Source organism: Fringilla coelebs (genome assembly GCF_963513975.1).
Source record: "Fringilla coelebs genome assembly, chromosome: 19".
Classification (NCBI taxonomy): domain Eukaryota; kingdom Metazoa; phylum Chordata; class Aves; order Passeriformes; family Fringillidae; genus Fringilla; species Fringilla coelebs.
The window spans coordinates 10,982,402-11,122,682 of record NC_140045.1 but is presented as its reverse complement, the minus strand read 5'-3'; the positions used below and the strand labels follow the sequence as shown (position 1 = coordinate 11,122,682).

Below are 140,281 nucleotides of genomic sequence, written 5' to 3'. Positions count from 1 at the left end.
GCACAAGAGTTTGGAACATTTTTCTAGTGTTAGAATACATTTGGCACCTGCTAAAGTAGTGTTGTGGTAGGAATAGATGCACGCTGCTAGTGCCAATTTTCCTGTGGTTTCCTTGAGGGTGATTTGAGCTCCAGCCTCAGGCTGGGTTCTTTTTAAGTGTGGACTCATGGCTCTGTGTGCTGGTGAGCAGGGCTGTGGGGCTCCAGCTCCCATGGGAGGGAGATTGGTGGTGTTTTATGCTGTGTATGCTCAGCCTTGGACCTGAACACAGCTTGTTGGTGCATCTAGGCTGTGGTGCAGAAGTAGTGGAGCACTCCTGAGGCTGCAAGCAGTGCCCTTTGGCCACAGCATCCTTCCCTCCATCCCTCCAGCATCTCTTCCTCCATCCCTCCAGCATCCCTCCCTCCATCCCTCCAGCATCCCTCCCTCCATCCTTCCAGCATCCTTCCCTCCATCCTTCCAGCATCTCTCCCTCCATCCCTCCAGCATCCCTCCCTCCATCCTTCCAGCATCCTTCCCTCCATCCCTCCAGCGTCCTTCCCTCCATCCTTCTGGCATCCTTCCCTCCATCCCTCCCGCATCCTTCCCTCCATCCCTCCAGCATCTCTTCCTCCATCCCTCCAGCATCCTTCCCTCCATCCCTCCAGCATCCTTCCCTCCATCCCTCCAGCATCTCTCCCTCCATTCTCCCAGCATCTCATCCTACATCCCTCCCTCTATCTCTCCTGTATCCTTCCCTCAATCCCTCCAGCATCCTTCCCTCCATCCCTCCCTCCATCCCTCCAGCATCCCTCCCTCCATCTCTCCAGCATCTCTCCCTCCATCCCTCCAGCATCCCTCCCTCCATCCCTCCAGCATCCCTCCCTCCATCCCTCCAGCATCCCTCCCTCCATCTCTCCAGCATCTCTCCCTCCATCCCTCCCTCCATCCCAGTGAAAGCTCAATTTGCTGCCAGAGATATTTGATCCAGAGTAAAACCATGCACTAGATTGAAGGGGTTTTTTTTTATTTTTCTAGCTGTGCTCAGCTCCTTTGTGAAGAGTTTCTGTTACACAGAATCTGGAAAAGTGTCTTTTATTCTTCAGTGCATGTTTCTGATTAGTATTGGAAATGAACATGAATTTTTTCCCTTTTTCTTTTTTTTAACTGTTTTCCTTTTGAGGTTAATGTTGCAAGTGGATTTCGAGCTAATGGAAGAGAAGCTGTAATTGTGTGGTTCACTGGACTCAGCCACAGAGATTCTTCTTCCTTTGCTAATCTGCACCCAGATGTCCCTCCCTTGCAGCCCCCTGAGCCCCTGTGTCCCCAGCTGTCTCCAGTGCAGGCTCTGCCTCCAGAGGAGATGCCCTGTGTCAGCACTGGAGCTCTGCAGCTCAGCCTGCAGCACTGGAGGAGCCATGGAGGTGGTGATTGTGCAGTGTGGATCAACCCATGGTGGATGGAGACATCCCCAGCGCTGTGTGGACACCCTGCAGTGCTGTGCTGGTGCAGAAGGAAGCTGAATTATCTGATCTCAGACCCTGCAGTCAATACATCTAACAGAAGCAAGGGTCACTCTGGCTGCTCAGATGAGCTGGTGCTGCTTTGCTGACTCCAGCACAGCGTGGGATGGCTCCTGCTGGTTTGGCCCATCCCTTTCCATCACCACCTTTGTTTGGCTTGGGTCCTTTTGTTTGTTTGGTTTGGGTTTTTACTGGCCTGTGTAGAGAGAGCGAGTTCCTGAGCTGCATCCCCCATTGTTTGTCCTCTCTGCATGGTTTCTGTTGATAATGGGAACTGCTCACTTGTCCTTTTGGGTTTTACATGGTGGCAGTGTAGCAGCATGGATGGCTTACTGTGAGGAGAAAATCCCTCTTCACTGGTACATCTGTGATGGGTTTTCTCCTTCAGCCAGGTCTGTGAGCTCTCAGAGAACCCATCACACCCGAGATAGCCCAGCTACCCCAAATGGCATAGAATCACCAGGATGGCTTCTGAGGTAGTGCTGGAAACAGGTTTTAATAAAAGGCAAACTAACAAAGCTCTTGGAAAGAAAAACCAAACCAGGGGCATGAGGTTCTCCTGCCAAAAACACCCCACAAAAGTGATAATTTCCTTTGTTCTCTTATTTTTCTAGAGAATTACTTAGGCAGAACTTCTTGGCCTCTGTCCAATTGGGTATCTCTAGGTTTGAGGTGAAGTCCCAAAGGTCCTATGAGGTGTCTTTTTACCAAATTGAGGAGAGAAACTTCTGGGCTTTTTGCCTTTTTGAGGAGACAAAGGATAATTTGGTCAACAGGGGGGCACATTCCTACACATGTACCCAGAAGATTTGGTGTGTATCATCCAAAAACTCTGCTGTGTTTTGGAGAATATACATTGACTTTTTTTGGAGATGAGCATCTCTGGCAACTCCCTGGTTAGCTCTAGATTCAGCCAACTCAGCTAGAAAAGCCCCACTGGAGATTTCTCCAGGCAACCTGGATTCCATCCCCTGCAGCAGGGAGAGCACCCAGAAGTTGCTCCCATTTCAATACTGGGATGGAAGGGACTATTGGATTTGCAGGCAACCCCCGTGGCAGGGAGGAAGGATGAATCTGAATCCATGTTCTCAGAAGGCTAATTTATTATTTTATGATAATATATTATATTAATATATAGTAAAGAATACAGAAAGGATACTTACTGAATGGTAGAAAGATAATAATGAAAACTCGTGACTCTCTCCAGAGCCCTGACACAGCCTGGCCCTGACTGGCCAAAGAGTGAAAACAACTCCCAGCAGAATGCAATGGAACAATCACCCGTGGGTGAACAATCTCCAAACACATTCCACATGTGAGCACAACACAGGAGAAGCAAATGAGAAAAGAATTGTTTTCCTTTTCTCTGAGGTGTCTCAGCTTCCCAGGAGAAAAATCCTGGGTGAAGAGATTTTTTTCAGAGAATGTGAATGCTACACTTTATTGTGTTGCATCAGCAGCTGCAAGAAGCATGAAACAGTAGAAAACCTGATCCAGTATTGTCTGGAGGGAGCAATTTAAAAGTGAGCCTGGCACTGACTCGATCATAGGGGCCATTCTGGGCTTTGTCAGTCGTGAAGAACACTCCAGAGAAGCCCAGAGGTTTTGGGTGCTGCTGCCTTTCTGCTGGGCTGTATGGCTCCAGCCCGTGGATCTGGAGGGAATTAGGGATTGATTATAAAATGGGGAAAAAAAACTTGCTCAGTAGTGAGCCAAGGTGGAGCTGAGCTGGGCTTTGTCCTGCTGAGGCACATCCGCGGGGCTGAACGAGCCACTCTTGGCCTGACTGATTTTTAACTGTTGGGTTCTTCCCTTCTGAATTCCTCCTGGTGGGAGCAAGGGGGAGAATTCCTAGTTTCAGCTAAATGAAGCACATTGCACTGTGATTCTTAGTCCAGTGTGCTCCAGTGGCTTGAGGGTGTTTGCACCGAGGGAGGGCTCACAGACACTGTGTCTGCACTGGAAATGTTTCATTTTCATTTCACAGCTCCAACGTGGGGCTCAAACTGCTGCTCCCAGGCTATAAATAGAGGTAACCCCAGAACAGGCTCAGCAGCTGATGCTCTCTGCTCCTGCCCCCTCCCTGGCTTCTTGGCAGTGTGTTCACAGCAGCATATTTTTAGCTGTTGCTTTCTCGTTATTTATTTTAATTTTTTTTTGCCAGGCTGCCAGCTTTCCCTGCTGTTTATCTGCTTTCCAGGACTGTGTCTGGATCCTCCCTCTGGAGGGGCAGTGGGGCATCACAGATAGCAAGCTTGGCTTGGATTCTGCAGCTCTCCCTCCTCTCTCTAGATGTTCTGTTAAGGTATTGGGCTGCCTGGATGAATTTCGTGTTTACTCCTCATTTTCCCTTTGTCTGAGAAGGGATGAACAGCATTATTATGTATTATTAATGTTGTTAACAGGCAGTGAAGCAACAGCTGTCAGAAAAACCTCCTCCTAATGCTGCTTCCAACACAGAACAAATCAACTCAGCTTGTGGAGAAAAGGGTGAGAATGATAATTCCAGCTCCCCAGAGAAAATCTGGGAGACAGGGCACCCAAACAAACCCTCAGAAAGGGATAAAAGCCACAGGCTCAGCCAGGGCATGGATGCTCTGGTGGCTGTGCTGGATGCTCCAAGTCCTGTGTGTGTTTTTCCACTGCTGAAATAAAGCTGATTTCCTAGATGTGATCCTGTCCAAGCTTGTGAGCTCCTCGTTCGGCTTCCGTCCTGCCCCGCCGCAGACTGAATGAGGCTTTGAACATGAAAGGCTGCTCTAACCAGCTCAGCATGGCTGCAGATCTGCATTCCTCAGCCTGCCACCCATCAGGGCTGCCTTTCTCTGCTCTTTGAGCCATTCTAAAAGCTGGATTTCAACACTGCACCTTGCCTGCATGCGAGGAACTCAGAGGTGATGTGTCTGCATGGAGCAGAGCTGGGATGTGACTGTTCTTGCAGCCTGGCTCAAGAAGAACTTTAAAAATCTGTTCAGCAGAGGAAATAGGGCTTTTCATTCTTTGCTAGCATCCAAAAAAGCAGTAGGCATTTAGAGAGGAGAAAATAATTTAAATAGTTTAGAAAATAATTTAAATAGTGCACACAGGGAACTCGAGGTGATTTGTCTGCACGGAGCAGAGCTGGGATGGGACTGCTCTTGCAGCCTGGCTCAAGAAAAACTTAAAATCTCAAAAAGTTTAAAAATCTTAAAAGTTTAGAAACTGTTCAGCAGAAGAAATTTGGCTTTCCATTCTTTGCTAGCATCCAAAAAAGCAGTAGGCATTTAGAGAGGAGAAAATAATTTAAATAGTGCACACAGGGAACTTGGAGGTGATGGGTCTGCACAGAGCAGAGCTGGGATGTGACTGCTCTTGCAGCCTGGCTCAAGAAAAGCTTAAAATGTTAAAAGTTTAAAAATTTTAAAAGTTAAAAAAAATCTTAAAAGTTTAAAAACTGTTCAGCAGAGGAAAGAGGGCTTTCCATTCTTTGCTAGCATCCAAAAAAGCAGTAGGCATTTAGAGAAAAAATAATTTAAAAATCTGGGAATTAGTGCACATTGGGAACTGAGAGGGTGGTGTATCTCTGCACAGAGCAGAGCTGGGATGTGACTGTTTTTGCAGCCTGGCTCAAGAAGAACTGTTTAAAAATCTATTTCAGCCAATGAAATAGGGCTTTTCATTCTTACTGGCATCCAAAAAAGCAGTAGGCATTTAGAGAGGAGAAAATAATTTAAATAGTGCACACAGGGAACTCAGAGGTGATGTGTCTGCAGGGAGCAGAGCTGGGATGGGACTGCTCTTGCAGCCTGGCTCAAGAAGAACTGTTTAAAAATCTGTTCAGCAGAGGAAATAGGGCTTTCCATTCTTTGCTAGCATCCAAAAAAACAGTAGGCATTTAGAGAGGAGAAAATAATTTAAAAATCTGGGAATTATTGCACACAGGGAACTCAGAGGTTCCCAGAGCAGAGCTGGGATGTGACTGCTCTTGCAGCCTGGATCAAGAAGAGCTGTTTAAAAATCTGTTCAGCTGTTTAAAAATGTTCCTCTGTTCAGCAGAGGAAATAGGGCTTTTCATTCTTGCTAGAGTCCAAAAAAGCAGTAGGCATTTAGAGAGGAGAAAAGAATTAAGAAAAAGATTCAGGGACTGGGTTTAATAACAAAAATATGTTTAAAATGCACAAGTTCTCAGAAGCTTCAGCCCTTGTCCTGCTGTCAGGGATGGAAAGTGGGGCTGGCTGAAGGGTGTAGCACCAATCTGCCCAGTTGCAATGCAGGTAAAGCTCCTGAGCAGACAGGCTGGGTGTTCCTGTGGGGATGCACAGTCCTGGCTCTGCTTTTGGCTCTCTGGGGGCAGGGAAGGGCCCTTCCTGAGCAGGGGGATGGCTCTGGGTGGTGCTGCCCACGGGTTCTCCTGTGTTGCCCTTTCCCAGGAGCAGCCCTGTGGTTCAACCACATCACGTTGTAGGCACAGAGGCTTTTTATGTTAGAAAAGGAAAGGGACAGAGCAAACACACATGTGTATATATATATATATATATATATAAAAATTTATATACACAAGCACGGGGTTCTGAGCATGAAATGCTTTTTCCATGTGCAGCTGCCAGGCAGCTCTTTTCCCTTCCCTCCCTCTATCCCAGGCCTTAGTGGTATGAAAGTTTTCCTGCCTTTTTTTCTATATATATCTATTTCTTTTTTAATGTATTTTTTTCCTTGTATGATGCACTCTTCTAGCTGACAAGGTTTGTAAGGTTGGGACTCCATTGCAAATCACAGTTTAGAGCTGTTCTTCATCTTAAAATCATGCTGTTTTAATCTCTTTTCTTCCTGTCCAGCAAATCTGGGAGATGGTGAGATGACAATTTAAATAATATAATTGACTGACATCACCACCCTCAAATCCTGGGGGTTTCTTATCTGTTTGCAGGTAAAAACCCTGACCCAAGGTTTTTTATAAGCTGAGGCAGAGTTTGGAATGAGTTGAGGAGCTCCTGTGGCTTGGCAGCTCCAGCTTCTGCTGCCTGAGTTGATGGACCCTGTCCTGGAGCTGGTGTCCATCCTGGACCCCACCCTGCTCCTCCAGCAGGACCCCCAGAAGCTGGGGAGCCACCAGACCTTCTGGGAATGTCCATCCCAGGACATCAGAACATTTGGGGGTGTTCCAGGATGCAGCATCCCACCTGAAGGGCTTCACTGCATTTATTGTGGCCACTTTTATTGGGATAAAAAAACCAGAAACTGAGGCACAAACCCATGGCTGTGTTTAAACTAAATGGGAATTCTGGGGGCTTTAAGGAGAATTCAGGTTATTGCTGAGTGGGAAGCGAGTGCTGTGGCAGTCGTTGTTTTACAAAGAAGCAGCTGGAATGGCAGAGAAATTCAACAAGTTGATGATGGAATAATTAATTAATTAAAGAAGTTGATGGTGATCTGGAGCCACCAGACCTTCTGGGAATGTCCATCCCAGGGCATCAAAACATTTGGGGGGTTCCAGGATACAGCATCCCCCCTGAGGTGCTTCACTGCATTTATTGCATTTACCACTTTTATTGAGGTAAAAAACCAGAAACTGAGGCACAAACCCATGGCTGTGTTTTAACTAAATGGGAATTCTGGGGGCTTTAAGGAGAATTTAGGTTATTGCTGAGTGGGAAGTGAGTGCTGTGGCAATCATTGCCACAAATAGGTAACTGGGATGGCAGAGAAATGAACCAAGTTGATGATAGATTAGAAATGTTGTAGTCAGCAGGTGCCATGGCTTGCTTGGAGTCTGGGAGGCAGGCAGGCACCTGGGAATTCCTGAGGTCTCTCTGAAATGGGTGTGGAAGGGGAGGTGCATCCCTGTTCCACTGCTCTGACCCCACAGCAGGGCTCACACTCTCAGATCCAGGGAGAGATACAAGTTATTTTAACCAAAAAACACCTCAGGAGAGACCTCTGCATTTCCCTGAAGATGATGTGTTCCCAGCATGTGAGTGCATCCACTCAGAGAGGAGCCTCTCTAAGTGCAGGACTCATGCAAATCCTTAAATTCCTGTGCTCTCCTCTCCCAGCAAGGAAATCTGCCTCAGGAAGTGCTGCACTTCTCTCTAGGATAAAATAACCTGGAGTGAGAGGTGAACATGAATGTGCCATGTGATGATTTCTGGAATCCCCTCTGGTGTTCCTGGAAACACTAAATACATTTGTGGGTTTGCTGTGTTTGAATAATTGTCCTGGATTGCAAAGCAAATTGTATTCTATTTGCCATCTGGATGGCAGCTGTCCTCTGCTCAGTGGGCAGTTTTCCTTATCTCTTCCACACCCAATCCTCCCTCAGGGAGACACCTGCTGATAACAGCCATTGAATGTCCCTGCATGGCTGATAAGAGCTACAGCATCCCATTGGGAGATGTGAGCCCAGAGGGACGAGCCAAGCATTCCTACCTGGATATAATCTGGAGATTCTGGAACACCAGCACGGCTTCTCCACTGGATTTCCCAGAGGAACAGCAGCTGCCTCTGCCCCTGGATCTTCAGAGGATTCTGCACCTTTCTGCAGGATCCCTGCTCCAGCAGAACCACCCCTGGCACTGCAGGAGGGCTGCAGCCACAATTCCAATGGCCCTGCTGCAGCACCCTGACCCACAGGGTGCCAGGCTGTGTTCTGGCTCTGTCAGTGTTGGTTTGGTTCACTGCATTGTTTATTTTATCACTTTATTTTCTTCCCTAATAAAGAACTGTTATTCCTGCTGCCATATCTTTGCCCGAGAGCCCCTTAATTTAAAATTTATAGCAATTTGGGGGGAGGGGGTTTTACATTTTCCATTTCAGGGGAGGCTCCTGCCTTCCTCAGCAGACACCTGTCTGTTCAAACCAAGACAATAATAATGTTTGTCATCTTCAGGGAAAGCTGGAGGTCTCTCCTGAGGTGGTTTTTGGTTAAAATAAAGTGTAACTCTCCCTGGATCTGAGAGAGGATTGTACAAAGCAGATTCCTGTGCCTTGCCAGATGTAGAGGGATAGCAGGGAGGTAACTCCACACCCCACACTCACATGGACTCCTCATTCCAACCTTCTTTTTGCTTTAGGAATCACCCGGACCTCCAGCGGGAGACTTCGGAGGCTCAGTGACCAGACAAGCCCAAGTAAGTGTGTGAATTTCTGCCTTTGAAACCTCCTCATCCAATTAAAAAACTAAAAAAAAAAGGAAAAATAGGGAATGAAGGAGGTGACACTCAGAAATCTCATTTTCTGTCATGGTTTGAAAGGCAGATCCTGCTGCTGATAAATGCAGAGCTCTCTATGCTGGAGAAAGAGAGCAGTACCTGTGAAAAAAAGGTGTATATATAATTTTTTTTTAATGTGTTTTTAAAAGCCTCAACAAACTATGAAAAGAGAGAGAACATAAAATATTCCTTACTGTATAATGGGTCCAGAGACAATAATTACCAAACTCCAACCCAATTCAACACAGGGCAACAGGAAGCAGGGATGGCCTGTGGTTGAAATCCACTTTAGTCATTAGTAGCTCTTTTGGACTCTCCTTAGCTGTTATTTTTTATTGGATGTGCAGATTTATGGATTATAAGTGCTTGTGGCTAAATTTGCAGCTCTAATTGCAGCTTAATGTTTTGGAAGCTGCTTCTGATTCAGAAGGAAGCAGGTGGGAGGATTTGTTTTTCTTGCAGGAGGTGTTTCCCAGCCTCAGGAAAGCAGCAACAGAATTCCCAGTGCTTGGGAGTACCTGAGGCTGTGTGCTCTGTTTGTTTGTGTGTGCCACGTGCTGGGGCTGCCCCTGGGGGTTGTCTGCAAGTGAAAAATGTCACTGTTCTCATCTAAAATACTCCAAGGGAAGCAGTGGCAGCCCAGATCTGGGCTTTTCCTTCTGGTAGCCCCTTTTGCTGGCTCTGTCAGCCCCTCTGATGAGCCTGTGCTGCTCCCTGGTTCAAACCCCTGTGGGGAGCAGTGTGTCTCCATATTGAGGTGCTTTCTACATCCCAGACATTATTCTTCATTAGCAGGTGCTTTTTTGCCACTGCAGCCTTCCTTCGTGTTTCCTTCTCTGATACAACACAATCCTGTGGTAATTACAATCCTACCTGTACATTTCAACAAGATGGGCACAGATAATTCTTGTTTTATTTGGTTTTTCCCTGTAGAAGTAATTGGTGTTCCTATTTCATAGCTGGGGAAAATGGAGCAGCAGAGAACCTGAAAGCTGTGCCCTGAGCAGTGCCTGTGAGAATCCTGGAATGCTTTGGGTTGGAAGGGACTCTTGGATTCACAGGGACCCCCAAGGAAGGAAGGAATGATGAATCTGACTCCATGCTCTCAGAAGGCTAATTTATGACTTTATGATACTATAATATATTAAAAAATACTATTCTAAAGAATACGGAAAGGATACTTACTCAATGCTAAAAGATAATAATGAAAACTCGTGACTCTTTCCAGAGTCTGACGCAGCTTGGCCCTGATTGGCCAAAGAGTGAAAACAACTCACAGCACAAACTAATGAAACAATCTCCAAACACATTCCACATGTGAGCACAACACAGGAGAAGCAAATGAGATAAGAATTGTTTTCCTTTTTCTCTGAGGCTTCTCAGCTTCCCAGGAGAAAACTCCTGGGCAAAGGAATTTTTCAGAGTGTGGATGTGACAAGGGACCTTAAAGACCATCCAGTTCCAGGCTGATGATCTCCCCTCACCATTGCTGCCTCATTTTCTCTGCTGCCTGTCCCCCCCAGCCCCATTCACCTCCTCAGCACCCTTAGTTCAGCTTTCATCCTCTCCTCTCCCCTTGGTCTCTCTGCCACCCAGTTGCTCCCTCCAGGCTGGATTTGCTGTTGCAATCCATCTTCTCAGCCCTCACATCCTGCCTCAGCTCCCAGATGGACTTATCAAAACAGTGTTTTCCAGCTCTTCCCTCGGCGTGGGTGGCAGCACAAAGCCACCCTGGGGGTGCCTTCCTGGAGCAGTGACTTCAGTGCTTTGCTGGAAGCAGCCACCAGCACGTGTGGGATGGGGATTAGTCATGGATGGCTGCTTGAACGTGCACTTGAATACCCTGGGAGCTGGGACACTGCTGGCCAGCACAGGGACAGCTCTTTGTGGCACAGGAGAGGGTGGCAGGGGCTGTGGCACTGCCCTGCTGCTGGCATCTGGAGCTGCACAACCTTGCACCATCACCATCGACGGTGGGAGGATGCAGTAATGGTCACAGCACCCCAAACTGGTGTCAAGTGGCAGCAAAAATGCACTGAGTGATGACTTCTGGGGAGTCCTGGTGTGTTGTGTGACACAAACTGTTGGGCTCATGACAGCAAGAGGCCAGGAGGGCTGAGCTGCATTTTTGAGCTGATGCTTCCAAACTCGGCCACCAGCACAGAGAGAGCTGGCAGTTGGGAGCTGCAGAGTGTGTTTATCTTGTGCACATGCACAAACAAAGCTGCTGCCTCAGCCCTGGCACCGCCTGCTCTCATGTGCAGACAGGACAGAAGGGGGAATTGGTGCAGCTCCAAAGGGAACTGGGGTGTAGGGAATCCACGTTGACAGACACAGCACATTTGTTCAAGCTTGTTTTCCTTAGACTCTAATTATATACTTTTCCACTTTTCTGGTGAGAGACCTTGTAAATTTAAATCTTTTTTTTTTCAAGTTAAAAAATCAAATGAGCAGTTCAGTCCTTCAGTTTACATTGCAGTAAATATTTATGACTCCATATAACTGCAGCTCAATTTCCCCTTGTTTCAGGTCCAAATTTTCCCCTCTACACATCTGGCCTTGCACCCAGAAGCTTTTATTCCTGTAAAAGATAAATTGGGGTTGAGATGACTGAGCAGTGGTTGCAAGTGAAGCATTGCAGAAGGGGCTCAGTTGCTTTGGGCTCTTTGCCACCCTCAACAAAGAAAGGGGTGACGTGCATTTCCACAGCCACCAGCTCCTGGGATCCAGAGAGCTCCACAGGCTGCCTTGGGGTGTGCAGTAAGGGTAGGAACCTGCAGAACTGATGCTGACCTCTTTTGGGACTGCATTCTGCCACTCAGGTTCCCTGGTCCCTCTGGAAGTGGTTGTGTGGTGCTGGCATGCAGCAGGGCTCAGCTCCAGGGCTGTGGGGCTGCTTTGCTTCAAACCTGCAGGGCAGTCCCAGGTAAGCTCCTGGGGTGAGGTTCAAGTCCCTCTCCAGCTCTCCTGGAGCCCCTTCAGGCACTGGAAGGGGCTCTGAGCCCTCCCTGGAGCCTTCTCCAGGTCACCCCCAGGTCTCTGCAGAGCAGAGGGGCTCCAGCCCTTGGAGAACCTCCGTGGCCTCCTCTGGACTCTCTCCTGCCCTTCACACCCTGCTTGTGTCGATGGTCCCTGACCTGGAGGCAGCTCTGCAGGAAGGGATCTCAGGAGAGTGGAACAGAGGGGCAGAATCCCCTCCCTTGACCTGCTGCTCCCAGTTTGTGCACTGCAGCCCAGGACACCTTTGGCTTTCTGGGCCAGCAGAGCACCTTGCTGGGTTTTATGGACTCATCAACCAACACCCCAACCCCCCAAGGAACAGTCTTGATCCTTTCTCTGCCCAGCCTGTTGTCTTGGTTTGGACAGACAGGTGTCTGCTGAGGAAGGCAGGAGCCTCCCCTGAAATGGAAAATGTAAAACCCCTCCCTCCAAATTGCTATAAATTTGAAATTAAGGGGCTCTCAGGAAAAAATATGGGATCAGGAGTAACAGTTCTTTATTAGGGAAGAAAATAAAGTGATAAAATGAACAATGCAGTGAACCAAACCAACACTGCCAGAGCCAGAACACAGCCTGGCACCCTGTGGGTCAGGGTGCTGGCAGCAGGGCCATTGGAATTGTGGCTGCAGCCCTCCTGCAGGGCCAGGGGTGGTTCTGCTGGAGCAGGGATCCTGGAGAAAGGTGCAGTCTGCCTCTGAAGATCCAGGGGCAGAGGCAGCTGCTGTTCCTCTGGGAAATCCAGTGGAGAAGCTGTGCTGGTGTTCCAGAATCTCCAGATTATATCCAGGTAGGAATGCTTGGCTCCTCCCCCGGGGCTCACATCTCCCAATGGGATGCTGCAGTTCTTATCAGCCATGCAGGGACATTCAATGGCTGTTATCAGCAGGTGTCTCCCTGAGGGAGGATTGGGTGTGGAAGAGATAAGGAAAACTGCCCACGGAACAGAGGACAGCTGCCATACAGATGGCAAATAGAATACAATTTGCTTGGCAATCCAGGACACCTGTGCTTGAGAATGCCCTGCCCCAGGTTCTGGACACTGCCCTTGGCCCTGCTGAACGTCCTGAGGGCCACCTGAGCCCCTCCAGGTCCCCCTGGATCCTGTCCCACCCCTGCAGGTGTTGAGTGCCCCAGGTAGGAATGGTGTGCCAAGGAAGTCACTCCCACTTCATTTTCCTACAACTGTACCTGACGAATTTGAAGCAGAGAAATATTTGCTGACATTTGCCATGTGGAGCAGTGGTGTGTTCACAGCTCAGCCAGAAAAGAGCCCAGAGCAGTTGGAGTGGAAGGAACAGAGATCGTGTTCCTCTCGGGCAGCCAGCTGTGCTCCACTTTGATTTGTTTCCAGCCTACAACTCAGTTTTTGCTAAAGAGGAAGGAACTTCCCTGGCAAGGGTAACACAAGGAGAGGGTCCATGAAAAGGCAGAGTTTAGGGATTTAGCTAAACCAGCATATTTTCCCCGTGTAGGTGAAGGCAGAGGGGACCGTGCCTTCCAGCTGTGTTTCAGCAGCACTGCTCTGGCCCAGCGCTATTTGTGCCTCAGGTGCTTTGTTCAGAGAGCTCCCAAAGGGCTGGGAGGGGAGCAGGTGCCTCAGCTTTCCTGTTTCACAGCCTTTGTGTGGCTGTGACGCTGCCTGCAGCAGGGGCAGCCTGCCAGGGCAGGGCAGGCAGGGCTTTTCCACCCAAAAAGAGAGAGCACAGCCCTGCTGCTGCTGCTGCCTCGTCAGCAGCTGGCTGAGGATCAGCCACAACTTGTCCTGGTGCTTTTGGGAAGTGCAGGGCATAGTTTGGAGAGGCAGGAAATCAAGGCCAGCTCTCTGGGCTGTGTTAGAAAGGGACACTCACTGGGACCTTTGCTTGTTTTGTAATGTCCAAATGCTTCTCCTGGGTAGAAAAGGGATGGACTCCAACCCAGATGTTGTTTGCACCAGCTCAAGCCCCTTGCTCACCCATCACATTGATGGTAGCCCAGGTAGCTGGGCCAGAAGCCACAGTGGGGCTGGGCATGCAGGAGGAGTGAGTTGGTTCAAAGGTGCAGGTTGTGGTTGGAGCTCTAGGACCCCACTGACCCCACTGCCTCTGCACTGCCACACTGTCCAGGGCACCCCAGAGGTACCCTGGGATTAACCAAAATAAAAATATTATAGCCTCACATGTGAATTTCAACAAGATGGGCACAGATAATTCATGTTTTATTTGTTTTTTTTCCCTTTAATAGCTATTGATGTTCCTATTTCCTAGCTGGGGAATATAGAGCAGCAGAGAACCTGAAAGCTGTGCCCTGAGCACTGCCTGTGAGTCCAGGGATCCTTCCCCATGGGCACTGAAATGGAAAGATGTGAGGCCAGGTGGGTGGAAGAGCTGAGCACACATAGCTGTGGGCAGAGTTTAAATTGGCATCACTGCTTTAACAGGGACAGCAGGATTTCAGCAGGGTTCACTAATTTGGATTGCTCAAAATTCATGGTAGATATGACAACAGATCTTGCTGTTTCCATCCCTTGGCTTTGTACCTTGCTCTGAGGAGAATCTCCTCTCTTTGTGCCTGGAGTCTGAGAGAGCACAAGTCTAGAAACTGGTTTCTGTGAGGCTGGGGGTGCACCAGAGCAGAGAGATAAACAAAAGGAACGTCAGGAGCCAGGGGCTCCCCACTGGAGCGTGCATGATGGCTGTTACATAATCAAACCCAGAGTGCTATAAAAACCATTAGGTGTGTGTGTGAGGGGTTTGTCCTCAGGGGAGTGCTGTCACCACTGCCACACATCTGCAGCTCTGCCACTCACAGCACAGCCCTGCACGTGTCAGGGTGGCAAACTGAGCTTGGCAGCCTCCTCTGAACCTTGGTGCAGCCCTTCAGCTTGTGCTGCATCTGTCTGGAGCTTCCTGCTGGCAGCCTGGGGATCACAGTGGGCACTGTGGTGTCAGCAGCTCCTTGCTGTGTGGAAGGTCCTCAAGCTGCACCAGAGATGGTTTAGATTGGATATGAGATAAAATTTCCTCCCTGGGAGGGTGGTGTGGCACTGGAACAGGCTGCCCAAGGAAGTGTGGAATTCTGGAAGTGCAGGGCAAAATTTGGAGAGGCAGGAAGTCAAGGCCAGCTCTCTGAGCTGTGTTAGACAGGGACACTCACTGGGACAGCTTGTTTTGTACTGTCCAAACACTTTTCCTAGGTAGAAAGGGGAGGGACTCCCACCCAGATGTTTTTTGCACCAGCTCAAACCCCTTGCTCACCCATCAGTGGATGGTGGGCACTGCACTCACAGCACAGCCCTGCACGTGCCAGGGTGGCAAACTGAGCTTGGCAGCCTCCTGTGAACCTTGGTGCAGCCCTTCAGCTTGTGCTGCATCTGTCTGGAGCTTCCTGCTGGCAGCCTGGGGATGCTCAGTGGGCACTGTGGTGTCAGCAGCTCCTTGCTGTGGTGAGATGTCCTCAAGCTGCACCAGAGATGGTTTAGATTGGATATGAGATAAAATTTCCTCCCTGGGAGGGTGGTGTGGCACTGGAACAGGCTGCCCAAGGAAGTGTGAAATTCTGGAAGTGCAGGGCAAAATTTGGAGAGGCAGGAAGTCAAGGCCAGCTCTCTGAGCTGTGTTAGACAGGGACACTCACTGGGACAGCTTGTTTTGTACTGTCCAAACACTTTTCCTGGGTATAAAGGGGAGGGACACCCACCCAGATGTTTTTTGCACCAGCTCAAGCCCCTTGCTCACCCATCAGTGGATGGTGGGCACTGCACTCACAGCACAGCCCTGCACGTGTCAGGGTGGCAAACTGAGCTTGGCAACCTCCTCTGAACCTTGGTGCAGCCCTTCAGCTTGTGCTGCATCTGTCTGGAGCTTCCTGCTGGCAGCCTGGGGATCACAGTGGGCACTGTGGTGTCAGCAGCTCCTTGCTGTGGTGAGATGTCCTCAAGCTGCACCAGAGATGGTTTAGATTGGATATGAGATAAAATTTCCTCCCTGGGAGGGTGGTGTGGCACTGGAACTGCCCAAGGAAGTGTGGAACTGCCCAAGGAAGTGTGGAATTACCATCCCTGGAAATGCTCAGAAGTTGTGTGTGTGGCTGTGGCACTCAGGACATGGTTTGGGGGTGAGCCCAGCCTTGCTGGGTTGATGGTTGGGCTCAGTGAGCCCTCGGAGCTCCTCTCCAGCCCCAGTGCTGTGTTTGCAGCACAGAGGTGCCTTTTGCTGCGCTGCAGCAGCTGAGGGGTTAACTGGAGCCTGTGGTTGCAGCCTGGTGGCTCTGGATGTGTCCTTAGATGAGGTCATAGGGATTTCTTCGGGCAGCCTCTCTCTATTCCCCTTTGTCTGAGGCACCAAACCCTCAGCCCAGCTGTGCAGCTCTCCTGGCAGAGTGTCCCCACGCTCCCTGGGGACAAACCCTGCCCTGACACGTGTCCCTCCATCACACATGGCCCCTCTCCCCACCAGGGCACAGCTTGGTCACCAGCTCTGGAGGTTTTGTTTCTTTTTTGTTGAGGTGGGGATTAAATGTGTGAGATGGTATTTTTTTTGTTGGGACTCAGATGTTTATAAGGTTTTATCTATATTATAAACTGTGAGTTCCACAGAGAGTTTCTGCTGTGAGTTCTATACTTTAATAAGCTAAAAATGGAGTCCTGTCTCTCTTTCTGCAAGGCTTTTTAATGATAAACTGTCTAATTAAGAAATGGCACTAAAATTATTTTTACTTTTAATTTAATAACTACTCATGGCTTGCAATGTGGACTTTTTCATCCAATTACACAACACCACCCAAACCCATGGAGAAGAAGGTGAAGAAGAGGGACCAGCCTCCACCCTAAAACTTCCATTTTGTTATATATATATTACTATATTCTAAAACCTTAAACTCTAAGTTTTTTTACCCTGTGATATGACATATTTGTATTTAAACTCCACATCTGTAATCTTAGTTCCATCATTCAATTTTGGAAGCCTTCTCCATGGCCTCAGGTCAAACGTACAGGAAGGGGTCAGTGCCTGTCAGCACAGAAAGTCTAAAATTCTGATTCTGAAGAGTTGCACAGTGCTTTTCTCACATTCTCTTTGAGAGAGGATACATATGACTTTCAAACAGCAATTAGAAGTAATTTTGATATAATATTTTCCTATTGAAGTCCTGAAGTCACACTTTGCTAACTCTCCCTGCCCACACCTGATCAGGTCTCCCAACAATTCTACAGTCTAATATTCATTTAGGCTGAGAAGATTTGTAAAAGAATCAATCAAGAGCACAACACACTGCCTGATTTTTGTGATCAACTGCACTTTTCAGTGGAGACCAGGGTTCCACCAGCCAGGCACAGCTCTGCAGGTGTGTCACCAACATGTTTTATGAAAAATCCTGATTTTTGATCCTGAGAAGCTGAGAGGCCTCAGGAACAAAATGTAAAAAATGATTGTCTGCTGCTGTGGGATGCAACAGTGGAGCTGGGATTGGGCTCATGTGGTTGTTTCTAATTAATGGCCAATCTCAGTCCAGCTGTCCAGGCTGTCTTGGTCAGTCTGAACCTTTGTTATTCATCCCTTTTCTATTCTTAGCTGAGCATTCTGAAAAATCCTGTCTTCTATTTTTTTAGTATCCTTTTTAATATAATAAATATCATAAAATAATAAATCAAGCCTCCTGAAGCGTGGAGTCAGATGCATCATTCTCTCTCTCCCTCGCCAGTGACGGAGTCCTCGTTGATTTACAGCACAGGTGATCCCGGCTCTGGGCAGCAAGAGGTTAAAGCAGCGAGGCTGCTCCCAGCCCAGGTGCCTGGATCCTGCAGGGACACACACACAGGGACTTGTGTAACCTGCACGTGGGCTCTGAGCTGCCTGGCAGGGCCCTGTGGGGCTCCCACGTGCTCCCAGCAGAGCTCTGTGCTCCTCACAGGCAGTGCCTGAGTGCACAGCTGGCAGGTTCTGGTGCTCAGGGCGCTGGGCTGAGCCTGCTGAGGGGATGTGCTGAGCCCTGGCTGCTCCTCCTGGTCCCTTGGAACTCCTCTCATCCACCTCCAGTCTGTCCCACTGAGTCCCCAAAGGAGTGAGGAGGGAGATCTCCCTGCCTTTCCCACAGCACCTGGCTCTGTGAGCTCTGATGGGAGGAAAACGGACAGAAAAATAGAAATCAGTGCTTCAGGAATGTGCCTGGGTTTCTGGTTTATTACCTCAACAAAAGTGGCCACAATAAATGCAGTGAAGCACCTCAGGGGGGATGCTGTATCCTGGAACCCCCCCAAGTGTTCTGATGTCCTGGGATGGACATTCCCAGAACGTCTGGTGGCTCCAGATCACCCTCAACTTCTTTAATTAATAAATCCATCATCAACTTCTTTAATTAATTAATTATTCCATCATCAACTTGTTTAATTTCTCTGCCATCCCAGCTGCCTCTTTGTAAAATAATGACTGCCACAGCACTCGCTTCCCACTCAGCAATAACCTGAATTCTCCTTGAAATCCCTAGAATTCCCATTTAGTTAAAACACAGCCATGGGTTTGTGCCTCAGTTTCTGGTTTTTCACCCCAATAAAAGTGGTAAATGCAGTAAATGCAGTGAAGCACCTCAGGGGGGATGCTGTATCCTGGAATCCCCCAAATGTTCTGATGTCCTGGGATGGACATTCCCAGAAGGTCTGGTAGCTCATCAACTTGTTTCATCAATTAATCCATCATCAGCTTGTTTAATTTCTCTGCCTATTTGTAAAACAATGATTGCCACAGCACTCACTTGCCATTCAGCAAGAACCCGAATTCTCCTTAAAATCCCCAAAATTCCCATTTGGTTAATTCCCATTTTGTGGTTCTGGAGTGGCCAGGGCTCAATGCTCTGTGATGTTTGGGGGCTTCAGCTGCTGACTGTGTTTTAAGAAAAACAATTTTCTGCACTGGAGTGTGACACAGATTTGTTGATGAGGGCTGACAAGGAAAGAAAATGTGGAAGGGCAGTGTGGTCCCTCCAGGACAGGAGCAGAATCCTTGAGCAAGGTTATTTGTCACCTCAGCACCAGCCATCTCTGGAGGAAGCCTTGAGAGCCCTGTCCATAGAGTCTCACCCTGGTCTCTGAGAATTTTAGACTTTCTGTGCTGACAGGCACTGACCCCTTCCTGTACATTGGATCTGAGGCCGTGGAGAAGACTTTCAAAATGGAATGATGAAAATAATGTGGAGTTTAAATACAAATGTGTCATATCACAGGGTAAAAAAATTAGAGTTTAAAGTTTTAGAATATAGTAATTTATATATAACAAAATAAAAGTTTTAGGGTGGAAGCTAGTCCTTCTTCTTCACCTTCTTCTTTATCAGTTTGGGTGGTGTTGTGTACTTAAATAAAAAAGTCCACATTGTGATCCATAAGTGGTTAGTTATTAAGCTAAAAGTAAAAATAATTTAAGTGCCATCTCTTAATTATTTATCATTTAAAAACCTTGTAGAAAAGAGACAGGACTCCATTTTTAGCATTATTAAGTACTGCAGAACTCACAGCTTAAAAGACTGTAATATAGATAAAAACTAATAAACATCTGAGTCCCAACAAAAAATACCCTCTCAGCAGAGAGAGGGGAGAGCAGTGCCAGTGGAGCGTGGGCTCATCTCATTTGTCTGTCTTCTCCCCTTTTGGAGGATGGAGGAAAGTATCCTGAGTCCTCCAGAGAGAGAAATGTGTCCATTGTCACCCCTGCCAGCCCCAGCTGTGTCCCATCCATCCCTGCCCTCTGGCAGTGGGAGCCATTCCCTGTGTCCTGTCCCCAGTCCCTCTCCAGCTCTCCTGGAGCCCCTTTAGGCTCTGAGCTCTCCCTGGAGCCTTTCCCTCTCCAGGTGAGCACCCCCAGCCTGGCTCCAGGTCTCCTCATGGTTTTTTCTGGTCTCTCTCAACAAGCCCTTGTCCTTCTGATGCTGAGGAGCCCAGAGCTGAGCTGAGCCACACAGAACTCGGAATGAAAACCTCCCAAAAACTTTCCTCCTCCCACCAAACTTCCAGCACAGCACAGTGAGACAAAACCCTGGATTCTCAATCAAGTTACCACCCCTCAGATAATTGACTCAGTTCATCACCACCCTTCAGATAATCAATTCTCAGTTCATCAAGGAGTCCCCCTTGTACCATGGGCTTCCCCAAGAAACCTCCTGTGTTTCCATGTCACCAAAGCTGAAAAGAGGAGCAAATTCAGCAGTGCCCCATGGAGCTCTGCCTTCCCCAGCAGGGAATGAGCACAGAGCTCAGGTGTGGAGTGCCTCCCCTCTTTGGGGCTCTCAAGGAGGGTCAAGAGGGCAAAACTACAGGGAGGAGGGGTCCAGGAAGGAAAACATCAGCAGGGGATTGTGGAAGAGTTAATATTTATCTGAAACTCCTTCTGCTCTCCCAGGAGGGTGAGGAGTGCCCAGCCCTGCCAGCTGCTGTTGATTCTTCAGCTCAGGAGTGTTAAAGAGTGAGCAGAGAGGGATTTCCAGCAGCTGGAGGCTTCCAGGCAGAGAGGCTGAGAGCCAGCAGGGAGGAGAGCTCTGACAGGGACTGTCCCTAAAGTTAAATCCCTCCACAGGAAACTCTGTGGGCACCATCCCAGGGGGCTGAGTGGGACTGGGCAGGGGGGACCATGTGCTGCCACTGCCACCCCAGCCCTGCGTGGTGATGAGCTTTGTGCCCTGGGTGGGCTCTCTGGCTCAGGAAAGGTGTGACTCAGGAGGATCTGAGTGATTTGTGTGCCCCTGGGTTGAGCAAATAGAGGTTTTTGTAAGAAATAGCCAGGGAGTGGCAAAGCAGTGCTTGGTAGCACAGGTGGAGCAGCTGAGAGCTGCAGCCTGGGCAGGGCAGCTCCTTGTGTGCCCAGCTGGGAGAGGGGATGGAGGGAGGCAAAGAAACACCTGGCACAGAGCAGGGCAGCAGCACTGAGAGTGGGAGTGCCTCCCTTGGGAAGAGGAGCATCTCCTTGGCTTGGTTTTCAATTTTTCCCAAATGAACAGGACAATTTTAGCCAAGGTTTCCTTTCTTCCCCGTCATCAAGGCTCATAAAAATGTAAAAATAAAGGTTTTTAGAGATAACAGTGGAGGCTCAGCTATTCATGGCTGGCTCAGTGCAGCCTGGGGGTAAAAGCACAGAGTGAATATACTGGAGTAACACTTGATTGAGTTGGAGCACTTGATTGGAGCTGTATTTCCTCATGTGGAAATGCTTCCCTAAACATGATTTGATTTAGGAATGCTGTGCTCTGCCACACTGTGCTCCCTCTGTGCTCTCCTCCCAGATATCCAGTAAGCTGAGATAGCTGAGATAACCTGTAAAAGATCCAGCTGAATCCCCATTTTCCTGCCTCTCCAGGCCCTGCAGGCTGCTCTGGCTGCTTCCTGCAGCTTTCCCAGGCAGCCTGGACCTCTGATCCCTGACTGGGCTTGCAGCATTCACCCTCTCCAGCTCAGGGCTGGGGCTGTGGGGTGATGCCTGCCTGATGTGCTGAGCCCTGGTGGTGTGGGAAATGGATTTGTAGATTTAAAAAACACCTATTTCCTAATTACAAAACCCTCCAAACGTTTCTTAATCTATCAGCTTTTTACCACAATATACTATAAATACCTTAAAACTCATCACCTAAAACTACTCTTCATAAATCTTACTACAATCCATCTTTCATAATTCTCTCTCTCTAAGATATCTAATCTTATTTAAAAACTTCTTTTTAACTCCATTTCTCTCTCAACAACATCGATCCCATTTTATAACATGTCTAAATCAACATTTCTTATCTCGAAATTTCCGTACAGATGCACACTAACCTTTCTATTAAACTTTAAAAATTCTCTGCAAATCTATTTCCCACAGGTGGAAGTGGTCAGCTGTGACTGAGGGACTGCACTGAACTAGGCAGGAAAGAAAACAATTCAAATGAAATAATAATAATGACAATAATGACAATAATGATGATGATGATGATGATGATGATGATGATGATGATAATAATAATAATAATAATAATAATAATAATAATAATAATAATAATAATAATAATAATAATAATAATATCCCAGCATAAACTTGGAGAGGCAGACAAGGAGCAGCAAATAAGATCTACCTGAGCACCTGCTGGGGCTGGTGACAGTGGCAATAGTCCTGAAGCCCCTCCTGGCTGCCCTGGGCTCTGTGCCATGGCCACAGTCCCTGCCCATCTCTGTGTCCATGCCCAGGGAGCAGCTCCTGGCCTGGCAGAGGTGTGTGACAGAGAAAGCTCCAGCTGAGCCTGGCACAGGGCTTGCTCAACTTTCTTTTTTTTTTTTGTGATTTCCTTCCTTGCTTTCTCTGCACCTGGCAGTGCTTCCTGCAGGCTGGGAGGGGAAACGTGTGCAGCCCGTGGCAGCCCCATGAGCAGGGGCTGGCAGCAGAGCAGGGCTCTGCCCCGTGTCTCAGCGCTGTTTGCACGTGGAACTTGGGCTTGTTTGTGCAGCAGATATCAGTGGTTCCACTAAAGCTGCTCCTGCATCCTCCCTCTCCTTGTGGCTTTTCCAAAATTTGAACCCCAAGAAAGCCAGGGCAGAGAGTTCTCCATGCTCTTCCTAAAATCTGGGTGTGCTTTGCTTCCCCTCAGCCTTTAGCAGCTGTGGTGGTTTTGCATGGGAGATTGCAATTGGCAATCTGCAGAACAAAAACCACTGCAGCAGCACTGCTGGGAAATGGAATGTATATTTGCTTTCCCTGTGTACACTTGTACAGTGCACAGACCACTGAATGCTCATTTGAACAGACATTTGAGCAGCTTCTCAAAAACTGAGAAAAACGGGGAATTCCCAGCCCAGGACCATGAGGGTCACTGGAAATACACCTCTGAAGGGAACAAAGCCCCATGTTGACATCACCCCTCTCTTAATCACAGGCACCCCCTTATTTACCTTTTAGTGCTTTGTGAGCACTGCACCTTTAAAGTGAATCCATTAAAATTTGCATGAGCACTTCGGATCTGACTGAGAGCAGCCACCTGGAGATTTTGTGCATGTCAAGCTCGATTGCACTAAGCACAGTTTGGGTTCACTTCCCTGAGTGCCTCCTGGTGATCTGCCCCGCAAGGAATGGTGTTTTTATCCTTCCCAGCCAGGCTCTGGATGGGTTAAAGTCTGGAGGTTAAAACGCTGCTCCCATCCCTTCTTCCTTTCCATTCACCTCCTTCCTCTCTCCATCCTTCCCCGGGGTTTTCCCCTTCCTCTCCAGCCTCAGGAGCTGGGCCATGGGGCTGCAGGGAGCGCAGTGGGGTTTGTGCTCCACGGGGCTGTGCAGCTGCCCCGTGTCCTTGCTTTGTGTTCAGCACCTTTGAGATCCGAGGCAGGAAACGTGCTTTGAGCCTGTCACTGGGAAAAGATTGCTCATTGTCCCCTCTGGCAGCGGGAACACGCAGAGCTCTGCTGGCAAACAGCGAGCGAGCAGGATTTGGGAAGGGATCTGAATCCTCTGCCCATGCTGGGGGAGAGAGCGACATTGGAGAGAACCTTCCCGAAGGACTGGGCTGTCTTGGGGCTGCTTCCCACCCCGTCCCTGGGGATGTGCGGGGCTTGGTGCTGCCTGGGGGCTGGGCTGACCCCAGGGCTGGGTGCTGGCTGTGCTCCTCCCTCTGGGTTGGGGACGCTGATCCTGCAGCTGCTGCTGAGCGGGACAAATCCTCGCTGTTGGAAAGTGATGGAATGTGCTTGCTGTCCTTACTTGGGGCAGTAAGGCCAGGCTGCCCAAAGGTTTCAGTAGTTTCTGTAGTGCCTGGAGTCTTTCTTGGAGGTTTATTCATCCAGCTGGGCAATAACCTTTCCTTCTGCCCAGAGCAGTGCCAGGCTGTGTCACAGCTGTCACACTTGGGTGTTCCTGTGTGAACTCGTGAGGATTTTGGGGTAAAAAATGTCACTTGGACCATGCAGATGACACAAGGGTCCAGTCAGCACATCTGGCCTGTGGAACAGCTGTGCCTTCCCTCCCAGCATTGCCTTGGCATGGGGGTTGAGTGATTTCTTTGCCAGCTCTGGGGATGGAGGCTGTGCCCTTGCATCTGGCTGGGTGATCAAGCTGCACTGGAGGAAGTACAGGTTGGATATCAGGAAAAAATGTTTTACAGAAAGAGTGATAAAGTTCTGGAATGGCTGCCCAGGGAGGTGGTGGAGTCCCCATCCCTGGGTGTGTTTAACAAAGCCTGGATGTGGCACTGGGGGCCAGGGTTTGGTTGAGGTGTTGGGGCTGGGTTGGACTCGATGATCTTTGAGGTCTCTTCCAAGCCGGTCATTCCATGAATTCTGTGATTATCAGCAGGAATCAGTGTGGGATGGCTCGGCAGGGCTGTGCAGGGTGTTCGGGCAGAGGGCAGCCCCCGCGGGAGGTGCTCAGCCGTGCTGCCCGCCCGAGCCAAGGGGAAGTTTCCGTGTGGGCCAGCCCATGTCTGCATCCCCTCACCCTTCCATCCCTCCATCCCTCCATCCCTCCATCCCTCCATCCCTCCATCCCTCCATCCCTCCATCCCCGCGGGCGCAGGAGCAGCGGGCACCGGGCTCTGCAGGGCTGCTCCACTCCCCTGCCCGGGCATCTCCGGCGGCCAAACCCGCTCTCAAACCCCACCTCCCTCCGGAGAGAGATCCGAGAGCTCCTGCCCGGGCCAGACACTTCCACTATCGCTTCTGGCAGGCTGGGAAATCCTGCTGCTCGCTGCCAGGCCCCGCGGAGGAGGGAGAAGCGCTGCCAGGGGAGCCCCCGAGGGGCTGCGCAGCACCAGGGTCCCGCCTGGTAGCAGCAGCAGCAGCAGCAGCCCCGTGATGCTGAGCTTGGAATGAAGTCAGCCTTCATCAGCCGAATAGTTTATGCATGAATCGAAACTTCAGACCTGGCAAAAAGGCGGGGGGAGCGTGCGGGATCTGCGCGCTTTGAAAACGCCGGAGCCAAGGAAGGAGGAGGGGATAGAGGAAATAGCAGGAAAATAAGACTGGGGAAGTGGGGAGAGATTTGAGAAGCTGGATGAGTTGTTCGCTGCGTTATTGTGAGCAGCCAAGTTCCTTAAGCATCTCCTGGTGGATATTAAGAGGGAGCTGTGGAGGCTGGAGCGTTCCCCTGGACACTCGCACGCTGTAGCTTTAAGACTGTTTTACAGAGGACTCGGGATTTCCAGTTTTCCTGCGCCTGGTGGAGTATTTCAGGGAGTTACAGGATTTTTCGGGTCATGTACCCCCTTTTCCTTCCTTCTTCCTCCTTTCTCTTTCTGTCTTACTCTTCTTTTTCATTTCAAAGAGACAAAGCTACTTCAGTTTGGAGCACAAACATATGATCAGCACATGGAAATGTGGTAATTTGGATGCATTCATGATTGCAACAGATTGAAGAAATTAGACCAGACAAAGAGCTTTTTTTGGAAGAGGAGGAGGAGGAGGCAAGGCAAGGAGGGAGGGAGAGTGGGGGAAAGAAGGGGACGCCACCGAAAAAAGGGACGGCCGTGACACGCGGATGCTAAATATATCCCGTAGTAATGGAGAGGGACCGGATTTCAGGTAGGCTATCGATCTTTTCATATGTTATATTCTACCCCTGCCCTCCTACCTTTCCAGCAGCTTCTGTACTTTGAGAGGAGGAACAGCCCCGCTCCGGGTGGATTTCAGCCGATTCCATTATTTATTTCCTTTTTTTTTTTTTTTTTCCTGCAATCCTTCCCTTCTGCATTTTTTTTTCCTTTTTTTTTTTTTTTTTTTTTTCCCATCCTCCTGAGCCCTGGAGACAGACGGTGATTCCAGCAGAAGCCGGGAGGGGGGCTAAGGGGGGAAAGCAAGGGGGGGAAGAAGAAATTGCTTTCTAGGTCTGGATTTCATTTGAGTGCCTCTCTCTCTCCCCCCCGGGCTCCCATGTGCCGCACGGCGCGGGGGGATGAATGCTGAGCCTGTTAGCTCAGAGCTGCGAGCCGGGCACAGGCAGCAAAATCACCGAGCTCTTGGCATGGAGACGCGCTTCTGCTCTGAAGGTTGGCTCCTGGCTGTGTGTCTGTCTGTCTGTGTGTGTCTGTGGTGATTTTCCTGCTTGCCAAAGTATCCTCCCTGTGTTCCTGCCCTCCCAATCCTGCCTGGCTGGGCAGGAGCTGCCGGCGTGTCCCAGGGCTGCTCCCAGGGCTGCTCCCTGCTCCTTCCAGGGCTGCTCCTTCCAGAGCTGCTCCCTGCTCATTCCAGTGCTGCTCCCTGCTCCTTCCAGAGCTGCTCCCTGCTCCTTCCAGAGCTGCTCCCTGCTCCTTCCAGAGCTGCTCCCTGCTTCTATCAGAGCTGCTCCTTCCAGAGCTGCTCCCTGCTTCTATCAGAGCTGCTCATTCCAGTGCTGCTCCCTGCTCCTTCCAGAGCTGCTCCTTTCAGAACTGCTCCCTGCTTCTATCAGAGTTGCTCCTTCCAGAGCTGCTCCCTGCTCCTTCCAGGGCTGCTCCTTTCAGAGCTGCTCCCTGCTTCTATCAGAGCTGCTCCCTGCTCCTTCCAGAGCTGCTCCCTGCTCCTTTCAGAGCTGCTCCTTCCAGAGCTGCTCCCTTCTCCTTCCAGAGCTGCTCCCTGCTCCTTCCAGAGCTGTTCCCTGCTCATTCCAGGTCTGTTCCCTGCTCCTTCCAGGTCTGCTCCCTGCTCCTTCCAGGGCTGCTCCCTGCTCCTTTCAGAGCTGCTCCTTCCAGAGCTGCTCCCTGCTCTCTGCTGGGCTTCGCCTTGCCGGCCGTGCGTGGGGGGAGAGCAGAGCAATGAATAACTCCATTTAATTCCCTGCCTTCCCCGCAATTCCCGCCCCGTGGTGAATGTCTGAGCCCTTCCGAGAGCTGCTCCCAGCTCCGGGTGGAGCTGCCCTGAGCTGCCCGGGATTGTGGCTGGTGGTTCCTGGTGGCAGGGACAGGGGTCAGCTGCCTGGCGTCCCCCTCTGAGCAGGGCAGCTGAGGGAGGGGTGTCAGTGCCCAGGCTGGCAGATCTGGGGGTGTCCCTCCTCCGGCTCGCCCTCCCGGGCACCGGGGCTCTGTCCTGGGCGTGCCCTGCCGGGCATCGCCGCCGGGAGGGAGCCCACAGCGGCCAGAGGAAGCGCGGAAGGCAGGGTGGAGCCGGGCTGCGGCCAGGGAAGGCTGTTCCCACGGCTGGCTCCTTCCAGAGCCGTGCAGGGATGCGCTGAGAGCCCCTGGATGAGGATTTACCTGCGGGAGCATCCTGCACTCCCCAGCTCTGCCTCCTCACCGCTCTGTCCCTCTCTCCTGTTTGTGCTTTCTGCTCTGCTCTGAGCCACTTCAAAGCATTCCTGAGAGCTGCCTGTGATCCAGCAGCTTTGGGCTGGGGAGCCTGTGCCACTGGGCAGGGACAGGAGGGGGTGACAGGGGGTTGGTCCCATCCCTGGTGCAGTGCTGGGGTCATTTCCTCCTCCCAGAGGTGCTGGGCAGCTTTGCAAAGGGTTTCTGGGGAGATAAGGAACTCCTTGGTGGTGTGATCCGGGGCTTTTTGTTCTGAAGGAGCACCAAAGGTGGGGATCTCTGAGCCCTCAGGCTGCACAGGGCACAGAGCCCCAGTGCCTGGGCTGTCACTGCTCCCAGGGCAGGCAGGAGGACCCCAGAGCATCTTCGTGCAGGAGCTCTTGCCAATGCCTTGGGGAAATATTTGCAATAAACCAACGTCCAATGCATCTGGAACTGGTTTTCCACTGGTTTTCCACTGGTTTTCCACTGGTTTTCCCTGGCTGTGCCTGGTGACCTGGGCCAGGTGTACATAAATGTGGTGTGTGCCCTCACCAGGGGAGGCTGCCTGGGTGATGCACAGAGCTGCTCTGCCCTCGCTCAGACTGCCTGGGACCTTGGAAAGGGGCAGAGCATCCTGGTGGTGTTTATGGTACATGACTTTGGCATGAGCTGTGGGATGGGGAAATGGGTGGCCTGAAGCTCTGGTCTCTGATCTGAAGGAGTCAGCACAGGCAGGCAAAGCTGCTCAGCTGGGCCAGTGGAGGGAAGGACAAACCATGCGTGGCAAAACTGTTCTTGAAGAGACTCTGGGCACAGAAGTGGCAAATAACGTCTGGAATCGATGATTTTGGGTGTCTTTTCCAACCCAGGTGTTTCTGTGGCTGTGACATCTCCAGGCTGTGCCGCTGACTCTCAGATCCAGGGCCCAGAGAGGGTGCACAGGGGGAGCCCAGCTCCTGCTGGTGTGCTCTGAGGGTGCCAGGGGCCCTGGCACTGCTGCAGGAGGGGAGCAGGGAGCAGAGCTCAGTGCCAGCCAGCAGCAAGGCTGGGCCCTGCCTTGGGGACCAACTGGTTTGGATGAAAGCAGATCCGTGCCACGCTGGGGGCCCTGTCCCAGCCACTGCTCTGGCCCTAAACGTGTTTTTAATTAGTGCTGTGGGTGGGGAGAGCTGATCCTGAGCCCAGTGTGGGGCTGCAGGACGGGATGAGGGCACTCCAAGGAGGGTGGGATTGGGACCTGGCTCTTCCTTGGGCTCTGCTCCCCACAGCTGCTGGCTGGGCTTGTCCCCTGGGGTGTCCTGTGCCCAGGGACAGCCTGGGCTCTCCTCCCAGAGCCATGTGCCATCCCAGGGGATGACAAACACCTTCAGGGGAAGGCATGGGGGCTGTGAGGTGAGGATGCAGGGCTGTGCCAGGGTCAGAGCCACCTGAGGGGCTGCCTGCTCTGGGACAGGGTGCCAGCCTGGTCTGTGACTAGGTGCCAGCCTGCTCGGGGACAGGGTGCCAGCCTGCTTTGGGACAAGGGGCTGCCTGCTCTGTGACAAAGTGCCAGCCTGCTCGGGGACAGGGTGCCAGCCTGCTCTGGGACAGGGTGCCAGCCTGGTTTGGGACAAAGTTCCAGCCTGCTCTGGGACAGGGTGCCAGTCTCAGGTGACTTCTCTGGGTGCTGGCAGAAGGAACCCAATCTCACAGGACCTGTTTGTGTCTCCTAATCCGGTTAACTCATTTCTGACACATTTCTGAGAGCTATGAGAGCATGAAAAGCACCAGCTCTGGATGGAATGGTTTCTGGTTTGGGGCTGGGAGCCGTGCTCTGGGCTCTGTCCCTCCGTGCCAGGTTGCGCTGGTGGCAGTGGCCTGGAGATGGCTCTCCTGTCTTTCCCTTTTTTCCCTTTGACTGGCCCGGATCTCTCTACAAAGCTTTAATTGTCAGTGCCTCGGGGCCTCTTGCCTCTTTTTAAAAGAAAAGGAAAGGTCTGCTGCTCCCTGAGCAGAGGGGGTTTGGTTACTGCCGTGTGGGGTGAGAGGATGTGTGATCTCCCAGTGAAATTATTCATTTTGAAATTGCACTGGGAACGCTCATTTGAAGAGTTAACAGGTGATGATGTGTATGTGATCATAACACCTGACTGCAGTGAGTGGCCTGTGTTGGGCTGGAGGTGCACAGAAAGAAAAGAAAGAGTTAATTAACCCTTTGGTGATCACTCAGAACCTTTCAGTCCCATCCACTGCAGGTATGTTTATGTGCAATGCTCTTATTTATGATTTATGATTTATTATACTTATATGATTATATTCTGGTTTTATCCATCACCCTGAGCAGCAGGGTGTGGTTTGCAGGGGCTGGGTGGTCACAACAAAACATCTTTGATATTCTCAGAGCTGCCTGGGAAGCACTGCATGCCTGAACTGAGAAAGAGGAAAGGAAAGCAGGGTGCTGGTTGTGCTTGCTGGAGGTGTCAGGGATGAACTTGTTCCTTCATTTTTTAAAATAAAAGTTTATCTTCTAAAGGTGTGTGCCAGGGTAGAGGTTGAGGTTGCTTCTGATGCCTTCAGCTATCTTTGCTGTCCTAGGAAATGTCAGATAAAAGCCTGCCATGTCTCTGTTTAGTGCCTTCTCACAGCCTCACACCTTATTTGCCAGATGTTTTCCTTTTTCCTCTGGCTTGCAGCACACCACACATGGGACACCAGGCTGTGCATTGACACATGGTTCCACCTCCTGTCAGATCCCACAGCACTGACCCAGCCCTGGCACTCGGGGACACCTTCCCCTGTGTATTTAACCCTCTGTCTGCTGTCAGTGTCGCCCTGCCTGGTCTGACCCCATCTCTTGCTGCAAAAACCACCTGTACCTCCACCCTACGTGTTCTGTAGCAGCCTGTGGTGGCTGCAGGTCCTGTCTCAGTGAGCAAAGGTCTCTCAGGGAAGGATCTGGGTTTTCTGGGGCTCTGGAGCTGCCTCTGCAGGCGCTGTGTCCACAGGGAGCTCCGTGCTGCTCCCAGCCCCTTTGGCTGCCTGGCCAGCAGATGCATTCCCCCAGCTGTCTGAGGCATGTCAAGGTATGAAGCACGGATCCATTTCCCGATGTCTGCTCTTAAATCTGCTGGAAATTCTGCTCATCTCCATTAAATATGGTCCCACTGTGGGGCACAACTCATCTCTGGCCTGACAGCTCAGGTAACGCTGCTCTGCTCCACTTGGCCAGCCCCAGGCCTGGAGCTCCTCTGCAGATTTTTTTCCTTTGCTGGATGACTTGGAGCCTCCCAGCAAGGCGATTCCCATGCTGCTGGGGTGAGGGAGGACATTTCTCATGCGAGTCAGGGCTCTTCCAAGGTCCAGCATACCATAATGCTGAGTAGAGGCAAGTACGTAGTTAGGGAAGTATGTCTGGGTCAACACATGTCTTGTGTTGCCTTAATGATCTCAGAAGCACAATATCTGTGTCCTGTTGGCTTTCCTTGCAGCTGTAACTCGTGGACAGAGGGATTTGTTAGACAGAAGTGCTGTGAGTGCTGTGCTGGGCTCAGGGCTCTGTAGCATCCCCGTGTTGGGAGCAGTCTTGTGCCTGAGAAAATGCAGGAGAATTCCTTGCTCTGCCTCTGATGTTCTGTAAGTCCTCAGGAAAAGGGTGTGTGCTTTATTTGGGTGTCCCTTTTATTTGGGGTGAGGATCTGGTGTTTGGGTCTCTGCTGAACTCCCTGGCAGTGAAGGCAGAATTGCAGCTTGGAGCTGTTCTGGCACTGCTGTGAGGAGAATCCCTGACTGTCTTGGTTTGGAAAGCCAGGTGTCTGCTGAAGAAGGCAGGAGCCTCCCCTGAAATGGAAAATGTAACCCCCCTCCCTCCAAATTGCTATAAATTTTAAATTAAATGGCTCTCAGGCAAAAATATGGGAGCAGGAATAACAGCTCTTTATTAGGGAAGAAAATAAAAAGATAAAATGAACAATGCAGTGAACCAAACCAACACTGACAGAGCCAGAACACAGCCTGGCACCCTGTGGGTCAGGGTGCTGGCAGCAGGGCCATTGGAATTGTGGCTGCAGCCCTCCTGCAGTGCCAGGGGTGGTTCTGCTGGAGCAGGGATCCTGCAGAAAGGTGCAGAATCCTCTGAAGATCCAGGGGCAGAGACAGCTGCTGTTCCTCTGGGGAATCCAGTGGAGAAGCCATGCTGGTGTTCCAGAATCTCCAGATTATATCCAGGTAGGAATGCTTGGCTCCTCCCCCTGGGCTCACATCTCCCAGTGGGATGCTGTAGCTCTTATCAGCCATGCAGGGACATTCAATGGCCTGTTATCAGCAGGTGTCTCCCTGAGGGAGGAGTGGGTGTGGAAGAGATAAGGAAAATGCCCCCTGAACAGAGGACAGCTGCCATACAGATGATAATAGAATACAGTTTGCTTGGCAATCTGGGACAGTGACAATCTGGGTGGGATCTGGGGCTGTTCCACATGGGCTGTGAGTGCTTGGTGGCTGCTCTGGACAGCTGATGCAGACAGCATCCTTTCTGTGTGTGCTCAACCAATATCCATGCATCCTGACTCATTTCAAAGAAGTTTCTTGGGCTCTACCCACTGTCAGTTTGCAAGGGCAGCTTCTTCCTTCCTAAGCACCAACACTGAAAACTTAATTTCCCCCTGGCCGAGCAGGACATGGCTCTCCGTGTCCTCCAGCACTTCAGGCTGCTGTGGTTAAATTGATTTATCCTGATTAATCCAGGTGCTGTTCCCTGCCATGGGACACCTGTGGGCCTGTGCTGCAGGATGGAGCTGCTGGTGAAGGGAAATAGCCCTGCAGTGTGAGGTTTGACTGAGTTTTGGGTTGCTGATGCCAAGAGTGTTGTTAGAGACTTATAAACAGCTCTGGATTGTGGCTTGCGGGGGGAGAATGGGCAGGGGTTTACAGGTGAATAAAATGCATGAGTTTTACAAGCAAATAATCACACAGTAAATCTGAGAGTGTGTTTTTTTCGTGGAATGACAGCCCAGGTAGGAAAGGATGCCAAAAGATCACCTGGCCCAGCCTTTTGTGGGAAAAGGAGAAAAATGAAATTATCTAGCACAGTGCTCAATTACACCCTGAAAAGCTTTAGCACTGGGGACTCTACCATGTCCCTGGGGAGCTTGTTCCAGTGACTGGCTGTTCTCCCTGTAAAAAAAAATGTCTTTCTTGTATCAAAATGAAGATTTTTTTTTTCCCACGTGAAGCCAGTGCTGCATAAACAGATCTGCATGAATTTTGTGATGACACCATTATCAGGCACCTGATAAACTGAAGCAAATTCTGGTTTCCAGTGCAGTTTGGCAGGGGGTCAGAGTGGGTGCTGGGATGCAGGGATTGAGGGGGAGCCTGCCCTGAGCTCTGCAGCATCTCCAGGTTGCAGCTTTTGCCATGATGTAACTCAAGGCTGTGGAAATAATGCTGGGTTTGCATTTCACTGCTGCCTGCTCAGTCAGGAAAATTAAACCATATTATCAAGACAACCCAAGCTTGGTCTCTGGCACATTGGAGCACACAAATATTCATAATTTGGTGCTTCTGTTGTCTGTTTTTTATTCAGAATCCCATTGGGTCAAGGCACAGAGGTGTGGGCACCCTCGGTGTGGCTGCTAATGAAGGAATTGCTCCATATGTTCTGAAATTACTCCCCCTGACTCCCCCAAAGCTGGGTTCTCTCTCCACAGCCTCCCAACCTGGGCCAGCATCTGTCAATGCCAGCAGCCCAGCCCCTGCCAGCTGGCACTGCCTGCCTGCCTGGAGCACTTTCTCCTCTCCTTCCCAAGGCTGCAGGATGTGGGTTCTTTATTTGTTTCAGATGCTTTTTTTCTTTCCAGGGTTTTGTGCTCCCATGTCTTGCTCATGGTGGTGGAGGAGCCTTGGTGTCCCAGGCCTTGCTGATGAGAGGAGAAGTTGACATGAGGGTTTGGGGGGCAGGGGGGTGTGCTTGGTGTTTCCTGGGTATTTTTTGGGTGTTTCTGGGGTGTTTTCTGGGTGTTTGATCCCTGGCAGTGCCAGGGAGCTCCAAACCTGCCCAGCACACAGAGGATGGAGTGACCCACGTTGGCTGAAGCAGCTCTGATGAAACCAGAGCCTCTGTCAGGGGCAGTTGTGTGTTTGAATCCATCTGGGTGGTGTAGGGGGGCAGATGGAGAGTTAAAATCCTGAGCTGGCAGGAAGGGTTGTTTTAAAGGACACCCTGAAAAGCAGCTCCTGGGGAGCTGAGTGCTGTGGAGCTGCAGGACCAGGACTTGAAGCCAGGATTTGAGTGCAGGGACAGCTTCTGGTTTAGTTGGGAGAAAAGAAGGAAGGAAAAGACCCTGCAGGTAACAGCTGTGCTGGGCAGACACACCTTGGTGTGGGTAAGGCTGCTTTTGGTGCCTAGGAATGGGATTTTGTCCCTGTGCTGCTGGCTTTGGGTGAACTCCAATCATGAACTCCCTGTGTTTGGGTGCTGCTGAGATTCTGCCTTGGGCTTTAGGTTTGAGCAGCCCCTGTTTGAGCCTGGGGAGCAGCAGGGTCCTGTGTGAGGGTCTGTGTCTCTGCTCCTTCCTCAGGAGCTCCTGCTGCTGCCTGGCTCTAGCTGCTGATCCCTGGCTCTCCCCAGGCTGCAAGCAAAGAAATTTCCAGACCTTCCCAGCTGGGTGGTGCTGGAAATGCCAAGCATTGTGCTGCCCTGACCTGGGGGGAATCAAGGCTTGGGGGGCTCACCCAGCCCACGGGAGTGCTGTGCTGCCCACGGGTGGTTTGGGTGGCTCTGTCCCTGCTGCTGTGACACTGCTGCAGGGACCCCAGCTCTGCTCTGAGGGTTTGGATTGCTGGCAGTGCAGCTGGAGGCAAGGTCTTGAGGACTTTGACAGACACATTGTGATGTCTCTTTACAAGGTGACTTGTAGAGAGTCGATTGCCTGGGGCTGTGCATCAGCCTCACACCTCCCATTTTCCAGTCCAGGGACCTGTTTCCTTGACTACACCGTGTGTAAAGCAGTGCAAAGAGGCTTCTCCTGCTGCTTCAGCTGACCTTTTCAAACCTACACCTTGTAAATAACACCCTGAAACTTCTGGCTGCTTTGTTAGCACACACAGGGGGGATCCCTGCGTGAGAAACACCTTGGCTGGTTTCACTGCCCACCAGGATGCCTCTAGGAAATCTGTCCCATCTCAGGTGGCTGAGATCCCTGGGCTGACCCTCTGATGCCTTGAGTTTTTAGCCTTTATATTTTTCAGATCCTGTCCTGCATTAGTGCATAACTGAACTCCATATAGACTGTTAGTAGGGTCTCTTCACATTTTGGTCAGACAAAACAATCCTTCCAGGCCTGAGAACCAGGGTCACCATCACAGCCTCAGGCCTGAAAAGGTGCAAAGAAAAATGAGTTAGGGGGGAGCAAAATGGGGGAATGTGACTTCATTACCTGAAGCATTAATTGGGCAATTAACCTCTGATATGTAAATAGACCAAACTTATAATTGTCTGAAAAGCTCATGACCATTGTCCATCTCGGGTGTAGCGTCTGGGAGGCGTTTGGCAGCCCAATCTGTTGGAGACCTTTAATAAATTACAATTTTATCCTCTCAGCTCTGCCCAGCCTCTGTTCTAGGTGGCCATTCCAGGGCATCAGGGTCACCCTGCCCTGCAGCAGCTGACCCCACAATCCTGGGAGGATGTGTCAGCATCCCCAGAGGCTGTGGCCATCACCTCTGACTCAGAGTCTGTCACTCCCAATGACTCATCCTCTTTCCCATCCCCAGGGATGTGTTAGGGCTGGGAGTGGGATGCCAGGGGCCTGGCAGGGGTGACAGCTAGTGGGATGTTGCACATGAAAAACAAAAAATAACATAAACTGTTCCTAAACATCTCTCTGAGTGATGGTAGATGCCAGTCCCATCACCCAGTCCCATCAGCCACTCCCCTTACTGGGAATTCCCCTCCCCATAAGATTTTACCCCCATGTCTTTAAGGTCACTCCCAACCTGACCTCTTGCCATGGTACTCTTGAGCCTTTTTCAGATGGGGGTCCCCCAAGGTGCAGCCCTCAGGGTGAGTTAGGGGGTGCTGGTCGTGCTGGCCTCGCTGGCTGCCCACATCCTCCACCCTTTGTTGCATCACGTTCCAACAGAGTTCATCGTGTCCAGGGAGGGTGAAGCTGCTGGTGCTGGGCGTGGGAACAAAATGAGACAGGTCTTAGTTTCAGAAAGCTCAAAAATCCATTTATTGCCTTGGGGAGGAGGGGTGGGATGAAGATGAAACCTCAAAGGAAGGGTGGTGGGGTTTTTATAGGGTATCACAAGGATGGAGTTCAGGGTTTGGGTCCAGGGATGAGTTACTAGCAACACAAGAAGGGTAAGATCCAATTCCCACCTTTTTGGAATGGAAGTACTCCACAGTGGGATGGGGGTCCCGAGGTGGGATGGGGATGAGCAGCTGCAGGAAGCAGCAGTGTGGTGCTCTGGGGGTTGTGGATGCCCCTGGATCACCCCCGGGGCTGGAGGGATGGGGTGGGCACTGCCACACTCCCTGCCCACCCCCAGGAGCTGTCAGGGCTGCCAGCAATCCCTGCTCCAGCCTCCCCCTGCCCACATCTGCATCACTTCTCCCCTGTCCCAGGGAGGTCCCTTCACCCTCTGGGTGTCCACTTGAATTTCACCTCTGAAAGGTTGTGTCTGGCTGTAAAAAGCAGATAACTGCTGAGGTTTAGAACTGAGGACAGTAAATTCTGATTTATGTCCTTATAGGGAGGGGTTTTATTCAGTAAAATCAGGACAATGTTTATCACAACAGTGCTGAAAGCATGGGGTGCCCCAACCCTAAAAGCATCAGGGTTCCCCTCTCCTGAGCAGATTTGCTCTTTGGCACAGCTCTTATTTACTAGTGAGTCAGGATTTAAGCAGCAGGAGGGGGGAATGATCTCGTGGCACTTTAAAGCAGGGCTGTTGGATCCTCTTCCTGCCCTTCTGAATCACTCTGTGCCCTTGGGTAAATCATTTAACACGTGTGCTCTCACTTCCTAGATGGAAAATGAGGTGGGAGCTTTCCGCTTTTCCCCGGCACTTCAGGATCTGCTGCGAGGGATTTGTGGTGACAAAGCTGGGAATTGAGCCTGGGATGTGTCAGCTCCCCCAGGCAGGGCTGGGCTGGGGGCAGTGGCTGCTGCTGATTTGAGATGTGGGGCTGGGCTGTGGGTGGGCATCAGGCTGGAGACACGAGTGGCTCCCACTGGATCTGTCCCTGCTGGGGGCCAAAGAGAGGGATTTATTCTCTGCTGGCAATGTCCATTCCTCGGCAGAACTTCCCCTGGAGGGATGCTGGAGCTGCCAGGGCTGTGTTCACAGCTACAGCACCACCCAGCACTGGCTGATGTGCCCCTGGCCTGCCCCTCTCACCCTCTGATCTCCTCTGTTCCCTGGGGAGGTGGAAGAGACATTAACCTGGTCATCCCTTCCCTGCTGTTTTCTGCTGAAGTGTTTAAGCTTTGCCCTCTCTTTCCCTGGAAATGAGGATGATCCTGTAGGGCCCTACCATTTCCCCCAGTTCTCCCTCCCCAACCCTGAAACTTTGAGTTTTGCTTAATTGTTTTCCTTCCCCCTGTGGCTTCCTTTTCTTGGCTCTGTCGAGTGGCAAGGCTGGAGCTGCCATTCCAGGAACACTCACCAAGAGGGTTTGTGTTTAATTGTTCACAGATTTATCAAGATAGAAGCAAAGCAGGCAACCTTGAGGTCAGATAAGCTGTTGGACCATGAGAGGGCTTCAGCACCTAAAATATTTCCCAGTTCTCCCCTTTCTTGCATTCTTTGATCCATTCAAGTGGAGAACTGCTCAAACCTGACTTTGGCTGCCTGAAAAGCCCTGGTTGGTCTCTGTATTGACAGCTGCTCCTCAGGGAGGGGAGCCTGCTTGGAAACCACTGAGGTTGGAGAGCTGTTAGTTATTTGGGGGTAGGTATTTTTTCCAGAATACATGAGAAGCTCCCGGTGGGTGGAGAGGGAAAGTGAGCTATGAAATTGTGAGTCTCGTGCTCTGTTGAAACACACCCTGGGGAAGGCACATCCTCCATAAACAGCAGAGTTGGCCACGGACCAGGAAACCCTTCCCTCCCTGCTCCCCCCTGCAGCAGAGCCCAGTGCTGTGGGTGGTGTTTCCATCCACAAGGGCTGCTCTGGGTCCTGCTCTCGTACCTCTTCAGCCTGAGACACCCCCTGGAGGAGCCTGTTGAGGTGCAGGTTGTGTCTCCCCTTTGCTCATCAGTTTGTTGCAGTTTCTGGTGGTGCTGGGCTCTGTGCTGGGGTGCTGTGCTGGCTGTGCTGAGGCCATGGGGGATGTTGCTGAGTCTCACGTGGTGCCCTGAGCACTGATGGAGCTATGGGGTTTGGATCCTGCTCCTGGCCTTGCTCCAAAATGATACAGCAAGAGGTTGTGGCATGGCACTGGTGTTGTCTTGCTGTGGGCACACTGTGCAGCAGCTCAACAATCTCATGGGTGATCCCCAGATTGGGTAAAACCCACCTCTGGTGTCCTCTGCTCACCTCTGTCACAGCTCCACAGCTCCCTCTGCATCTCAAAACTGCTCAGAGAGTGGCCCTTGGTCTGCAGCTGGACAGGAAACTTTATCTTGCCCTGCACAAGGGCAGAAGTGACAGCCAGAGGCACAAGGGGTGGAGGAAGGGGATATTTGACAGTGGGTGATGCAGAGCTGGCTTGGTCATGGGGGCTGAAGGGCTTCCAGAGAGCTGTGGGAATCACACAAGTGCTGCAGGGCTGCAGGAAGAAAAGGTATTTTGGAGAAAAGGGCCTCAGAGGCAGCAGGAGGGGAATCAGGGGGAGTTGAGCAGCAAGGGTGGGGTCTCAGCCTGAGCTCTCCCTCTCTTGGCTCCCTGCCTTCCTCCCCCTCCTCTCTCTCTGTGCAGTTTCCTGGTGCAGGCCAGCAGAGCCCTGCTCTGTCTCTGGTAAAGCTCAGCTTTGCCTGCTCGCCCAAGATTCACTCCTCTGCCAGACCCTGTGTGTGCTCCATCCCTAGAAGTGTCCAAGGCCAGGCTGGATGGGGCTTGGGATAGTGGAAGCTGTCCCTGCCCATGGCAGTGGGGCTGAAACAAGATGGTCTTTAAGGTTCCTTCAACCATGTTGTGACTCTGTGATGATAAGAAAAGTTCTATTTTGCTGCTTGTTGCTCACAGGGAGGTGTGAATCCAAACATGGGGCCGACAGCAGGGCACCCATTTTTCTGCATTGAAGGATTCACCCTACAGCACTAATTATCTATCAAACCTGAGCATCTACTCCTTTTCTTTGCCAGCTCCCTCTTGTACAAGGCTGCAGGTTGTTTTGGTGGCTGTCAGTGCCCTCTTTCTGCTGGGAGCCTGTCTTGGTTTGGAAAGCCAGGTGTCTGCTGAGAAAGGCAGGAGCCTTCCCTAAAATGGAAAATGTAAACCCTCCCCCTCCCTCCAAATTGCTCTAAATTTTAAATTAAGGGGCTCTCAGGCAAAATTATGGGAGCAGGAATAACAGTTCTTTATTAGGGAAGAAAATAAAAAGATAAAATGAACAATGCAGTGAACCAAACCAACACTGCCAGAGCCAGAACACAGCCTGGCACCCTGTGGGTCAGGGTGCTGCAGCAGGGCCATTGGAATTGTGGCTGCAGCCCTCCTGCAGTGCCAGGGGTGGTTCTGCTGGCGCAGGGATCCTGCAGAAAGGTGCAGTGTGCCTCTGAAGATCCAGGGGCAGAGGCAGCTGCTGTTCCTCTGGGAATGCAGTAGAGAAGCTGTGCTGGTGTTCCAGAATCTCCAGATTATATCCAGGTAGGAATGCTTGGCTCCTCCCTCTGGGCTCACATCTCCCAGTGGGATGCTGTAGCTCTTATCAGCCATGCAGGGACATTCAATGGCTGTTATCAGCAGGTGTCTCCCTGAGGGAGGATTGGGTGTGGAACAGATAAGGAAAACTGCCCACTGAATAGAGGACAGCTGCCATCCAGATGGCAAACAGAATACAGTTTGCTTGGCAATCCAGGACAGAGCCCCTCTGTGCCCTGGCAGCATTGCCCAACACAAATCTTGGGAAATCCATTCTGTGTGGGACACTCTGCTCGAAGGCACCTTGGCTGGGCCAGGACATTCTGCTCACAGATTTCCCCATGAAGTAAAATGTAGCTGTTGACATAGGAGTGCATCTGAAGTGTCACCTTCTCCTGTCAGCTTTTCCTGTCAAACTCCACCGTGCTGGCTTCAAATCCAGTGTGAACCCAAGGATAGCTCCAGGGGGCAGAGGCTGCCTGAACTTTGGCAGAAGTTCATGTTGTGTTTTGAGTTGAAATTCAGGTTGTTGCTTTTCCCTGCATCCCTTCAGGTGGTGATGCACAATCTTTGTGCAGCTGGGAAGGACCAGCAGAAGCAGGACTGGCCCCTGATTGCCTCTGGCCATCTGGGAGAAGCTGTTTTTGTTTAATGAGCCGTCTCTCACATTTCCTTCTCTACTTAAATAGGAATTGCATTGAGCTGTGGAGGTCAGCAGTGCCTGGGGATGTGCAGAGTGTGGTAATTTGTGTGAGGATGCTGAAGATGAGGCGTGGAGGCATCACCTCCATCTGAAACCCTGCCGTTCCCACCTCTCCCTGCCTGAGGCTCTCACTGCCAGTGACTCTCACATGTTTCCCTCAAGGTTCTTTAGATGTTGACTCCCAGGTGCCTGGCTTGTTCTTTGCTGCTTTTTGGATGCTTTTAGTGCTTTTCTCATTGTTAGGAAAGTTAATTAACATCAGGAGCTGCCAATATTGGTAAAGCTGTTTTCCAAGGCAGACTGCAGCTCACAAATAAGATTTTCTTTTTCCAAGCAGATATGTCAGATCCATCATCAAAACAACCCATCAAAAACATTCCCTTCATAGCCCTCTGTCCTGGTTTAGGGCAAATTTAGAAGAAAAATACCCTCTCATTGGTATTGCATGGACTTAAGCAATAAAGCCAGGCTGGTTTTCAGTCCTGTTACTGGTTTGGAAAAGAAACTGCCTTTAAAAAAAGATAGATAGAAACCAACAACAATGAACAGACCTGGTGTTTTCCAGCAGAGATGCAGAATTGGCTCTGTGGGGAGCTGCTCTCTCTCAGGAAGCACTGGAAGTGGCCACTTGAATTTAATACTCTGCTCATCAGCTGCAACTGCCATGAACAAGAACATCTTGCATGGCAAGGACTTTGCTATTTTCCATTAAATAGGAAGCTGCCCTTTTATTATTGTGAGTTGAGGGCAGGGATCTGGGCTGACGTGGCTGTCAGGGCTCCACCAGCTCCCGCCTTTTCCCGGGCAATCCTGCTGCACTCGGCGTTTTCCAGGGTTACATAAACATCCTTCCTTCTTACACCAGGCTGGGACATGCAGAATGCAAACTGCTGACAGTCCCTTGCGAGAGGCAGAGCTGCCCCAGAAGCTTTGGCAGCTCTGTGAGGTCGGGAAGGGATGGGAGCCACGTTGGGAAGGGATGGGAGCCACCATGGGAAGGGATGGGAGCCACGTTGGGAAGGGATGGGGACCACGAGGCCACGGGGATCTTGCTGTGGGCTGTGAGGTGGCTTCAAACCATCCCAGTGCTGCTGCTGGAGGTGTTGGGAGCTGACCCACACACAGGGGGAGGCCAGCAGGGTCATCTTCAGCAGCTTGGCTTTGCTTGTGTGGCTCCACTGAGTGTCTGAGCTCCCTGTGCCTTCCCAGTGCCCGGCTGCAGAGGGGAGCTCCCGGCAGCTCGGGATGCTGCTCTCCCCCTCCAGCACAATCAGGTTTTACTCCCTAGGAAGGTGTAGGAGTGGAGTTTATCTCCCAGCTGGCAGGCAAAGGAGGATGCCACACTTCTAGGAGCAGGGGAAGTGGAGCAGCAGGACGTGGGCTTTGAGGAGCTGCAGTTCACGGGCTTGCCCTGAGCCTGGGGCACTCTGAGATTTCCAGCTCCCTGGGGGAAGGAGAGTGGCAATAAATCCGGGCCATTTGTGACAGGGCCTGGCCCTCTGGGTGATTTCTGACACTCTGTGCCTTCCTGACAGCACATGGCTGTAATCCACAGGGGTTTCCTTGGCTCTTGAGCTGAGGCAGTGCTCGCTGTGAGCGGGCTTGGCTGTGAGGAGCTCCCAGCTCTGGGTGTGAGGGTCAGAGGCAAAGGAAGCAAAGGCACAGTTAACACTTAGTGGGACCCTTTCAGTGCCAGGCTGGAAGATTTTGTTGTCCTCAAAACTGAGGTCTGGGTGGTTTGATGGCTGTGGGGTGTTCCAGTGCTGCTCCAGGAGAGGAGACACACCAAAAGGCAGGCCAAGGAGATCCTGTAAATGCTGAAAATCTGCTGGGTCTGGAAATTCATCCCTGTGTGACTGGTATGGGCTGGGGGAGCCCGTGTGAGAAAAACACAGACACCCTGTCTGTCCTTGGATGTGGTTGAAAGACAGAGTTATCGTCGTGTAGAAGATCAGGAGGGGTGATAAGATGCAAAGAGGTCTTTGTCTTTGGGGTGGGAAGCTTTTCTGGAAGCTCCAGACTGTGTGGAACACCTAGAATTGTGTCTGGCTTGGGATGTTTCTCTCTGGAGGATGCCCAGTTCATCCCCAGTAACCATCCTTGTGCTGCAAAACGTGCACTCCATCAGCCCTTCCCAGGAAAAGCCACACTGTGGACAGCCTGTGGCTGATTCCTTATAAGATGAGGGGTTTATTTTACTTTATTCCTTTCTTAGAGGCTGTGGCTGTTTCCTTCTAAGGTGAGGGGTTTATTTTGCTTTATCCCTTCGACAGCCTTGCTTGAGTTTTGCCAGCTCTTCTCTCTATTCAGCCTGCAAGACCTAGAAGGAAACCACTGTCTTCAAAATGCTTTTTTAATGCCTAATTCGGGGAAATAAAGAGAATTGTTTGAGAATTGAAAAGAGAAAATAAGAAAATATAAAGAAAATAAGAAAATATAGAGAAAATAAGAAAATATGAAGAAAATAAGAAAATATATAAAATATCTATAAAGAAAATTGTAAAATATAAAGAAAAAATGAGAAAATAAAGAGAATTGAGAGTGCCACTCTGCCCCTGAGTAGCAGGCAGTGCTGGGGGTGTGTGAGGGATCTGGTTCTCAGGATGGGGATGGGGTGTCTTTGTATTCTCAAGTCTGCAAATGCTCCACACATCTGGCACTGGGAGAGGAGTGGACTGGACTATTTGCCTTCTTTAGCAACTGGAAACAATCCAGCCTGCCAGTTCCTGCAGAGCTCATCCTGTGGTTTAGTGGATAATACAGATCCTTGTTCAACTCCCACGCATCAGTGCCTTGTGAGAGGGTAGGGAAGAGTTGTGCTGTGCTGGGAGCCCAGTTCACTGCTGTGGAAGGCAGCGTGGATATTCATTGTGACTGAAATGCTTGCTCCACAGTTTTAATAAAATGTTTATGGTGACACAGGGGTGACTCTGGGGTGGTGGCAGGTGTGAGGGATGCAGGGTGGCAGCAGGAGCGCAGGGGGAAGGGCTGATTCTTTGATAATGTCTCCACGAGTGCATTTCCAGGGGTTTGACTGGTGCTGCCATTGTCTCCCCTGTGCCAGGAGGAGAGTTTTGTGTCTGTGTCCCCTGCAGCTGCAGGCAGAGCACGGCTGGCTGAGCTCAGGAGGGGCAGGAGCTGCTCAAACCTGCCTTTTCTCAAGCAGTCAGCAAAGCTGCTGAGAGACACAAATGGCAGTGACAGCCACATCAAGGCAGATCTGCCAGGGATGGGCACCCAGGCTTCGCTCTGGAACGGCACCAAAGTGACCCAAGGTGAATCCAAGTGTCCCAAATCCTCAGCAGAGTGAGGATGGGGGGAGAGGAGCTGGGAACACAAACCCTGTGAGGAACCCTGAGGGAGCTGGGGGTGCTCAGCCTGGAGAAAAGGAGACTCAGGGGTGCCCTCATCACTCTCACAGCTCCTGAAAGGTGCCTGTGCTCAGCTGGGGCTGGGCTCTTGCTCCAGCAGCACTGACACAACCAGAGCACACAGCCTCAAGCTGCACCAAGGGAAATACAGGTTGGATATCAGGGAAAGTTTTTCACAGAAAGGTGATAAAGTTCTGGAATGGCTGCCCGGGGAGGTGGTGCAGTCCCCATCCCTGGGTGTGTTTAACAAAGCCTGGATGTGGCACTGGGGGCCAGGGTTTAGCTGAGGTGTTGGGGCTGGGTTGGACTCGATGATCCTGAAGGTCTCTCCCACCCCAGTGATTCTGTGAATTCTGTGGTGCTCTGATCCTGTGGCTGCTGAGGTCGTTCCCTGCCCACAGAGCTGGGACAGCCCCTCTCTGAGAGGTGCAGAGGGGATGTGAGGACAGGAAAATTTCTGTGAGCAAGAGGTGACATTGAGTTTTGGTGCTAGATTGTCCCCCAGTGTCGAGTCTTAACTTCTTTTTGCCAGGGCTGGGATTAAATGTGTGAGATGGTATTTCTTGTTGTTGTTAGTTGTTGTTAGTTCTTTGTCACAGCCTTCACAAACCCTGACTTCTACTGCACTTCACTCTAACAAGGTAAAAGTGGAGGTGCATCTCTCTCTCTACAAGCCCTTTCAAGGGTAAACTGCCCAATTAAGAAATGACGCCTCAATTATTTTTACTTTTAACCCAATAACCAACCACCCATGGCCAGTAATATTATTATTGTTGTTGTTGTTGTTGTTGTTATTATTATTATTATTATTATTATTATTATTATTAATAATAATAATAATAATAATAATAATAACAACAACAACAACAACAACAACAGAAGGTGTTTGATGAGAACAGGGTGGAGGTTTCACTGCAGAGCAGGACAGCGCAGATACTACTACTACCACTACTACTACTACTACTACTAATAATAATAATAATAATAATAATAAAAATAAAACAGAAGGTGTTTGATGAGAACAGGGTGGAGGTTCGACTGCAGAGCAGGACAGCACAGATAATAATAACAATAATAACAATGATAACAATAATACCAATACCACTAACAATACAGAAGGTGTTTGGAGAGGCTGGGGTGGAGGTTTCACTGCAGACCAGGACAGCACATAATAATAATAATAATAATAATAATAATAATAATAATAATAATAATAATAATAATAATAATAATAATAATAATGATGTTTTAAAAACAGAAGGTGTTTGGAGAGGATGGAGGTTCCACTGCAGAGCAGACAGCACAGAGCAGAGAGGGGTTTGTGAGCGAGCCCTGCGGTTCTGCCTCGCTCACATCCCTGGATGTGCACAAGACAGATGAGGTGAGCAGGTTTTGGTCCGACTGGGGCTGGCAGCAGACACAGATGATGGACTGAACATGTGCATGGCAAGAAAGGGGCTTTCTTGGGGCAGACAGAGGCCTGCTGTTGCTGTGCACCCCGCTGCTCCCCGCCCCATGCTAACAGCATTATCAATGTGTTTATATGAAGCTTGGCTGCAAAATGCCTCCTCGGCCTCCAGTATTTTCAAGCTAAATACTCCTTTGATTGTGCTGCCAGAGGCTCTCCCAGAGCCAGCAAAGGAGGTGGCCTGCTTGGCCACAGTCATATCTGGACCGGAGATCGAATTCCCGCCTGTCTTAAATCTGTCTCCTGGCTGGCAAGGGACCAAGTGGGCACCTCTTTCTGCAGCTAATTGCCTGTTTGTGTGCAAATTGGCCTCTGGCTGCTTGCACGAGTCCTGGCTCAGCAGGGCTGCACGAGAGCATCCTGTTCCAGGGCTGTCTGAGCGCCCGGGCTGCGCAGGGGATGGTGACAGTGGGGACAGCCCAGCCCTGCTCCTGCCCCGGTCACCAGGCTCAGAGGGAGGGGGTGCCCAGGGCTGCTCTGGGCTGCAGGGATGGCTGTCTGCCCTCCAGCTGGCAGGAGATGCTTCCCCAAGCTCCAGGCAGGCCCTGTGGAGAAGGTTTGTCTGGAAAGCGCCTCCCAAAGCGCAGCAGAGGAGATGGCCTTGGCTGGGATGTCTTGGAACCCTGGTCACTGAGAATGTCAGACTTTCTGTGCTGGCAGACTCTGCCCCCCCAAGAGAACACTGCATTTCACCTGAGGCCCTGGAGAAAGCTGGCAAAATGGAATAAGAGAACTAAGATTATAGATGTGTAGTTTAAATAGAAATGTGTCATATCAGCTCAGAGGTGGGAGAGGCTCCTGTGTGAGCAGCTGTGATGGGGCTCACCTCAAACAGACCCTTGGGCAAGAAGACACATTTCTGTGCCCTGCCATGGAATCATGGCATGGTGGGGATGGAAGGGACCTTTGAGGGACATCTAGTCCAACCCTCTGCAACAAACAGGCTGCTCTTCAACCAGATGGTCTTCAACACTGCTCAGAGACTGTGCAGCCATCCAGGGGACACATCTGTGCCCTGCTGCCTCACAGGCAGAGAGGCTGGGCTGCTGGAACCCTGCTCCCTGGGAATTTCAGACTTTCTGTGCTGACAGGCACTGACCCCCAGGAGAACACTGCACTGACCTGAGGCCCTGGAGAAGCTTCCAAAATGGAATGATAGAACTGGGATTGTGGGTGTGGAGTTTGAATAGAAGTGTGTGATATCACAGGGTGGGAAACTTACAGTTTAAGGGTTTAGAATATAGTAATATATAGAGAGCAAGATGGAGGTTTTAGGGCAGAGGCTGGTCCTTCTTCTTCCCCTTCTTCTTCCCCTTCTTCTTCACCTTCTCCTTCTCCTTCTCCTTCTCCTTCTCCTTCTCCTTCTCCTTCTCCTTCTCCTTCTCCTTCTCCTTCTTCTCCTTCTTCTCCTTCTTCTCTTCCTTCTCCCCCTTCTTCTTCCCCTTCTCCTTCTTCTCCTTCTTCTTTCTTCTTCTTCTTCTTCTTCTTCTTCTTCTTCTTCTTCTTCTTGTGCTTCTTGTGAGCCATGGGTGATTGGTTATTGGGTTAAAAGTAAAAATAATTGAGGTGTCATTTCTTAATTGGGCAGTTTATCCTTGAAAGGGCTTGTAGAGAGAGAGATACACCTCTACTTTTACCTTGTCAGAGTGAAGTGCAGTAGAACTCAGGGTTTGTGAAGGCTGTGACAGAGATAAGAACTAACAAACATCTGAGTTCATCTCCTGCATTTAATCCCAACGCTGGCAGAAAAAGGAGCAAAAGGATCAGCAGGGATGAGCACACCTGTGCACACAGGGTCCCTGTTAAGGCCCCTCTTGCAGGAGGGTGCTGCTGACAAGGCCAGGCACATGTGTTGGCAGGAGAGTGCTGCCCAGGACCTGCAGCCCTGCGAGGAGGCAGCAGGGCAGTTTTATTTGTCCCTCAGGAATGTCATCTGGTTACTGAACCAACCAGCCTGGGGTTCTGTGGTGCAGGGTTTGTTTCTGGAGGTGTGGGGAGAAGGAAGTTATTCAAGGACAGAGCCCAGGGCTGGCAGTTTATTCCCTGGTGTCAAGGTAAACCTGGCTGTGTTGGTCTGTCTGGGATTACTTGTGTGGGAATAACAACATCCCCTGAGTTTATGGACACTGCCAGTCCCTGCTGATGCTTAATGCACCCAGCTCTTTCCTCCTGTCATTCCTTTATAAGGAAAAACATTTCAGATTGAGTTTCTACCTTATTTTAACTTCTCGTAAAAGAGGGCAGCTTAATTCTTTTGGTGGAACATCAAGTCCAATGCTCCCTGAGCTGGTGTGGTTATTATGGGCACTTGGGAAGATGAAGTAATGAAAAAAAGTCAGGCCAGTAATGCTGAGTTCATCAAAAGGGAAGTGGGTGATGGGGTGACAAGTGTGCCTGCAGTCTGGAGGTGGCAGAAGAGATAAACACAGCTGGGTGTGATGGCACTGACCACATCTCCTTGGAACTGAGAATTTGCCCTGCTCCCCTTCCCCTGCTGGCCTTGGCCACGGGGGTTTATGGGCACAAAAAAGCTGGGCTGGGAGAGAGCCCAGCCCTGGCTGTCACTGCAGAGGAGCAGGGCCAGCTCTGCTCCTGCAGCACATTTGAGCTCAGCCGTGCTCATTTGCAAACACCAGTGTCAGGGCTGATTGCTGTGTGCCCAGGCAGGCTGTGTCCCACTGGGGGCAGCTCAGCTCTGAGCTTTGCCCTGTTCCAGCCCCCCAAGCTCAGCCCAGCCCCAGGGTTTCACTGTTTCTTGGGGGGCTGCCAGTGGGAGTTTCTCTCCCCTTGCACTGCTTGCTGGAAATCTCCCCCTCTCCCTCCTGGCTTGGTGCCCTCTCTCCATGCCTGCTGCTCTGCCCCCAGAGTGCTCACAGGCCTCTTTCCCATTTAGGGAAGCACTGCATGGCCCCTGCTTTTGGCCTGCTTGCAACACATCTCCCAGCTGATTTTTATTTTCCAATTTTTTTTCCAATCCTCCTTTGTCTCTGGAGGCTGAAATCCCCAGAGCCCGGCCGTGTGTGCCAGCTGTGGCTCTCGGAGAGCTGCACTGGGGCAGGCTGGAGGGGGAAGCCCAGGAGTTGTCCTGGGTGTTTGACAGTCTGTTCCAGCAGACAGGGTGAGCCTGAGGGGCTGGTGACAGCAGCACTCCTCTCCTGCAGCAATGATTTAATCAGCAGCAACAAGTGCCCTGCAGCAGGCAGGATATGGGCCAGGCAGCAGGGGAAAGGGAGAGGAAACCCAAGGGAATTCCCCTAAAAACATCATTGCTTTTTGGTTTTTACTCCGGATTTTTAAATCAGCTGTGAAGGTTCTGCATCTGTAGAAGATGCTGAGCAGGCAGTGCTGGGGGTCTGCAGGGTGGGTTGGGGAACAGAAGCTGGTGTGCTGTGGGAGACCTGCTTGGAGGGGCTCTGCCATTCCCCTTGCCATGCTTCTCCAGCAGGATCTGAGCTCCTGGGCTGCCTCCTGTGTTTGGGGCAGATCCCTTCCACCCACAGCTCAGGGTGGTTTCTCCAGTGGTGCCCAGCAGAGCTTGGCTCCATCCATCCATTAATGGATACTGCTGGGATTACCCTGGGATCTGATAGTGGGAGTTACCCTGGATGTGTCTGGGATTATCCTGGGATCTGGTTAGTGGAAATTACCCTGGATCCTGCTGGTTTATCCTGGATCTGGTTAGTGAGAATTCACCTTGGATATGTCTGGTATTATCCTGGATCTGGTTAGTGGGAGTTGCTTTGGACATGTCTGGGATTATCCTGGGATTTGATTCGTGGGAATTAACCGTGGCTATGTCTGGTAACATCCTGGGATCTGGTTAGTGGGAATAACTTTGGATGTGTCTGGGATTATCCTGGGATCTGGCTAGTGGGAGTTGCTTTGGACATGTCTGGGATTATCCTGGAAGTTGGTCAGTGGAATTCACCTTGGATGTGCCTGCGATTATCCTGGATCTGGTTAGTGGAAGTTACCCTGGATCCTTCTGGGATTATCCTGCATCTGGTTAGTGAGAGTTCACCTTGGATATGTCTGGTATTATCCTGGATCTGGTTAGTGGGAATTACCCTGGATGTGTCTGGTATTATCCTGGATCTGGGTAGTGGAAGTTGCTTTGGACATGTCTGGGATTATTCTGGAATTTGGTTAGTGGAATTCACCTTGGATGTGTCTGGGATTATCCTGGATCTGGTTAGTGAGAGTTACTTTGGATCCTGCTGGGATTATCCTGGGGTCTGTTTTGTGGGAGTTACCTTGGATGTGTCTGGGATTATCCTGATATCTGATTAGTGAGAATTAACCTTGGCTATGTCTTGGATTATCCTGGATCTGGTTAGTGGAAGTTGCTTTGGACATGTCTGGGATTATCCTGGAATTCGGTTAGTGGAATTCACCTTGGATGTGTCTGGGATTATCCTGAGATCTGGTTAGTGAGAGTTACTTTGGATCCTGCTGGGATTACCCTGAGGTCTGTTTTGTGGGAATTACCTTGGATGTGTCTAGGATTATCCTGAGATCTGGTTAGTGAGAATTAACCTTGGATATGTCTGCTATTATCCTGAGATCTGGTTAGTGGGAGTTGCTTTGGACATGTCTGGGATTATCCTGGAATTTGGTTAGTAAAATTTACTTTGGATGTGTCTGGGGTTTTCCTGGGATCTGATAGTGGGAGTTACCCTGGATGTGTCTGGGATTATCCTGGGATCTGGTTAATGGGAGTTGCTTTGGGTGTGTTTTGTGCCAGTCTGAGAGGGCTGTGACAGACTTTTAATGGTTTAATGAGAAGTAAGAGCCAAGGCAGAGCCTGCCCATGCCCAGGGTGCTCCATCTCTTTCCCAATTGCCCTCCTTGAGCTCAGCAGCTGAACAGCACCAATCCTGCCTGACTTTATGTGTGCCAGGCTGTCCCAAGCAGCAGTGGTGGAGCTGAGGATGTTCCCCCAAAAATGGTCAGAGCATTGCAGGGCATCCATTGCCATCTGCATGGGGACACCCCACAGACTGTGACAGCAATTCCTGTCCTCTTGTGCCCCTTCCCCATCCCTGTGGGGTGGAGCTGGAGCAAAGGGAAGCCACCAGTGGTGCTCTGTGCTGTGTGGGTGCTGATGATCACACCTCAGCATCCCCACTGGTGCTTTCACTGCTGCCTGCCAAAACCTCTAAAAGGAAAGGAAAATTGTGCTCATTCTTCCTCTCCTTCCTCTCCCCCTGCCCTCCTGTCCTCCTCCTGCTGTGCAGTGAGCTCCCACACTGTGTCCATGCTGCCCAGAGGAAGCTGAGTGGGTGTGGGGCTGTGCCTCCAGCTGGGAATTGTTCTTATCAAACTGCTTTATGTCCAAAAGGAGGACTAATAATAATAATAATAATAATAATAATAATAATAATAATAATAATAATAATAATAATACCTTTGATGGTAAGCAGGGAGATCAGGATGTACAGCTGCTCCTGAGGCCTGACCTGCAGCTTGTGAGCCTTTCCAGGGAGTTTTAGGGTCTTTGTGCTGCAGCAGATTTTGCTGCGTGCCTGGAATATCTCAGAGGAGTGGGGAGGAACCACTGGGGGCTGGTGCAGGCAGCAGGAGAGGCTGGAAATGGCTCTCTGAGAAGCAGGGGAGAGGCATAAGAAAAGCAAGTTTCCTGCCATGAGGCTGGTATATTTATGACTGGAAAGTTTTGGGTTGAAAAGGTCGCGAGCTGTGGCTGAGGGAGCAGCAGGGGCTGCCAGAGGCGATTCCCCAGCTCCTCCCTGCCCTGCAGCGGGGCTGGGAGGGTCCCACGGGGTGGCCATGTGTGATGGGAGCACTGGAGGGGTGCAGGACAGTGCCCAAGGCAGCTGGGATGTGCAGGATGTGTGCTGCAGAGGGGCTGGGCTGTGCCCACCTCCTCCCCTTGGATGGAGATTCCAGCCCTGCCTGCCTCGGACACCACGTGGAAATGAGACACGCACATCTGGAAGTGGAGTGCATGCTTGTAGCACTGCCAGTTAATTTATTCCTGCAAATTCTCCCTAATTAGGGGCTGCTGGGAAGTTGACAGTGCTGGAAATGGCCTCTTTCCAAGGGATTCAGTGTTCTGACTGACCCTCAGCTTCTCCTCCCCCCCTGTACCTACCAGAAGGGTGCAGGCAGTGCAAAGGTGTTCCCTACCTCAAGGGCCAGGCACTGCAATTCCTCCTGGAGCCAACCATGCAGGAAGGTTTTCCAAAGGAAACGTGCTGAGCCCTGTGTGTGTTAAACTCATTAAGGATGAGTATTAAAGTTTCTGGAGCCTCTTGTTTCTATTAAAACATCTGTGCTGTCATGAGACACTGAGTTTCTGTGCCTGTTTGGCTTTAATGCTAAAAAGCAGTAACTAATAATTATTTAAAAAAAAATAATTGAAGTAATTAAGTCAGTTTTCTGCTTGGATCCTAAATTGCACCTCCCAGGTGCTTAGAAAAGTCTGGCCTGAAACTGAGAAGAACAAGAGCTTGAGACTGAGTTTGTTTAAACTGCCTGAGGTTCATGCAGATGCAGTTCCTGATCCTCTTTCCATTTCCTTCCTCTGCAAGCGTGCCCTGCTGTTCAATCAACACCAGGGAGCTGTGCTTCCCTTCCCTGCCCTCTCCCCTCCCAGGCACGTGGGCTGCAGTGGCCTGGGGACCCCCCAGCCCTGCTGGGAGCCCAGGGTGGCCGGGATGCTGTGCCTGGGGGCAGCATTTCCCTCTGCAGGCTCTCAGCAGCTCAATGGCCACAGCCACTGCCTTGCCATGAGACGCTCCCAGCTGGGACTGCAGTGAGCTCCAGCTGTGCCTGCCCATCTCCAGCTCACGGGGCTGGGAGGCTGCTCCTTGGAGGGGATGAGGCTCGGAGTCCATGGGAGGGTGTTGGAGGGGCAGAGCTGTGCCCCCCAGCCCAGTCCAGAGGGTGCTGACCCACAGCATCCTCCCTGCAGGCAAACCATGGCTTGAATCCCCCCTGAGCTCTGGGTGACTCCCTCCATCCCCAGGGAGGTGTTTGGGAGCATTGAGGATGAGCACAGTGGGACCAGGACAGACCCAGCTCTGTTTCCAGGTGAGGAGGGTGAGGGCAGGGGTGGTGGTGCTGCCCCTGCCCTGCTCAGTGGAACCACAGTGATGCATCCCTTGCTCTGAGAAGAACAGGCTGGTTCCTCCTCTGTGTGCTGCTTTAATGGGGTTAAAGCTGACAGGAGGGCAAGCCTTGATCTTCATCTTCTTGATCATCTTCTGGGGAGGGAGAAGAGGCTGTGGTTGCCTGTGCTTGTTCCTCACACATCCAGCTCCCATGGGGCACCTCAGCTCCAGGACACCAAGTTTGCTGCATGCCCTGTTTGTACACTGAATATCTGAGAAGCTTCAGGAACCTTCTCCTTCCTTGGGCCTTCTTTAATTTCCTACCAGCAGAAACCTCTTTGGCCTTTTGCTCCCTTGATTTCACATCAGTCCTTTTACACCTTTTCCCTTTAAAATCTTCTTAGGTCAGCTCCTATTGATCTGTTTATACCATAACCATATTTGGGGTTGGATTGGGGTTTTTTTGTTCCCTTGGCAACGGTGATCTTTGCCCACAGCAGTTCTTCCCTGCTGTGCATCTGTGGGTGATGCTTCTGGCAGCCCCATCCCCTCTCCACCTTCCTGTGGGGTGTGAGTGATGCTGGGCAGCCAGGATGGCTCATGAGAGAGCTCTAATGCTTTCTGCCTTGCTGCTAAAAGTCTCTAATTTAATATTTTTTAGGAGTTACTCACTTTAATTTTGTGACACTGCTCATGCTGGGACCTACAGGGGCAGTGAGGTCCTTTGTGCTGAGGCTCTTTTCATGAGCAAAGTCTTTATTAAAAGCCCTTCAAGTGCTGCCCTTCTGCCATTCTTCCAGATTTTGTCTTTTTCCTGTTATCCAGTCTTCAAAGTTACCTGACCCGCTCTGTGGCTCTAAGGGATGAGATCCAACAGCATTTTCTTTTTTAAAAAAAATAAATAAATCAGTTTGTTATCCAGAAATCTCAAATTAGCAACCCCGTTTAGAATTATTTTAGCTTTTCCCATGCTCTCGGTTTCCTCGCAGAGGAAGGGAAGTGTGACCAGCACCGAAGTGCGTCCGTCCTCCCTGTGTTTCCCACCCTGGGGAAGCAGGAAGATCCTCTGGAGCCTCTTTTGGTGACAATTCCTGCGTCATCAGGGCTGGGCTGTTCCGTCATCCCCACGAAACCAGGGCTGGCGGGGATGGGAACCGAGGCTGATTTTCCTTCCGGAGTCCCCTCGTCCCCAGGCGGTGACAGCAGCGCTCCCCAAGGAGCGGGGGCTCCCGGGCTCCCAGCACTGCTCCCTGCTCTGCTGGCATGGCCTGCCAGCTCCCTGGTGCTGAGTGACATCTGTTCTGTGCCTCAGTTTCCCCAGCTGTCACCTGCAGATGGCTGCAGCTCTCACAGGTGGGTTCGGGAGCAGAGATGGGTTGGGGGCAGAGGCAGGAGCTCAGCAGCTGCCAGGAGCAGAGGAGCAGAGGGGAAGGTGAGGGTAACAACCTTTATTTTATCTAGGAGAGAAGAGCTGTGCCTCACCATCCCTTCACCTTGGGGTGATATAAATCTGTGTCTCCCTGTGACCCTGCTCCTGGGATCTTTAGCTGGTCAGAGTGACTTTGAGATGCGTTAGAAAGTTTCTTTTCTTAGCCTCGCGTTCGAAGAAGGAGTCAGAACTTTTCATTTTTTGGTCTCAAGGTTGTTTATTGTATCTTATCTATAAAATTCTTTCTCTTGACTTGCTGAGGTCCGCTCAGCAAGACAGTCAGAGGCACTCTGCTTGCTTCTGGGGCAGTGTTATTTTTTTATACTAAAAACTAAGTGTACAATATTTATAATCATTTTCGAATACTTATTTCTTATGTTAGACAGTGAGCTTTCTTTCTAAACTAATCTGAAAGTGCCAACATCACAGCAGAAGATGGAGGCTAAGAAGAAGGAGAAAGGCTGGATGCACTCAGATTCTTCTATTTTGTTTCTTGAACTTTCATTCTAAAAAATTTAAAAATTTATTTTTTACTTGGTGATAAATTCACTATTATTTTATTTAAACTTTCATGGCTTGTAATTCTTCATATAAGGTTGTAATTGTTTTTTCTAATGGCTAAATCAAAGGCACAGGGGTCTTGGGCTCTGTGCCAAGGTCTCTGAGCTCCTTGGGCAGGGGCTGAAGTTTTCTAGGGCAGCCAGAGGAATTTCTTGGGTTCTGCCACCTGCCTTGGTGCTGAGCTGGGAGTGATGCCCTGAGCACACTGGGGTTGGTGTCTCATGCTGCAAGTGCCTCCACCCATCCCTGCACCTTCCCAGAAGGGCTGGGAGGAGCTTTCACCTGTGATCAGCAGCAAGGAAAGGTGTTTGGGCTCTCAAAGAAACACTGAGGGGTTAATAATAATGATATTTAGCTGCTCCTACGTTGTAATTTTGGTCTGTAAGCCTCAAAGCATTGGGTGGAAGAGGCCACAATAAATAAAGAGTTTTGTTTTCTAACTAACATATGAGGAGGAAGGGGAAGATCCTGTGGGTCTTCACAATTGCTCACTTCTGTGTAGGTGATACTTTCACGCTCAGGCAGCCACAATGACTCACGGCCCCATCTGACCCAGCCCGATGCTCATGACTGCAGCAGATTGTGAGACTGATAAGAGCTGCTGGGTTCAGAAAACCTTGACTTGTGGGAGGAAGAAAATCTGCCTGAAAAACTGCATTCTTAGCAGCCTGCAAGGAAAGTGCAGAGTGCTGCTTGAAATGGCTTTGGATAGGAAAGTCCCTTTTCTGCCTTGCCCTGTTAAAGGATCTTCTAAAGCTGATACCTGCCATCTCCTTGCTTGTTTGGGTTTTTTTTTTCTCTAAGGATTTTTTTTTTTTGTTTCCCCTGAAGTCTCCTTTCTAAGTCTGGTTGCTTTGTGGTCCCCCACACCCATGCCAGGACAGAGGCTGTGACCAGCCCTGGCTGCTTCTGGAGGAGTTTGAGCTGAGATCTGGAGGAGCCCTCGAGGCACATCCCTGCTGCAGGGCAGGAGAGCCCAGGAGTGAAGCACCCAGAGAAAAAAGGGTTAAGGTTTCTTTTCATCCATTTTTAGCTTGGTACCTGTAACTGAGTGATCAGCAGATTTTACAGACTGCTTTTCTGGGGGCAGGAAATCACTTCTAGGCCAATAAAACAGCTTTGCAGGAAATTTCTTGCTCATCTGAAGAGCAGAGTGATGGTGAAGGAGAAAGGGCTGGGCAGTCAGTGGTGGCCTGGTGTAGTAAGGAAACAAGAAATATTTCTACTATAATGTAACACAGCAAGGAAAATATTTACCTAAAATTCTCCTGCAGCCAGTGCTTTGGAGAGCAGGAATTTTATCTTGGGCAGCAGTTGCTGTGCAGAGGATCCCAAAGGTCTTATCAAAGCAGGAGCTCGAGGTGAGTGAGGCTCCTGGTACAGTAAAAACAGTGAGAGACACCCTTGGTTGTGTGAGCAAGGGGAGCAGCAAGTGATAGCAGAGATGTGATCTGCTCTCTTCCTTTTGAAAAGGGAGTTCTTTCTCTTTTCAGATAAAAATTAAAATGTAATTACAAACACCTGTGATACATCTGGGGAAAGGAGCAGGAAGGGCGGATAAGTGACTGAAGAAAATCCCTGCCACAAGGAGCAGAACCTGATTAGTTTATCTAAGGCAGTGTAGGTGATGTGATCACTGTGAGATCTTTCATCAGGAGAAGTCTCAGGGTCCTCAATCTCCTGGATCTACCTGGAAAAGGCAAAGGCTGTGTCAGACTGTGTTTGGCTGTACAGCACACACTGGTGCCATGCTGACAGGGAACCCCAAAACCCATTTCCAGGGGAGGAGGCAGGTTCTCCATCCCTCTGGGATGGGGGATCAGCTTCCCAGGGTTGCCTGCCTTTCTGGAAGAAGGATTTGGCTAAACATAAGCTTTTGGGTTGAGGATGCAGGTAGAAAACCAGATGAAGTGGAGCTTGGTTGTGTGCAGCTTGGTCAAGGGGATGGTTTTTCTGGGCTGATGCTCTTGTGAAGCTGTGCTTCTGACGTGGCTCAATGAGATAAAAGGGTGAGAGAGCCTCCAAAAGAGAGAAGGATGGGCTTGTCTCCCTGGAGGAAAGCTTGCTCCTCTTCTTCTAGCAGGAACTTGGGGTATGTGCTATGGGGTGAGCTGTTTACATACCTTGCTGCTTTAAATATTTACTGTTAGAGCTCTGGATATTGCTATTCTTGCTATTCTTCAGTTGCTGTAATTTTCCATCTTTCTCTCCCCCTCTCAGTGCCTTAGGTGCACATGGGTGCAATATGACCCAGCTGGTTTTAATGAAAAGGAACTCCTACTTCTAGCCCGGATATTTTATTTCACACTTCTTGGGGCTCGCTCTTGGCCGCTTGATTTGCTAAACTTTTATTAGATCCAGGATGATAACATTGCCTTTGCTTGGGAAACACAGAGTGACCCAGGGAGCTGGGACTGACCCAAGCTGCCCCAACCTCTTCTGCTGAAGTGCTTTGAGCTCCTTCACCAGCTCCAGCAGACGTCATAGTGACGCTCCCCACCACGGTCCATCAAGAAGGTTTTGAGGTTTTTTCTAGTGGTTTATTTCTTCTTGCCTCCTGCTGACCTCAAAAGCAGGGTTCCCATCACAGCATCACCCCAATCCCTGTGTGACCACAGTTCAGAGACCAAACTCCAAGCAGTGGCTGCCACATTGAATTTTATGGGGTTTGCAAGGGGGTAGAATCTGAACATCAAAAAATGTCCTTGGTCCTTCCTCAGATTGCTTGTATTGCTCTTTTAAAGTCTTTTTTACAACAAGGATTTTTAGATTGTCTTGCTTAGTTCATTTTTTTTTAATCCTGCTTTAAACCCATTCTACAACTTTGTGATGAAGCTGCAATCAGGATGTGTAAAAAATTTTGTAAAAGGCTAATCCAGTTTCTGTTCTTCCAGTCAGCGAGTCATCCATGATTTTTAACAAAAGAGGGATTTTTTTTCTCTCTCAGTAACAAAGTTAATTATTGACAGCTACATTTTTACCTGCTGGAAATGGATTGCTGCTGTGCCCCTCATAAGACTACTTTGGAGGGGGAAAAATAAAGATACTTTCTTTCAAAAATCAATGCCAGTGACAGGGGTCAGCCCTCTGTGGTGCTGTGCAGTGTGACAGCTGCCACCACTCCCCGTGGTGGGGACAGCAGGGACCTGGCACCCGGGTGCTGAGCTCAGTGTCACAGGACCACAGGTCCATGGCCATTCCTGTTCTCCTCCAGGCCATCAGGAACAGCAGATGGTGCTCAGCCAGGATGGCACCAAGGAGTTTTACTGGCAGTGTATTGCAGGGAAAGGCGTTTTTGTTTGCAGATGTGATGCAGACAGATGCAGAGCTGTTCCTCCTCACGCTGCTCTGGTGGTTTGTGACATCACAAGAAGAGCAAAAAATGAAAGAGCTGAGCACTGCAGCCTGCCAGAGGAGAGGAAACCCACTGTACCCGCCTTAAAATATCACACCTCTGTTGTAAAGGTGTATTCTCAAGATTATTTAAACATTCTCATGGTTTCAAGTAATGCCTTTCCTTGGACAGTGGGGAAAACCTGGAGCTTGTTGAGTCTGGGAAACTGGTACTGTTGGTTTCATTTTCTGGTTCATGTGCACTCTGGGGGAGTCTGTGGTGTTTTCAGGCTTTAAATGTGTGAAATTAAAAGGTTGACATTGGTGGTGAAGCTCATACTTTCTGCAGTAACTGTTCTACTGTTTTACATAATTTTCCTTTATGGCTCACCCAAAGTGGACTGAAAGCCCAACCCATTCATTTTTCCTTTCCTGTTGATGTGCCTGGACACATTTCAGGGGGTATCATCACTTTAAAATGATGTTGTTAAAACACAGGGCGGGGAAGATAAAAAGAGGGTCAAGAGGGCAGGATTTGAATCAACACCGGAAAGGGAGAAGCATCAGATAGCGAGATGCTCAACCTGGGAGGGTGTGAGAGGTGGGGAAGGGGCAGCAGTGTCACGGAAGGGACTGGTGCCGATGCCAGAGCGTTTTCCTCTCTGGCTGGGGCTGGAGTGGAGGGAGCTGTGGCAGTATCGAGTGCCGGGCAAGTTTCGCCTCCCCCGCTGCCCCTGCAGCGATGATTTTTCCAGAGCGGGGCTGCGGGATTTGGCAGCGGTGGGTTAGCACGGTGCTGGTTTGATTTTGAGGAATCACAAAACGGAGCGTGGCCGAGTTGTCCCTTTCCAAACAAGGCTAAACCGAGAAGCGAAAGGCTCATCGGTGCCGGAGAACATCGGGGGAGCGACCCGCCCGTGTGGGGCCGGTTCCACCCTCCGTGGGGCAGCGCTGCTTCGTTCCCCAGGCTGCTCCCCCTCCCCGGGGCTCCGAGCCGAGGGGCACAGCGGGGCCGGGGGATGCGGCACAGCCCGGGGGTGCCCCTCGCACCCATCGGGGCGGGGCGGTGGTCGCGGCCACCGCCCCGCGGAGGGGCCGGCGCGGCGGAGGGGGCGGCGTGACGGGCGTGGGGAGCAGCCAGTGCGAGGCGAGGGGCCGTGCCGGGCCGGGCCGCGCTGGGCCGGGCCGGGGGCATGGCTGGCTGCCCGGCGGGGCGGGGGGCGGCCGCAGCCGCTCGCCCTCCGCCATTCGCGCGGCCGCAGCGCGCACCGCGGAGCCGGGGGGCAGCGCCCCGCGCCCCGCCATGGCCGACCCGGCCGTCAGCGCCCACCTGGAGGGCATCATCTCCGACTTCGAAGGTGGGTGGAGCGCGGGGGTTGCGAGGGGAACCCACGGAGGGAGCCCCGGTGGGAGCTGCCGCTTTTGGGGCGCAGCCGGGAGGAGCCGCGGGCGCGGCGGAGCGGGCTGAGCTCGGCTCGGCTTCCCCCGGGCTCGGCTGCCGCAGCCTCCCCGCACCGCTGGTGCCCCGGTGGAAACCGGGGGGCTCCTGGGCGAGGCTGGGGTGGCACCCCACGGGTAGGGAGGGCTGGAAGGAGCAGGATGCCCCAGGGTGGCATCCCCAGGGCTGTCGGTGCCTTTTGTCCGGAGCGGCTGCGGCCGGTGGTGTATCTGCCAAGGCAGGGTCTTACGGGATGTTTCTCCTTTCCTGCCCTTCCCGAGTTGATTTACGTCGTTTTTTCAGCTGAAAACGCCCGGCTGACCAGACTGAAAGTCTGAAAAGAAAGCCAGGCAGAGCCCCTTCTGTTGATTCCCACTTTTGGTGTGCAAAGTACAGAGCCCTGGATGTGTACACTGCCCTGGATGTAGCTGGGATGTGGATAACGATCCCAAGTTTCCCGAATCCCCGCAGCGGGAGCTCTGCGGTTGTCCCGTGGCAGAGCTCCAGCGCCCTTGGAGGATCTGCCTGCAGCCCCCTTGCCGGGATGGCTTCTTCCCCGCTCTTCTTGCCCGGTATTCCGCCTTTTCCAGGCAAGAAGATAAGCTAGCGGGGAGCGTGCTGCTGCCAGATGGGTCTGGGAGTGAGAGACAGGCAGAGGAGGGCTGGGGGGGCTGTGCCTGGAGCAGGCGATGAGAGATCGGCTCGAGGGAGCTCATCTTCCTCCCGAGCAGAGTTTTGGAAGAGCAGCTCCATCCCTACGCGCTCGGCGCGTCCTGGCAGCGACCCAAGCGGAGCTTTGTGCAGCGGTTTCTAGAAAAAAAAAAAAAAAGAATCCGACAGAAAGCCCACAAGAAATAGCGGAGATGTTGGGGCCGCGGTGAAAGCTTATCCAGGGGCTGCGTGTGCACCGCTATAGGCTGAGCCTCCACCGCCTCCTGGAGAAGCCGGGCTGACCCTCGGCGAGCAGAGCTCTGCTGGTTTCCCTGCTGGGGAGCCGGGGGAGCTCGGAGTGCCGGGGTTCCTCTTCCAGGTCAGGCAGGAAACGGGTGGCAAAGCTGGGGTCTCTGCGATCCCGGCCCTGGGGTTTAGACACGGCCACCTCCCCTGTTTCCAGCCCAGGGCAGCTGGCAGTGCAGGAGGCTGAGGCAAGTCACGTCCCTCGGGAAGATTGGGACTGACAAGTGTTGGGACACGGAGCGACCCGAATCCGCCACCCCTTTGGGTTCAAGGGCGCCTTTGGGACTGTCCTTGAGCTTCCCCACCGCAGGGCTGCGAGTGATGTAATTACCGCTTCCCTCCCGCTGCCCCAATTGCATTTAAATCTCTGAAGAATGAGTAATTCCCCACTCGGATCCGATGAAGGCTCTGCTGTGGGCCCCGGGGCTGCCTCTTTGGGCTGTGTGTGTTCCTCTGTGGCAGCGAGCAGCTCCGTGCTCCTTTATTTTCAGTCTATGGAGAACTTAACAGTTCCTGCCCGTGCAGAGGGAGAGGCTGGGGGACGCTCTGTGTGTCTGAAGCCAAAAGGTCTGGCCTTGCCCTTGAGCAGGGATCTGGGCTACTGTTTCACAATTTAATTAGCTCTCAGCCTCGCACAGCAGCTTCCCAAAAAGCAGGCAATTAATCTGCAGCCCGTAGGGCAGGAGATGCAGTGTTCCCGTCTGCTGGGTGGGTACCTCAGCCCCACGCAGCCCCTGGCCAAGCAGGAAAGACCTGCCAAAAATACCGCGGAGCAGCAAGACCAGACCATCCAGAGCTCTCTTTGTTCCCTCCAGTCACACACTGCCTGCCCTCCCCAGTCACCCTGGCTGTTCCTGCCTGTTTTCCTCGCAGCATCCGTGCCAGTTTTCCTCCCAGCATCCCTGCCTGGCTTCTTGTCCCTGCTGTGTTGCAGCAGGCAGGGAGCTGCAGCCTTGGCTGTGGAGCTGCCAGCCTGAGGAGGCTGCAAGGGCTCCTGGGGAGAGGGAAGCAGCACCAGGTACTTGATTGCAGTTTAGTTTCCAGAGCAAAGTTTGAGAAGAAAGCAGAGCACAGCAGTGTGCTCTGCCTCGTGCCCAGTGCTGTGGTGGGGATGCTCACAGTGCCCATCCTGCCCTGACCAGCAGCTCCTGCAGGAGGGCACTAGAAAAGTCCAGGAACTGTTCCCAGAGGAGCTGTTGCTGTCCCATCCCTGGAAGTGTTCAAGGCCAGGTTGGGATGGGACTATGAGCAGCCTTGTTTAGTGGAAGGTGCTCTCTGCCCATGGCAGAGGGGTTGGAAACAGATGATTTGTAAGGTCTCTCCCAATCAAACCCATTCTTTGATTCTAATCCCCCTCGTTTGACTGACAAAAGCTTCCCTGTCTCTAATGGGGCAGAGCATCATTAGGTCTGTGGTTTGCCAGCATTTACAGAGCATAATAGCTCTGCCCCTGGGTTTATAGATCCTGGCAGGTTTTCAGGAGTGTGGCTGGTTCAGCTGTGGCTCAGCAGTGCTTCCCAAGCTCACCTTTGCCTCTGAGGGCATTCTGGGTCCCTCAGCTCCCCGGGGTCTCAGGCACAGACCCTGAGCTGCAGGGAGGGGAGACTGCAGTGCTAAATCCACCTGGTGAGGTGACAATCCCTGCACCCCAGAGCTCCCTGATCCAGCCAGCCTGGGTGATGTGGGAGTGTTGGTGCCCATGGTGCCACACTGTGCAGGGGGTGATGCTCCTGCTCACAGCTTTGGCTGGTTGTGGTACTGCACAAAGATGATCCCACAGCGTGGAACTCATCATCCTGCCAGAGGTGTGAAGCTTTGTGCACTCAGTTTCTGCTGCCTGGTTGTGAGACAGGAGAGATCTGCTCCAGTCCCTCATCCCAGGGTAACTGAGGTGTGTTTTTGCTGGCAGTTTCTGGTGCAGAGCACCGATGCCAAGCACTCCTTGCCTTTGCCAGTGCTGTCAGTCAGCACCAGATTAGTTTCCCTGTAATGTTGAAACACAAATTGTCACAGTGGGTGTAAACTGTGCCTGCTGGAAATGCTGAGCAGGGCTGTGAGCGTGTGGAGAGGCAGGAGGGTTCCCAGGGGTTCTGTGGGGGGCAGCTTTGCTCTGGCAGAAACCATGAGACAGCATTTGGGGATGGCTCCTAATCCCTGATTTTCCCATTTCCCAGAGCCCAGCTCCCTTGGGGAGCGTGTGCTGGCTGTGGGTGAGCCTTGGCAGTGCTGTGGAGCTGGGTGGGGAGCCTCCAGCCCTGCCAGGACATGACACTGCTGATCAGAAGGTTTCTCTGGCTATTTTATTTATTTACTCTTCCTTACTATTGCACACTTTTCATACACTTCTCTCACCACCCAGTGCAGGGTATTTTTAGTATCTCACCAGCAGACTTTGTCCCAGTGAAGTACAAACTCAGTGCCAGTGCCACAAAAAACCATCACCCAGCTCATTTTCATGAGGGCTCTGCATTATAAATAGACTTTTCTACGTGCACAAAACTCACAGACTCATCCTTAAAACCTCCTTGAGCAGATGCCTGGGATGTCTGTGGGACACGTGGCCGTGCTGCATCCCTGGGCTGTGCAGGGCCACGTTCCTGCTGCCCCTGGAGCAGCTGCAGCCGCGTGCTGCACATGCTGGGACTCACCCCGGGCTAATATTAGCAGGAACATGCCAGTGTGGGTGATGTGCCTTGAATTCAGCAGGGTAGAAAGGCCTGGAGATGGGATGTGCTTTGTTTTTGTGTGTGTGTGTGTCTCAGGTCCAAGGTGTGTCCTCCAAGCCCAGCCCAAGGGTTTGCAGGATGAGCTGCAGGCAGGGAGCTGAGCGTGTGACTAACGGTCCCTCGTGTGCCAGGGCTCAATGCCTGGAAAAGGAAACGCAAAAAGATCTTTCCTATTTCCATCTTGGATCATCTCAGCCCTGGGAGTGAAGCAAAGCTCCTCAATTGTTGGATTTCCTGGGCTGTCCACAAAAAGTCACACTGTGACTGGTTTCTTCTGGTGGCCAGCTCGTTGTGGGCACGGCCAGAGCTGCTCACTGATGCAGCTGGTGCTCCAAGACACCTCTGATACCCTCAAAGCTGGGCTTTACAGCCCCTTCAGTGTTCTCTCTCTCTCATTCCACATCTGTGTTTCTCCACCTGGGACAAAAGGATGGGCTGGATGGGAGTTTTCTGCCAAATCCTCCTGTGGTGGGAGAGGAAGGAGCCAGAGGAAGGTGCCTGTGGGAAGGGAAGTTTTGTGTCTTCCCCAGCAGAAGTTGTATCTTCCCCTGCAGAACTGTCCTTCGAGCCACAAAGTCAGAAACCTGCATCTGCCTGGTCACAGCAGTGGGTACCTGCTGTGGGCTGGGTTTGTCCCTGTGTTAATCTAATTCTTTGGGAATAAAAAGGTTGTGAGGGAGTGGAAAGGGAAGAACAGTTGATCTCTGTCCACATGAACTGGGCTCTGGGGATGGTCTCTGGCTGTGGGATCACCCAGAGGCTGTTTTTACAGTCCTGTTGTGCAGGGAGGGGCTGGGCACTGAGCAGTGTCCCTGGGGCTGTGTGTGACAGCAGGGAGGGCTCCCAGGGCTGGCACAGGTGAGCTCCTGGGCAGAGTGAGCACAGGCTGTGCTGACCATGAAGAGACCCTGCAGAGGAGCCTGGCTGGGAGGGGACAGGGAGGGGATGGCTCTCTGCACCAGAGCCAGGGCAGCTGCTTTGGTTTTGCAAGCACAGTGCCTGGAGGTGAGGCAGGGGCTGGAGCACTTCCCAGCACCTGGAGTCCTGGCAGCACCTCTCCCTCAGTAAGGGACTCACCTAAAGTGCTGCACTCTTTGCTCCTTGCCCCTTGGTGCATTGGGGCAGTGCAGTGAGTGGGAAGCACCTCTGGGACCTGTTGGGTCAGGTCTGAGAGCTCTGAGTGACCATGGCCAATATGGTCACTGGGGCTAAATTACTGCCAGGCATTAACCTGGCACCTCACTGGGTGCCCCATGGCCTCACTGGGTGCTGGTTGAATTTCTGGTGTGCTGCCCTTCCTTGCAGGGAGCTGCTCAGCCCTTTTTCCCAGGAGCCAGGACTGAGGCAGCAGCCACGAAAACCTGGATGGGAACGTGTCATAAATTCAAAGGCAGTAATGGAGACTACAGAGCCCATAATCACTCCAGATATTCACATTTCTGACTTGGATATTTAAGGCAGCATCTTCCTGCAAGAATATCATGTGGGCTCTTTCCCTCTCCCAGCCTCCCTGTCCCCTCCTGCTGCCCTGCACTCTGGCATCCCTTTGGTCTTTAGCAACAAGCCAAGTGACCCTAAATCCAGGTTAAGCGTGTTTGGAGCCTGTAAAATGAGTCAGTGGGTCTGAGTTCAGTGCCTGGGGGGCTGTGCCTGGTTGGAGGGGGTCAGGGTCCATCAGGGGAGCTCTTTGTGGGCTGTCATGCCCTTCACAGGGATGGGGTTGTGTCCTGGCCACCTCTCATTTCACACCTGCAGGGTTTTGTTTGGTCCTGGCATCCCTCTGGTGGCACCAGCAGTCTGAACCCAGCTGCCACCGTGGGGAGAGCCCTCCTGGGTGCAGAGCCCCCTCCTCACTTCCCTGCCACACACAGTGCAGGTGAGGAGGAGCAAGAAGGGGTTTGTTGCTGTAATAAACAAAGGAGTGGCAAGAAGGGCTTCTCTTTCTGGGCAAGAAGGAGTTTGTTGTTGCTTCTAGCTCATTCTGAGCAGCTCCCATCTCCTGATGGCTGTGACTCAGGCTTTTACCCTGATTGCTTTTGTGAGGCTGCTGGGTGCAGCTCAGCCCTTGGCTCTCCTGGGGACACCTCCAGAGCAGTGGCCCAGGGGCAGTGTCCACCCAAGCTGGCCCTTGGCTGTTTGTGTGCCCAGAGGGGAGATGCCATGGGTGCTGTGTGACCCTGCAGCCTCCCAGAGATGAGAATTTGACTTCATGTTTTCAGAAGGCTGATTTATTATTTTATGATATGATATTGTCACAGACGTATTTTATGAAAAATCCTTTTGCTAAGATCTTTTCTCCTGAGAAGCTGAAAAGTCTCAGAAATTAAATGCAAACAATAATTATCTGCTGCTGTAGAGTGCAACAAGTGCATCTTTGGTTGGTCTCATGTAGTTGTTTTTATTTAAAGCCAATCACAGTCCAGCTATCTCAGACTCTCTAGTCAGTCACAAGATTTTATTATCATTCCATTCCTTTCTATTCCCAGGTAACTTTCTGATAAAATCCATTCTCTATTCTTTAGTGTAGTTTTAATATGTAATTTTCTTTTAATATAATATATATAATAAAATAATAAATCAACCTTCTGAAACATAAAGTCCAAATTCTCATCTCTTCCCTCATCCTGAAACCCCTGCAAACTCCACCACAATATGATATGATATTGTATTGTATTATATTGTATCATATCATAATATGAAATGATATACTAAAACTATACTAAACTGTAGAGAAAGGATACAGACAGAAGGCTAGAAAAGAATGATAATAAAAACCCGTGACTAACCAAAGTCTTGATACAGCTATACTAAAATTAGTCATTAAGTCAACACAATTCACATAAAAGCAATCAAAGATACACCTGTTAGTAAATGATCTCCAAACTGCATTCCAAAATAATCAGATCATTATTGTTTACATTTCTTTTCTGAGGATTCTCAGCTTCTCAAGAGGAAAAATCCTGATGAAGGGATTTTTCAGAAAATATCATAGTAACAGCCAGCCCCCTGTGGATTGCAGGGCAGGGGACATTGAGACATCAGTCTGTGCCACTCCTCTTGGCAGTAGAGGTGGCAGTTTGGGACAGAAGCATCACAAAAACCCTTGCTAGGGTGAGGTGGGTGCTCTGCAGCCTCTCCCAGCCCTGGGGGTGGGGGTGAGGGCAGTGGCACTGAGCACTCCACTGGTTTTGGGGACAAGGAGTGTGGTGAGGACTGGGGTTGGGACTGAATCTTTCTGTCATCTTGGCCAATGGAAATAAAAATGCAGGGAAATGTGTAAAGGATGGATTTGATTTTATTTTTCAAAGCACGTTTCTAGGGAGGAGGAGAGCTCTGCTCCCTGCCAGCCCTCAGGACATTTGGACAGCAGCTCACACTGCAGTGCTGGGTGTCCCCTCCAGGAGAGTCATCAGAGCTGGCTGTAGGGACAGCAGCAATCAGCAGGCAGGAGTGGGCAGCACTGCAGGGCTGAATGGCTCCTGGGGCCCTCCTTTGCCCCAATTCCCCCTTTTTCTGGAGCTTTTTAACCAGCATATCACAACACCACCCATCAAAGCATCTTCTCCAATTGAGACTTCCCTGATTTAATCACCCAGTCCGTCCCTGGTCACCCCCCTGAGTCACTCCCCATGTCCCTTGCATGGGCACTGGGATTGAGCCAGCTGGGGATGGCATCTGTGGCACCAGCACGGGGCAGGCTGGGCTCTGCAGGACCATCTGCATCATACTTTTGTCTCTGGGTAATCATTTCAAGGCATTTTAGAAATATTAGTGAACCAAACCAAATCTACAGCCCCATGGGAGGCACAGAAAAGATTTATTTCTCTCCTTCCTCCTCCCCCTCTGAAAGGAAACTGGAGCACAGACAGGAGACAGGAGCTGGAGTGAGCCCCTGGCAAAGCCAGTAATGCAATCTGCTGGGCTGGATACCCTGTGTTTTATGTAATTTTCTGTACAAGTATGAAATGAATATAAGGGATGTAAAATACACTGGTCAGATCTGGAAGCATTTTGCTGTGAGTTAATGGTTATATAAACCCAAGTGTAATAGAGAATCAAGCTAAAATCTTTTGAGAACTGCATTATGGGGACTGGAAAGCTGGGATTTTGTATTAATCTGAATGTGGATTTTATTGTTTTTTTCTATTCTTAGTCCTGACTTTGCTTTTGCATGTTCATTTCTGGGAAAGGAGCAGTTTGCTGCATCAGCCTCAGGCTGTTTTATACCTTGCTGTGAGTGAGAGAAATGCTGCTTTGATTAAAGTCAGAGCCTTGAACTTGCATTTATCCCCAAATTTCCACCAGAACTCACCTCTTGGTACCATTTACACCATTCAGGAAGGCCCTGCATAGTGACAGCACATTGCCAGCCTTTCCTTGTACATGTGATTCCTGTCAGAGAAGGCAGTCTGCTGCAACTTCCTTTGAAGGCTGTCTGTGAAATCAGAGAAGGGATTTATTTGGGCATAAACTGTTCATAACCTGACCCAGGACAGTGTGAGAGTCAGGGTAGAATAGCAGAGTGTCACTAAATATATATAGATATTTTTAGATATAGATAGATAGATTTATTTATTTTGTATATGTAGTGCAGCAAGGTTGGTTTATTGGTGAAGAAAAGGCGTGAGGCCCCAGCCCCTCTTCTTTCTTCTACTTCTCTCTTTCTTTTTTTAGATCACCAGAAGCTTTGGGAAAGGTGCTTTTAAAATTTCCTGCCTTGGTTTCTGTGGGTGTAAGAGGGGATCTGAGTTTCTCAGGCTGTTTTGAAGCTGTGTGCACTCACAAAATCCTGCCAGCTTGTGCAGCATCGCTTGCTGCCTGCACTGCCAGGGATTTTCCATCTCAGCCCCATGGTTTTGACCCCCCTGAGGGGCTCAGGGGAGCTGGGAGCCCCTTGTTTTTGAGGATGGGGTACAGATATCCTGCTGTGGTACTGCAGCACCCTTCCCTTTCTGCTGTGGCACCTTTAGGTTTAACACACAGTGGAAATTCCCTATAGAAACATGCAGAACACCCTCCTTGCCCCCATAACTGAGCCTTCAGCTCACTCCAATGCACTCAGCTCTGCTCTGGGTGGTGGCAGCTCTTCAGTGGCATCACTCAGGGCAGGTTTGGATAAGCCAGACTCAGGTGGTCCCATGGGCAAATGTCAGGGTACCTGTTGCCAATTCCCTGACCTCTGGGACTCAGGCTGGGCCCTCCCAGGGGGCTCCCCTGTCAGGGGAGACCCTTCTGGAGTGGTTTTGTGTCAGGAAAGAGAGACACACTGGATTTTTTCAGTCTTCAGTTCGGTTCTTGTTTATTGTTATCTTATCTAAAGTTTTGCACCCTGTCCACACCAGGCTCAGCACGCTGGAAAAGCACTGCAAAAATGGCCAATAATCTCGTTACAAGGTCTTTTAAAGCTAAACTTTACAATTAAGAACTGACACCTGGATTATTTCCCCTTTTAACCCAATGACTGATCCCACAGAGCTGCAGTGGGGACTTTTCTGCCCAATTACAAAATGCCACCCAAATCCATGGAGAAGGAGGAAGAAGAAGCATGAAGAAGAAACCCAGGACAACACCCTGTGCCCTCCACCTTGCTTCCATCCACAACACACTAAAAATCCCAAAACCTCAATTTCTCACCCAGTGACACACCTATGCTGCTCTCTATGATCTATTGCACACTTTTGTGGATTCCAGTCTATCTTGCAGTCTGGGAAACTTTCTCCATGAAAGAGGGTCAAAGTTGGTGCTCCCTTGGGGGTCAGGGCACCCCAGAGCAGACAGAGAAATACTCCCAGTGCTCTGGGTTTCCACAGGCAAACACTCTTTGCTCTCAGCCTGGGCCAGAAAAGCATTGTGAGCACCCTGCTGCCTGCCAAGGGGCTCTGGGAAGCTTTAGGGCTGTGAGCAGTGAATGCTGTGCTGGGTTTCCATGGGTTCCTTGAAAGATGAGAGCTGCAGCCTCCCCCCTTTCCTGCCTGGGAACAGGAGGTGACCATCTGGTAGCAGTTTAGAGCTCTCAAACGCTGCCATTGTGTGCTGGGGGATAACGGGGCGCCCGCTGCCCCGGCCCCACCAGGCTCTGATGTGTCCAAAAACCCAGGGAAAGCTCTCTGTGCTTAACAAAGCAAGCAAATGTAACCCCTGGGTTACAGGGACCACGTGAGGGGCACAGGATGTTTAATGGGAAGCAGTTGGGGGCTGTGGCTGTGACAGAGCTGGGAGGCAGGTCCCAGAGGAGCCAGCATCCCTTGCTGTTTATTTTGGTCTCCTCCTGAGCTCTGTGCATAGATGTTGCCTTGTATAAAGCCTCTCCCTGGCCTGTTGGTGGGATATTCTGTTTAAAAAGGCAGGAGAGAAGGAGCAGATGTTGCAGATGTTCCCTGGCTGACCCCCCTGGGGTGCCCAGGCTGCAGAGTGGGGTGAGCTGTGGTGGCAGTGAGCTGTGTGCTCCAGAGCTTCCAGCTGGGAGATGTGTGTGCTGGTTTGTGTGTGCTGGTTTGTGTGTGTTGGGATGTGTGTGCTGGTTTGTGTGTGCTGGGATGTGTGTGTTGGGATGTGAGTGCTGGTTTGTGTGTGTTGGGATGTGAGTGCTGGTTTGTGTGTGTTGGGATGTGAGTGCTGGTTTGTATGTGTTGGGATGTGAGTGCTGGTTTGTATGTGTTGGGATGTGAGTACTGGTCTCTGTGGGTTGGGATGTGAGTGCTGGTCCCTGTGTGTTGGGATGTGTGTGCTGGTCTCTGTGTGTTGGGATGTGTGTGCTGGTCCCTGTGTGTTGGGATGTGTGTGCTGGTCTCTGTGTGTTGGGATGTGAGTGCTGGTCCCTGTGTGTTGGGATGTGTGTGCTGGTTTGTGTGTGTTGGGATGTGTGTGCTGGTCTCTGTGTGCTGGTCTCTGTGTGTTAGGATGTGTGTGCTGGTCTCTGTGTGTTGGGATGTGTGTGCTGGTCCCTGTGTGTTGGGATGTGAGTGCTGGTTTGTGTATGTTGGGATGTGTGTGCTGGTCTCTGTGTGTTGGGATGTGTGTGCTGGTCTCTGTGTGTTGGGATGTGTATGCTGGTCTCTGTGTGTTAGGATGTGAGTGCTGGTTTGTGTGTGTTTTTCCCTTTCACAAACAGGACAGGCCTGCTGGGGTATGTTCCTTGACCTTTATTTGCAGCATCAGCCTGATCACATGGCTGAGGCAATAGGAAGATGGCAAAGCTCGTGTAAAGCCAGCAGCAGCCAAAGATTTCTTTGTTACAGAGCATCTTAAAAACTTTCTAGCCAATAACATACTGCTAAAGCTTACAGACAGTTATTCTACACAAACACTTATTCACACAATGTTTACTTGTATGCTTTCTATTAACAATACACAATACTTCATCATTAGGCTTAAAACCTTCTACTGTCTTGCTAAACATATTTTTCTACAATCTTAGGGTATATCTTAACCTTGTACTATCTTGTTAAACATATTTTTCTGCAATCTTAAAATCTATTTTAATCTTAAGACTTAAACTATTGTTTCATGTCCTGTTGTAACTTTTTCTACCTTCAGACATTACAATTACAGTTAATTCTAAGTTTCTCTATTCTTTCTGTTTCTAAGACCTACCTTTCCAAGTTCCTAAAAATCTTCTTACCTTTGCTATTTCCCACATTGTGGAGTCCCTGTGCAGGAGGCAGATCCCTCCATGGCATCTGGGCACCCTTGTGACATCTCTGCAAGACTCCGGGCTGTTGCATGAGCTGCTGGGATTTGAACCAGACCTCTGGCTGCATCCCTAAATGTTGGAATCCTGGATGCTGAGAATTTTAAACTTTCTGTGCTGAAAAGCATAGACCCACAAGAGAACACTACAACTGACCTGAGGTTGTGGGACTTCCAAAATTGATTGATAGCACTGGGATTAGGGGTGTGGAGTTGGTTAGAAGTGTGTAATATCACAGGGAGGAAAACTTAGAGTTTGGGGTTTTAGAATTTAGAAAGAAATATGAAGCAAGATGGAGGTTTTAGGGTGGAGGCAGGTTGTTCTTTTTTACCTTCTTCTTCCTTCTTCTTCATGGGTTTGGGTGATGTTTTGTAATTGGACAGAAAAATCTGCATTCCAGACTTTGAGTAATCAGTTATTGGGTTAAAAGGGAAAATAATCTAGGTGTCATTTCTTAATTGGATAGTTTAGTCTTAAAAGACCCTGTAACAAGAGACAGTTAGCCATTTTGTGCCTTGCTAATGGAAGGCACAGAACTCATGGTTGTGAGGCTGTTCCACTGATAAGAAATATTAAACACCTGAGTCCCAACATGAACTACTGCCTCAAGTGCCTTCAATCCTGACCCAGAGAAACCAATCCCTGAAGAGCAGCTCTAACTGCTGGTGCCTGGCTGGGGGGTGACCAGGAGGACACAGTGGCCTCACTGTGCAGCCATCCTCAGCACTGCTGCATGAAATAAAAAGTGAAATCAATGTTTTCTCCTTTTCATCCCCTGTGCCTGCCTGGGGAGCATTTGAGCAGGATGAAGATGCGCTGTTCTTGCTCCCCAGGTGCCTGTGTGGCAGGTTTGGGTTTTCAGGAGGGCACAGCCAGCAGAGCCCTGCCTCCCTCATCCAACAGGAGGATTTACAGTGGTGTTTTTGAAGCCAGCCCTGCAGAGCTGGGTGGTGCTGAGCAAAGCTCCATGACCCTGAGAGGTTTGCAAAGGTCTGGTCCCCACAGGGACGTGGCAATGAGCAGCTCCCAGCCCAGATGTGATGATGGTGCTGGGCTGTTGCAGAGGTTGCAGCAGATAGGAAGTGCATGGAAATCTCATTTTAGGGCATTTTGGGCTTTCCCTGCCCAAAAGTCGCTGCCTTCAGCAGTGGTGGATTGAGCCAGAGATGTCAGAATGGGTGTGGAACTGGCTGAAGGAGGGGCCTGCCCAAGGCAGTGCAGGTTCAGCCCCAGGTGCTCCTCCAGAGGAGGAGAAGGAAGGCTGGAGTCAACACCTCTGTCACTTTCCCTGCCCAGCTGCCTCCAGCCCCAGCCAGACCCTGGATGCTGCTGGAGGGGCTGGGGAAGCCCTGCTTGTGCCCAAAACCCCCTGGAAAATACAACAGTGGGGACAGCCCTGCAGCAGGGCAGGGACACCTTGTTTGGGGCTGTCAGGGATATGAAGGGACCTGGAGCCCTTGGGGACACAGAGCATCAGCCCCAGCTGCCCATGTGGGACCCTGGCACCGTGGGTGGGAGTGGGGTGTGGGGCCCTAGAGCCCTGCCTTGCCTTCAGCTGCTGTTTTTGTGAGGAATACAGACACTTCCCTCAGGAAGCTGGGAGGAGGAGCAGAGGCTGTTTACTTTCCTTTCCTGGCTCTGGGGCAGGACACACTATTTATAAGTTTTTTCTCCTTTTTTTTTGAGAGCTGTTGTGCTTCCTGAGGTCCTTGTCTCTTCTCATGGAAGGAGGAGAGAGGCAGAGCTGAGCAGGGAGCTCCAGCCATACTCAGTCCCTCAGGGCCAGCATTGCTGAAGGTGACATTCCCAATGTCATCATGCTCATGGCAGTGGGGCTCTGTCTCAGAGGTGGAAACACAAACCCTTGTGGTCACACTCCTTCTCCTGTCTCATGCCTGGGATGTCTCCAGGCCGTGCTGAATTCATGGAATGTGCCAGCAGGATGAGCTGGGTACTGAAATCCCTGTGAAACCATGAGATGGTCACCCCATCCTGCAGAGAGGGGTGAGAAAGCTCCTGGGTTGTCCCCAGGAATGCCACTGGGACCTGGGGCTCCTCATGATTTTGCTGTCAGAAATGGTGCTGAGCCATTTCTGCCCCTCTTTGGGGAGAAGGTTCCTTACCCAGCCCCTCAGCCCTTTCCTGCCCCTGGCACAGCAGCACAAGGGAGGATTTATCTGGAGGGCTTGGCTGTCCTGAGGCTGTAATCGTGGTTCTGCAGCTCTGCCTGGGGCGTTTTGAACCCCTTTGTGTCTGGGCTTTGACCTTTTTCTCTTTCTGCAACAGAAGGACCTGGAAAAAAGCCATTTTTGGGTGTTGTAATTCAGTCCAGCCCTTTGATAAGGACAGGGGCTGGCTGTGCTCCAGAAAGACCAAATGGGTGGCATTGGGCAGGTTTACCCTGGGTTTGGGGCACTTTGTGGGGTTTGAAGTCAGAAGGAAGGGGCCATGTAGGTCAGCACTGCAGTGGGGTTACTCACCATTTCTTTGGGCAGGCATTGGGCAGGTTTACCCCGGGTTTGGGGCACTTTGTGGGGTTTGAAGTCAGAAGGAAGGGACATGTAGGTCAGCATTGCACTGGGATTACTCACCATTTCTTTGGGAAGGGGCAGCAGGGCTCAGAGGAGTGGAAATGTGGCTCATGTGAAGAACCTTTGGAGGTCAGCAGGGATGTTTGCACCCAAAGCTCATTAACAGGTCAGAAAGAAACCCCCAAACCACTTGGTACTGAGGGATCTCCAGGACAATGTTCATTAAGGAAAGACACTGGTCAGCATTTCCTTGAGAGCATTTACCCTCTTCCTCAAGGCACATCTCTCAGGAGGTCAGAGAGCTGCTTGTTGAAGGGAAGAGGTGGAGACTGAGCTGGCTGGGGGAGTGACAGGCAGGTTTGAAGAGCCTGATGTGGACAGAAGTGTGGTTCCACCCCTCAGGGAGCTGCCAGTGCTGTGTCCTCTGCTGCTCTTGCCCACCCAGCTTTCTCAAGGCCAGGCAAGGGCTCCCCGTCGGGTTGTCCCTTCCTCTTTCTTTGTTTCCAGCAAAATGCAAGCTGGGCTTGGCTGCTACATTGTTTTAAACGTGGGGGTTTTGGAAAAAAAAACCAACTAAAATGTTTGTTTCTGGATAAAGTGTGCGATGGAGAGGGGAAACTGTGGAAAATCTGTGCTGGAGGGTCAGAGCTCCAGCTTAGGGCTGGAGACCTGAGAGTTTGAACATGTTGAAAGAGCTTTCCAGTGTGGGGGTTTTTTTGAATTAATTATTCTGGGGATGCTGAGAGCTTGTGTGGACACAGACCTGCAGTGCATGAGCTGTGCCAAGTGCAGACTGCGGGGCAGGGACTGCTGCAAGGAGCTGTCATCCCTGTGAGCAGGTGGTGGCATGGCTGGGAGAGCTCCGTGCAAGTCAGAAACCAGATAAATCTGAGCAAAAGCAGTTTTAGTTTTCTTTATTGCCTCCCTCCTTTCTTCTACCAATGTCTGAATATTTCTGAGATGCCAGACAGACAATTTTGTCACAAGGTGCCCTTTGTGGGACCCTTCCTGGGTTTACAGGGGGCCTGAGTGTTGTGCTTTGGTGCTTTCCTCTCCCCACAGCCCCAGAACAGCCGTGATGCTGCTCCCATCAGGCTGCCTTTGGGCTTGGATCTCTCTGTGCATCCCTCCAGCTGGTACCCCACCCTTGGGAGCCCATCCCAGACTCCTGTTGCTTCCCAGCAGTTCCCATGCTGGGGTCTGAACCACAGCTGGGGGGGTGGGTGTTTGTCCATTCACGTCTGTCTGTCCCTGAGCACAGAGAGGGGCTCCTGCCAGGTCACTGATACAGAACATCCTGGGGAGGCTCCTGCTCTCAGGCTCCTCAGTGCCCAGCCAGGCTTGTTTTGCAGCCTGGGGTTCACACTGAGGAGTTCTGGGGTATTCCCCCCAAAAGAAAAGCAGCCCAAAGTCTGTATCCTCACATTTTAACCCCTGCAGTCTCCCCTTGCTGTGGCTTGTCCAACAAGTGAGCCCCAGGTCTGAGGGCTTTGCTTTCTTCACCATCTCTGGTTTCCCTGTGCCAGGGGATGTGCCCATGGCTGTGCCAGCCCCTGCTGCCAGGACAGAGGAGGTGATGTCTGCTGCTGCCCTGCTGAGTGTTGGAGCAGAGCTGGGTGGCTGCCACAGGCATGGTCCCCCCTCCCTGTGCCACCAGCTGGACCCAGTAGTGACCCATGGCTCCTGTCCAGCCAGTGGATGTGTCTGAGGGATGGAGGGTCAGGGTCAGAGCAGCCCTGGGACATGGATACACTCTGCATGGTGGATCCTCTACAGCTCCACCCCAGGCGCGGGATGACCTCCTGGGATGAAGCCAGGCTGTGCTCCAGTTCTCTCCCTGGGATCCTGACTCACTGAATTCACAGAATTCACAGAATCCCCAGGTTGGAAGAGACCTCAAAGAACATCGAGTCCAACCCAGCCCCAACACGTCAACTCAACCCTGGCACCCAGTGCCACATCCAGGCTTTGTTAAACACACCCAGGGATGGGGACTGCACCACCTCCCTGGGCAGCCATTCCCGAACTTTATCACCTTTCTGTAAAGAACTTCATCCTAATATCCAACCCGTATTTCCCTTGGTGCAGCTGGAGGCTGTGTGCTCTGGTTCTGTCAGTGCTGCTGGAGAAAGAGCCCAGCCCCAGCTGAGCACAGGCACCTTTCAGGAGCTGTGAGAGTGATGAGGGCAGCCCTGAGTCTCCTTTTCTCCAGGCTGAGCACCCCCAGCTCCCTCAGGGTTCCTCTCAGGGTTTGTGTTTCCAGCCCCTCTCCAGCCTGATGTCCTGTAGGGTCTCAAGCCCACGTTTTTAAAGGCTAAATCTCACTGCTGCTAGTCTGTGGATATAAAGGATGGGAGGACTCATGGCTGATGCTTGTCTGGCCACTGGCAGTGTGGCTGTCACCACACCAGGGCTGTCACATCAGCTCAGCCTTGCCTCCTGGAGGCTCCTTTGGGATCCCAAGAATGTGCCTCATCCTGCCCAGTCCCTGTGCCTGCCTGGGGGTCCTGGGGGGATCAGAGGGTATTTACAGCCCGTGGCTTTTCTGTGGATCCAGCAGTGATTCCCTTTCTGTAGAGTTCAGCCTTTTGTTTCCACCTGGCTGGGTCCTGTAAGGAGGATCAGTTGTCCCTTTCCTACTAAATAAAGTATCATAGTCTCAAGTCCCTGTGCTCAAAACACTTCAGTCTTGGGTTCTTGTGGTCTCTAGGTTTGTTTTTAAGGATATGAGCTTCTGTGCCTGCCACCTTTGGTTTTTCTTGCTGCATTTGTATGGATTCGGTGCTCTCCTGATATTGTTTTCCTGTTCCCAACTTGGATTTTGCTGGCAGTGCTCACAGGAAAGCCTGTGTTTATCTGTGCATCCTTTGGATGTGAGAGGGAAAGCGAGGTGTTGTTGTTGACCATTTTGTGTGTCACTAATTTAAACCCATAGTTTTTTTCTGTGTAAAGGAGTTTTAGTAGTTTTAATTGCTAGCAAGAGAGGAATTAAAGTCTTTGCAAAATGTTAGCAAGAAAATGCACTTCATTAGCTCAGTGGGTTAGGAAAGGTTACTTCAATTTTAACTACTGCTTAATGGTTGGTTTCACTGATTTCACCTTACATTTTAAAACTAAAATGTTCTGCGAGTGAGTGGTCACCAGAGATGAGTGACAGCAGGAGCAGGTCATAAACTGGCAGCAAATGTCATGCTTAAGAATACAATCATTGTGTTATGGGGATTGACATTCAGCTGTAGTTCAAATACAGTATAACCACCAGTTCTTAGGAAATTTGGCATTGCTTTTTTTGTGACATAGGTTTAAAAAAAAGAAAAAGAAAAGGAATCTGGATCTCTGTCTTCCCCCAAACCCAGTGCCCTGCTCTGCTCTGCCATACCGTGGTGGGACCCTCTGCTCCTGTCTAAGTGTGAGGATAATTTCTGCTCTGGGGCTGAATTTCCTGGCCTTGATTTGTTTTATTGCTGGGTTTTTCACTTGTCTGAAGAGGCAGGGCCTTTAATCCCCAGCTGTTTAAGTGGATTGTGAGTCCCGGGATGAAGGAGCCGAAATGGAGTTATGAGCCTTGCGCAGTGTCTGTAGGTGGATGCTAACTAAATCCTGAACTACTTTTCGTGTTTTTCAGCTCTGAAAAGATCCTTTGAGGTCGAGGAGGTAGATCAGTCTTCAAATTCCTCCACCCCACAAAGACGGGCCCCCAACACCCTCCTCAGGTCCACCGTGTCCAGCTCCACGCAGAAGTTTCAGGAACTCGGCGCCAGGAACTCGGAGCCATCCACCCGCCATGCGGAGCCCACAGCCCAAAGATCCCCCAAGCCCCCTCTGAGGAGGGTGGAGCTCTCCGGACCCAAACTGCCCGAGCCGGTGTCCAGAAGAACAGAAATCTCCATCGACATCTCGTCCAAGCAGGTGGAGAACTCCACCTCGGGCCTGTCGCGCTTCGGCCTCAAGCGGGCCGATGTGGCCCACAAGCCCCCCGAGGGCCCGGCCAGGCGGACTGAGATCACCCTGGGCAAGCCCCAGGAGCCGGGGCTGCGGCGGGCCGAGGCGCCGGGCTCCAAGATCCCCGAGCTGCCGCAGCGCCGCGCCGAGCCGGGCGCCGTGCCCGAGCCCGCGCCGCGCCGCCCCGACGGCCAGGGCGGCAAGGGCGGCGAGAGCCCGGCCGTGAGGGCGGCCGAGAGCGCCGAGGCCGCGCCCGCCGCGCCGCCGCACCCGGCGGACACGAAGGCGCAGCCGGGACCCACCGAGAGTCCGCCGAAGAGAGAGGAAGGTGAGTGAGGGAGTGCGCGGGGCGGCGCGGAGGGAGCGGCCGCGGGCTCCGACAGGTGCAGCAGAGGCGGTTTAGAACTTTATGATGATTATTTTTATAAATTTTATAATTACAATTTAAATTTTTTAATATTTATATATTAAATATTTAAATATTTACACATTTATATATAAAAATTTTAAATATTATATATTTACATTTTAAATTTTTAGTAATTTTTATATTCATAAATTCTATAATTATTATACTTAAAATTATTACATTCATAAATATTTCTATATAAAATATTTATATATTTACATATTTATTAAATTTAAAAATATTTCAAAATTTACATTTTTATTTTAAATAATTTTTATATTTATAAATTCTATAATTATTATACTTAAAATTATTACATTCATAAATATTTCTATATAAAATATTTATATATTTACGTATTTATACATTAAATTTAAAAATATTATAAATTTACATTTTTCATTTAAAATAAATTTTTATAGTTATAAATTCTTTAATTATTATACTTGTAATTATTAAATTCATTTTTTAAATTATTAAAATATTTATATATTTATATACATTAAACTAAAATATTTATAAATTTATAAATTTTATAATTTTCAATAAATTATTATATTTATAATTTCTATAATTATATTTATATTTTTAAATTTATAGATATTCATCTATAAAATATTTCTATATTTCTATATTTAAAACTTTAAAATAGTTATAAATGTATAAATTCTATAATTTTAAAAAATTATTATTTATAGATTTTATAATTATTCTATTACTCGGTATTTTAATAAATAATTGTATTGATAATAGTATTAATTAATATTAATGATCCTATTTACCAATAGTTATTATACTAATTAAAACATTAATATTGAAATCTAATTTATTAATACTAAAGATCATTTAGTATAATTTATCATAGTTTATTGATATATAATGTTATTTATAAATATTAAATTCAATTTTAATATTAATATAATAAACTATAATTATATTGATTATTATAATGATTAATAGTAGTTATTATATTATATAGCTATTTTATTCTTTTTATTGTTATAATGTTATTTTATAATGTGACTTGCTAAGGTGAGTCTCAAAGTCTCTTTGGTCTCAAAGTGAAAACCTCTCACACTATTGGTGAGCTATGAGTGGCACACACAGGAGAGCCATATCTGCAAACAAGGGTTACAGAAAGAGAGAAAATCATTGTTTTAATGCTTTTCTCTAAGTTTCCCACAGCTTCTCACAGCTTCCCAGGAAAATCCTGGGAGAACTATGTTGTGACATTCACATGATTGCTTCACCCAGGGTTTTTCTTCTGGGGAGCTGAAAGGCAGCGAGAGGCCTCAGAGAAAAGGAAAACAATTCTTATCTCATTTGCTTCTCCTGTGTTGTGCTCACATGTGGAATGTGTTTGGAGATTGTTCACCCACAGGTGATTGTTCCAGTGCATTCTGCTGGGAGTTGTTTTCACTCTTTGGCCACTCAGGGCCAAGCTGTGTCAGGGCTCTGGAGAGAGTCAGGAGTTTTCATTATTATCTTTTTAGCATTCAGTATCTTTTCTGTATTCTCTTGTATAGTATAGTATAGTATAGTATAGTATAGTATAGTATAGTATAGTATAGTATAGTATAGTATAGTATAGTATAGTGTAGTATAGTATAGTATTCCTTAATAATATAATATAGTATAATATTATATAATTATATATTATACTTTATTATACTATATAATTACATAGTGTTCTATAATAATATAGTAAAATAAAGTACTAAATTAGCTTTCTGATAAGGTGGAGTCAGATGCATCGTTCTCTCCCCTTGTGGGTGCCCCTACAATGGGCATTTACAATGGGTGCATATACAATGGGTGCATTTACAATACCCTGTCTCTCTCTGTTCAGAGGATTTTTGATTACACATCCTGGCTGGGGTGGTGGCTGCCTCAGGTGTCACACAGGAGGTGGCAGGAGCTGTGTGCTGCTCTTTCAGCTCCTGTGGTGACACCTCTCAAGGCTGCTCAGGTTTCTGTGCTCAGATGTGTCCGCAGGCAGAGCTGTTCCCCTTGGCTTCATCCTGCCTGAAAGAGCTGTCGAGTTCAATAAGAAATTCTAGAAAGAAAGAGAAAAGGAAGTGCCAGTGCTGGCAGAGCAGGTCTGAGCAGTGCTGTGGTGCCAGTGTGGCAGGAGCTGCTGGTTCATCCCTGTGAGGAGGGGAACAGGGAGTCACTGTGGGAGCAGCAGGGCTTCATCCAGAGACATCCACCTGCCCTGGGCAATGGAGACATCTCCTGGCATCCTCAGCTGCATGAGGGTCAGGCAGATCCTCAGGAAAAGCCACATCAAATCTGTCATGTGTGATCCTGCCACAGCATCCTTTGCACTGTGCCTCCCTGGGTGCTGGGAAATATATATATTATATTTCCCTGAGCTCTGCCAGCTCAGGCCCTGTGTGCAGAACCACAGGGCTCTGAGGTGTGGGAGAGGTGCTGGCTCTGGAAGTGGTGTTGGGATATCTTTGTTTGGTGGTGTTGTTTGTGGCTGTTGGGCAGGAACTGCCTCTTCATTAGCAGAAGTCAGGGTTTTTGACCTTGGAGACAAAGTCTAATAACATCATGGACCAGAGCCACTATGAAACTGGAGACCTGGCTTATGTTAGCTCTATCTTGTTTTCAATTAATTCCATATTAAAGCCAGCTTCCCTCCCTTCCCAGCTGTCATTTATTCTCCATAATGTTTTGGAGATTTTCCTTTCAGACCTGTTAATTACTTTTCCATTCTCCCTCGCCCCTGAGCTCTCTCCTGTGAGGGATCCCGTGGTCAGGGGGAGAGCACCCCCTCCCTCCCCACCCTGGGGGCTGTGGGATGGGCTGGGGTGGCTGAGCCAGGACCTGGGAGGTCCATGCCTGGCCCTGGAGCTGGACCAGGGGTCCCATCCCCTCTCCTGTGGTCACACTGAGGTGCAGAGAGGCCAGGCTGTGGTGTGTGCTGGTGTAAAACCAAGCCAGGAGTCAGCAGGGGAGCTGATGTCAAACCTGCAGCGCTCAAGTGGGTTTTTCTTCCTGTGTGTGGTGTAGGCATGGCTTTTCTGAGCTGGGCTTTTTCACAGGTTGGGCCATCTCCAGCTGGGCACAGCTGAGCTCTGAGCCCCAGCCCAAGGATGGGGATGTTGTGAGCCCCTCTCTGTCCCCAGCTGCTGTGTGTGGTGCCCAGGAGCCCCATCCTGCCCCGTGGGAGGGTGCTCAGCCTCACCCTGCCGGCTCTGGGCTGCTCTGAGTGCCCCAAGCCCTGAGCCCCACGGGTGGTTGGCACTTTAAGAGCAGAATTCTGGCTGAGCTGCTGAATGTTCCAGCTGCCTGGGGCAGGGAGAGAGGGGGGACAGCTGCTGGGACGAGTGTCCCCCCTGAGCCCAGCTGTCTGGAGTCTGCCTGGCAGCATCAGCCAGCCAGGCTCTGCTACAAAAGGGGCTTTCAGTCCAAATGTCTCCAAGAATCAACACAGGATGGTTTGACTTGGGAGGTGTTGGAACCCAGGACATTGCTCTGGCTGCCCTGGAGGACTCCAGACCCTGGCAGGGGGCTCAGAGACCTTGGCACAAGGTCAAAGACACTTGTGCCTTTGATTTTAGCCCATGGAAACAATTATTACCAACTTTGTGTGAAGAGTTACAAGCCACAAGGGTTTGAATGGAATGATAGTGAATTTATCACAGGGTGAAAATGTAGAATTTTGGGGATTTAGAATGGGGGTTCAAGAGGCAAGATGGAGGGATCTGGGTTTGTCATGGCCTTCTTCTCCTTCTTGTCCTCCATCTTCTGCTGTGATGGTGACACTTCTGGATTGGCTTAGAGTAGAGACAGACTGTCTGACATAGGTGATGGGTATTGGAAAATTATTGTAAATAAAGCACACGTTGCTGTTAGTATAAAAAGCCAACACCACCCCAAGGGCAGGGACTGTGCCACAACCCGACCTGCCGGACAGATCTCAGCAGGTCAGAGATAGAAAGTATTAGATTAGAGCAAATAAACAACCTTGAGAACGAGAGCTGAGGGATTCTGTCTTCTTCTTCAGTCTCAGGGCTGGGAAAAAGAAACTTCCTGACACCTCGGGGTCATCTCGACCCCAGACACCTCATCAGAAAGGGACCCTAAAGATCATCGAGGTCCAACCCCACTGCCACGAAGACAAAGTTGGAGGGGTTGTGAGGGCTCTGTCTCCTTTTCTCTGTGTGTCAGCACAAGGCTACAGCCCAGGGTCACTGCCAGAGCACGTCCCCTTCCTGACCATCTCCCCCTCCATTGCCATGCCCTGGGGCTGCCCTGGTTTGCTCTCACACAGGAGCCCATTTTGGGGAGCCCTTGGTGCACAGCACCCACCCATGGGTGATGCTGGGCAGGTGTGTGGCCTCTCTCCTTGTTGCTGGTGCAAGAACCCCGAGAGATTTGGGGGGGCTGCACAGGGACCCTCAGGATGTCCCATGGATGGGTGCAGGCACGCTGCCAATGCTCATCAGCTCTACTGCAGCTTTGGCCCCACCACAACCCCCCAAGTGCAGACACTGCCCTGCAGAGGAGACTGATAGTGAGCTTGTTAGTTAAAAGAGTGAGAAGAAGTTGAGAAGTAAAAAGAAGCTAATAAAGAGCTCTCTCTAAGGATGTTACTAAATAGACTGAGAGAAGAATTTAAAAAATATAAAGAAAGAACTTTGCAACTAGACGAAATATTTTTAGAAAATTAGCTGAAGTTACTGTTACTTTTCACTATGTTATGTTTACTGTAACCAATAGCTAGAGTAAAAAAATATAAACCATTAGAAAGTATATAAAAAGTCAACCATTTTCCATAATAAAGAGTTACCATCTGAGGCTACTTGTAGTCTCTGCTTTGTGTTGTGACCACCTCAACAATGACACTGCCCCTCTGATGTCTGCAGCAGGGAACATGTGTGACAGCCTCTGCTCCAGGGTTTGGGTCACCAGGAGGTGCTCCTGGGACACTGGGCACCCCTGGACCCCGTGGCTGGTGGCTCTCCAGCACAAACAGCTGCTTCCAGCTGCCCTCACTGGGTGGGGGTGACCTCTCCTGAGCTGGGACCTGCCTTCCCCAGCTGTCAGGCTCAGCTGCCTTGCCCTGCTGCTGAAGGTATGCAGGAGAGCGTGCTGTGCAGGAAGAGGCCAGTCAGAGGAGAAAAACAGTCCCAGGGAGCTTGGCAGCTCAGAGCAAACCACAGAGGAAAGGAGCAATTTCAGTGCTGAGCTTCATTAGGCCACAGGGCTGGTGGTGTGGGCTGAGCCTGCTCCAGAGCTGGGCTTCCCGAGGTGGGAGGAGAGCAGGAGGTGTTCAATGGGGCAAGAAATATTCCTTGCCATGCATGTTCTCCCTCCCTGAGTCTTTGTGCTCTCCTGCACTCCCTGGGGAGCATTTGCTTCCTTTGTGCTGGTGTAACATTGAATTGGGCCATTAGTGACAGGGAGGTGGGACAGAGGCACCCATCCCTGTGGGATGTGCCGCTGCAAAGGTGGGCTTTGTATCCCCAAAATCTCCAGTGGAGATGTCAATGGAGGTTTTGTGTGGCTGGGCTCCCCAGCTGGGACAAGGAAATGGAATGGGGTGAGCGGGTGATGTGGATTGCTATAGCTGGAGTCTGCCAGAGCAACGTGAGCTGGGCTGTGCAGTGGGGGCAAGGGGAGGACATGCAGAGGGCAGAAAGAGGCACAAACAATTAAAAATAGCCATGAAGGCAGGGTGAGGGGAAGGGCTGTTTCTGAACCCACAGCCTTGGGCGCTGTGGGAGGCTGTCCTTGCTGTGCAGCACTCACCAAATGTGAATATCCAAATCTGAGCTCCTGTGGGTGGGGGTGACCTCTCCCAGGCTCCTGCTGTGGGCAGCAGCTCACTCCCAGTCCCAGGGCACTGGGCTGGGGCTGGCAGAGGAGGATGTTCCTGCCCTGTGCTGGCAGAGCAGGTCTGAGCAGTGCTGTGGTGCCAGTGTGGCAGGAGCTGCTGGTTCATCCCTGTGAGGAGAGGAGCAGGGAATCACTGTGGGAGCAGCAGGGCTTCATCCAGAGACATCCACCTGCCCTGGGCAATGGAGACATCTCCTGGGATCCTCAGCTGGATGAGGGTCAGACAGATCCTCAGGAAAAGCCACATCAAATCTGCCACGGGTGATCCTGCCACAGCATCCCCTTGCACTGTGCCTCCCATCTCTGGCATTTGCTTGGGTGGTTGAGCACCTTGGCCTTTTCTTGTTCCTTGCAACATGTGGTGGTTGAGCTTGGAGAGGGGGGAAGGCATTGCTGGCCTCAGAAAAGTTCATGGTTTCCATTTGGGTTTAACAGTCTGTTTCTACTTCCCCCAGTGTAAAGCTGTTTGTGTTGATGGCTCAGCTCTGGGATCTCAGGTGGTGGATTGGGAGCACTCCCAGATGAGCAGTGGAAGCTGGTTTGATCTGGTGCTCCTGTCTGTCTCCTCACAAGCTGCTCTGGACCCTGGGACAGCACTCAGCCAGCAAGGCAGGCTCTGTCCCAGCCCTGCTCCTGCTCCTGCCCCTTGGGCCTTCATGGCAAGGATGCTCTGGAGCTTGTTTAGATAAATCAAGGAAGTTAAAAACACCTAAACCAGGGATGTGACCTCCCTCTGTGTCCCAGCATGAGTCAGTGCAAAACAGTCTGAACCATCTCTGAGCTTTCAGCTTTGTTGGAGCTTTGTCCCATGGCCCCTTTGGGACAGTCACACGGGGTGCCAGGTGCCTCTTCAAACTCAGCAGGGTCCCCCCATCTATTTTGCTGCACAACAAGCAGGGCAGCATCAGGAGAGTGAATCAATTCAACTGCTTTTTTTTCCAGCTAGAACCCTTATGAAAAGACTTCTTTAGAATTCCCATAGAGGTGGGTTAAAATTTAAGCAATTAAAAAATACTTTAAAATAGAAAGCAGCAAACTTTGACTTCCACTGAAATCCTTGTGAAAACCAAGGACCTGTTGCTGTGTGCTGAGAAAATGTGGTGGGAGATGCAGTTTCAAGCCCCCATCCTGCCATGGACACCCAGGGATGGAGAAGTGAAGCCACACAAGCCTTGGGGTGACTTTTCTTCTGTCCTGTGCTGCTGGGGTGACACCAAGTGTGGGGCTGCAGGGGTTATAGGGATTTGGACAGCTGTTAACACAGCCAGGCTCCCTGGGATGGAGAGCCCAGGCTGAGTGGAGATGCAGTGAGTCACCATTTCCAGCTCTTTAACTGTACAGAGAGATTAAAGCTGTAGGGAAATGTTTCCTCCTAAACCAGCTGACAGATTCAGGCTAGGTTATGGACAGTCTTTTTATTGTTATTATTTTTATTTTTAATGGGAAAATTCCTACAGCCCAGGATTCCGAATGGAGGGGCTGAGTGGGAAACGCTGAGTCTTGGTTTGGGAGTGCAGGTGCCAAAAATGAGATAATCTGGAAAAATCCAGACCTGCAGGCCCAGTGACATGGAAAGAGGAATGGGAGCATGTGTGGGGGAGAGGAATGTGTCCCATCCTGGAGACACTGCCTGATCCAGGACACCATGTGCATGGCAGGGCATGGCCTGCTTCCCTTCCCTGTGTGTGTCCAGACCCTGGCTGTGTTTTTGGGCTGTGTTTATTTTGGGCTGTGCTTTGGGCAGTGTTTGTTTCTGGTTGTGTTTCAGGCTGTGTTTGGGGGTGTGTTTTTGGCTGCATTTTTGAGCTGTGTTTGGTTTTGAGCTGTGTTTTTGGGCTGTGTTTAGGCTGTGTGTGTTTGGGGCTGTGTTTTTGGGCTGTGTTTGGGTTGTGTGTGTTTTGGGCTGTGTATGTTCTGGGCTGTATTTTTCGGCTGTGTTTGGGCTGTGTGTATTTTTGGGCTGTGTTTTGGGCTGTATTTTTGGCCTGTGTTTGGGCTGTGTGTGTTCTGGGCTGTATTTTTGGGCTGTGTTTTTGGGCTGTATTTTTGGGCTGTGTTTTTGGGCTGTGTTTTTGCATGGGCACACTTTGTGTGGATGCTGTCCCATGTGGAAGCTCCAGCTGGGCAGGATACACCCCAGGAAATGAGGCTGTCCACTGCAGCCAGCCAGCCCCAGGAGGATTTGTTTGCCTTGCTGGAAGTCCCTGGGGGCTCATAGGAAGAGCAGTGACCTCCCCAGTGGAGCTTCATTATGCAAAGGGACAGTTTCCCATAGGAAACACCCTCTGCAGCATTCCCACTTCCTTTCCCTGGTATCTGAGACCAGGAGAGGGCAAAGCTGGGGATGCTGCAGCCAACATCAGAAGGATGTGGAGCTGCTGGAGTGAGTCCAGAGGAGGCCACAGAAATGCTCTGAGGGCTGGAGCCCCTCTGTTCTGGAGCCAGGCTGGGGGTGCTCACCAGAAGAAAAGGCTCCAGGGAGAGCTCAGAGCCCCTTCCAGTGCCTAAAGGGGCTCCAGAAGAGCTGGAGAGGGACTGGGCACAAGGGATGGAGGGACAGGACACAGGGAATGGCTCCCACTGCCAGAGGGCAGGGTTAGATGAGATATTGGGATTAAATTCTTCCCTGTGAGGGTGGTGAGGCCCTGGCACAGGGTGCCCAGAAAAGCTGTGGCTGTTCCATCCCTGGTAGTCTTCAAGAGAAGGTTAGACAGAGCTTGGAGCACCCTGGCACAGTGGGATGTGTCCCTGCCATGGCAGGGGTGGGACTGGGTGGTCTCTAAAATCCCTTCCTACCCAAACCAGTCTGTGGTTCTGTGCTGAGCTGCAGTGACCCTGGCCTGAGTGACCTGGCTGGGCTGGGTCTGGGTGAAGCTGTGCATCCCTCCATGTCATCTCCTCACCTCCTGAACCTTGCAGGGGGGATCCAGGAGTGAATGTGTGTCTGTAGAGGGCAGAGCCTGACTGCAGGGTCACCTGGCTGTGGCTCAGGGCTCTGTGCTCCAGCTGGGTGTGAGCCCTGAGCACCCTCAGGAATCTCTGTCTGTGTTTAACAAAGCCTGGATGTGGCACTGGGTGCCAGGATTTAATTGAGGTGTTGGGGCTGGGTTGGACTCAATGATCTTGAAGGTCTCTTCCAAGCCAGTGATTCTGTGAATTCTGTGATTCTGTGACTCCCCTCTGTGATGGAAACTGGGACAGCCCCAGGACAGAGGTGCCTTTGCTGGCTGAGAAAGGGGTGAGTGCTCCTGCCTGCTGTGGGATTTGTGTTCATCCAAGTGGTGCTGAAAGGCAAAGGGAGACACAGCCCTGGCTGAGGGGGGCATGTAGGAACCAAGAGTTTCTCTGTTGATCCTGTGGTATTTGCATGTCTGGAGCCCATGGCAGTCGTGCTGGGGAACGTGCTCCCCACCCATCAGCTCCTTTGGATCCTCCAGCTTTCTCACATTTAGGTTAATCATCCTGCAGGCTGATAAGGCAAATAAAATCCGTTATCTTGGCCAAGATAAAACAAAGAGTTTGCTTTGATCTCCTGCAGTAAGGCCTGGCTGCTGGTTTTGTGACTTCTCTGCTGTCTGTGGGGGAGGGAAGTGATGGCAGTGGTGATGAACCTTCTGTAATTAAGGAATCTTTCTCTTTTAACCTATTTCTAAACTGCTGTCCCTGCCTGACATGTTTCTGTTGGCCAGTGGTTGAAGGGACACCATAGGCTGGGTGCAGTGCCAGCTCCATAAACTCTGTCAGAAGACTGAATTGAGATTATAGGGAGATAACTTTGTTTTGAGAAGATCAAACGATCTGTTGTGAGCAGGAAAAGATAAGATGACAGCAAACCATTTGTGTTCTTTACACTCCTCCAGCAAACAAACAGACACAGAGACCCTTCTACATTGTCCAAAATGCCTGGTGAAGATGAAGTGAATGTGGCTATAAATGGAAAAAGCAGCTGGTCTTGGACTGCAGCCTGTGCTCAGACCTCTTTGGGCCCAGTTTTTCTTACATCTGTTAGAGGTTTTAAAGGAGGGATGTGGGGAGGGAGCTGCTTTGCTTTGGGGTGGTTAAATTTGGGACACTCATCTCATTGATCTTCTGAACTGGTCTCTGCACAGAAGTTCCCAGGGTTTCTGTGGGGTCACATGCATCAGTGCTTCACCCTCTTGAATCATTTTGGTTTATCCAGGCATGCTGGGAGACAAAGCTTGACCCAAAGGTCTGGTTCAAAATATTTTGCAAACAACAAAACTTTGCAGATGTTTATGCATTTACAAAAAGCAAATAATTTTAACAAACCATCTAAGGTTGTTGTGCCAGCCCAGGAGTGACAGGGTGGGCATTTGGAGTTGCTGGACTTGTACCAGCTGTAGTTTGTTCTGTGTGGAAGCTGGTGGCTGGTTTTTGCATGGCAGAGGCCATTTGTCCAACAGGAATGAAGGATTGCTGAAATGAAGCCTTTTTCAATACCTTGAAGTTCAGAGGTTGATGATGCTCTGGCACATATGAACATTACCTTGGATTTATGTTTAGATTTTCAGGCCTTGAGGAGATGCCCAGGGTTTGTCTGAGTCAGGTGGTCTTACTAGGTATTCTCCTTTATTATTCCTTGAGGAATGGAGGTGAAAAGGGATTTGCAGCAGCACAGAACTGGGTAGGCCATTAATCCCTTGTTGTTATGGGTGCCTGACAGCCCCCCAGCCAACCTTGGGTCAGGTTGTTCTGTTGCTGTGGATGATCATTTGCTGAAGTGTGTGTGCCAAGCTTTTCTTTGGTGCTTATCCATAATACTTGAACTTTTTATGGCGGCTCTGCCTTCCCCCCTTTCCTCCTCTCCTGCTGCACATGGAGTGGGACAGACATTGCTTCTCCCTTTCAAAGCTCAGCTCATGGAGGTCTCAGAGTAAGAAGATTAGATGGGAATCCAAAAGGATGTGGTGCCTAGGAGGGGAGGGCAGTGATAAAAGTTAATGATGTGTGAGCTCCTGTACAGGAAATCAGGTGACCTCTGTGGCAGGGAGAAATGATGAGGAGGGCTCCATGGGTATCAGAAGGCTAATTAATTACTTTATTATCCTATATTATTCTATACTTTATTACACTACACCTAAACTGAAACTGCACAAGCGCTCAACTCAACTCCACTGCCCAGAATCTCGTGACTGTCAGCCAGCAGCCTTGACACACACACACGGGTTCAATTGGTCAGTGAATCAAAACACTCACACCAGAATCCAATTACTAATTTCCTTCAGGTAAACAATCTTCCATAATGTATTCTACTTGTTCTAAAACACAAGAGCAGCAAATGAAATAAAAATTGTTTTTTCTTTCTCTGAGGTTCAGAGAATGTAAATCCCAGAAAATCCTTGGGAAGTTGTGCCTTGCTTTTCTCTGTGAGAGAAATGCAGCCACACTCCTGAAAGGAGCTTTCTCAGCCCCAGCTGTGTGGTAACTCACAAGTCTTGAATTGTAGGGCATTGCTTTCAACTCCAGCTCAGATGCACCTGGGTGTGTCTCATGTGGGCTGGGTACAGCTGGAGGGACATCCCAGGAGCTGCCCTGCCCAGCTGGGGTTGCCTGTGTTTGCTTCCCCTATATGTTAGGATCCTAGATGGGGAATTTTGCTCACTCTGCTGGGCATTTGCTCTGATCTGGGAGCTTGTGCTGTTCTCTGCTGATGCCCTGAGGAGTTGATGTGCTCTGGATGAGTCCCTGGTTTCAATTTCTGAAGCTACAAATGTGCAGGCTCATGCTCTATCCCATGTGAGATGCACTCAGGGCACTCACTGGCACATCCCCCCCATCTGCAGTGGAAATCAGTTCATGGACCAAGAGCCAGAAAAACACTGAGGAGATGGCAAAAGTTTGAGTGGGGGGAGAGCGTGGTCAGGACCCTGCCTTTGCTGTCCAATCCTTTGTTATCTTGGAGGAATCCCTCTTCCAACTTCTCCTTTTGTACCAGGGAGCTGGTGAACATGGTGAGATGCCTGAGGTTCAGTCCTTGCATTGGACTCTTTCTTCTGATGCCTTGTGAAGGCTGAGCTAGAGCAGAGGCTGGACAGAGTTACAGAATAAAGCAGGGATTTATTCCAAGGATCTCCTCCATGGATCCACCGTGGGCAGCACCAGAGCCCAGCCAGGGCTGCACCCAAGATGACCCAAAATGGCCCCAAAATGCCCGGCCGGGCACGGGGTCTCTCCCTGGAATCAGTTCTGCTCCATTTGCACCTTGCAGTTCATTGTCCCATCCCAGCTTTAGCCCCTGCAGCCCCACCCTGCTTGTTTTTCTCTCTCCAGCCCACAGGGTTTGTGCTCCTGGGCTGAGATTGGGATTATCTGTCCTTGGTGCCCAGCTGGAGCAGGAATTGTTTTGTCTCCCTGCTCTGTGCACAGAGCTCACCATTCCCTGATGTGAAGCTCAGACCCACACACTAAAGCACTAAAGCAGCACAGAATCTGAAAAATAGAAAAGCCAAAACCTGAGGCATCACTTCCAGGTTCAGCTGGTGATTAGGAATTAGCTGGCCCTGCTTCCAGAGGTGCTGTGGGATTGTGCAGGGTGGGAGCAGCCCCTGCCCAGGTCACTGGGGTGTCCCTACAAAGGGAGGTCCTGAGCTGTCCAGGAGGAAGGGGATATATCAGGTGTTTTCTGCATCACAACCTTGCCAGTCTACCTTGCTCACTCCTAAATTTGAGAAACCCATAGTTTCAAGAGGAAATAAGGAAGGCAGACTTTGGAGTGTGGGGAGCAGATGTGGGGTGGATTGTGTCTCTGGTTGATGGGTGCTGGAGGCTGCTGGCACTGAGGGAGGAGCAGGGGGATTTGGATGCTCCTTGTCTCATGTGCTTTTCCCCTGCTTCCATCTGCTGCAGGCTGGATGGAGAATGGAGAGTACCTTGGAATTGTCCAGACACATCCTGGGAAAAAGGAGTAGATCTGAGCAGCTTTTCTGATAAAACACAATTGTTTAGACAAACTCTGGCTGAACTTGCTTCCTCCTGCATCCCAGCGTGCAGATAAAGGGGGTGGAAGTGGGAGGCCAAGTTCACAGGCTGCTGGGGCCCTCCCTGGGGTCACACCGGCCTCGAGACCCCCTGTCCACCCCTTTTGGTGGCCTTGCAGAAGATGAGAGGATGCAGTTGAGTGCTGAGGATGATGCCCTGGCTTTGGGTAGGTCAGTGCTCCGAGATGTGATGGGAACCTTGATAAGGCAGCACATCAGGGTGTGGGTGGTCCTGGGGGCAGCAGTGAATCCATCATGGTCCAGCTGCAGCGGCTGGACCTCGGCTGTGTGTTGCTCTGTGGGATGCAGGAGGTGAATTTGCTCCAGCCCTGTTCTCTCCAAGCCTGGCAGTGCTGAGTGAAGGGTAGCTGAGCAGATCAGTGCCCCTGAGAGATCCCTGTTTGAGCTGGCAGGATCAGGATCTGGGGGGGATGTGGCCACTGCAGAGGTGCTGTGGCTCCTGCCAAAGTCTCCAGGAACTGCTTTGTGGAGTCAGATGAAATCTGAGATCCTGCCCTAACGCTGATGTTCCTCCCACCATTCCTCAGGGAAACAGTCCTCCTTGCCCTACTTTGTGTAGTAAATAAAAGTTTATTTACAGCCCAGGAGTGCACGCCCTGAGGTTGGGAGGTGAAGGGTTCCTGCAGGGCCCTGGAGGAGCTCTGGGGTTTCCTTTCTTCTTCGTGGCTTCAGTTCCTGGGCAGAAAAGTCTTGGGAAGGAGCAGCCCTCTGAGTGGGAGCTCAGGAGAGCAGAGCTTTGCTGGCCCTTGGGGCATGGCTTTGTTTCCTGTGTCCCTGTGTGTCACCTGGAGAAGAGCTGAGAGGAGATAACAGAGCTCACAGGTGACACGTGGGCTGGAGCAGCAGGGACAGCAGCAGGAGGTGAGCTGCCATCCTTCTGTCCCCAACCTTGGCTCAGGGGGGTGTGGGGACAGGGCTGAGGGGGGCGTGGGGCTGAGCTCTGCTGACCTGTGGGGTCTGTGGGGTTTCCAGCTCTGCCCTGGCACTGCCCAAAATTCTTCTGCAGTGCTTCAGGGAATGAACATTTGTTCTCCTCCTCCACTTGGAGGAGTGGGAAGGGTCTCTTTGGGGTTATTTCAGCCCATGTGTGGGACAGATTATTTATGGGGCAAGCAAACCAAAGCCATCATTTGGGCTGCACTGAAAGAGCAAAGCTGGGAAAGCTTCAAATCGTGGCTGCAGAGACAAGGGGGGGACGTGGCTGTGGCTTTCTGCTGGGGACCAGTGTTGTGTCCCTTGGGAGAGGCACAGAGAACATTGTTTGGAGTTTCTGCTTTTCCTTCTCATTTTTCAGACATGCAAGATGAATTGCTCTCTTTTATTGTCTGCAGCAATATTTATTTTGCTGCTCTGCAGCAGCAGGGACTGGATAGGATTCACAAAGTGAATTTTCCCTGGACAAGCCCCTCCTCTGATTTCACACTCCCAGCTGCCAGGCTCGGTTTTAAAACAGTTTGCACCGAGGCTGGAAATATTTGAAGGGCAGAGCAATGCCTTGCAGGAAATGGCTTAAGCTTCCTGCTCCCAAGATGGTGTGAGTGTTAAAACAGAACTGGAGAAATATTAGACATCCTACATCCGGCCTGGCTGGGGAGGGTGACCCTGGGGTGAGGGGATGGAAAGCCTGGACACCCCCTCCCCCTGCTGCTTGTGCCTGGCAGCTTCCTGCAGGACGAGGGGCCCCGAGGGTCCCCCTGACCCCCATCCCCCTGACTTTATGGGGGAAAAACCGGGGAATTGTTTCCTGCTCCTCGGGGCTTTGCTGTGTTTGGGTTTTGTGGGAGATGTGTGGGGTGAAATGTCGTCAGAGTGAGTTTCCAGCAGAGGATGGGAGTTGGAGAAGCAGGGGTTCTGATGAAACATTTGTAGCAGTTTATCCACTATCTCCCAGGCTGAAGTTGATATAAAATGTTGGTAACTAAGCTGAATTTCATTTTTATATCTTTTATTTTAAAGAAAGCAAGCGAGCAGTGCTGGGTGGCCGGGGAGTCACTGCTCTACTCATGACACACTTACAAGTTCAACAAAGTATATTTACTGTTTTTAAGCCTACAAAGCATTCTCTAATGGGCTTGGTTAGTTTGAATCAGCAAATATCAATAAGCTGGGATCAGCAATTTCATAATCTTTCTAGGTGGTCGTTGGCTTCCTGTCCTTGTGTTCGTCTGGAGGGAGGTTTTACACTGGTGTCTGCTACATGATTTTGTCATTAAGCTTTTTGTTATACATGAGCTTTTAGGTGCTTTGTTGTAGTATCTCTTAGTTTTATCAAAACTTCCTCTATTTTATTCTAAACATCAGTCATCTTGCTACCTCATCTCTTTTACTCTACTACACTTCTTTTATTTCCATGCTTTATTTGGCTATTCAGTCAGAAATCGTTCTTTATGTCTATTTTCAGCATAGCAGATACAAGCATTTGCTGATTCCATTGCCAATTGACACGACTCACAAAAGCATTTTTCACAAAGTGAAAGGTGAAGATCTGGGAGGGCTGGGTCTGAGTTGGTCCCGTTTGTTTGGGGCTGGAACAGGACTTTCCTCGGTGAAAATCACTGCTGAATTATCGACTCCATCAGAGGCATGGGAACACTTCCAGCACGGAGGAATTCCCGCTTGGTGCCGGCTGAGCACCATCTACCTGGCCAGGCAGGGAATAGCAGCTGCTGTGTGAGCAGGACAGACGGACAGGGCTGGGACAGACGTGGGGATGTGCGTGTGCACAGATGGGCTCCTGTGGGCAGGCAGGACCTGGTGGCTGTCACCTCTTCAGCTCCCTGGGGGTTACTGCCCTGGTGTGGAAAGCTTCTCCAAACCCTGCTTTGCTGGGTGTGGAGATGTGGGACATTATTTTTGTATCCAGCCTACAATATTCTGAATAAAATTCCCTAAATCTCCACGTTCCAGCCTTTGGAGTTTACCTAGCCAAAGCAAAAGTACAGATAAAAGACACTAAATAAAAGCAAATAGGGCTGACATTAACTGTGTGCTTCTAAACTAGGAGTGTTCAGTTTGCCTAACTAAGAAATGAATTGCATTTGGTAAAATATTATAAAGCCAGTCTTATTAAATAGTAGAAAAAGCCAAAAATTGTTTAATTTGATTCAGGGCTCTGTACTTTCTGTTTTACATTTCTAAGTGAAGAACTTTGTGACAAATAAAATGGTTCCTATTTTGGGCAAAATGGTGGAAAATATAATTTCAAATATCATTTCACCCCTTTCTGCTGGCATGGTTGGTTTTTTTTGGTTTTTTTTTTTTTGAGGATGTGGAGATATGGTTGGATAAAAAAATATCTGAGCTGTGTCTGGGGTCTGCAAGTGCAGGAGGAACAAGGTGGAGGCTGTGGGCAGAGCAGGAGGAGGAGTATGGTCTGAGCTCACTCTCAGTCACTTCCTCCAGCAGCCCCTGAGAATCCTAAAATTGCTCATTATGAAGGCAAAACTGCAGCCGTGCTGGGAGCTGAGTGCCTTTGGGAGGCGTGTCCCAGCTCCAGGAGCAGCAGTGAAGTGTGGGGCTGCATTTTGGGGTGGGTGCAGCATGAATGGAGCATTCTGCTGTGCTCCAGGCACCCTCCTCCTCTTCCTCCTCCTCCTCCCAGGTTTTCTGCCCTGACCCCTTCCCTTCCCTTCCCTTCCCTTCCCTTCCCTTCCCTTCCCTTCCCTTCCCTTCCCTTCCCTTCCCTTCCCGGCCGTTCCAGTGGGATGCTGGCAGCCCTGGCTGCTCTGTGGGAGCACAGAGGGGTGAGTGCCATCCTCAGAGGCAGCTCTGGCCCTGGGGAGGGCAGGATGTGGTGCCCACCTTTCCCCATGGCACAGAATCCCCTGAAGCCTGAGCAGTGCCGCCCTTGGGGCTCGGGATTTGGCGAGGCACACCCTGTTTGTTTTCCCAGATTTTTCCATGGGGTGCATTTCCTGGGAAAGCTTTGGAAGACCTGGGGGAGGGGAAGATGAGGATGATTTAAATCCCAGAAGAAGTCACAGCTGGCTGAAAGCTGTGTCTGCAGCCTGCAGTATATCAGAAGTGCCCAGGATCTTGGGGAGCACTGGGGCACTGGGAGCCAGTGCTGGGGGTGCCACTGCAGGGTGTGGGGGGCAGGAGAGGAGAGCTGGGCTGCACCAGGCAGCACTGGGGCTGCAGGACTGGTGGGGCAGATTCTGGGGCTGTTTGGGGCAGAAATGCAGTTCTTTGCCCCAGAGTCATCCCCACTGGCCTGTGGCTGCCACGCTGTGCAGAGACCAGCAGGGTGGTTGGGCAGGGGATGTGTGTAAAGAGGCTTTGCTGCCCCAAAAGGTGCTTGGGTTTAGGGCTGCTTTTATCCTCCCTGCCACATCAGCTGGTGAAGCAGATACTCATGCAGCATCCTTGGATCCACAGGGCTGCAGGTGGGGTGGGGGAACGGGGTGAGATTTATGGGGGAAAGGAACATCCTTCTCCCCAGGAGTGTCCTGGCTACCCTGGCTACCCTTCAGGCAGCTCAGCAGCCCCAGGGTGTGCTGAGCAGCTGTGCTGGAGCTGTGGGGCTGCAGGAAGGAGCAGTGCCTGTGCAATCCCTGCATGGGGGGTTTATTTTTCTTCTCCTGGCTGGCTGACCCTCAGTGTGCCCCTGCCAACCCTTCCCTCTGTGTCAGGGTGGGTCAGGGTGTCCCTGTGTGGGACGTGCCCTCCTTCCCACAGAGGGACACAGAGCCCTGGGGCTGCAGCACTGGGAGAGGCACAGAAAGGTTTGGAAAGGGCTTCTTGAAAGGCTCTGGGCAGGGCAGAGAGCAGTGCTCATCTTGCTGACCCACAGGTCTGCAGGGAGACCAAAGTTTGGCTTAAATCTTTATTAAAGCTTGTCTTAAATTTGAGATGAATGGGTGATCTGGAGCCCAGGGAGTGAGTTTTAGCCAATCTCTGTGAGACTGGGGTTCTGCCTTGCTCTGATGTGCTCTGGAGGAGCATGGATTGGGATGGGAAGGGCAGGGATGTAGAGGGGGGCTGTGCTGGACCTGCCTGCATCCCTCAAAGGATGGATCCAGCACCCAGCCTTTGCCTCAAAAGCTGATTTTCCCTGTTGCTCTTCATCTAGAAAATAAGATCCCCCCACAGCCTTTATTTGAATGGTCCCAAACTCTGAATCTGGGGTCTTAAAGCCCTCAGTGCTTTTTCTTCAGGTTAAAAAATCTCACTGATGGTTGATAGATTCCCAAGTGTTCTTGTGGGGTTGTGGGGGGAGCTGTGCCCCCAAGAATAGGCTGAAGTCAGCACCAGTCTCTGCTCTCAGCTTCAGGAGAGTGTCAGACATGAGAGCTGTGTCCTGCAGAGCTGAAAACCTCAAACACCTTTGGGGCCTGTGACCTTTGAGCTGCAGTGAGTGTCACAGAGCAGAGCCTCTGCCTTTATCTCAGATCCTCAGGCTGGGGAGGAGGCTCTGAGCAGAGCTGGGGAGCAGTGGGGCTGTCCTGGTTCCCCTGGGATGTGTTTGGGAGGCAGTGGAGCTGTCCTGGTTCCTCTGGGATGTGTTTGGGAGGCAGTGGGGCTCTCCTGGCTCCTCTGGTTGGTGTTTGGGAGGCAGTGGGGCTACCCTGGCTCCTCTGGTTGGTGTTTAGGAGGAAGTGGAGCTGTCCTGGTTCCTCTGGGATGTGTTTAGGAGGCAGTGGAGCTCTCTTGGCTCCTCTGGTTGGTGTTTGGGAGGCAGTGGGGCTGCCAGGTTTCTTGGGGTGATGGGGCTCAGCTTGGGGGTCACTCAGTGCTTGCCAGGCTGAGATGAGAGTTTGGGGAGCACAGCAGCTAGTGGCACCCATTGCTGTGGGGCAGCATGTGCTGTTCCCTCATGGGCTGCTCATGGGGATTTGCAGTCTGGAGCATCCCCCTGACACTTTCTCCAGTCCTTGCAGGAAATGGAGACAAGGCTGGGAGACCCTTGGTGTCCAGAAGAGCTGCCCTGTGTACCACCTGCTGTAACCCTGTTAAGTTTGTGGGTGCTCTAAAGGTGGGGATTACATGTAACAGAGCCAAACAGGTACAGATGAACCCCAAAACCATGCAGCAAGCATGGCCTGCCCCAAAACATCTCTCAAATACTGGTTCTTACATCTATCTATCTATCTATCTATCTATCTATCTATCTATCTATCTATCTATCCATCCATCCATCCATCCACCCATCCATTTATCCATCCATCTAGCTATGATCTATCTGTCTATCTACCCATCCATTCATCCACCCATCTAGCTATGATCCATCCATCTATCCATTCATTTATCCATCTATCTATCTATCTATCTATCTATCTATCTATCTATCTATCTATCTATTTTCTGCCATCTCCTGAGGAGTATTACAGCCTAACTGCAATTAGGTGCCTAAATACCTTTTAGGATGGATGTCTTGGCTCTTCCTTTTGCCTCTGAACCCAGCACTGCCCCCTCACCCTGTTGCTGGAAGGGCATCAAACCCCCAGATGTGCTCTGTCATGGGGAGTGGGAGGATGGGAGCAGCTGGGGTGAGGCAGGAAGAGGCAGGATGCCCCTCTTAGACCTCCAGGAAATGCTAATAGGCCTTCTTTCACCTTGAGGTGGAGCCCATTGCAGGCAGACATTGTGGGACAGCTCAGCACAGCTGATGGGCTGTAGACACCTTCTGTATTCAGTGTTGAGGTGTTTCTCCAAAGAGCAGGTCAGGACACTGCAGCTCCAGCTCTGCCACCCCACCTTTCCTATTGCTCTCTCCAACAATTAGGCAGCTTGAATCCATCCAGCCCCTCATTTAAACAACTCCTTGAGCTACAGGATGTCCTGTGAGATTACTGAGTGCTTGAATGAGGGGCTTTCTTAGCTTGGCAGAGGCTGAGCAGACCCCAGAGAGCTCCCGTGCTGGGGGAAGAGGCTGTTGCCAAGTCGTAGGAGGAATTCCCACGTTCCTGTTCCTTCCTGCTGGCTGCCAAACGCTCGTCCTGTCCACAAAAGCTGATGTATTTGGTAGGATTTAACCTTTGCTCACAGAAGTGAATAATGGAGATCTTTTACTTTTGGTTTCTGGGTGTAAATTCACAGCTCAGTGCTGGTTTTGCATGCACAGCACGGACCCATGGTGGGAAAAAACGGAGGAGGAACAGAGAGATGCTTCACTTGGTGAAGACCTCTGTAGCCATAGCTGGGAGCCTGCAGAGACTTGCCCCTCCCTCCTGCCCTGGTGAACCCCCAAACCAGGCTTTAGGTGCCAACCAGACCTCACCATTTCAGCAGAAGCACAAAGGCAGCCCTGTGGAAAGCAGAATTTGGGATTTCTCACGCCCAGAGTCGCTGCAGGTCCTGCCTGGACAGACAGACAGGCTCCCACATTTTCCATGCTGGCAGCAAGTGGGTCCATGGAGTTTCAGGGAGTAGAAATGCTCTGGTTTGTTGCTTCTTTTCAGAAGACACAGCTAGCACTGTTTTCTCTGCCCTGGACCCTCTTTGTTCTCAGGTTTGTGTCCTGTGGGACAGCCCTGGTGACACTGGTGCTGCCGTATCATCAGGAGCACCAAGAGCTACTGAAATGGGATGTGAAGCACAGCTGGGCACCTCTGTGTGGGGCTGACCTGGGCTGGGGGAGGTGAGAATGACCCAAAGATGAAAACCAGCAGGTCCAGGCATGGCCTGAACCCATTTTTGGAGGACACCAGCTATGTCCCACGGGTGGGATCAGCAGGAGGGAACCCTGCACACAGAAGAGAGGTCTCTGAAATCCCATGGTGAGGGTTTGGGGCATCACACAGTTCTGACATGCTGAAGGTATTCCAGCAGATCCCCTCCTTACTTGGACCCCCATGTTTGCTGGTTGGGTCCCTTGGTGGAGTTCCAGAGGGACTTTGCTGCTCTGTGGCTGCTTGGCACAGCCAGGTGCTCCCCATCCTGGAGAAGTGTTGGGTTGTGTCACACTGGACAGGGACAGGCCATGAGGCAAAGCCCCACATCACCCTGCACCCAGCAGTGAGCCAGGAGCTGCCCTGCTCGAGGTCAGCTGTCCATCAGGGCAGTGTGTGGCCTCCAAAAAGCTGGAATGAATCTCCAGTGCTGCTCCAGGATTTGGTTCTAATTAAAGGGACACCCATGTAGGTGACCCCAGGGCACTCCTCTCCATAGGGGTGGGGAGAAGCTGCTGATGGATTTGCTTAGGCGTGGGACCTTGGGAAGCAGCATGGAGAGGTCCAACCTTACCAGTGTTTGCTCTTCCTGAATCAGTCATTCCTTCCTGAAGCTAAAGTTCCATGAGATCAGCAGAAGCAGGGGTAAAACTGAAGTGTTTTTTGCTGTGAGCATGTGGAAATCAGACCCACAGATGCATGGGAATTGGAGTAATTGCCCCCAAAATGACAAGGTGCTGTTGATAAACACAGCCCGTGGCATTGCAGCTGGCCCAGGGGTTATGACCAGTGCCACAACCCCACAGAATTCTCTTTTCTTGCCTATCTGTGTAAATCTCTGCTCTCCCATCAGTGCTTGCCCTCAGCACTCCCTGAAAATTGCCCAAAAATTCCATCTTGGTGCAATTTAGGATACGCTCCAGCCTGCCCCGAGCACATCTGGTATCTGTGTGTTGGGTGATATTAATCACAGCATGAACACAGCCAAGTGTTAAACAGCAGAGCCCTCCCACCTCCCCCCTGCAAACCAGGGTTGTTTCCATGCTCCAGCAATAAAATGAACCCAGCATTCCCGGGCAGGCAGTGATCTGGCAGGAACAACTGCTGTGTGGGATGGAGGGATGAGGAACGCTCTGAAACGGGCCAAGAAACCATGTGCTCCTAGGACTTTTTGAAATCCCTGTGGTGTTTGAAGCTATTTTCTAGTCCTTCTCATTTTTTGGATCTGTGGCTGTTCCTGCTGCATCTGCAACTGCTCCCTCTGCCCTGGAATTTTGTTGGTTTGGGTGTAAATGCTGCTCCCTGTTTCCAGGAAGGTAAACACCCCTCCCTCGCCCTGCTTTGCTGTGCAGATATCAAAGTGTTTCACCAAGCAGGGGTAGATGTTGTTCCAGTTTTGCAGATGGGGGACAGGAATTGCAGAGGCTGCTGAGAAATCCATGGGAATCTGCTCACTTGGAGGGTGCTCGTGGTTTTGCTTCAGGACTCAGTGGCTTCCTTCAGTGTTGGGCAATGAGCAGGCAGGGCTGGCACAAGGGATATTTTTGCTCCCCTTTTTCTGGGGTGACCACACAGCAGACAGTGGGCAAAACCCCACCAGACCATGCTGGTGTGTTTTGCCCTCAAAGCAGAGCCTGGCCCAAATTTGTCCCCAAGTTCCCCAGTTTGTGGCTGATTAAAAAAATAAAAAAAAGACAGAAAGAAAAAAAATGCAGAAAAAAAAATCAAAACTGTGTTTTCAGCACAGTTGGCGCCTCAACCACTGAGGTTGCTGTGCTTTCAAGGGAGGCAGCCCCAGCACTGGTGCCTGGGAGGAATGGGGGGAGAGAACTCTTGTGTGGTGCCTTTGATGTTGGAGGCTTTTACCCGGGGAGAAACTCGAGTGCTTTTCATGTCTGCTGGTGAGGGAGGCAGAGAGCCAGGAGGGATCTGCTTTGTGAGACCTTTTCCAAGGGAATTGAGGGAAACTTTTCAGAACTTGGGGGGAGGCTCTCTGGGGCAGCAGCTGAAATAGGTGCTGAAGCATCCTTGGCTCTCACAAGCACCAGGCACCGTGCATCATCCTCATCATCATCCTTGGCTGAGTAAGTCTCTGCTTGAGCTCTGCCCAGCCTCAGGGAGAAAAAATCTGTGGCAAGGGCTGTGCTGGGGTCTCCACAGCTGTGCCAGGGAAGCTAAATGTGGCTGTGCAATGGGTGTGTGGGGGTTTGAAGGGTAAGGAGGGGAAAAACAGAGCAGTGGTTTAGCAGGGGGAAATCCCAGGGATGTGATGCAGGCATTGTCACAGGGGAGTGATTTGTCAGGGCCTGTGCTGGGGGAGGTGGCTCTGCCACTGCTCAGGCTCCATGTGGGATGGGATATGCTGGGCTGAGCTTCTGCATACCTGAGCAGGCAGAGAGTGGGACAGGGGAGTCACAGAGGGTGGCATCAGGTCCTGGGGGTGACACGGGGTAGCAGCAACCCTGATGTGATCCAGGAGGTGGGGGCTCCCTGGGCTGCCAGCTGGCAGCAGAATGGGAGCCTGATGCAGATGGGCCAAGCTCAGCCAGCTCCTGCAGCCCTGAGGTGAGAAGCAGCCCTGGCTGCTGGCAGTGCCAGGGAAGGGGAGGGTGCTGCCTGTGCTGGGGTCCCTGCCCCAGCTGGAGGGGCCAGGTGGGGTTTGCATCTGTGCAAGTAATAGAAAATAAGTTTCTAGAAAACAAGTTTCCATCACAGCCTTTGCTTGAATGGTTCCAAACTCTGAATCTGGGGTCTTAAAGCCCTCGGTGCTTTTTCTTCAGGTTAAAAAATCTCACTGATGGTTGATAGATTCCCAAGCGTTCTCGTGGGGTTGTGGGGGGAGCTGTGCCCCCAAGAATAGGCTGAAGTCAGCAGCAGTCTCTGCTCTCAGCTTCAGGAGAGTGTCAGACATGAGAGCTGTGTCCTGCAGAGCTGAAAACCTCAAACACCTTTGGGGCCTGTGACCTTTGAGCTGCAGTGAGTGTCACAGAGCACAGCCTCTGCCTTTACCAGGTGGGAAGGGGCTGCCACAGCCTCCCCAGCCTGGCAGATGTGTGGCTGTGAGGGCAGCATGCCTGCTGGAGCTGCTCTCGTGTTGCTTTTGGCAAATGCATCCCTGTGACATTGGGGGATCATGTCTGGTGACGTAAGGGAGGCCTGGCAGCCCAGGGCAGCCTCACTCCTTGGTCTGCTCTGGAAGTTGGCTGTGAACTGATGTGGAAAAGGAACTTCCTGGTGTTTGGTGGCCTCTTGTCCTGATGAAAACCCACCTCCTGAGCATCCCTGTGTGCTCTGGTGGGTGCAGGGCTCCTGTGCCCAACCCTTTTCTGTGGCTCTCAGTGCCTTTGGGGAAGAGCTCCCCAAATCCAGCCTCCTGCTCCCACCTTCTCTTGCCCATCCTGCCCCATCACTTCCAGCAGCCCCCTGAGCTGCGGCCTGTGCCCAGGTCACACATCCCCTATGCACTGTGGGGTGCACTGGCACCAATCAGAGACTTGGGGACACCCCAGTCCCCACAAAACGGACAAGGGTGGGGAGATGCCACATGGATGGGGACACTGAGGGTAGGAGTGCCACAGGGTTGGAGACACCAAAGGGATGATGACGCTCCAGGGGTGTGGATGCCATCAGGGTGGGGACAGCACAGGGAAGGGGGCACGTGGGGATGTCATTGGAATGTGGACACCTCAGGGTTGGGGACAGGACACATGGGGGTGGCTGGCTGCCAGGGAAGAGCTGGTCCCTTCCTGGGAGGAATGTTCATGTGGGACAGCCCCAAGAGCGGGGCTCGCCTCCCCCATCCCCGATTGCTTCTCAGCCTTTTGGCTAAGATCAAGTGTGGTATCTGTTCTTATCAGTTTGATATCTGATACGTCCTTGGTGAGAGGACTTATTTCTTGTCCAGAGGAGAGCAACAAGGCTGGTGAGGGGCTTGGAACTCAAGCCCTATGAGGAACATTTGAAGGAGCTGGGGCTGTTAATCATGGAGAAGAGGAGGCTCAGAGGTGACCTTATTGCTCTCTACAACTCCCTGAAGGGAGGTTGGAGACAGGTGGGGTTGGTCTCTCCCACTGGGCAGCACTGACAGAACAAGAGATCACAGTCTCCAGCTATGTCAGGGAGGGTATAGGCTGGATATTAGGAAAAAAATTTTCACTGAAAGAATAATAAAGTACTGGAATGCTCTTCCCAGGGAGATGGCAGAATCACCATCTCTGGATGTGTTTAAAAAAAGACTGGACATGGCACTTGGTGCTATAATCTAGCTGAGGTGTTAGGCACAGGTTGGACTCAATGATCTTAGAGGTCTCCTCCATCTCATTATTCTGTGATTCTGTCCCGGGAACATCCTCGTGGGTTTCTCTTTAATCAGCTCTGTTGGACCAGCCCGGCCCCTCTGGGAGCTGCGGCCCTGGTGGGTGCGGGGGAACAGGGCTGGGAGTCCCCACAGTGGGGTTTGGGGAACAGGGAACGGGGCTAGGGGTGCCTGCAGTGGGGTTTGGGGAACAGGGAACAGGGCTGGGGGTGCCTGCAGTGGGGTTTGGGGAACAGGGAACAGGGCTGGGGGTGCCTGCAGTGGGGTTTGGGGAACAGGGAACAGGGCTGGGGGTGCCTGCAGTGGGGTTTGGGGAACAGGGCTGGGGGTTCCTGCAGTGGGGTTTGGGGAAGGGGGCTGGGGGTCCCCACAGTGGGGCTCAGGGAACAGGGCTGGGGGTCCCTGCAGTGGGGTTTGGGGAAGGGGGCTGGGGGTCCCCACAGTGGGGCTCAGGGAACAGGGCTGGGGGTCCCTGCAGTGGGGTTTGGGGCAGGGGGGGGACACAGAGTCTCAGTGGTTCCTGGGGCCCAAGGGTGGCAGCTGGGTCACGCCACGCTCCTGTCCCACTGCGTCCCTGCAGTTTGTTCTGTGCTGTGTCACAGCCCTGGAGCTCTGCAAACTGGCCCTCGCTTTTTATTTTTCCTTTTCCTTTTTTTTTATAATTTGAATGGCCTCTCTGCAGCCTTGTCTCACCGCTCCTGACTGTTTGCCCAGTGACTGTGGCACGATGTTTAGGTAATGCAGTGGCACCACCTGGACTTGCCAAGCACAAGGGTTTTCCTCCTGCCTTAGTCTGGCAGAGGATGGGGGTGCTGGGCATGGCAGCCCGGGCTGTGTCAGTGTGAACCCCCAGGAACTGCTCTTTCCCTCTGTATCCCAATTTCTCCTCTCTGTATCCCAATGTCTCCCTGTCAAACAGCCCTTGGAAGCAGCCAGGGCTGCAGGAAAGGCTTCATGCCAGAGGATTTCAGGCTAGGCTTTTTATATCCATCCCAGTGTGACCACACTTCATTTAGGGAAGGAGCATCCGGGATGGATCTGGGCTGACGTATTCAGGGCTGAGACTATCTCAGCTCTGCCAGAGCAGATCTGGGCCAGGGGAGCAGCTGGGATCCAATGGGGCCGGTGCTGCTGCCCTGTGCTGTGACTCCCAGCACACACCAAGCTGTTTATTTCAGATTTCTTGGCGATTTCATGGGTGTTGTGTCCGCCCTTCTGTAAATAGCAGGTCATTCCATCTCTCCCCTAAACCCTGCTTTGGAACCACGGGTATCCAGCCATCCACGAGCTGAGCAGCCTTGTGCTCGCCACAGCACCCTGGGCTTGCTGCTGCTGCTTCCCAGGGTCAGCTTACAGGAACACACGGAGCAGAGGAGTACAGAACAGCCTCTCATAGCACCAGGCAAGTTTTGGGTTAAAGTTGCTGAATTTTCTTGAATTCCTGCTGCTGTGGATGGTGGGTGCGGCGGAGGGAGCAGACTTGTGGTGCAGCTCTGGGGTGGGAGGGGATTTTGTGCTGTGTTGGACATGTGCTGGCTGAGAGTTTCCTGGTGCTAATTAATGACTGTTGGTTGGTGGACTAAATTCCCCTGGGAGATAGGTGAGCCAGGCAATGGGGCATTTGTGTGTGCTCAGCCCAGTGTGCTTTGGTTTTGAGACAAGGTAAAAATGCAAAAAAATCTAGAATTGTGGTTATGTGTGAACCCCTAAGGGCTGCTGCCTTGTCCAGGTGTGATTGCAGACTGTAGGGATACAGCATCCAGGAGGAGTACAGCTGTCCAGGGTGTGTGCCCTGCTGTCAGGGCATCCTGAGTGCAGATCAGGACATGTCACAACAGATAAAATAAGTTTGGAGCACACAGAGGACTGTGCTAGCCCTGGGAGCTCTGACCTCTCCCATGCTGTTGCCATCCATGATTTCCCATGTTGAGATCAAAATGCCTGTGGGGCTCATGGGTAGCTCTGTGGTGGGGTTTGAATGTGTTTGACCCCAGAGCCCCTCAGCACGTCCCCTCTCACCATAGCTCGAGGTATGCACATGTGGCAGGGTCTAATGGCTTGGTGGCCAATGACCCGGCAGCAGCGGTTCCTGGACGCCTCTCCATGGGGAATCCAGACTTCCCCTCTCTGAGCACGGTGGAATTTTTATAGCCTGTGGTTTTAAATGCTGTGATTTCCTTATGGCCCTGTGCTGTGCTGGGGCTGGAGCTGCTGCTCCTTGGGTAACGTGTCTGAGCTTTGCTCCAGTACAGGGGAAAGGGAAGGCTGGATCTCCTAGGCTTGAGCCTGCTGGGTGCTGTGATTTTATGGCTGAACTTTATTCCATTTATAACCAAAATTTGTCAAGTTTTGTGGAGTAGGGTACAGTAAAGCAACCTTGTTTGTTAAAAAATATTCACCAAAATGGGAGTGAAAGAGTTAATCTTGCAAGTACAGCTCAGTGACATCCTGGAACTGTCTGTCCAAAAATCAAGAGGGGAGTGGGCATGTAGCATTCCAAGGTAACAGGGTAGAGGGCCAAGCTGGCAAACCCCACTTACCACAGGGTAACTGTGACTCGGGCAGGGACGTGGCACTGTGGGACGTGTGCCCAGCTGGCAGCTGGGAGGCGAAGGCAGAGAGGGTTTGTGCACATCTAGAGGGTGTGAGCACTCCCAGCTTTGCCTCCCTGGGGTCCCTGTCCTCATGGGGACGAGGCAGAGTTCTGCCATTAACACTCTGAAAATCTCTGCTGGCTCATCCTTATCCTCCCCAAAATGCCAGGCAGTGCTGGGGTGCTCACAGGTTCCTCACTGTGATCTCTAGTAAGGGGTGCAGCTGGTGGGAAATCAGCAGTGATGCTTTCTCCAGCCCCTGATCAATCCCCTGAAAACCACTGCCCAGGTCTGGCTGTTCAAGGGATGCTTTGGGGCCATCAGATTTTCCAGGCTGTAACATCCGTGTCCCTGTGGTCCTGCTGCAGGGATGCTGCCTGGGTCCAGCCGCCTCCACCCAGCTCTCCCTTCTCACAAACTTGTGGAAAAGTGATTTCCTTTCCTATTTTATGGCCCCTTTTCAAACCCAGGCTGGGTTAACTCTTGCTGTAGATGCAGAACTTGCTGGAGGGCCCTGCTCAGGCGGGGCTGTAAAAGCCACATTTTCTTTGGGAATCGGATTAAGGCCCCTTTTTCTTCCTGCAGTGTGGGTGACATGAAGTCTCTCTTTGTCCTGGATGGTATTTCTGGCCCAGCTGCAGTGGGTTAACCCTTTGTCATCCCACACAGTCCTGTGATGAATGGCCCTTTGCTAAGCAACAGGGACCTTTTCCTGGGGTGGAAGCAGTGTGGGGGCACTGTGGGGGCCCCCTGCCCAGCTGGGGGATGAAGTGCAAAGCCTTGGTGCCTGGCTAGGGGATGTGTCTGTGGGACAGGGACCTTCCCTAAGGCTGCTTCCTGCTGCCTTTCTTTGCCATTTTTTGTCACTTTTTATTCCCCAAGATAAATAGGTGGGACTTTGCACCCCAGTCCTGCACTGGCACCATACTGGGGCAGCCCCAGGCTGCCTGGATGGCACAGAGGGACATGGGTGGGAGAAGGAGGGGGCTGAAGTGACAGTGAGAGCAGAGGCCAGGCCAGCTGGCAAAGCACAAGAGCTGTCTGTGTGCTCCTTGGGGGGCAGTGACCATGTCAGTGGTGCTCCCTGGGCACCAGTGCCCAGCCTGGTGTGACACTAGGATGGGGCAGGAGCATCACTTTTCCAGGAGCAGGGTGATGGTAGAGAGAGCATCCATAATATCCCAGGAGCCTTTGGCTGTCGTGCCCAGGATCCAAGGAGGTGTCTTGGTTTGGTTCTCAGTGCTGGGCTCTGTGGCCAAGCAGAAATGAAGGTGATTTCCTGGCCATGCACAGTCTGGTGGCTGTGGCCATCTCACACACCAGACCTGGGTCCATTTTACTTTTTCCCCCACTGTGCTGCATTGTTGCATCACCTTGGATCCATCCACTGCTGCTGTAAGCCTGGCTTGGTTTGTTTGTTTATTCAAAAGCCAAATGGTAGCAGGAAATGTCCCATTCTGGTGGCCTGGAAAAGCTGCCAGGGGCACACTGTGCTGGCTCCCTGCAGCCTGATCCTGTTCTGTTATCAGGGAGCCTCCTGATAAGAGCAGAGCAGGGATTTCCCCAGAGGGGGTCCTGGACCGTGTCAAAGTGGCATCAGGAGCTCCCCGGGCCTCCCAGCAGTCGGGGGAGTGCAGCCCACGGAATTCTCCCTGTGTCCCTCTCCCTGCTGAGTTTTAGGACGTGATCACCCCAAGGCTGGTGGAGGGGTGCCACCATCTCCCAGAGCTGAGCCAGCAGCAGATGGGCACCGAGCAGGGCTCACTCCCAGCGCTGGGAACTGCAGGGAGGCAACACATTTCCCTCCCAGCCCTGCTCCTCCTCCCCCCCATCCTCCTGACCTTTTCCCATCAAAACACAAAGCACTATTCTTCGGAGCAAGGCACCTCCATGCGAGGAGACAGCTGGCGCTGCAGCAGCTTGCTGGGGATGGGTTGTTATTAATTAAGCTGCAGGAGACAGCCAGGCAGCTTGAATGGAGTTTTCCTTCTTTTCAGGCTTAGGATGCCCTAAATTCTTTCTTCTTTACCTCTGAACGTTTATAGGTTTAAAAAGGGGCAGCAGACAAAGGATGGAGAAGGGCCCATTATGTACAGCTGCAGGAACGTGTATCCCTGCACGTGGACTGCAGGGACTGTTAGGGCACCCCAGCAGCTTCTTTGCAGCTTGGTTTGTGCCAGGGGGTTGCTGTGACCCCCAGGGATGTCACTGCCTGGGCATCTCCCCATCTAGAGAGGAGATGCCACTTTGGGGTGAAACGATTTAAACTACTTGAACAAGTTTGGGGTGACTCAGGCAGTCATTTTTCACTCCCTGCTGTTTTCCTTTGCAAAGGTGATTTCTTTTCACCAAACTCATCCTCTGTCCCCGCTGCTGGGTCTGCTTTGCCCATGCTGCTGGTGGTGAGAGGAACAGAAGTGGTGGTGGGGCTCTCTGAGGGGCTTCTTGATGTGTGAGCCCTATGTAGGTTCCATCTTCTCCCCTCTCTCCACAAGGCAGGATACAGGGGTCTGGTGGAGTGAGGTGCAGAGTTTTGCTTTACCCCTTTTGGGGATAATTTGTCCTTTGTGATAACCTGTGGGAGTGTCTGAGGGAGCAGATCATGTCCTTGAGGAGAAGGGGTGAGGATTGCTCCTAAGTAGCCAAGTGTGTTTCCTTGGGCATGGCTGGGCTGTGCCATCTGCAGAGCTGGCCCAGGGCTTTGAGCAGCAGCGTTTTGGTGCCAAGACAGATCTGTCCCTGCTGAGCAAAACCTGTGCTCAGAGCTGAGGCTGTGGCAGTGCCTCAGATGCTGAGTGTGCTTTGGGTCTGTCCAAACCAGCAGGGCAGTGCCCCAACCAATGCCCCCAGTGAGGGGAAAGAATCTGGGAGGAATGGGGTTCTTTCTTAGGGTTCTTTTCTTTTCTTTGGGTTCTTTCTTTCTTTGGGTTCTTTCTTTTTCCAAATATTTCTGACTGTGGAGTGTCTTCCTAGCAAAGCGTGCTCCCTTTTGGAAAATGCTGGATTGCTCAAGCATGGTGAGGAGCCTCCTGCCAGCAGATCCTCTGTGGGAGGAATGTGCCAGAGGAAGGGAGGCTGCTGCAGGGCCACTGCTGGGATGTGACACCAGGAACCCAGGCCCGTCCTCCCCAGGGAGAGGGTGACTCACGCCAAGGCCACGGTGCCAGCTGCGCGTGATGGTTGGTGACAGCGTGTGAAACAATTCCTTCCTTCCTTCCTGGACAGTGGGAGAGGCCTGGAGATGTCCAGCTGGAGGAGACTCTGGGTTCTGGTGTGGTGGAAGCTGGGGCACTCCTGGGTGTAATGTGGGTTCAGCAGAACAGCCACGGTGCAGTGATGCTGGAGGGTCTGGGTGCTGCTCCTAGGCAAGGCATGGAGGGGTGGCTGCTCCCTGTGCTGCCTCAGGATTCCCTGAGCTCTGGAGGGCTCTGGGGTGCTCCTGGCAGAGCCTGCACCCCTTGTTACTGCTCCTCCACTCCCCTCTCTCTCTCCAGGAAGATTTAAGCCACCAAAGAGCTGCTTTCATGAAGGAACTGGTGGGATACCTGCAGAGGTGTGTCTGATATGGGCTGCTCAGAGGAGCTACCAGGCAGCTTAAAAGAAAAAAAAACTGCGTCATCTATGGAGTTAGGAGTTCACCAGAGCCAGAGGGGGGAAATGCCATTGGTCTGTGGGTCTCGGAGATGTTCTGGGAGTTACCCTGCCCATGCTGAAGGGACCATGGTGGCTGCCTGCCAGAGCCTTCCCTGGGTGGTAACATTGCAGACCTGCACTCAGGCTCTTAGAAAACCTTTGGGGTCATTTTTAGCTGTTCCTGGCACTGAGGGATGCTTTCTGTTCCTGATAGAGGTGATGGTGTCTCTTTCAGTGCTAAAAAGAATTAACTTATGATCTTGTGATCTGCAAGCTTGTGCCCTTTTCTCGGTCATCCTACTTTCCACTGAGTTTGCTGGTGCTCTACCAAGGTCTCTGGATGTGCTTTTCATTCTGCTATTGATCTGAGATTATAAATATAGCTGGCAGAATTTCCATCTGTCTGTCACAGTCACTGGGGACTGGCAGGTAGTCAGCATTGCAGCAATATTGAAAGAATAAAAATTATTTCCTAAGCCCTAACGGTGCACTTTTAACTGGGGCTTGCTGAGGTGCAGTAAAATTGGAAATTCAGCACTCCTGGGGAGAACATGTCCTGCTTGTTCTGCCTGTGCCCAAGGGATTTGATGTTTTCTTAGGAACTGGGCAGCTTGGGATGAAGGGAGTTTGTTGGCAGCCCTGCCCACAGGCTGGGTAGTGCTGGGGAAGCTGCCTTCATTTGCAGATCTTGGTTATTCCTCACAGCTGGGGATTTGTGGTTGGAGCTGGCTGAGGGCAGAGCATTGCCCAGCACGGAGGAGGGCTGCTGGGGGACAGCCCCACTGCTGGGCAGCTTTCTGCTGCAAAGGACTGTGGTTGGGATTGTCCCCAAAACTCAGGGACTGTTGAAACCCTCATTGGTGTACCCCTGAGTGTTCTCCAGTGAACCCTACCAGCCCTGCTCAGTGTGGTTGTGACATGGGGACCTGCTTTCACTGTCAGGGATGTCCCATGAAGCAGGACAGATTGGACTGTGTAAGCCAGACAGGAATCTTCCTCAACATTTCAGATTAGTTGCAAGACTAAAAGCTGGATCTGTAGTTAGTTCAAATCCCTTGATACAACTTACAACAGCAATAGGCCTTGTTAGAATTGCTCCTAACTCTGATTATGAGGTTTTTCTAAGAGAAGAACAATGAGTTTGTGATTTTAAAACCCTTAATTAGGGGATTTGGATCCAGTTCTTGGCTCTGCTGTAAGATTTCTGTGTGACCCTGGGCGAGTCACTTAATCCCTCTCCAGCTGATCTGCACTGGGAGCTGCTTCCTTCCTCTGCCTGTCGGTCCTGCCTGTGCTCAGAGCCAGGAATGAGCAGAGGGAGAGGCACAGGCAGGGCCCTGTTCTCCTCGCAGGGATGGAGATGCTCCTGTAAGAACAAATCCCAGAGTTTGTCTGGGATTTGTTCTTACAGGAGTTTGTTTGTCACTCTGTGAGTGCCTCCTGTGTGCAAACACCCCGAAGTCCCTGAGAGCCGTGCTGGGGACCAGCAGTGCTCCCAAAACCCCAGCACTCGTTGTGAGGCCAAGATTGACACTTTGTTGTTCTTCTGAGCTGCTGGCTCACCACCTGCTGCTCCTAGGGAGGAGGAGATAGGAGCCGAAACAAAATATTTTTTGTTAATTAATCTGGGAAACAACTTGTACACAGTGTTGAGTTCCCACGGGCCCTACTTTTTTCCGAGAGAGTGGTGAGGTCCTGGCGTGGGGTGTGCAGAGAAGCTGTGGCTGCCACATATCTGGAAGTGTCCAAGGCTGGGTTGGACCCGGTTTAGAGGAGGGTGTCCCTGCCCATGGTTGGAATTAGATGCTCTTTAAGGTCCCTTTCAACCAAGCCAGTCTGTGTTTCTGTGAAATATCTTTGCTGAGTTTCAGTGACCATGGGGAGAGCTTTTTCATGGTTATTTTTATCCCTCACAAGCAAGACTAAAGTATGCCCATGATTTCAATCTGAAAAAATTAAAAATTAACTTGGAGGAGTGAGGAGTTGGTTCACGTGGCTGAGCACGCTGTGTTCACCCCTTTGCTGGTCTCAGTTTGGGCACGTGAACTCTGTGCTGATGCTTAACTTCTGCACAACCACAAATGTGGCCCACTTAATGACAGGGACAGGAAGCCATCACACCTGAGATCCTCCCTGTACTCTTTGTGCAAGCACAGCACCTAAGTGAGCTCAGCACAGCCTTTTCCTGCCTTTCTCCAGCTGAAACAAGGCTGGAGTGACTTGCAAACAGACCCAGCTGCTACTGGGGCAAGCCTGGTTTGGCATCTAGCATAGATTTTCCTGGAGATTAGAGAGATTAAAACACTAATGCCCATTGATAGGGGTTAGAGCTTTAATAAGTCATAAAAGGTGGTGTAATCTGGCAGAAATCTGCATGCAGCTGCAGCATAAATAGATTGAGGCTGGGTTTCCTGCCTGGGTGCTGGGTGAAGGTTTCTCAGAAATTGCTATTTTTGGTACTTGTGAAGTGGGGGATGTGGGTCTTGTCCCCCCCTCAGCACCCATCATTTGCAGAGCAGCCTGTGCCAGCCTTGCTGGGCATCACAGGAGGGCTGCTGCCAGCCTGGTGTGGGGTGGCTGTGCTGGGTGGAGGAAGATCTACCACTGCTGGTGGTGCGGAAGCAGAGAGGGAAGGTGACAGCCACACTAGAGCCACAGACAGAGCAGGGGTGGCTGTGGTCCCACTGGCACAGGTGGCACTTGCATCAAGTGCAGGAGTGTGGCAGAGGCTGGTGATGCTGGCAACAGGTCCAAAAGGGAGTGCAAGTACTAGTCCTGGGCTTGCAGGCTGTGCAGGGACTGTTCGTGGGAAAGGGAGTCCTCTGGGTGTTGAAGAGTGCAAATGTGCACATCTGTCTTAACCCTTTCATCACCTGCAGGCCTTTCTCTGGGAATGCAAATCTGGGAACTTCGGGAAGAAAGTCCTGAGGTCATAGGGTAGGTCAAAGTAAAGTGTCAGACCCAGGAGCCCAAAAGAGGGAGGTTGGCTTCACCTTGGTTGGCTGTGACAGGAGAGAATCCCAACAGCACTGCTGGACATTACAGAGGGGACATCACCCCACACCAGGGTGTGCATTGGAGGGAGCAGGGCCAGGTGGTGCAGCCCAGCTTCCCTCCTGTGGCTGGCCCTTCCCTCCGCTGCTGGGAGAGGGCTGGGACATTCTCTGATCAAGGTATAAGGCAGGAAGGAGTTGTGGAGGCAGCTCATTTTTTCATTCAGCTTCACTGACATAATTTCAGAGAGCAGCCGTGCCCGTGGGAGTGGGTTGACATCTTGTCCTGCCAGATGTGAGATGCAGCTGCAGAGCAAAGTGAGCCCACGCTCCCAGCACTCACACCCACCCGCGACTGCCCTGGGGCTCTGCTGGAAAATTTCGGGATGCTGGGAAGCAAAAGGCTTCCCTGGGCTCGGGGATGGGGATGTGGATGAGTCCCTGGCCCTGGAGCAGTGGGTGAACTGGGCTCCTCTTGGAACGGCGCTGCCCTGCTCGTCCCAGCTTCTCTCTTTGCCGTGGAAGTTTCTCTTTGCCGTGCAAGTTTCCCCGCACCCCCTGCGTGGAGCCGGGGTGGGACGAGCCCCCGAACTCTTGTTCCTCTCACCCCTTGCGGGCCCCTTTGGGCCGGGCCGGGCCCGGAGCGGCGGGGGGATGGAAACCGCCCGGGGGCGAAGCAACTTCCCGGGAAGAGGCTCCATCCCCCCGGGCCGGGCTGGAGGGGGAGGAGGCAGGGTGATGGGGGAGGAGGAGGAGGAGGAGGAAGGGCGATGGGGGAGGAGGCGGAGGACAGCGCGGGAGGAAGCGGGAGCCACCGGCTGCCGGAGCCGCCGCCGCTGCGGGTGAGTCTCCGCTGCCCGAGGGCGGGGGCTCCGTGGGGCAGCGCAGGGGGGATTATGGTCGTGGGGAAACGCTTTTTTTGGGGTGAATTATCCTGGGGAAGGGCTTGAGAGAGCGGGGGGGAGTGCCGCGGTTCTCACGGAGGGCAGTGTGGGGGTTCCCGGCCGCGGCAGGGCATGCCCCGGGTGAGGGCAGGGGTGCTGCGGGGGGCTCGGGCCTCGGCCCCTTCAGCCGCCGCCGTGCCCCTCAGGACAGGCCGCAGCTCGGCACCGCCTGGCCGCGCTGCCGGCATTGTCCGGGAGCCGTGCAGATCAATAGATCAAACCCTGCCCTGCCTGGGGGGCACCCCCTGGTCCCCCGCCCTGCCCCTGTGGGGTCCCCCTTGTCCCCTGCCCTGCTCCGAGTGCTGCCGCTGAAGGGTTCGCGGGGCGTCTGGGGCGCAGCTGCCTTTGGTAAAGAAAGAAAACGACAGAAACAAACAAAGAAATTAAATAAAAATCCATACCACCCTACCCGTCAAAGAACAAAACCGAGCGAAAAAAAATTAAAAAGGGGAATAAAAAAAGCTGAGCTGCAGCCCCGAGATGTGAATCCCTCTGGCTTGCAGTCAGTGCCTCGTGGGATGGATGGGGGCATCAGTGCCGGAGTGCAGCCCGGGGGCTCTGGGCACACTCAGCCGTGCCCGCTGCCCTTTCCTGGGGCTTGGCCCGACTCATTCCTTCTGCAGCGCTGTCTGGACAGGCTGAGTGTGGGGATCGCTGCCTGGCTCTTTGTTTACACAGCACAGAGCTCTGCAGAGCAGTGGTGATAGGAGTGAAGGGTGCTGTCCCTCGGCTGGGGGCTGGGGAGGGTCCCGTGTCCCTTCTGGGCTGAGTACCATTGTCCAGGCTGGGTGGACAGGGGTGGGAGTGGATCCCATCCTCAGAGCCCCCATGGAATCAGTTTTGTGGGTGTCTTGGGACCCTTCTGGGCACAGGCAGCCTGAGCCTGTCTGCAGGGAGCAAGGGCTGTGCTGGCCACTGGCGTGGGCTACAAGGGGCCTGTTGATGGAGCAGCTTCTGCTGAGATCTGTGTGCAGGAAGGTTCCTCTCAGCGGGTGCTCCCAGTGAGGGAGGGCTCTGGGGTCAGCCTTGCTCCAGCTCCAGGGGAAGAAGCTCCTTACAGAGGGTGGTCAGCATGGCCAGAGATCTCTGCACACCCAAGCTGAGACTTGGGGGCATTCATGGTAATCTTCTCCTTTTTGAACATGGAGGAAAACAGCCTAACAACTCTTTGCAGGTTTTTAAAGTGGTTTAGAGCTGCTGTCTCACGTGGTTGGAGGAAGGAGAATGTCAGACTGTGGGTTGTGCTGCACACGTGTCCAACCGGGGCAGCGTGGTGGTCAGCCTGGTGGTCAGCCTCACCCCACATCCGGGAGCCACAGGCAGCAGTTCGAGGTTGTGGAGCTGGCACCACGGTTCGAGCCCTGGGATGGGCTCCTGCATCCCAGCCCGGAAACGCTGGTGAGCAGAGCCTGCAGCAGCCAGGGGGTGTAAGATGGGAAGGGGAGCAGTGATGGGGAGCATCCATCTCTTGTAAATAAAAGAGCCAGGAGGGTTGAGCTGCAGAGGGCAGGGGACTGCTGGGCTTCCGGAGCGGGAGGGGAAGCACACAGTGAGCGAGGACGGAAGCGCATGTGGCTGGAGGGCACAGCTCGACCCACATGTGATGTGTGCCCCTGACTTGTGGCTCAGGGCTGGTCGCCTGTGGAAGCCCTCACACCACAGCAGGACCCATTGCCTCCTTTTAAACTCTAAAATGGGTTTATTCCCTACGTGAGTAAGAGACTTCAAGCCTGGAGCATCCTGCATTCTCAGGACCGCCTGGCCACCTCTCTGACAGCTCTTGGGTGGGTTTGGTCTAATGAAGAGGAGTTAAGGACACTGTGCTGTTTCTGGGTCGTATTTGTTGGGACCCTGGTGGAAATGCAAGCTGAGAAAGAAACATAACTGGTTGGTAGGTGGGCTTGAGCTGGTGGCCAGCCTGCAACTGTAGCCCAGTGCTCAGGGATGCAAGGGACAGACTCAGCTTGGGTCTGGCAATGCCAGCCAGGTGTAGGTGATTGCAGCTGAATAATAGGAATTATTATTAATTAGGTACAGTTTGGTGCTGCAGGGGTCTGTGGCACTGGTTCTTTGTCCCAGGCTGAGCCACCTCAGCTTTGGAGTGAGCTATGCCTCACATTCCCTGGCACCCACACATCCAGCAGGGACCTGCTGCCTTCAGCACCAGGGGATCCCATGGCAGCTGAAAAAACCAGCAGTGCCTGGGCCATGCTACCTGGGTTTACATCCAGTCCTGGCTTTGCTGAGACTCCTCCATCCCCTTGGAAGGGAGAGCTGTGTCTCTGCCACCTCCTCCGCAGGCTGGATCCATTTCCACAGCCTGTGGTCACTGGCTCAGCGTGCCAAGGGGAGAGGCCCTGGAGGCTGCACGTGCTGCAGTCCCCTCAGCCAGCTGTTCTTAACCAGGAGCTGTAGATTCTCTCTTTGGAGCTACAGATGTCTCTGTGACACCCTACTGGCATGATTCTTCAAGAGAGCTGCTCCCAAAACTTGAAAGGTTAAGGTGGTTCACACTTCTGTGAAAACATCCGTGGATACTCAGCTTGGTAGATTGTGCTTTCACACCCTGATACACCACTGTTCACTGCTCTGAACCTGCTCTCTGTGTTTGCACGAACCCATCCCACAAATCTGGAAGCCCATGGTATTTCCAGCATCTGTTGGGTGGAGGGAAGTTATGCCCAGTGTCCTGCTCTTCTGGGTGCCTGTAGCTCTGCAGAACTGGTTGCAGCATCAAAAGGTGGCCAGTGCTTGGTGTTCCCAGGATCCAAAGGGTGTTTCCTGGATTTACTCCCCACACATTGCCATTTTGCCATTGATTGTGTGTGCATCCCTAGAGTGTGCAGTGGTTTGGATCTGTTGATGGGAGGCCGTGGCAGAGGTGCAGCCTCCTGGCCTCTCTCTGGTTCCTCTGGGCAGCCACTGAGCACCGGGTCTGTGACCAACCCTGCTCCTCCAGGACACCAGCACAGCATGGGGGCTGCTGGGTTTAGCCAGGAGCTGGGGTGGGTGAGACATTCCCAATTCAGCCTCTGCAGGGGTGCTTTAACCTGCAGTGCAGCCCCAGTCTCCTGTCCTCTCCCAGATCCCTGTCCCAGCCCCTGGCTTTGGGGTTTTGGGGGAGCCCATGGCTGTCCTCACATGCCCTTCCTGCAGTGTCCCGGGCTGTGGCAGCCTTGTGGCACCAGCACAGCGACTCCACCAGCCCCTGGCCAAGCCCATCCCACAGCACACAGCATCCAGCTGGCTGAGGAGGGTCCCTGGGGGGCTCCCAGGGGCTTCCCTCCCCGTGGGGTGGCTTTCATCTGCTGCTTCACAGATGTTGGCTTTGGCTCGTGTCTGACATGCATCAATTACAGAGCAACAGCCCCGAGCCTTTGGCAAAATCAACTTTGGAGCAGCTGTCCTGAGTCAGCCTTGCCCAAGCTGGAGCTCTGGCTCTGTCCCTGCTTGGTGAAGTGCTGCCCTGGCCATCTCCACATCTCCTGCGCCCACGTGGACAGGGTTTCCCTGGCAGGGAAGGTCTAACTATGGCACAAGCACTTGTTCCCATGTGCTTGATGTTTGTCTAGGAACACTTTAGTGGGAGGGAGCTGCAGGCTCTGAGCTCTGTGCCCCATCAGTGAAGTGGTGGCCCCTTGTGTGAGGGACAGCAGTTGGGTTAAGGTGACAGTGGTGAATCATGTGAGGTCTGGTCCTGCTCTTGCCAGGGACTCGGTGGCACTCAGGGATTTCAGGCAGTAATGGTGTGTTTATTAACCCATCCCTGCTTGCTGTGCTCCAGAAGGGTCAGCTTGGTGACACTGGCTCTGACAGCACCACAGGTTTGACATCATCCCCTCAGAGCACACAAATCCAAGTTGTGCCCATGATGCATCCCAGGCATCCACTGCTCTTCTGCAATTTATTTCTAAGATCTTTATTTTTTAGACAAGTGTCTCCCGGGAGTGCTCCCTGCTACCCGGCACAGCATCCCTGTGTGTCATAGAGTGGTCCTGTGCTTTGGCTGCATCCTCCTTCTGCTGGCACAAACCCCTTGGAGCCGAGTTTTTGCTAAGAAAAGACCATCTCAGTGCTGGGAAACTGAAAAAAAAAAAAATTAAAAATTGCACATTTGAGTTGTGACATTTCCCTTGAGAGTTTGCTGGTGCTGCTGGGGCATTGGTGGCTTTGCATCCCTGCTGTCCTCCTAGCTGCAATGTACTGATTTTATTGTGTTTTTCCCTAGTCAGGACCCAGGTGCTTTAAATCACAGTTCCCCACAGACCTGCTGGAGCACATGGGCTGCCCTGACAGGGGTGCTGCTCTTCCTGTGGCTTTGGTCTTGCTGGAGCCTGGCAAGCCCTGAGCCCTTCTCCTACCCCTGAGGGCAGTTTGGAGTGTCTGCTCCCTGAGCTGGGGACAGTTTTCCTGCACATCCCTCTGCCCAGGGACAGGTCAGCCCCTCTGCATGCTGCCAACCGCTCCTTGAGGTGCTGGAGATGCTCCTGGCCTTTATCACGTGGAGGATGGCTTTCTGCTCTATTTAATGTCTTAATTTTTCTGTACCTTACCTGCCCCAGTGTCCCAGTTTGCTGTCCCATCCTTGGGGCTGTCCCATGCACAAAAGTGGTGCATGGAGGAGTTAAACCCATTGCATAACCCAGTGTTGCTGCTGGTGGCAGCATATTTTCCACATGATTTAGTTTTCGTTTTGTTGGGGTTATTTTTAATGTTATGCAGGGATTTTTTTGCTACTTTTGGCCTTGCCATTTTGGAACAGGGCTAATTTGGGATTTGTGGTGAGGCCTCGGGCACACTGGGCTGGTTGATTTTGTGAGGGGCAGTGTGGCAGTGCAGTTCCAGCTGTGCAGGGTTCTTCTCCCATGACAATGCAATTCCAGCTGTGCAGGGTTCTTCTCCCATGACAATGCAATTCCAGCTGTGCAGGGTTCTGCTCCCATGACAGTGCAATTCCAGCTGTGCAGGGTTCTGCTCCCATGACAGTGCAATTCCAGCTGTGCAATGTTCCTGCTCCCATGGCAGTGCAGTTCCAGCTGTGCAGGGTTCCCAGGAGGAGTGAGATGCTCCCAGGTCTCTCAGGGACAGCATGTTTGCTCTCTAGAAGCTCTGTGAGTAATGCTCAGCTGCACAGCTGGGACTGAGGGTTGGAAAAAAGTGTTCAAAGTGACCCACCAGTCTTTAGGATTAGTTCTAGGTTTGTTTTTTCTTTCTTTTTTTTTCTGCTTGGCCTATATTAAGCATGTGGAAGTGTGCTGTGCTTGCAGGAAGAGTGTGGTTCCACCTCACAGACCCCAGCAGGGTCCAGTCTGAGATGGCCAGAGGAAAAGGGATGATGGGCTTGTGTTTGGAGGAGCCCCTTTGGCCCAGCCACACTCCTACAGAGAGAGGGAGGGAGAGAAAAGCAGGCAGCACATCATCAAAGGCCAGGAATAAGTGGGGTGAGATGAGCTGAGAGCTGTGTTGCTGTCTGGAGGGGCAAGGACTTTGCAAATAATAATGTTTTTATTCATAATAATAAATGATTAAAGAATAATAAATAATCATTGCAAAACACTGAGCAACAACAAAATACTCACTTAGGCTGGTGGCTGCAGGGACCCAGGCAGTGAGCAGCAGCAGCCTGGGGTGGGGAGGGCTCTTAGAAGTGTGTTTTTCTAAAACCTCCCTCTCTGTGCCTGCATCACAGGAGCGTGCTGCATGTGGCTGATGCCTCCAGGAGCTTGCAGGGGACTGGGCTGATCTTGTGCTCACTCTGCCTTTGGGATATTTGCTGTGGGTGATGCAGAGCAGCTGGGGCTGGCAGGGGACAAGGCCACATCACCCGGGGCGCTTGGGGCACTTTGTCCTTCCCAGCAGCTGATGCTCCTGCCAAGGAATAGATAATTCCCTATTTTTTCTTAAAAAGCTGTTGGCTGAGGCAGTAGTTTTAAATTTGCTTCTCCTGAAGGACTTTGTTAGGCTGGAGCATCTTGCAGGGGAGACAGGCAGCCTGTCTCAGAGGGAAGCTGAAGGGTTTGGGTTTCTGAGCAGATATGGACAGAATGAGAGCGAGACCACAGAAGCTCCGTGGCTGCGTGGGTGTTGTCTGGCACAGCTTGTCTTGATGCAAATGTGTTGGGTTTTCCACAAGCCAGGGCCATCAGCCTCTGATCTGCGTCAGCTGGAGCTCGAGGAGGGCACGTGGCAGTGGATGCCAAGGACTGCCTGTGTCTGCAAAGCCAGCCAGCTCCCCCCCAGAATGTGGCTGAGCTGTTCACACCAGCACTGTGCACAGTGCTGTGATTCCAGTGGTGTGGAGGAGTGGGATGTGTAGGTCTGCCAGCCTTTAACATCAGTGCCTGGGCACAGGGCTGTGGGGTAAAAGCTTTTGTCACTCCCAGACGTGGGCAGAGGACTTTTTGGGAGCTGGGTCCTGCTCTGTGGCAGCAGTGGAACCTGGAGTGCTCACATCCCCCCAGCAGCATTCCTTTGCAGTGGGTAGAGATCGAGTGAACACAGTAAACAGAGAAAGAAAATCCCAAATTTAATGTAATTATTGTGGAGGAAAATCCCACACTCCTCCTCTCACCCAGCCTGCTGGTACCGTGAGTCTCTGCACGTGCTTCACTCCTGTTTTGGATGCAGCAGGCAGGTCCTGTGATTCCTTGCCAGGAGTGATGCCTTGTGAAGGCTGACCTAGGACAGAGACTAGACAGAGCTAAAGAACAAAGTAGGGATTTATTAGAAGGTTTTAATGGGTATACCTTGGGCAGTACAAGAGCACAGCCAGATGAACCCAAAATGGATGACTGGTCATGGGGTCTCATACTTTTATAAGTTCTGCTCCATTTGCATATTGGAGTTAATTGTCCAACTACAGCTTTGGCTTATGAAGTCCCATCCTTTTTATTTTTCTCTCTCCAGCCCACGGGGTTTGTGCTCTTGGGCCTGAGATTGGGATCATTTGTCCTTGGTGCCCAGCTGGAGCAGGAATTGTTTTGTCTCCCTGCTCTGTGCAGAGACCTCACCATCCCCTGATATAAAGCTCAGACCCACACACTAAATCAACACAGAATCTGAAAAATATAAAAGCCAGAACCTGAGGCATCAGGAGCAGCAGTTCAGAGCAGGCTGTGTGTCCCCGCAGGTGCAGAGGCCGTTCCCAGCCACGCTCCCGCCATGACGGACGCTCCGCGCGATGCCGGCCCCAAGCAGGCGGCGCCGGCGCGGCCGGACAAGCCGGCTGCCGACTTCGGCTACGTGGGCATCGACGCCATCCTGGAGCAGCTGAGGAGGAAAGCCATGAAACAGGGCTTCGAGTTCAACATCATGGTCGTGGGTGAGTTGTTCCCCCTGTTGTCATTGTGCCATCACAATGTTTGTCCCCTTTGGAGCCTCCTCGGGAGCAGCGCTGGGGGCTCTGCCTTGGCAGTCAGCAAATCCTGCTCCCGAGGAGCTGAGCTGGGGTTAAAGCTGTCTGTGTGATGGGGTCCTCATCCTCCTGCGTCTTGGGGTGCATTGTCCATAGCACATCCCAGAGGAAAGCACCTCAAGGTGTGGCAGGGCTCACGAGAGCTCCCTTGCTGGCTCTCCTGGAAGTCCTGCCCTGGTTTGAGCTGTCAGAAGGCACATTTAATGGCTCAAGGGGCTGCTGCACTGCTGCTGGTATTCCAGAACCCTCATCCCTGTTGGTACTTCAGCAGTTTGGGTAAAATTCCTGTTTGTGAGGGTTTTTTTGTATTCAGGCAGCCCCGCTACAAGTACCAGAGAAGAAGTGCCAAAAGCAGTGATTTACTGATGGAAATAAAGAGCAGCAGGAGGGGTTTGCATAGCTCTGTCATTTGGCTCCTTTGGGGACTTGCAGGGTGGCACAGCAGGGATGAGGGTGTCCCAGGGAGTGTCTACATGCAAGAAGGGAGGGCTGTAGGGCTGTGTACCCAAATCCTGCTGCCCACAAGCTCCTGCTCATTAGCTCTCCTGGGCTAATGACCACTGGGTGCATCACTGCTGCTCTGGCTGCAGCTTCAGGATCTGTGCTCCTGCAACCCCCAGGCCCCCAAAGCCAGGGATGGCACAGCCACTGACCTTCAAAATGCTGGAGAGCTGGGCAGACACTCTGGGACACCAGCCAAGGGGAAGAGGGGAAAGAAATGAGGCTTTTCTACTCTTTTCCAGCTATTAATGTCTGACCTGGTGCTGTGGAGCCTCTTGTGTGAGCTGTGGGGCTCCTTGGGGCTGGACTGGTCAGGGAGCAGCTCTCCCTGCCTGTGTCTGCCAGGGGAGCTGCAGGGGGATGAGGAGAGTAAATCCCAGGCAGTGACCAGTGGTATGGCGATGGGGCCTCACCATCCCTTATCCTCCTGGGAGGAGCTGTAAGGCTGCAGGTTTGATGGGCATCCTGGAGGTCTGCCTGGGGTTGTGGAAGGGTCTGATCCAGGGGTTTTGCTAATTCTGTTAAAGATTTCAGTGTGCTAGAGCTTTCCAACAAGCTCTGTGGATGCTCAGCCTTTCACATTCTGATACTTTCATTCCCTCTGCAAGGAAGTTTCCCTGGGCTGGGTGATCACAGCAAGGTCAGTGCACAACTGTTAGAACCCTGCATGCTGAGAATTTTAGACTTTCTGTCTTAAAAGGCACAGGCCCTAAAAAGAACACTACATTTGACCTGAGGCCATGGAGAAACCTTCCAAAAAACCAGAACCACTTCTTGGGAGGCGTTTTAACAAATCCAGTTCTTTGCTGCAAACAGAGGAATGACTGCACTGGTCCTGGGAGCCTGAAATAAAGATTACCTGTGCTGAGCTCCCATTTCCCTGCTGGAGGAGGCTCCTATCCCTCCAGGAGCAGGCTGTGCTGCCTCAGCAGTGTGCTGTGCAGATGGGGAGGGATGTTCAGGAGCAGCTCTGCCTTGGCAGCACTGTGTGTGGTATGGAGGCCTGTGCTGCAGCGTGCCTGGAAAACATTGTTCTGCCCTTGGCAGGAGCTGGGCTGGCTGTTTACAGGCTGGGAATTCAGGGCAGCACAAACAAGTCGAGCTCTGGCCCTCCCAGAAGAAGCAGGAGGAGCAGCACCTCGGGGAAGGGGCAGCAGCCAGCCCTCATCCTCCTGTGCTTCCCTAGGGATGGGGTCAGCTCCATGACACCCATCCAGCCTAAACTGTGAGTCCTTGAGCTGGAATTGTTCCAGTCTCTGTCTTTCAGGAGGGAGGTGACTTGTCCTGCAGGGCAGCTGGGAACTGAGCATCACTTCCACGTGGGGGTCACTCCTCACCGTGTCCCTGTGATGGGACTTGGTGAAAACCCTTTCCCCAGTGTAGCAAGGTCCCCATTCAAAAGAGTTTCACAATCCCAACCAGAGCTGAGAGGGGCCTGCAAGCTATGGTCAGCTTAGTCCCTTGTCCTCTAAAGTTGCAGAGATGAAGAGACATGTCTAAACTTTTAAAAATCCCAACCCCAAAGCACATCTTTTGCATTCAGTTTTCCGTGCAAAGCATCTGGAAGGAGAGCAGAGGTGGCCAGGCTCAGCTGTGATTTTCCCACTGGATTTCAGTTGTGGGAAAGCCAGCGGGCTGCAAACCAGGGTTGTTGGAAGGGAGCTCTGCCCTGTGCTCAGCTGCCTGTGTCACACCCTTAGGGTTCCCAGCTGCACCCCACTGTGGCTCAGTGAGTTCAGCCTGTGGCTATGGTGCCAATGGGACATCACATCCTGGCTGCTGGTGGCTCTCACCTCTGCTCCCTTTCCAGGCATTGCAGCTGCAGCAGCTTGGACAGACACAAATGCAGAGACCCACTGCCTGGACCCTGATTTCACCTGTCCCCAGTGTGTCACCCTGATTTCACCTGTCCCCAGTGTGTCACACAGCCTCCCCCTCTCCCCAGGTGCTCCACTGAACAGTGAGCAGTGGTGCAGTGAGAGCTCTGTTTTGGCTCTGCATGCCCAGCTCCCGGCCTGTTAGTGCTTTGCCCTGTGTTTTCAGGCAGCAGGGGACTGGGAGCACTTCCCCCCAGCCTGGTCCATGTGTTTCTTACAGCCCCACAGTGACAGTCAAAGAGAGTTTTCCTGTGCTGGATTGCAGCCATTGGTGATGTTGCAAACTCAGCTCTAAAATTGCTTTTGATCAGGGAGTGTGGGGATGCCAGGAGGTAATGCCCAGTGCTGGTTGCTGCCTTGGCAGCCTGGATGGGCCAGGACCCTGAAGGATGTGGGTGAAACCCTTGCTGACTCTGCTTAGGGACACTCTGTGGGACAAGGGACATGCTGGTGGCAATGCCATAATAGATGGCTGTAACATGTCTTGGCAGAATGGGCCCATTGGGTCCCCATGGTGTGTCCTGCAGTGTTTGCAGAGGGCCCTGGGTTTTGAGGAGTTAATTTTTTTTCTGCTCCCTGGGTTTTGAAGAGTTAATTCTGTTTTCTGTACTCTGGAAAAATTGTTCTCCAAGCTCGTGGGACAGCTGTTCCTGGAGAGTCAGGAGCTGCTGCTGTCCTTTCCACACAGATCAGCATCAGCTCTGGGATATAAAGCATGAAAATGCTTTTAAAAAGATGTTTTTCTGAAGTTGTGGAATCTCATGTGCTTCTTGGGCTGTTGTTTGTGGGATTCAGAGAAGCTCCTGGCGTGGACCTGTGTCTGTGCAGCCAGCTGGGCCGATTGCAGCAGCAAGTCTGTCAGGGAAGCAGCAGCAGATGCAGCAGGCCTGAGGTTTGTAGGGTTGTTGCTGCTGTTAGTCCTGTCCAGATAAAGACTTGCCAAGCTGCTCCAAAGCCTTCCCTGTGGAACTGGACAGAGCAGACTGCAGGAGAGTGAAGGCACACTTGGGATGCTTTTTCCTGGGATTCCCTGGTCCCCTTGCCCTGCTGAGCATCACCACAGCTCTTCAAACATCCCCAGCACTGTCTGCCTGTCCTTGGGTTGCTGGGGTTTTGCCTGGATGCAGGGAACCAGCTCTTGGTTCGCTGCTTTGGAGCCAGGGAGGGGCTTTACTACCTGCAGCATCCTCCTGGCTGGGCTGGACTGGAGCTCCTTGGCTCAGGGGAGCTGAAGGGGAGCAGCGGCTCCTTGTCCTTCCCTCCCTCCCTCCATCCTTCTGGCAGATCCAGTGCAGGCTGAGTCTGTCAGCAGCCCCATCCCCTGGCCCCTGACAGAACAGGGAGTGCTGACTCTGGGTTATCCTGCTCTCTTCCAGGTCAGAGTGGCTTGGGGAAATCCACGTTAATCAACACTCTCTTCAAATCCAAGATCAGCCGGAAATCTGTACAGCCAACTGCTGAGGAGAGGATCCCCAAGACCATTGAAATCAAATCCATCACTCATGGTGAGGCCCTGCAGGTCCCACCTGCTGCTTTGGCTTTAGGTCCTGCTCTGCCTTGTGTCTCTGGGGACTCACAGTGTTTTGGACCTCTGTAAACCTCCACTCTTATCTCTCTAAATGGGCTTTTACCATCCAGAGATGTTTGCAAGGCTGAGAAAACATCTGGTTTTTATTTATTCATCAGCATTGAGTTAATTGTCTTGGAAGGGGCCAGTGAGGTGGCTGTGGGAGTGGCCTTTCAGGGTGGATATGGGGCTGGATCCCTTTGGATGGCTGATTTGTGCCTCTAAGGAGCTGTGAAGGTGCATTTCTCCCCTGGGACCGTGCTCCAGCCCTGCAGCTGGATTTGGGAGGGCAGGCTTGGCCCGAGCACCCATCAACACTGGCCTCACACAGCAGCTTTGCTCTCTTTCAGAGATTGAGGAGAAGGGGGTTCGCATGAAGCTGACAGTCATCGACACGCCGGGCTTTGGGGACCACATCAACAACGAGAACTGGTGAGCTGCCCCTCTGCCCTGGGTGCAGGGGGAGGGCAGGAGAGCCCCAGCACACCCTGACCCCGTGCCCAGGGCTGGAGCCTGGTGCTGTGCCCCCCTGCTCCACAGGCAGCAGGAAGGAGGTTGTTGTGGTGGCAGAGCAGTGCCATGCTCCCCGTGAGAGCCACAAACATCCTGCTGTTCCAGGCATGAGACAACCTTTGTTTGTGGCTGGGAGCAGCTGTGTGCCAGCAGGACCAGTCCCCAGACCCAGCTCATGTGGCTCTGGAGGCTGAACTATGCCTGGGAGCCCTGGCACAGTGTCTGGCTCTGTGTGATGGCCCCTGGGCTGGGCAGGGCTGGCTCATGGCAGGGACCTTGTCCCCACCACCAGCTGGGCTGGGCTTGTGGGCTTTGATTCTGCTCATGCTCTGTGCTGTGGCACCCTGCAAGGAGAGGGCATGGTCCCAGAGCTGTTCTGCTCCATAGCCAGGTCCAGGAGGAGAGAAGGGAGCAGTTTTTAGGCATTTGCTTCTCTAAAGCAGCCAGTAAATCCCCTCCTTCAGCAGTGTGTGGAGCTGCTAAGCAGTGAACACCTGAGGTTTGTGATTTAGGAGATGCTGAGCATCCCTGACTCTGCAGGCTGTGCTTCACACAGAAAGTCAGGGTGGTCCAGGTCCCTCACACCATCCTGTGTTGCCCTCTCTCTGCAGCTGGCAGCCCATCATGAAGTTCATCAACGACCAGTACGAGAAGTACCTGCAGGAGGAGATCAACATCAACAGGAAGAAGCAGATCCCCGACACGCGGGTGCACTGCTGTATTTATTTCATCCCAGCCACGGGCCACTCGTACGTACCCTGCTGTCCCTGCTCCCCTCAGCTCCCCTCTCCATGGCCCAGCAGCTCAGCCCTCAGGGCACTTCTGCCCAGGATCCTCACATGGTTTATGGGGCTTGAGGAGCTCAAGGACAGCTTGAAGCTGTCCTTAGGGCTGGAGCAGCTGGAGGCCTTGCAATAACACAGCAGAGCTGCTGTACCACAGAGAAATGTGGTGTTTCCTCTTCTGAAGGGTCATGAAATCCTCTCTGAGCTCCAGGGAGCTGCTGCCTTTGCTGTGGTCACTTGGCTTGCTTGACCAAGGATGGACCCAGGTCTCAAATTGGATGGAGAGGCTACTTTTGCAAGCAGAACATTAATTTTTTCTTTGTCCCTGACATTGTAAGGGGAGAAGCCAGTTTTCCTTGTGCTTCCAAGGCAGCAAACACCCTCACCCCATAAGGGTATTTTGTAGGCTGTTTGACTAGTCTGCAAGAGGGATGCTGTTTATTCAGCCCAGAGTTCTCCTGGCTCTGGCACTTCTCAAGTGACAACATCAAAAGGCCCAGATCTCGCTCTATTTTTTTTTCCTTTTCTATTTTCTTCCCCCCACCCCTCCCCAGTAGGCACACAGCCCACCCTGAGAATCTGTGCCACTTAAAATGTCTTGAAAAATGTGACTTAAAAGTATCACAACAGAAAACGAGACCTAAGTTTCCTTTTGATTTGTGTCAATTCCTTCCACTGCTGGCTCTGTCTGCATTGGGGATGTTTCTGGGTCTGTTTTCAAAAGTAAACTTAAGCCTCCAGCACTGCATTAATGTCAGCCTTTTCCACTTCCCCATGTGGAGATTTATTCCAATAGAAAAGACTTTGTTTTGCTTCTGTCAGTGGGTAGACCAAAAATGCATCCTTCACTGGAATTAAATGACTGCATGGGCCAGTAATGCCCCTCTTGTGTAACTGATCAGGAGCAGAGGGGCTGATGAAACATTTATGGTTGAATACAATAAAGCAGAGAAGCTTTCAAAGGGAAATGACATTTTTAGGCCAGTCTAACGTGTTGGTCCCACTAATCTCAGCCCAGATCTGCAGCCCCTGCCTCGGCAGGTCTGACTTGCAGCTTTAGTTGTGCTCCAGCTTTTCCTCACCCCTCTGGCTGTTTAACTCTTAAGGAACAGATCTGATGCTCAGAGGGAGGGTGTGTTGGGTGCCTGGCAGTGCAGGCAGGGATATGGAGCCCCATTCTGTGTCCCCTGGTGGAGCCTCTCCAGCCGCGCTCTGGTTTCTCTCACCCGCCGGCCAACAGCAATTGTGTGGATTTCAGCTGCTTTTTTTCCTTCTCTCCAGTGAACATGTGTTTCCAATATCTGAGTGAGCCCAGCAGTTGGGGGCTGTTGTTGCTGAGCCCTGTGCTGATCCTCTTTCCCTGCAGGCTGAGAGCCTGGCTGGGGCTGTCCCCACTGTCACCGGCTCACCCATCCCCTCCTGCCACCTGAGGGACAAACCCCACTGGGAGGGGGAAGTTGATGGGAAATTTTGCTTCTCTGAGAGCTCAAGCAGGCATTGGGGTTCCTTTCTGCTCTCTTGTGAACTCCAAATTATGTTTTTCATCATCGTGGACAGGCTTTCCCCAGCAAAGGGTGACATGGGCACCTCTCCTGCAGGGTGGAGCTGCTGTGACAGTGTGTAGCAGAGGATCCCGTGGGGGAGCCTTGTCCTGGGGTTGTCACACACAGCTGGGTGCAGGTTTGTGCCCTGGCAGAGGCAGCAGTCCATGGTCCCTCGCAGCAGGGTATGGGAAGGGCATTGCTGTGGTGCCTCTGCCTTCTCCAGGGGTGACTGGGAGGATGGCAGTGGCTGGTAGAGCTGTGAGAGCTTGTTTTTTCCTAGATAAAAAAGGAGTGAGGGATAGGAAAAAAAAAAAAACAAAACCAAAGTTGGTGCAGAGATCTGGGGGCCAGAGCAGAGGATTGCTTGGCTCAGTTTCAGTCTGGCCCTCCCATCCAGGCAGCTGCAGGGTTAATCAGCAGAGAAGTTTCTGCTGCATGAGGGATTTCACAAGGGAGTTCAGGACAGGCTTTGCAGCCCATGCAGTTCACACACAGGCTGTAACACTCCCATGTACCCGTGCCTGTGAAGGCTGAGGATGGTGCTGGCTGGGGCTTCCAGCTGCAGCTGCACAGGCCAGGCCCTGCCACCCAATAAATATCCCTGCTCTGACCCCTGCAAAGCTCTGTTCAGCTCAAGAATGGCTCTGGAACTCTGCCTGGCCTCATCAGCATCTCTCCTGCCTCTGCCAGGGCTGGTGGCTCAGGAACTGCCCCCCACTCCCTCTTTTCCCTCTGGCTGCCCCTCTCAGGTGCCCAGCAGCTCCCTGGAGCAGGTGATGGGGCTGGGCAGCTGCTGGGTCCTCACTGGTGTTTGCTTAACACACAGCTCAAATTCCTGCTGTTAGTTTGGTCTGGGGCACAACCAAAAGGAAATAACTTCACAGCTCACTGTGGGTTTTGATTCCTGTAACAGCATTTCAGGGGAACCAGCAGGAACGAGCCTGTGCTTAGATCCTGTCTGTGCACAGTGGCAGAAATAAAAATGTGTGTCCTGGGCACCAAAGTGTGTGCCCAGCCCTGGCAGGGCATGCCCAGTTGCACAGCCTCCCCTAAGCCCACAGCAGGAGGGGATGAAGGAACAACCAGCACCACCTGGAGGGGTTTGAGCCCATGCTGCACCTCCTGCTCCAGCCCATCCACTCCCCTTTGAGCTCCTCCACCCCTCCCAGCAAAGCCCAGAATGTGTATGCTGTAAGTTAATAATATCAGGGATCATTTGGAGAAGGGGAGGAAAATAGATTAGTTTTTTTTCTTGAGCCTTCCCTTCTCTTCTGTGATGTGCTTGCAGCAAATAACACTTGTCACCACCTTAATCCATGGTGCCTTCACATGAATGTGATGTGTAGCTACAGGCAGGCATTGTTCTTAGTCAAAGGGTTCACTTCCTTTTACATAATTAAAGTTCTGGGGGAGCTACCTACCTAGCAGGAGTTGATAGGATATCTAGAAACTTGCAGAAAACCCTGAAACATACAGTTTGCTCTGCTGGGGAGTCTCAGGGTGGTGCAGGGAGGTGACCTCCATGGATGAGGCACTTGCAGGAGCCCATGGGAGCAGAAAGTTGTGTCAGAGGTGCCTGGGTGCAGATGGACAAGGTGACTGTGCCTGGGGGATGCTGCTGGACACAGCAGGGGTGTGGGCAGGCTCTGGCTCTGCCTCCTCTCCTGGTTCACTGTGGCATCCTCTGGATGGAGGGATCTGAGGGATGGAACTGAGCTTTTAACATGTAGATTGAGCTGAAACTCTAATGTCTGCCTGATTGTGGATTCATGCTCTGTTTGCATCCTGGTCTTTAAAGGAAAAGCTGATGAAAGAGGCAGGAACACAGGCTCGGTGGGGAAGAAGCTTTTAGAGGAGAAAAATTGTTTGGAAAATAGCAAAGAGAGAGGAGGGGAAAGAATTCTGCTGGGAAAGGATCATTACTGCATTACTTCCTTGGAGGTCTGGGAAATACATTATGCAGAGCACCAAACAATGTTTGCCAGCAGCAATTCAGCTTAGATGTGTCCATGGGGGGTTCCTTGTGGTTTTTTCTATTCTTTCTTCCCTTTAATAGCCAAAATCTCTCTTTCCTGGGGCCCAGGGTGATCTGTGACCCTGTGTTTGTGTTAGGACCTCGTTTGTCCCTGTGCTAATGATGTGCTCAGGGCTGTGTGTGTTGTTGGTGTGTGAGGACAGGATCCACCTGGCACAGTCCAGCTCCATCCCTGGGAGAGGGCATGACCAGGGCAGGGTTCAGCTGGGTCACCAGTGCTGGCTGCTCTGGGGCAGCCTTGAGCTGCTGTTTTCAGGTCAGCTGGAGCTGAGTGGGTCCCTGTGGGGCTGAATGTCCTTCCCTCAGCCCTGGAGCCAGGCAAAGATGTCCCAGCCCTGTGAGATGGGGACACTGCCTGGTGGCTGCTGAGGGACAGGATCAGTCCCTTCCCCTCTGCACTCCTGTGCCTGGGTCTGCAGGGGTCTCTGAAACCACTGTAGGGAGACCCTGGTGGGGCTTGGTTTGGGTGTGCTGGCACTGGGTGCTCTCTTGGCCCTTCAGCGAGGGCTCATTTCAAACACCTCCTGCCCAAAGGAGATCCTTGACCCTGGGGCCTCTAGGTTTTCTTTTCAAGGCAACACCTACTCAAGTGTGCTGCATGTCCCCATCATCACCTTCAGAGCCACCAAGGGGCACCTGCAGCACCTGGAGGTGACCCAAGGAGGGTTTTCTCCTGTTTTGGGACCCCCAACAGTTCAAACACCTCCAGGGAGGACTGAGGAGCAGGGGGGGATGATGGCCAGGTGTCTTCATGGCTGTCTGCAGCCTTGGATGTGGAGCAGCGTGGAAGTGGAGCTGTCAGCAGGAAGGGATTTCCCAAGGCACTGATCACTGGGGTTATGCAATCCCTGCAGCTTTCCTCTGCTGAGACTTTTATTGTAGAGATTTTCTGACATTCTTGCCCTCTGGAACAAGCAGCATCTCTTCTGTGCTCTGTGAGCCCCTGGAGAATGTCCAGAGCTTTTTTTAATCCCAGCTGATGAATGTGAGAGGCACTCCCAGCTTGTGCATAACCACAGACTTCAGGGTTTACTTAAAGTAAACCCTTTCTTACAACCTTTTTGTATGACCCTTTGAAAGACATCTAGAGACCAATATGAATCACAGATTGTTGTGTGACATTGATGAAGAACTTGAAGGCTCCCTAAATCAAAATCCTGTGCAGGCATGTGATAAAGCTTCAGCATCAAGTTTTCTGGATAAAGTATCTATATCACTTTGAACAACATGAATATTTTGCATAAAGATTAATTTACATTTTATTGCTTTTGTACCACCAGTGTAACAGGTGCTTCCAAATACTCTGGGAGCAAATGATGAAGCAGATATTAAATGAGGTATCCAGAAATACTCTCAGTAAATTGTCCCAAGCAACTGGTGCTCAGCACAGGGGGGAGTGTGAGCAGGGATGGTCTCACCTGTGGCCATTTCCACGTTGTGCTGTCCCTGGATGGTTGGTGACAGCTTGGATAGAGCTGGAGCAGGTTTGGATTTGTACCTGGCAGCGCAGCCAGCATCGCCCTGCTCTCATCCCAGCTCCACCAAGGACACCAGTAGCTCTGGGCAAGTTCCTGCAGTCCTCTGTGGCCCTGCAGAGATAAAAGCCCTCTGCCACTTCACGAGGCTTTGTGAGGGCTCACAGCGGCAGCTTTGAAAGGGAAATGTTTAAAGTGCTTTCAAACCCTCTTTACTTGTCCTATCTGAAAGGAAGCGATTCCCTCTCTGTCTGCTCTTTGAATGCCCCTCCCTACCAGGCGATTGCAGCTGCAAATCCCCTTTTTCCTGCCGTTTTCCAGGAGTGCAAATCCCCTTTTTCCTGCTGTTTTCAAATCCCCTTTTTTCCTGCTGTTTTCTAGGCTCCGGCCGTTGGACATCGAGTTTATGAAGCGCCTGAGCAAAGTGGTCAACATCGTGCCGGTGATCGCCAAAGCCGACACGCTAACGCTGGAGGAGAGGGACTACTTCAAACAACGGGTAAGGGGCTGCTGCCCCTTCCCTGGGCTCCCATCTGTGCTAGCCCATCCCCTGCTGCCCCTTGCCCCCCTCGTGGCTCTCCTGGCAGGGCTGTGCAGGCAGGGCCTGGCCCGGAGCCCAGCGCATTCCTCCGGCTGCAGCTCGGAGCGATCCCGCGTGGCCGCAGGGTAGGCCTGCTCTCCAAGCACTTCCTTGTGTTTCTCTTGGATCTTTGTCAGTGCAGGATAAGTTTGGAGCTCCAAGCCTTCTTCTCCTGCCTTCTTTGTTGTTGTTGTTGTTGTTATTTTCAGGCTGGTTTCTGTTATTTTGGGAGGTTGATGCACATAGGGGCTGGAGAAGCCTCCCTGTGCAGCATCGTGCACTGATACAGGAACCAGTCAAAAATGTGTGGGTTTGCTGAGCTCAGCTGGGTGAGGTTTAGGAGGGAGGCAAGGTATGAAATTCCCGTGGTTGGGAGCTGAGGAGGGGCTGTCTGAATCCACAGCAAGGCATGGGCTGTGCTCTGAGAGGTGGAGGTGGCCCATTTGGGGGTTTGGTAAGGGACTGTAAATCCCTTTGTGTGGGTGGTGGATGTGGCTGCAGGCGTGAGGGCCTCAGCATTCCCTGCAGAAGTAAAAACCACCAAGCTCTTGATCCATGAGTCTGACCTGGGAGAAGTAAAGGGAAAGAGAGTCTTGCCAAAAGGGTAGTTTTAGGGGCCACTCCTCTGGTTATGGACAGCTTAGCCAGGGGTGGTTCCATGCCCCATTGCAGGAGAGGGTGAGCTGCTCCTTCCCACACCAGTGTGGGAGCCTCTCCTTCCCAGTTCCTAATGAGCAGCATCAGGCATTGAAATACCCAGTCTGGTTTTGGGGGCAGTTCCAAACTCTGCAAGCAATTTCCTTGGCTAGAGGCTGGCAGGGAATGGAGCTGAGGGGTGACCCAGGCTGGGCTGGCTTGGCTTGTCAGGCTGTTTGCACAGATTCTACAAGGAGCTGGTGAGGGGACACGGAGGGGTGAGTCCATGGTGCCACATCTGCTCTCTGTGGTGGCTTCTGCAGGCTGCTGGCTCCATTCAGAGGTTACCAGTGCACACATCCCTGTGTCTGTAGGTGACTGGCTGGCTCTGGCACTACAAAGTCAGTGTGGGACCTCAGATGTCACCTGGGCACCCTTGGCTGCTGGGTGTCCATGGACGACCATGGGGACAGTGCCTGGCTCTGCTGCTCTGCACTGGCTCAGCACAGGACACGCTCACCCTATCTCTGATTGCTTCCTGATTGTAACCAGACCTCCCAAATCCTTTCAGATGGAGGGAGAACATGTCACCACGTGGTGTGTTTGCTCCCAGCAGATGAGAGGGCAGGAAATCAGACCAGCTGGGCACAGGCTGGGACATTTTCCACTCATTCATTCCAGTGTGCCTGCATGTGTGCTTCCAAAAGCAGAGCCCTGTCTGCATCTAGGGTGTAGCTGGTTCAGAGAGATGATAGGTTTTGGGTTTGGATGGGGCGGGCAGGGGATGTGAAGCCCCAGCCTGGCTGCAGGTTGGTGCCAGTACTGTGCTGAGGGAGTGGAATGTGCTCCCTGGAGTTGGCTTTGGGTTGTTCCCCTAAACTTGGTGTGGGTTTGGTGAGGGGTGGGAGGCTGGCTGGGGGCATCCCCTGGGCTGGATCATTCCTTTGCCAGCCTGCACTGTGGGACTGGTGTGGAGCTGTTGCCATAGGAGGTGGTGGGAGCTGCTGCCAGCCTGGGTTGGGGTTTGCAGCACTGTAGGAGAAGGTTGATCCTTCAAGCTCCCTGTGAGCTGAGCCTCCACCCAGGAATCAGATTCCAGCATCTCTTGGCCTTGCACAGAGGCAAAGTCCTTAGAGTCTGCCCTTCCAAGCTGTGTCCTTGTCCCCCCAGATCACGTTCCTTTTCCAAGGAGTATAAACAAACAGCAGAGAGCAGCTTTTCACCTTTGTGTTACAAGCCTGGCAGCTGTGTTCCCCTTTGCTTGGGCAGCTTGGGTTGTCTTGTTTGTTTTTTCCAATCCCTAAACAACATCCAGCTCATGTAACTTCATCTCCCTCTCTGCCTGAGCTGTGTCTTGGCACCAGGTTCTTGCAGAGGTTCCAGGGCAAGCTCTTGGTGGGTGTGTGGCACAGGTCTTTGTCCCCAGAGGGGGCTGTGTTTAGGATGGAGAGGGAGGATGCTGCTGCTGTGACTGTGGGCATCACTCAGAGACCCTTTTGGGAGCAGCTGCCATGGTGGGAGTGCATCTCCTGTGCCTGCCTGTCCTTCACCTGTGCCTGTGCTCTTCCCTCCTAGATAATGGCAGATCTCCTGGCCAATGGGATCGATGTGTACCCCCAGAAGGAGTTTGATGAGGACTCTGAAGATCGGCTGGTGAACGAGAAATTCCGGGTCAGTGCAGGGGCTGTGCCTGGGAGAGGCCCTGCAGCTCCAGGGCTGGCCAGGTCCTGGGGGTTCCCTTCCAAAGGCCTCTGTTGTGTTCCCAAAGCTGCTGGGCCCTGTCCATGGGGTCTGCCCAGCAGCAGGGATGCTGCCAGAGCTCAGGGCAGGGCTGGAAAGAGGGTGGGAAAGGTGGGGAAGGCGTCCTGTCCATACTCCTTCCCCATCTCCACCCCTGCCAGCTGCCCTCAGCAGAGGGTCCGTGGCCCCTTCCCCTGCCCCAGGCTCAGGGAGCAGAGGTGCCTGCCCATCCCTGGCTAGGGCAGCAGCCTTCCCAGCACTGGGATGGAATTTCACCTGAGGGCTGCCTGCACTCCACTCTGCAGGCAATTCCGCTCTGCAGGAATCAGCCAGCAATTTTTTTTTTGGCACAGTAAAGTGGATTGGACAAATTCAAGGAAGAAAAATGTCTTTTAGGGACCCTGAGGTTCAAAGACACCAATTTGGATCAGGAAATGAGTTGGCCACAGGTTGCCAGGTGCTGGGGGCAATTCCCAGGGAAGATTTGGGGCACCTTTGCTCCAGCTGTACCTGGTGCCTGCCAGTGAAGGACTGGACTAGGCTGGGTTTTAGGCTGGGCACATGTGCAGGAGATGCTGGTACCCAGTCCTGGGCTGCCTGTGGGCTCAGGAACATCAGGGGCAAACCAGCTCATCCCATGAAACCCCCCTGGAAACAGGAGGATGTAGGACTTTGCTCACTGGTTTGGTTTCCTGAGCAGCTTTCAGAAGAAATCACAGCCTTGTTTTTCTCTTTCCACAGGAAATGATCCCATTTGCAGTGGTGGGCAGTGACCAGGAGTACCAGGTGAATGGAAGAAGAATCCTTGGGAGGAAGACCAAGTGGGGCACCATTGAAGGTACCTGAGCCCACCTCCCTGCCCTGGCAGAAGGCAATAAAGTCCAAAACCAGCAGTAGAAATTGAGGTGGATGTGGTGCTTCCCTGCCCCTCCAAAAAAAGATAATTTTCCACATGTTTGAGGACTGGAAACACCTTGGCCAATGCTCCTGTGCTGGGTTCCTGGGCCTTTGTGTGTCCTGGAGGGCTGCTGAGTGCTGGAGGGGACATTTCTGGGGGTCTTGCTTCCTGGCTTTTGCTTCTTGCACAGTTAATTGCCTAATGGCAGGATTTGAGGGCACACCAGTGACATCCCCATGTCTCAAGCCCCTGTTAAAACCTTCCCCTGGCATCTGTACCCTCCAGCATGCCTTTGGTTGGTGCCCTTGTGAGATGTCTTCCCTCTTCCATCTCCCATCTGCATCTCCCTTTTTTTTCCTCCCCCATTTTACAATCATGGTTTAAAGGCTAGATGAAAGCTCCTGGCTCCAGCACATCCAAACATTTCCCTGTTGATGGTTTCTGGCAGCCAGCTGGCTCATCTCCAGTGCCACCCCTCTCATCTTCCTCCCCTTCACTTCACAGGTTCCTCTCATTTACGAGTCTTTTTAATAGGAATCCTGTGTTGAGGGAGGGTTTAACAAAGCTGCCAGGAAAATCAGTGTATTTTGAAGCTCTGCTGCCCTCTCGTGCTGTGTCCCTGAACATTCTGAGTTCAGTGGGATTCATTAAACCCTCACCTTCTACTTGTGAAGGCATCTGCCTTCAGCACGGGGAGACCTCCAGGACATAGCCATGGCCACAGGCAGCCTTGGCACAGCAGTCTTGGTTCTGTTTTGCCATTCCTGCATGATGTTTAGAGGTTGGACTCAATGATCTTAGAGGTCTTCTCCAATACAAAGGATTCTGCTATTCTATGTACAGGATTGTTTGGGTCAAAAAAAAAAAAAACTAAACTAAAGAGGAGTTCTTCCTCTAAATTGAGTAAAATAAGGGGTAAAATAGCAGCTGTCAGACTGATTGTGGTGGAGCAGCACCCCTTGTTTTTTCTCTATTGCAAGCACTCCTTCTGCCAGCAGAGGCCTTTGGCAGCAGGAGTTCCTGTCCTTGCACAGCCCTGGCAGCCCTCACCTGCGTGCCTGGGATTCTGCAGGATGCTCATGGCTGAGCTACAGATGAAACTTCAGTGGAAACACGCCTGGTGCTCACTGCAGAGCTCACCACAGCCCTTCCCCTGTCTTGTTTGGGGTTCTGGGGGTTGTGCTGGGGGTGCTGCTGGGGGCTCCTTGGTGGGACCCTGGGAAGGGGCTGTGGGTGCTCAGTCAGACCTCACTGGGGCTGAGCTGGGGCAGGGACCTGGTGCCAGCTTTACAGCAGCCAAGAGGACTCCTGAGTCCTGCACTGTACCCCGGGGTGTCAGTGCCCACCTGAGCCCCCCACCCCCCACGCTGGGGAAGCCCCCAGGTGCTGCTTGCCCCAGGTGGTGCCATGGGGGCTCACTGATGGCTTTCTGTCTCTCTTGCCAGTGGAGAACACAACACACTGTGAGTTCGCCTACCTGCGGGACCTCCTCATCAGGTCAGTGCCCTGTCCCCAGAGCCTTTGGTCACCAGCTGGCATCCAGGGAAAGGGGACAGCCCAGCACAGCTTGAGGCAGCTGCTGCTTTGCTCTGCTGCTCCATCCCTCCACCCATTCACCCCTCCATCCCTGCCTTCCCTCCCGGCCCGCTGCCGCTCTGCAGCCCCCCACTGCTGAGTTCAGCGGGGAGAGGAGCAGTGGAGGGGTCAGGACACATTCCAGGATTGCTGGCAGTGTGGCTCCAGCTCACCTGCAAGCAGCTTTTAACCTTTTTGGTCCCTCACCAGTGCCAGATCTCACCCCCAGTTCAAAGACGTCACCGTTCACTGGGGTGTCACTGTGGGGTCTGGGTGATGGCTGGTCCCTTTTGAAAGAAGTGTCCCTGCTGTGGGGGAGAGGGAGACTGAGCCCCCTGGGCTTGCTAGAGAGGGGGCATTGGGCTCCTCCCCATTTTGGCTGCAAAGTCAACTCTGCACACGTAATCTGCTGCTGAAGGAGTTCTCTAGGGCTACAAAACCTCAGCCTAGGACTAGCAGGGTGGGGATCTCCCTGGGTGGGTGTTGTGCAGCCACAGGTCCTGTGTCCTCAGGCACAAGTGAAGGCTTCAGCTCCTGCTGCCAATGATTGCCTTTACTTCCCTCCTGTGCACTAAAGGCACCATTAGCCAGCAAGGCAGGAGGGACATTGGGCCTGGGGGTGTTGGGGTGACAGAGTCAGGGCTGGTGTGATTGCTCCATCTCCCTTCCCTGCAGGACACACATGCAGAACATCAAGGATATTACCAGCAACATCCACTTTGAAGCCTACAGGGTGAAGAGGCTGAATGAGGGCCAGAGCTCTCTGTCCAACGGCGTGGCTGACAAGGAGCTGGTGGCCAACGAAATGTAACCGTCCCTCGCCGCAGCCAGGACCTCGCTCGCTCACGCTCGCTATTTCTCCCCTCTTCCCCCTTTATTTTTATATAAATCCTCTGCCACTGTCCCTCTTGCCCTGCTCCCTGCCCCCTGCCATGTTAACTGACCAAATAACCAGACGTGGAGCGGGGTGGCCGCTCTCCCCCTGCTTTGTGCCATGAGTTTCGTGCTCAGCCCCCAGAGCGGTGTCCCTGGCCCGGGGACCATCCCTCTGTGGAGGCTGGGCTCTCGCTTGCCCCCAGCTGTGGCCCCACAGCCAAACTCAGGGGAGCAGCTCTGTGGGGCCAGCAGGGTTGGGGTGCCCTGGGAGCCTTGCAGCCCCTCCATGCAGGGGCTCCTCTCCGTCCATGGAAGGCGAGGGTTCCTCCAGGTGAACGTAGCCTTCGGAAGCGAGGTACGGTGGGATGAAGAGAACAAGCCAGTGCCATCCTTGTCTCCTGCAGCCCTCTGGGAGCCACCAGCCCCCAAGCCAGCCCCTGTACCCTGTCTACATGCAATAAACTGGGAGTGTTTAGGTGTCACCTCGCCTGTCACCGACCCCCGGCCAGGCAGAGCGACCTGCTTTGGGAGAAGTGCCTTTTCAGACTGTGACCTTGCAATAGCGTGGGAGAGGGGAGGGAGGCTCTGCCTTGTCTGTCTCTGTAGCCTGCAGAAGGCTGTGAACCTCCACAGAGACTCTCATTCCCTCTCCCTTCGGCCAGAGCTGTGGCTGATGTCCTGGGAACACATGTGTATTTATTTGTCACTCAGTTGGGTGGGTCTTGTCCTCTGAAGGCTCTGAGTGTGTTTGTCCTGAGGGGGCTGAGCGTGGAACTTTGTCTCTGCAAAGCAGTGGTGGGAGGCAGAGGGTTGTCCTGTCTGATCCTTGTGATTCTTGGGCTTTTCCCTACATCAGAGGAAGCTCTTGGGTATCTGTAAATTCCTTTTCCTTTCCTGGGTCCCTGTGTGTCCAGGGAAGATGCTCCTGTTTTGCTGGTCCTTGTGCAGGGGGTCTGTGCATGTGCTGACCGAGCCCTGCAGCTGTGGGGGGAACAGGGGGTGTTTGTGGGTGCTGCTCCCCCTGCTCTGCCCCCAGACCCTTCTCTTTCTGTGTGTCTCCAGTAAATCAGACCCTGCAAGCATTAGGTAGCACTGTGACACAGGAGCAGGGGTTCCTGGAGCAAAGCTCTGCAGTCCTGCCCCTCTCCCCAGCTCCCCTTGCCTTTCTGGTGTCCACCAGTCTCCCAATCCTCTCTAAGGGAAAAAAAACTTCCTGCAAATCACCCATTTTTGGGGGCACACACTGAAGTGGCAGCGTGTCCCATCCTCTAGCACTGGAAGGCACCTGCAGAGCCCACGGGGGACAGAGCCTGGCTCAGCACAGGAGGAGGGAGGAGGTTGCTCTCCCCTTGCTGGGGATGCCCAGGTTTTCAGGGGCTCCCCACACGTCCCCCCCAGCAGCCAGAGGGGTGTGGGCAGGGGGGTGCATTGTGAGAATCCCTTCTCCCCTTCACTCACATCCCCCCTCCACAGCAGCCCCATGGAGCTGTTGGGGAACAGCAACTCTCTACTTGCTGACTTGCTATATTTTAGCAAAAACAACAACAACAAACGTATTAACTGAAAAAAAAAAATATATTTCAAGTGTTAAAAAAAGACTGAAAGGGGAGAAAAACCTCCTGTGTGAGGCACTTCTGCAAATGCCATCTTAAACTTTTTTTTTCCTCTAGTTGGTATCTCAAGCTGGGCCAAGCAAGACACGCCGCTTTCTCCTTTGTAACCTGACTTTTTTTTTTTTTTTTTTTTTTGGAAGGAAAGAAAAAAAGAAAATAATACAATAAAAAAACCCTTCATCCAGATCTATTAAAATGGCCTTTTGGGGGTTATAAGCATTATGAAAATTTAGTCCATTTTTGTATAAATAATAGTGTTTAATATGTATTTCCCAAAATAAATGTTTCGAATGCAAATAGAAGGAGGCTTGTTTGGAAATGTCTGTTCCCAGCCTTGGTGTAATCATTGCTGCATGGACCCTGTAGGGCTGGGGGTGGTGAAAGAGAATTCCTGACCTCCTTGACTCATCCCACTTCAGATACCTGCCCCAGGTACTCTACAGACTGCTGGAGCTGATTCTGCTCAGCACCTTTGGGATGGAGCCAGCCTGATCCTGAGGGAGGCAGGTGGATCCCATCCCTGTGCTTCCAGGGTGGAGCTGTTCCCACTGTGCTCCCTGGTGTTTGTATGCAGAAGTGGGCTGCCCCTAGATCAGGGGCTTGTCTTTCACACCAGTGTGGCTTTGGCTCCACAGGCAGGTGGTCTTCAAAACCCTTCATGCCTGCAGGCTTGGCCTTGGGATGCCCTTGGAAGTTGGCTTCCCTTGGAAGATTGGCCATCCTGAAAACCATGTTTTTCCCTGCTGTCACAGATGTGACACTGTCCCCTCTGGTTTAGTCTCTGTCTCAGGTGTTTATTGTATTTTTCCCCCTGAGCAGTTGAACTCAGAAGCCACCTGGAGCTCTAAGTGACCCTGCTTAGGCTGGGGCTGGAGCAAGTGACTTCCAGAGGTGCTTTCCAGGCTCAGCCCCTCTGGGATTGTGTGGCTGTGGGACTGGATGAAAACAAACCCAGCAGGGCAGCACTTGGGTCAGGTTCCTGTGGGGCTCTAGAGCACAGGACAGGCTTATGTACAATTTACCTCTGCTTTTCTGCTGGCACCTGGGTTTTGGTGCAGGGAATTGTCTCATCTCACGTGGCATCCAGTGATGGGACCCCTTTGCCCCAGTTCCAAACCCATCCCCATCAACACCCTTCCATTTTCTGAGCTGCACAGCAGTTCTGTGCTTCCCTTACCCCAAATCCTCACCCCCACAGCTCACAAAGGATTCCAGAGTGACAAAGCAGCAAAATCAAAGTGTTCTCACTGCTGTAACCAGAGCAAGACCCAGAACAAAAGCTCCTAGGGACAGAGCAGGGAAAATCAATGTGTAGTTGTAGTCACTACAAACACAGGCCATGGGCCTTACTCCTGGAGGAGCCCACAGCAGATTTCCCCCATATTGTGTTTTTTCTTGTGCTGGGATTTGGGTTTTTTTTTGCAGTTTTCCTCATTGTTGGTGTGTGAGCATGTGAGGGAGATGGGACAGGGAATGTTTCAGGGTTCTCCAAGCAGGCACTGGAATCTGTGTGTGTCCATGGAGGGACAGGGGACAGGGAATCCTTCAGGGCTCTCCAGGCAGGCACTGGAATCTGAGTGTGTCCATGGAAGGACAGAGGACAGAGGATGCTCTGGGGCTCCCCAAGCAGATGCTGGAATCTGAGTGTGTCCATGGAGGGAGATGGGACAGAAAATGTTCCAGGGGTCTCCAGGCAGGCACCGGAATCTGAGTGTGTCCATGGAGGGACAGGGGACAGAGGATCCTCCAGGGCTCCCCAAGCAGATGCTGGAATCTGTGTGTCCATGGAAGGACAGAGGACAGAGGATGCTCTGGGGCTCTCCAGGCAGATGCTGTCCTGGTGACACGTTGAGAAATGATTTGTGGATGGAGAGAGGGGAAATCAGGCAAAATTCCCCCGCTCAGCAGTAAGGGCAGCTTTTGTTTAGGCCAGAGGAGGAGCTCAGGGGGTCGGAGGTCCCTTCATGGGAATGGTGCAGGGAATGGCTTCCAGATGTTGGGAAGCTCCAGAGAGGTGGGGTCGGCAAAGGGAGAGCAACAACACCAGATGCTCTGATGGAACAGGGGCTGTTGGGAAAAATCCCAGCTGGGGGAAGGGCTGGTCATTGCAAAATTCCCCCTCGCTCCCCAGAGCCTGCCAGGAGTGACCTGGGAGGGGCTGGGTGGGAGGGTTTGGGCAGAGGAGGGGGCGGGCAAGGAGCTGCTCCCCCTGCCCACTCCCTCCGAGGGAAATGTGCCTCAGGATGGCAGCAAGGACCTTGCACTAATGGCTTATTGAGTGGCCTCACTTTAACAAATGAGGGAAATGAAGATGAGTGAGAGTTTAATTACTGAGCTGAACAGCTTTCCACAGCGAGGATGGGCCCTGCTTGCCTTGCCTGGCTCTGGGAGGGAGAGGGGTCCCCCCAGCACTGGGCTCTGGGGGTGCCTGCCAGCCCTGGAGGAGGTGGCTGCAGGGCCAGGGAGGGCTGGAGATGGGTCAGGTTCCAAAGAGCATCTCCACCCAAAGAGGAGGACTATAAATAATAAGAATAAAAGGGAGTATAAATAATTAAAGCAGCTCATAGCGAGCAGTTCCCGAAACGTCTGCCTGATTTAAAAACTAATTACTTGGAGGGTAATCACCGCCAGAAGTGCACATATTTACCCACAATGCTGCTCTTCCCTCCTCTTCCTTTCGCTCCCTTCTCCTGATTGCTTTCCCAGGCTCTGGCACAGACTTATCACTCACCCACAGTGCACAATAAATGGGCTTGTACTCGTCCATCTCCCTGATTAATACCAGCACTGGAGACCTGCTCAGGGAGGAATAAATCCTCTCAGGGTAGGAGGCCAGGTGCTGGCAGGAGGGGAAGCTGGGCTGTGTGGTACCTGCAGAGCCCAGAGGAGCTGGGAGCCCCAAGGGGTGAAGCTGTGCTGCCCCAAACCAGGGCACCAGGAGCCCCAGGGGGATGGGGCATCACCTGCTCAGTGTGAGCTGCTGCTCAGGGGCTCTGCTGGGCCATCACTTACACACTGGGGTGTGCATCAAACCCTGAATTCCCTGATGTGGGAGCTGTCCTCTGGGAGACATCTGCCTTTGATGTGCTTGCTGGGCTGCAGCAGGCACAGGCAGAGCTGCAGAGCTCCAGATTTAATTACAGAAAAGCTGCTGCACTGCAGCTGAAAGCTTGGGCAGGGGGTTTGATCATCCTCACTGTGGCCCCAGCAGAAAGGAGGATTTGTCCCTGCACCCCCAGCTCCTCCCTCACACAAGGTGCTGGTGCCAACCCTCCTGTTCCTTCTCACAACCCTTTTCTTCCATGCCCACAGCAAACTCAATTTTGTAACTCTCTCACGCAGTTTAGTTTGTATTTATTTGCCTGAGCTTCTCTCTGGACCTTCACAAATTAATAAATAATTCTCCCCATCAGCCT

The 140,281-nt window shown here is 51.8% G+C and overlaps 1 protein-coding gene across 1 annotated transcript; it reads left to right on the top strand.

Annotated features, from left to right (window-relative positions):
- The first annotated feature begins 57,846 nt into the window (after positions 1–57,846).
- SEPTIN9 (septin 9) lies at positions 57,847–137,133 on the top strand. The gene is made up of 11 exons (XM_084218437.1): positions 57,847–57,940; positions 75,550–76,194; positions 118,366–118,557; positions 122,405–122,533; positions 122,946–123,027; positions 123,720–123,857; positions 129,329–129,446; positions 131,739–131,834; positions 132,645–132,741; positions 134,247–134,298; positions 135,052–137,133. The coding sequence occupies exons 1-11, from the start codon at positions 57,886–57,888 to the stop codon at positions 135,185–135,187; spliced, it is 1,740 nt and encodes a 579-aa protein (XP_084074563.1). The 5' UTR covers positions 57,847–57,885; the 3' UTR covers positions 135,188–137,133.
- Positions 137,134–140,281: the final 3,148 nt, after the last annotated feature.

What these genes read in the sequence shown, in the direction of transcription:
- SEPTIN9 (XM_084218437.1), top strand. Translation starts at nt 57,886, where the DNA reads ATGGCCGACCCGGCCGTCAGCGCCCACCTGGAGGGCATCATCTCCGAC. An exon ending in CATCATCTCCGACTTCGAAG is followed by an intron (nt 57,941 to 75,549) that starts GTGGGTGGAGCG and finishes CGTGTTTTTCAG; the next exon opens with CTCTGAAAAGATCCTTTGAG. An exon ending in TGGTGAACGAGAAATTCCGG is followed by an intron (nt 131,835 to 132,644) that starts GTCAGTGCAGGG and finishes CTCTTTCCACAG; the next exon opens with GAAATGATCCCATTTGCAGT.